This window comes from Tetrao urogallus, assembly GCF_951394365.1.
Source record: "Tetrao urogallus genome assembly, chromosome: 26".
NCBI lineage: Eukaryota > Metazoa > Chordata > Aves > Galliformes > Phasianidae > Tetrao > Tetrao urogallus.
Window position 1 is genome coordinate 187,354 of NC_136839.1, and position 135,899 is coordinate 323,252.

The window sequence follows — 135,899 nt, forward strand, 5'->3', positions numbered from 1 at the left end:
CGGTGTTTTCAGCTGCTCGGTTCCACTCAGGCTTCCTTCATGAGAGCTGAAGCATCCCTCGGGCTCACAGGGCCATGCCCGGTGCCAGAAGACCCAGCTCTGGCTTCTCCATCAGGTAGCATTGTGTGTTCCCAGCCAAGAGCTGTGCTGTTCTGGCAGCCTGCACAACAAGTGGTGTCCTTCCTAGCCTCCTGGCAATGAGGTGTTCTGAGCTGGACATAACACCGCTCCTGATGTTATCGTGTGGTCCTATGCGAACAGGATGTGGAACGCTGGAAACAAACTGGCCATACAGTGTTGAAAGATTATAAGCAGGAGGGAGAGCAACGTTTTGCATGATCTGACAGTGAAAAGACAAAGGGGGGTGTCTGTAAACTATACAGGGGAGATTTAAGTCAGATGTGAGAAGTTGTTTACTCAGAGGCAGTGAGATCCTGGCACAGCTGCCCAGAAAGCTGTGGGTGCCCCATCCTTGGAGGTGCCCAAGGCCAGGCTGAATGGGGCCATGGGTAGCCTAAGCTGGTGGGGGCACTCAGCTCATGGCAGGGGTGAGGATGGAGGGGCTGTGAGGTCCTTTCTGACTCATCATTCTGTGAGTCTGTGTTTCGCAGCGGTTCAGACTGTACAGAAGCAAGTGAATCCCTGAAAGCGTACAAAGTGCCATGATGCTGCTTGCATCCAAACGCTCCCCATGCTTTTTAGTGCAATTTGTGCTATAATTATTGCAAAAGTAGGATTAGTGCAGATTTAGGTGATTATTTTTTCCTAAATAAAGTCTGTGATGCATTTAAAATCCACAGGGTTGGGTTTGTGGTTTTTGTGGTTTCTTTTAGCACTTGTCTATAACTTTATACTTTCAGTTATTTGATATTTATTCTTACTGTATTTTTGTAGAAAAATGGAAATTGCCACTCCTCCAACATCGAAGTGTATTATATACTGGAAAAGAAAAGTCAAGTCTGAATATATGCGTCTTCGGCAGCTCAAGAGATTTCAGGCAAACATGGGAGCAAAGGTAAAGACGTAGTGGCTCTGGTTGGAATGATTTCTGCTATAGCCTTCAGTTTGCGGTATGGGAGCTTTTGTCAGATGAGTGATTCTTGATGAGAACTGTGAAGTTCTACTTCAGATGCAGCCACGGTGTGTTTGAAGAGGTATTGCCTCTTTGTGCTCTCTGTAAAGCAAAGCAGCGTTGTTGGCTCTGCTGGTGTGGGTTGAGCAGTTCCCTGTCTAGATGCTTGCATAAGGTGCCAGGGAGGGCTCTTGTCTGCTGTTTTGTAAAGTATCTTCTGCAGTGCAAAGGGACTGCATTTCAAGTGACTTGCTCTTCTGCTTTCCTCGTTGGCAGGTAGGAGTTTAGAGCAGGTTGGCTCTGATAGGGAATTATTTAAAGTTGCTAACTTGGGTAAATTTTCAGCACGGTTTTGTTATCAATACTGAGTTGAATTAGAATTCCTTCTAATTAGTATAATCGATTTGAAATGCTCTGCCTTGTCTGCATTTTGATATGTGAAACAAGATCTTGGGAGAGATGTTAATGTTCCAAACCTTCAATTTATTTTAAAATGTTGAGTGCTTCTTTTTCTCATTTCAGGCTCTGTTTGTGGCCAACTTTGCAAAGGTTCATGAAAAGACTCAAATTCTTAATGAAGACTGGAAGAAACTTCGAGTTCAACCAGTGCAGTTGATGAAGCCGGTCAGCGGGCACCCCTTCCTAAAACAGGTAGGGAGAGCTGTGTTAGTATCAGTCTGTGCTTAGCACTCTTTCACGGTGCAAAAATGAAGTAAAAAAGGCTTTTACTGTCAAACACCATGCGTGAACACGGTGTTTTGCTGTATTTGTCCTGAAGTGCCATTTCTTTCTGTGATGGTGGCAATCTCCCAGGGGCTGTTTTTTCTCACCACCCTTCTCTTCACTTCTATCCTAGTGTACAGTTGAGAGCATTTTTCCAGGATTTCCAAGCCAGACACTGTACATGAGGACACTGAACACAGTGGCTCTGGTGCCTATCATGTACTCCTGGTCCCCTCTTCAGCAGAACTTCATGGTAGGTAGGAATGCAAGATCTTTGTGAGGTTATTGTGTAATCGTTATGTGGTTCTGGAGTGGTTAAAACAACTTGTTCCAAGCAATGGCTGCTCAGGAAGACATGGTAGAAATTTGTGTTGCCTGCTTTCCATCCAAGCTGTCTTACTCAGCCATTAGTTCTTTTTCACCCAACTTCTTGATCGGGCAACCATTATAAAAACACAGGATTCTAATAGTAAGTGGTTTTTTTTTTCTGACTGGGGGATTGATGTCCTTTCCTTTGTGATTGGATAACCCTGCTGATCTGTTTGTAGGGATGCTACTGAGGGTTAGTTCCTCTATCACAGTAGTTAGGAGAATGATGTAAGTGCAGGTTTTGCTGTGGCTTAGTTTAGAGTATTTGCTAGTCTGCCCCTTTGCCCAGTATGGGAGTGAATGTATTCCTGCAGCCTGTCCAAGCTTTCTAAAGCCAGATGCAGCAAACTGGTGGAGCAGTAAGGCATTAGCAATTGTAATGCAAAAAGAGTCCCCTGGTGGTGCCACTGCAATGAAATTCAAATGTCCTTGCTCCCTGCAGTCAATGCTAGAACACTCCTCAGCTTCAGCTGTATTCCTCCTGGAATGAATTGCCTTTTTGCCTCCTTCACTGTTCCAGTTCTACTCCCTTAATCACCACAACTTTGACATTTTTGGCTCTTCGTTTTTCCTGGCAATGTGTGTGTTTCTGTAACCTTTGGATACAGTTCTCTTCTTTTTAAAATCAAGTACATTTTTTGAGGTTAGAGTTATTCTGATAGCATAGGATAACTGAAATGTCAGTGATGAGATGTATGAAATTTGAGCTGGGGAGGCTGAACCTTTGCTTCATGCAGTGTTTTCTGCATGCAGTGGACAGGGGCACGTCACAGAGACACAGCTTGGCTGGGAATTAGGAAGTGCTGTTTTACTGAATTGTATCTCACTGCTTTTCAGGTGGAAGATGAAACCGTTCTGTGCAACATCCCTTACATGGGAGATGAGGTGAAGGAAGAGGACGAAACCTTCATTGAAGAGCTTATTAATAACTATGATGGGAAAGTTCATGGAGAGGAAGGTAATTTGGGAGTGTGAACGCTTAGCAGCATTTATTCAGCTTCTTGTAAGTAAGATATCAAAGTAGTTAAGAAATCAAAAGGTGGTAGCAGTACCCACCTATTATCTGAGAGCGTTTAGAGCAGAAACGCGTGCCTGCAGATATGGTTTGTAAGGATGTAAGGATCCCCCACTCTGTTCTAGGCTCAGGATTAGGAGGAGTTGAGTGCTGTCATTTCACTTGTGACCCTAGCCATGACTTGAAGGTTTTTGTAGGCAAAAAGCTTGTATGCTTTCCTAGCTCATTATAAAACTGCGTAGAGGGCGGAATGCAGCAGAAAATTCTGTTGTATGGGCTGCCCTCAGATCACCAGAAGTGTTACAGCACTCTTAGGACTCTAAAGTATTAAAACTCCACCTGGCCCTCCAAAATCGCCAGGACAGTTCTCGTTGATAAGTGCTTTGTGTGGCTGAGGAACATCCATGGCCCTCCCACAAAGTGGCTGACATCACTGTGTTTCAGAAATGATTTCAGGGTCAGTCCTCATCAGTGATGCTGTCTTCCTGGAGCTAGTGAATGCCCTGAACCAGTACTCAGATGAGGAAGAGGAAGGACACAATGATTCTGAAGTCAAACAGGAGGATGGAAAAGAGGACCTGCCAGTCACAAGGAAAAGAAAACGAATTGCAGTGGAAGGTGGGTTTGGCGGCAGAAATTGGTTGTGTGTTGGTCGTGTTTCCATCCTGCCTTGCCTGAGGAGCCAGTGCTCTCCTGCTCTCACTCTTTTGTTTGTTGTGTCACTAAGAGTAGTCACCTGCTTGGCAAGTCCTGACGGAGCAGTTGAAAGAAGGGAAATCAGTTGTTCTCGCTGTCCCCTGTGGACAGGATAAGCAGTCATCAGATTAAAGTGTGGCGAGGAATTTAGAGAAGTGATCTGGAAAACCACGTAATGTAAGATTGGCAAAGCAGTCAGGGATATTGCCTTAGGAAGTTGTGAAGTCTGGTTACCAGTCAGGCAAGCATCCGTCAGTAAGTTTGTCCGTAGATCTGTTTTGCCGTAGGACAGGGAGCTGGACCTTTCCAAGTCCCTTCCAGCCTCGTCCTCCATGTGTTACTGTTCCTCTTCCCTCTCCTTTGCCACCTGAAATTCTTGTTTAATAGAGGAATCTCTGTTCTGTGGGATTTTTGCGTGTCCTGCACGATCTTAGGAATGCTGACTGGTAGTTTTATCTTTGGTTTATAGTGATAGGAGTAGAACAAATACCATGACTTTTTGCATGTGTAGAAAAGTAATGTATGTAAATCCTGTCCAGGTAAAAATAAATGGTGATACTCCTTAAGAAATCAATACATTATGCTGCTTTGAAAGCAGTGGAGTACCATCTGGAAGTGCTTTAGCCTAGCTGCAAGACAAATTTTGTTGTGTGTGTGATCACATTTCTGTCTCTTAAAATGCAATCCAGAGCACCTGGAATCAGTCTTTCTGGAAAAAGGAAAGTTACGTTCATGTCCAGCTTAACTGAGGAGTTGTCTCTTTTTTTCCTTAGGTAACAAGAAGTGTTCCAAGAAACGGTTTCCAAATGACATGATATTCACTGCCATTTCTTCTATGTTTCCTGAATATGGCTTCCCAGATGACATGAAAGAGAGGTAGAAGATCTCTCCTTAAGTTGCTTGTTGCTTTTGATAGGGGGCAGTTAAAATTTGTGTTTCAAAAAACAGCACTATGCTCTGGCTGGGAAGTAGAGCCCACTTGGCTTTAGGACTGTGAGAAGGACGACTTTTGGGTATTACAGCTTAAAGATCCCTGGACCGGAGTCATGAGATCTGTAGTGAAGGCCTGTTCAACGTCCCGAATCAGGTGAGCATGCTCATCAGTGGATGTGTTTGTTGAGCAGGTACCGAGAGCTCACGGAGGTGTCGGATCCGAACGCGCTGCCCCCGCAGTGCACTCCCAACATCGACGGGCCGTGCGCGAAGTCGGTGCAGCGGGAGCAGTCCCTGCACTCCTTCCACACGCTCTTCTGCCGGCGCTGCTTCAAATATGACTGCTTTCTGCATCGTAAGTGCGGGCTTGCCGGGCGCATCCCTTTTCTCTGCATTATCGTCTGTACTCTGTGCTCCTGTAGGCCTTGCTCTGGCATCTGTGCTGCTGCTGTGAGAGGCTGGTGGCTTCGTGGAGTTTGCAGTGGAGCCTTTACGAGCTGAGAGATGCCCAGAAGCCTTTTGTAAAGATAGCTCTGCTAAATTCCTCAAATGGATGGCAAAGCAACCTGTGTCATAGTCCCCTCTTTCTCACCGTTGTGCAATTTGTGCCAGAAACACTGCTGTGATTAGACTTCACTCTCAGTTTGCAGGAGCTCGTCAGGGAAAGGCACGATTGTTACACTTCTGAAGTTGGGACGTGCCGTGTGCTATGTTGCTTCAGTGGAGCTTACAGCGTCATCTTAGTTATGTTCCTGCTGTTTGTTCTGCCAAAGTCCTTTGGATGCTGTTGATCTGTTGGATCTGCTGTGTCTGAGGGCTCTCTTGGAAAGTCACAGGACACTCTCCACTATTTATTAAAAGATCTGTTATTAAGATCATGCGGTCTTTTTGTTTCAGTCTGAAAGCAGATTTTTTTTTTTTTTTTTTTTTGTGGCATTTTACTTCCCAAGTATTCCCTCTTTGCTGCTAAGTTCCCATTACTGGTTGAAGCTTGGCCAACATGTCCTCCACCTTGTTCTCTGTTTCTGAGATCTCCTCCTGTACTCTTGGTGGCTGCATCCTGCTCCCACTTGCTTTCATTCTTGAGCTGTCCCTGTCCTTTGTTTTTGTGGTGGAAGATTTTTGTTAGAAGACTCCTGTTGCTAATAGTAAAAATAACTTATTTTTTCAGCTTTTCATGCTACTCCTAATGTGTACAAACGAAAGAACAGAGAGACCAAGATTGAGCCAGATCCGTGTGGAGCAGACTGTTTCCTCTGGCTGGTATGTTTCTGCACTGTGACTTCTGCAACCACCCCAAGAAGTGGGCCTGGCCAGCTGTGCTCCGTAGAATGGCTGAGGGTCTTCTTCACTCTTGTGGAGATTTCTCAGAATCAGTTGTAACTGTCACTGAATCTGGAGAAGCATGAATCCAGATATGAACCTTACTGGAGGCGTATTCATATAATGTTCAGATCAGCTAGCTGAGGTGTCATTGTCCAAAAGGAGCTGCAGGGTGAGGCAGAGCAGGCCAGGAGGATGTCATTGCCAGGGCACGAGGCAGCAAAGCAGGCTGGAGGGACAGGGTGAGGGAGCCCACTCATGCGGGCAGCGATGCTGAAGGAAATGAAGCGGAAATCTGCTGTGCGGCTGGCTATGAGAGCCTTGAAGGCCACAAAGGTAGCCACAGATGACAAATCTGCCTTCTCATGGTGGCAGCAGGACAGGGCTCCTCCCAAGGCCTTTCTGTGTGTCCTGACTGCATGCCACCTATCTGTGTTCTGCTCTGCTTGCAGGAAGGAGCGAAGGAGTTTGCTGTGCTGCACAATCCCAGGTCCAAGTGCTCAGGCAGGCGCCGCCGGAGGCACCATGTGGTCAGTGCCTCCTGTTCAAATGCCCCAGCTTCTACGGTTGCTGAGACAAGGGAGGGAGACAGCGACAGAGACACAGGCAATGAGTGGGCTTCTAGTTCCTCGGGTATGGCATCATCCTTAGAGACACGCTTCTCCCACCTAGGGCTCTGACCGGTGACCATAAGCAGGCACTGCTGCACATGGGGCTCTCTGTCCATGCTCAGTGGCTGTGGAGTTATGAGTTAGTGACAGAATGTATTCAGCTGGCCTTAAACAAATGCAAGGGAAATACAGTACCTCCCTGCACTGTGTTTGGGTTATTATCTTTGTTGTCAGGCATAGCCAATTCTTTGCTGGGGCCTTGTTGACCCAGAGCACCTTGCTTGGCTTTCCACGAGCAGAGTGCGGGCAGCAGGCGCACTGCTGGATGGTGCCTCTTCATGCACTTGGCCATACTGTGGTGCTGAGAACCCACCTGTGAGTTATTGAGGCCAAGGGCTTGTGTGCACTCTTGCAAGGTGGTGGCTGTTTCCCCAGTGCTGGGACAGGCGCTGGGCTTCTCGTGCCTCATGGGGCAGGGCAGGCTCAGACCCCTCAGAGCACCGCTGCCCTCAGAAGCATGGATGGCAGAGTTGCATTCTTGCTCATCCTCGGTCCCTAACATCAGCCTTTCTCTCCAGAGGCAAACTCCCGCTGTCAGACCCCTACCAAGCAGAAGCTGAGCCCGACCTCATCCCAGCTCTTTGCAGTAGAGGCACAGCAGGAGCCAGTCGAGTGGACAGGAGCTGAGGAGTCCCTGTTCCGTGTCTTCCATGGGACCTACTTCAACAACTTCTGCTCCATCGCCAGACTGCTGGGAACAAAGACATGCAAACAGGTAGGGCCTGACATTCTAGTCTGGGCTATGCACCCAGGGGAAGTCGTCATGGCAACACCTAACTCAGGGGAAGGAAGGAAGCCTTTGCTGCTGCTCACTTGATTCTTTTTTCTTCTCGGCCTCAAACTGTTTGGGGGAATGTGTTGCATTGACACTTTGGAAGTTCACTGTTGTTATTTTACAGTACTGCTGCTGTCCAATGCTGCTAGGTTTCTTCAGACTGTTTTATCCTGGGCCTGGGTAATACTGGCAAGTGGATGATCTTGTTTCCCAGTCGAGAAAAGCAAAGATATCCATGACTTAATGAAACTGGGGGCAGAGCTTCACTTATGCTTAAGTAAAGGCAGCTTGAGTGCACTGAACTTTATGCTTTTACTTCTGTTCTTTTTCTTGGTTGTTTTTTGTTTTTTGTTTTTTGGTAGGTCTTTCAGTTTGCAGTGAAAGAGTCACTTATAACAAAACTGCCAACGAATGAATTGATGAATCCATCCCAGAAGAAAAAAAGGAAGCACAGGCGAGTGTTGGACAGCCTTGTTTTGTTCTTAAAACGCAACCAGATCCACTGCTTTTTGTGCCAAAGCATTCCTGGTAATCCGCATCTGGCTCCCATCTGCACGCACTTCTCTCCGTCACACAGGGCTGATTGTGCTGCTGGCTGAGAGCTGGCCCCTGCCCTGTCGCTGCTGTTGCTGTCCTGGTTGGGCAGCTGTGTGGTTCTATAGTCACAGGCTCAGCCCCGGAGCAGAGAGCAGAACAGCGGCTGTCTTGCAGCAAGTGCTGCACTGCTGTAAGAGGTCTAAAGCACTGTCCTAACAGCAGCCTCTGCCTGAGCTCCCTCCCTGGCTTATAACCTACATTCTGGGTGCTGATCCAGCATGTACAGTATTATTCTGGCTCTCACGTTTGCCTTAAATAACTTCAGCTGTAGCTGAGTCGTTCTCATCTTTCACCTCTTTGTGTCTGGCTGATGGTTATTAATGCATGAAGCTGCCAGACAGCCTTGCTGGACTTGCTCGTCCCCTGCTGCTGTGCTAGCTGGCAGTGCTGAGCACAGTGCTGGCCAGTTGCTCCTGGCGGAGGTTTGTGACTCCCCCACCCCTGACATCTCTGCTTCTCTTCTAGGCTGTGGGCTGCCCACTGCAGGAAGATTCAGCTGAAGAAAGGTAGTGTTTGCTGTGGCTATGCTTAGACATTTTTTGTGTGATGGGGGATGGTTCTCCAGCCCTGGCTTGCACAGCAGGATGCTGTGTTGTGCTCTCCATCCCAGCAGTTGCAGTGATGTGGGGGTGAGCTGCCTCCTCTGCAGAGCTTCTTAGGCGCTGCCATGGCTCTGCCGCATGCACTGCTGCCTTGCAGGCATTCTCTGCCAGGCTGTGCGTGCAGTGCAGTCCTTCTCTAGTCAGGAGGGATGAAGTTTGGCATGCAGTCTGTGTGAAGTGGACTGTGCAGGGGTGGATGTGTGTCATACGTTTGTAATTAGAGCTGTGTGTGGATGGATTTGGCTGAGCTGAGTACTGCTGCGCTCCCTGCCCTCTGCAGGCAAATCGGGAACCTGCATGTGCTCTGCTCCAGAGCCCTGGGAATGCTTTCTCTCAAGTGTTTCTGCAAAGTACAGCTTCTAATCCTGGCATTTCTCCTATTGTTCTAGATAATTCACCTACCCAGGTGTACAACTACCAGCCCTGTGACCATCCTGAACATCCCTGTGACAGCTCCTGCCCTTGCATTATGACCCAAAATTTCTGTGAGAAGTTCTGCCAGTGCAACCCTGACTGTAAGGAAAACCCTAGGACTGTCACATATGAAAGCAGCTGCTCTCCTGACACAGACCAGAGGAAGGGTGCAGATCTGGGGCTGAATGAAGGCCTGTTTTATTTCTGCCTTCACTTTGTGATCCATCTGCAGCAGCTCAATTACCAATCTGATAAAGTCCAAGGGGAAACTATGGTCCATGGTGCCCTGTAACTCCCAGCAGCTGGTGATAAGTGCCTTGCCTGCATGTCTGTGTCCAGCATCAGTAAGCCCTGGGTGATGCTGCTGATGTCACGAAAGAAGGATGTATGGTCAGCTGAGTCACTGCTCTGCCACATTTGTTTTTCCCCCTCTGTGCTTTCATTCTCCGCTCTGTGATGGAGATAACGGCACTTGCCTACATAACTGGACCTTCTGAAGGTGAATTTGTTTAGGGTTACAGCTTGGGGCTGAAAGGGTTAGAGGGCAATGGGGAGACAACTCAGACTCCAGGCTTCTCTGTACAGCCCTGTTCGTGTTATTAGAGCCGTTTGTTTCCAAACTGCATGTAATTAGTCCTAAGATGCAGATCAGCACCTCTTGCTATGAAGCTGGGAAGGACTTTGTGCACAGGTTTGTGCTCTGCTAGGTGTGAATAGCAGAGCATATTCTGTGAAAAGTCTTGTCAGGCAAAAATACGGGTTGTGTTTCTACAGGTCAGAATCGCTTCCCAGGCTGCCGCTGTAAGACCCAGTGCAACACCAAGCAGTGCCCGTGCTACTTGGCCGTGCGGGAGTGCGATCCAGACCTCTGTCTGACCTGCGGGGCGTCGGAGCACTGGGACTGCAAGGTTGTGTCCTGCAAGAACTGCAGCATCCAGCGCGGTCTCAAAAAGGTATTGATAGAAGCATGGCTCCGGCAAAGGGCTGCCCGAGGGTAGAGCTGGTTAACAGATCTCCTACTACATAGGAGGGGCTGTGAGCCACTCAGAGCTGTCTGAGTGAGAAAAATCAAAGAGAGAAGCAGCTGTGCCCCGGGCTTTCATAGCATTTAGAACATGGATTACTGATGTGAAAATCAGGAGTTGGGAGATGAATGAGAATACATGAAAATGAGGGAGTATAAAAAGTAACTCCATAGAAAAGTTGAATTTTGCTGGTCAGAACAAGAGACTGAAAATAAGAGAGGCAGAAATTCAGTGAGTGTTAAGTACTGTGCAGCTGCAGCTTATTGGTGCTGTGACATGTAACTGAAGGGAGCTGTGTCACATTACACTGGGGCAGTGGACAGATACTGGTTTCTCGTTTGCTTCTCTGCATTATTTGCCCCTGTGGTATTGGAACCTTGAGGACTGCAGCCTGCACAGCATGGCTGCTCCTGGGCACTGCCCTAAACCATACACGTACACCTGGGGTGTGATATCTGCACTGCTTGCATGCTGAGAGTTAGTGGGTCTGCCATCTGAAACTGTTTTCTTTTTACCTTGGCTCAAGCATTTGTTGCTGGCACCGTCAGATGTTGCTGGCTGGGGGACTTTCATCAAAGAATCTGTGCAGAAGAATGAGTTCATCTCTGAATACTGTGGTGAGGTCAGTGTTTGTGCCCTTTCTGGGACTGCTGTGCTGTGTGCTCGGGAGGACGCGCTCTGTGGAAGTGCTCCGTTCACCAGCGGATCCAGCAGGGACTTGTCTGCCTTCCCCAGTTCAGTCATGGCCATGGGCTCACTCTGACCCAGTTGAATCTTGTACCATTTTGGGACCCATCTTAGTATCTCTAGGCTCTCCACAAGGTGGGGTGTGCTGGTCCCTTAAAGTCCAGCTATTGCTTCTGCTTCTCCTGAGCCCTGTTGAGCTCCACCCCTTGGTGGAGGGGCAGGAGGCGTTTTCAGTCCTTTCTGTGCCTGCAGGCATTGAGGCTCTCTCAAGGCATTCTCTTTCTCCAGCTTATTTCACAGGATGAGGCTGACCGGCGAGGAAAGGTCTATGACAAGTACATGTCAAGTTTCCTCTTCAACCTCAACAATGGTAACTTGTGGGGGGCTTCATGGGGTGGTAAAAGCTTGGGCTTCCTGGCAGGGGCTGTTGGGGGTTGGTCTGAGTTCCTGTGTCACGTGAGCAGCAATCTCGTGTTTACAGGACACTGCAGAGTTTTCTTCTTTCTTGTTTCAATAGATTTTGTTGTTGATGCCACTCGCAAAGGAAATAAAATCCGCTTTGCCAACCACTCCGTGAACCCCAATTGCTATGCCAAAGGTGAGCTATCCTCACACGGGCCATTCAAGGTGGAGGAAAAATCTCTGATCCTACTCAGCTCTGGGAACACAGGAAGTTCACTGGGTCCCAAGTGAGTCCATCGCAGCTGCAGAACATCAAGGACACAGGCAAACTCTCCTCGTGGCTGCAAATCACATTCCTACAGCTGGGGGCTCTGCTCAGCTCTGCTGCAGCTCTGACCTTGCAGGGAGATCGCTGCTAGAGAGCAGGCTAGGATGTTGTCTGTCCTGCTGAGCAGCAGTTCTGGAGCCTTGGCTCTGCAGCTGGCCACGGTCGGACTGGGCTGGAGGTGCTCTGTGACCTTTGGACCTGGGCTACAGTTGCACATCTCTGGTTCTGTCTCTCTTGTTGCAGTTGTGATGGTGAATGGAGACCACCGGATAGGAATCTTTGCCAAGAGGGCCATCCAGGCGGGAGAGGAGCTCTTCTTCGATTACCGGTAACACAGGGAGCTGCTGTCTGGGGGCTGTGGGGCAGGGCTGACCTCACTTTTTGTGTGCACATTTGCAAGGAACACAGAGGTTGTTCCAGCAGCTGTGGCTTTCCTGTTTTATAGGTACAGCCAGGCAGATGCCCTGAAGTATGTTGGCATAGAGAGGGAGACCGATATCATCTGAGCTGTGTGCCAGGCGGTCCCCACACATTTTGCTGCTGCACCTTGTAAGCAATGCCATGTTTGCTTCACGCTGACATGACTGCTGCCCGTGCTCCCCTTGTTGTGTGTGTCACAAGTGCTACTTTCCACCCAAACACCTGGAGAGAGACTCAGGGCAGGAGCATGAGTGGCTGCCACCAGGACAGCAGCTCTGCCCAGCCCTGGGATGGGGCAGGTTCCAGCACCTTGCGCTGCTGGTAATCTCCCGGGCTGGAGGGACCAAGCAGCTGGGACAGTTGCCAATTCTCAGTCTCTTTCCATTTTCTGTCAACTGTTAGAAGAACAAGAGTGAGTGAAGTACACTTGAGACCTGGAGGGTATGGCTGAAGGGTGACAGGACTGGCATTCTCCTCCAGCCTCTGTCCCACAACCTCTGGTCTCTGGTGCTACCTTTTGCTGCCTGTTCTAGCATTGGCTAGGACAGTGACAGTGTTGGAAGCCATAGAGATGTGTCCACACTCCTGCACGTCCCTGGGTTCCTCAGCTACTGTCACTGGGGTTCTGTTTTCCCTCTGCCTCAGCAGGCTGGAGGGCAGAGACCACCAGCATGTGGCTCCTTGGGACAGGAAGAGCAGCACTATGCAAAAGTCTCCTTGGGCAGGGAAGCCACTGAGCTGGTTAGAGATGATGTTACAGGAGTGCTGCTGCAAGCACAAGAGGAGCCAAGAGGAAGCACGCACCCAGGAGCGTGAGGAAGCCCTGCTCTCGTGGCAGGCTGTGGATTGGCTGTGTGGTTCTTGCCTATCTGCAACTGCTCTGCTGCCTGGGTCTTCTGGGGCTGGGGCAGTTCTGAGGCTGTGTGGGGAACCCCCTCTTGCTTGGCTGTGGCTGCATCCAGCTTGGGAGCCAAGCTTTTGCTTGGAACGTCAGTGCTCCAGGCAGGTGCATCCTGGCCACACAGTATGAAAGCTGGTTGTTTCTCAAGCCTCTGTGGGAATGGTCCCTATCAGAGAGACGTGGGCTCTTTGAGACATTGCAGACCCTTCAGGAGCCAGCAGAGTGGGTCCTCTCAAGTTGAGAACCTTTCTTATTGCACAGAATTGCTTGAATGTTGCAGTGGTGAGGTTTGAGCAGAGCACAGCACTCATACCTGCTGTGTGTGTTGACAAAGGGGAAGCTCTGTGGATGCTTCTGGCATTCTGGTGCTGGCCGTGGCTTTGGGGATAAAGGGGGAAATGTTCTTTGGCAAAGAGAGGTTTGGCATTAGCACCCCATGCAAGAGGAGAAAGAAAAAAGCACTTTAAATTAAGCCTTCTCAGCCAGGCAGCTGGGCCCCGTGCGCCGCCCAGGGTGCTCTCAGGCTGAGGGACCACAGACCTCCCGCACCACTGCTGCCCTTCAGGGCAGGGACGTCTCTTCAGGCCTGGGGCTGGGCAGCTTGGAAGAACGGAGGGCTGCGTGGCTGGAGGGGTGGCTGGCTGGCTCTTCCCTGGACGGGGGCTGGGCCTGAAGGATGGGGCTGTCCTGTAGGAGCCACGTGCCACCAGCTGGCCTGGTGCCAGGTGCTGGGCACTGCTGGACTCCTGTGCCAGCCTGGAGCAGTGCTGCAGGACGGTGTTTGCCCAGGACGGGGCCTGTTGCCCTGCTGCTCTGGGAAGTGTGAGGCTCCCACGCAGGGCATGGCCCCATCCCCGTAGCACGTCTCCCAGTGCAGAGCGCCCTGGGTCTGTGCCAGGAGCTGAGCCCTCCCCAGCACAGGCGTGGTCCTGCCCTGCCTGCTCTCAGTCCCGTCTTGAGGGTTTGGGTCTGTGTGGAGCAGCACTTGTACCCCAGTCCCACTCCTTTGCCCTCTGCCCCTCTCCTGCCTCCGTCCCACAGCTCGTCCCAGCCCCACTGTCCGCTCAGTGTCCTCTGCCACCTTGGCCGTATCTGCACTATGCCAGGCTTGTGTCTGTGGTTTGTTGACGGTGAATTATAATGCACTTTAAAACTTAACGTGGCTTCTAGCCTTTGTCATAATAAAGCGATAACCAACATCCCCCTGGGGCTCGCTGCTCTCTGTTACCCAAGGCACACCTTGCCCATTGACCTCTTCTGGGGCAGCAGGAACCCTCCCCTCAGGCATGGACAGGTTTATTAGGGCTCCCAGTGCTGGGCTGGGGAGGAGGAGCGCGGCGTGATGGAGCCTGAGGCACTGAGCAGGGCAGGGGCAGTGGGGCAGCTGTGCCCCTGTGCCCAGGCTGCAAAAGAAGGCTGCAAAGTGGCAAACGCCGTCATTCTGCCTTTATTGGAGTATCTTCACATCTCATTCAACAAAACAGGTTTTTAAAAAATAAGGTGCCCAGTGGAGCTAGGCCTTTGGGTAGATAAAAGCATTTCTATAACATTGTCTGACCACAGTACAGCGCGTGAACAGAGTTCCCTGGGCTGGCGGTAATGCAGGACGAGCACTTCTTACAGAGAAGTAGCAAACTACAGACCACTGACCACGACACTTGGAATATAACGCCTGACGTGAAGTTCCGTTTTGTTTTTTATACAAACTGATAGAATAAAAAAATCAGTGTAGTAGAATATTCAGCAACAAAAATGGTAGAAAGGATCCGTACCTGATTGTATGAAAGCAGCATTTCAGCAGAGTGCAGTGGCGTCATGCACGGCACGGGCAGGTATTGCTGGGCACCCCGGCTGCGCCGCGGCGATATTGCGTGGTTCCTTCGTGGCTCTTGCTAAGCGAGTAAAGCAGCAGGGAATTCAGCACGAGGGGGCTGGGGGCAGCTGGGCGCTCCCCCTGCGGGCGTGGGACTGCCAGGCACAGGGTCCCCGGGAAGGGCAGCGGGGGGCAGCTGCCTGCCTGTGGCAGAGGGGCCACAGTGGGGCTGAGGATGCCGGCGGCCACGCTCCAGGCACAGGTGGGAGCGGGCGGCTCGCCGGTGCTGGCAGTTCAGGTGTGCTCGGCCCTTTGGTCCCACGATGCTTGCTCATCTCCAGGCAGCCCCAGTGGCCGCGGGGCGCTGTGAGCCCGTTCCGCCCCCCGGTCTCCCACTAGTCCCCTTTTGGCTCCTCCAGGATCTGGGGCAGGTTCTGATCTTTGCGCACTGACAGTGGTTTGACGGCGCTGCTGTAGTCCTGGATGGCCTTGGGCTCATTGGTGTGGTAGGAGCCCTTGTAGCGGTGGTAGTAGAAATAGAGCAGCACCAGCAAGCCCCCGAGCAGCAGGAGCAGGAATGTCACGACTGCGGGGAAGAGAACGGTGAGGGATTTGGGAAGAGGATGGGGGACAATGCATGGCACAGCTCGGGGGGCCAGCTGGGCATCTCACTTACATCCGATGATGATCCCAACCCAGCCATCATCATGCACATGGGGGAACTCTGCAGGGATAAAGTGGGACTTGCGATGAGGCTGTGGGGTTTGTGCTGGAGCATCACTTCTGCCTCAGTGAGCAGCATCCCATGCTTTAGGGGGACCCTACCTGTGCCCATGTACCATGGGTCCATCTCGGGCGGGATGAGGATGGTGGTGAGGGGCAGCATGGAGGCACAGCTGGACTCCACCACCTCCCCCTGCACACTGTAGGGCCGCACAATGCTGGTGGGGCGGAAGATGGCTTTGAGGGGGACAATGCTGTTAAACTTCACCCCTGAGAGGCAGCCTGAGAATCCGGGTGTGTTGTAGCGCTGGATTTCGGGGTCAATCACACCGGTCTCTGTGGGGGCACAGAAGGAAATAGCTTATCCCTACTGAAGGCCGTGCTGGGCAGAGGGGTGCTGGTGGCGGGACCCAGCTCACCCATCACACGCCCCAGGTACAGGTTCTTAGGTGAGTCCAACTTGCTATCCACAAACAGGGAGAACTGCTGCTCCATGACAGGCAGATAATCCACCTAAGGGGCAAACACTCAGCATCAGCCCCCTATCCTTCTGCACCTCCCACCGCCTTGAGTTGCCCCAATCCCATACCTGCGTGTACAGCGTGCGGTGCCAGCGGGTGATGTTGACATGGTGAGGTCTCCCATCTGTCACTGGCTTGGTGGTGAGGGCAAAGATGTAGGGGCTGGTGCCCAGCTGGTAGCGCAGCTGCAGGCTCCCTGCAAAGAGAGCGAGTGAAGGCTGTAGGGCTGGTCCTCAGCACAGGGGTGGAGGAGCCCCCTGTGCCCTCACCATCATCCTTGATGAGAACGGCCATGTAGTCCTTCACAAAGGAGCTGACGTAGAGCAGCACAGCAGGTGCCGAGGTGGTGCTGAAGCTGAAGCTGACCTCCTCATTAGTGAGATTGTAGCCAGGCAGGGGCTGCCAGGGGCTGCTGACTATGCTGGCAAACTCGCGGGCAGCATACAGCGACATGGGCAGGATGTTGTACCGCACCCAGGCACCCTCCTCGAAGTACCCACCGATGTCTGCAGGGCACCCACAGGGTGATGGGAGCTCCTCTCCCGTGGAGGCTTCCCCCTGCTGTGCCCACAGCACCAAACTGCTCACCATAGTTGCAGAAGGGCCCATCAAAGGCAGAGATGCTGCAGTTGCAGCTGTAGTGGCTGTAGCGCTCGACGCAGAGCCCGCTGTTCTGGCAGGGCACCGGTGGGTCCTGGCAGTGGCCGGTGCAGTTCACCTGCACACCCTCTGTCTCGTTGGCCTTGCCCTCCAGGTTGAGCGTCACGCCGTTCATCCGCAGCGCCCGCAGGCACCCCAGGAATGGACGCATCTTGTGCTCCGCTGAGCCTGTGGTGGGACCAGGACTGAGCAGCTGCGTGCTGCGGGGACACGGGGTCACAGGGCACAGCAGGGCTCTCACCGACATAGAGGGGTCTGTCGAACTCCAGGTGGACGAAGCTCTGTGGTGGGGCCGGCCGCACCACCCAGGGCAGTCTGTCCACCCGCAGCCGGGCCAGCTTCACGTTGAGCTCTGCCTTCACCTGGTGCCACTCGTCGTCATTCCAGGGCACCGCTGAGCGAACCGTCAGGTTCTCGTGCCCGTTTCCAATGTCGTAGGCAAACACCACATCCCTGGTGGCTGCGGGGACGCAGTGTCAGCAGCGTTGCACCCTGCTGCCCTCCGCGCCCCACACCCCACCCGTACTGTTAAGCTCCACACGGATGTAGTTTTGTGTGCCGGGGTTTTCCAGGAAGACGCCGGATGGGGCGGTGGTCTTGAAATAGAAGGAGATGTCAAGGCTGTGGTTGGCGCGGAAGGTGGGGAAGAGCAGGGCTGCACCTTTGTTGAAGGAGACGGTGTTCCAGGTGTTTCCTGCGAGGAGCAGGACAGGGTGAGCGGTGGGTGCGAACCCAAAGCGGGCTCGGACCCTAACACAGCTCTGGTCACTCACGGTCTCCGTAGCACCGCAGGGGGCCCAGCAGGAACTGTGCTTCGGATCCGGAGCGGTTGGTGTCTCCCACCACCACCTGTGTGACAGGCAGGTGGTCCACGAAGGTCAGCAGACCTTTGTCTGTCCTCCTGCAAATGGATCATGCATCAGAGGTGCCATGCAGGGGTCCTGTTTCTGCCTGGTCCCCCGACCCATGCCCTCCCTGTGCCCACAGCCTCTGCCTGGCACTCACCACAGTGCGTGGTTGGCATCACAGTTGCAGAAGTACTCGGGATCAGCACAGTTCTTGTCCAGCCCGCAGGCGCAGCGCTGGATGCCCGGCCGCGAGCCGCCCCAGTAGTAGTGCCGCTCATTGTTTCGGCCCATCCAGAAGCTGTAGGGCAGCCCGGCTGGAGGTACAGGGGTGGGTTGAGGACACGGCCCTGTGGCGCAGCCCCACAGCACGGCCCCGTTCCCTCCTGGTGCTTACAGGGGGTGTTGAGCAGGCGAGAGCTGTAGCAGTGGAACTCAATCCGCTGTTCGCAGTACTCAGAGGCATTGGCCAGTGCTGAGACCTCAGCCCAGGAGGCATTCCAGTACTCCACTTCGCCCAGGTAGGGCTGGTCCACACTGGAGCCCGTCACTCGCGTGGCATAGTGCCGATTGTGCCGGATGATGGTCCATGCTCGGTCCTCTGCAGAGTGGAGCTGTTAGGAGGTTCCCCCGTTCCCTCCATCGTGCTCCAGATCCAGGCACGTGGAGGGGTCTGGTCCCTGAAGGCAGCCCCACGCCTCCCCCCGCCCCACTGCGCCCACCTCGGATGTCACAGTACACTGTGAAGGGCTTCAGTGGTCCGCTGCCATCTGGGTCAATAGTGTAGTTCCCCGAGGTCTTCCCGCTGACCCGGTATGCATCACAGGATTCTTTGTAAAGGGCTGGGAGAGGGGAATGAAGGGGATGACGATGGCACCGTGGTAGTGGGGAGAGCCACAATGCCACCCTGCCCCACGCTCACATTTGTGGCAGGTCTCTCCCTTGTAGCCCGTCAGGTCACAGATGCACATGAAGTCATCCCAGGACTGCACGCAGCGGCTGTCATGCTCACACAGGTTGGGGGTGCACCTGGGGGCAGAGGGGTGAGTCCCGGCCCTGCCTGCACCTCCCCCCTGCTGCCCGAGCCATACCTGTCCGTTATGCCACAGACATTAAAGAAGACGTCGGCATACTTCCCCAGGCGGTGCTGCACCAGCATCTCCAGGTCCACAGGCTGCATGTCCACACTCAGCATCTGCAGGCAGCCGTGGAACGCCGTCTGGTTGGAGCGGCAGCCAGTGAGTGACGCGGGCTTGGGGCAGCCTGCAGGGTGCAGGGTGTTAGCATGGCCTGGCACTGTATGTCCCCACGGTGCGCCCACCCCACACCCACCTCCAAAGAAGTACTGGCTGCCGGTGCGGAGCTGGAAGGGATGAGCCACACGAAACTCAGCGCCATCGTCATCATCAATGGTCACCACGGCTGAGCCCTCCCGTGCCACCAGCTGCACCGAGTGCCAGAAGCCATCGTTCAGGCGATGTCCTGTGTGGAGAGAGCTGAGCGCTCGGGGGCACGGGCATTGAACTGGCCCCCAGCCCCTAGGCAGCTCCCAGCCCACCTGCAGCAAATTCAAGCTTCTTCTTGCCGGGCTGGGCAATGGAGACATTGACCTGGCCCTCACTCAGCACCATCTCCAGTGAGCCCAGGCGGTCAGCAAAGCTAGTGTAGAGCAGCAGCCCTGCTGTATCCCAGGAGCGGAAGCGAAAGCTGACAGCCAGACGGTTCCTGCGGGGGATGCCTGGCACCTGCACGTAGTTGTTGATGCCGGCAAAGGTGATGGGGGTGTTCACCTGGTCCTGGCAGTAGTGGCCCACGCTGCCCTGGGGGTGACCATAGGAGGCGGTGAGGTGTGAGATGCTCCCACAGCAGCGAGACTCCCCCCTCCTCCTCCCCCCACGGCCCCAATGGCCACCGCTCGATTTTGTTGCCTGGTGCTGCTGAATGGATGCCCCAGGCCAGAGGTGACCTCGTGCAGTCGACGCGGGACCGCTTGGCTGAGTGCAGCAGCCGCCAGCATCACATCACCCCAGTGCAAGGGAAATACAGCCCTGGGAAAGGGGTCACCCACAGCAGGGATGAGGCTCTAGGGATGGGGTCACTCTGTGACAGCGATCCCCAGGGAAGGACCCCTGCCCCTGGTGGGGGCTGTGGAGTCAGACCTCAAAGCGGATGTTGGATCTCCGGTGCCGGGCCAGGTCAGCGATGTTGACCCCATTGAAGATTATGTTCTCCACACAGCCACGGAAGTTTTGCCGGTAGGTGAGGTGCTGCTTGTCCTGGTCGATCACCCCTCCGAAGAAGATCTGGGAGGTAGAGAGGGGGGCTCAGACTCACACTGACACAGCACAGAGCCGGCAGCCCGGCAATCCCTGCTTGCACACCCACCTCAGTTTCAAGGTCGAGGTGGTCGAAGGTGCCGTGGCAGCGGAAGCGCTTCACTTCTCCGTCCAGCGTCAGGTTGACGTGGTGGCCGTAGCGCTCGATGTGCAGCGAGTGCCAGTGCTGGTCATCCAGGAGGCTGCCCACCGCCACCGTCGTGTGGCCCTCGGTGGCGTGCAGTGGACTGCTGCCTGGGGAGGGCGCACAGTCACTCTGTATTCATGCCTCAGCCCCACCTCAGTTCTTCCCGCCGGCCCCGGCTCACCTAAGCTGATGTGCAGGAGGAGCTGGGCTTGTTTGAGCTCCACTGTGATGTAGTCACCCTGCGAGCCCTCCCCATGCATCAGCACACCGTCCTGTTCCACTGTCTTGAAGTTGAAGGAGATATCATCTTCCATGGTGCTGATCTTCTTGGCCCGGAAGCGGTAGGAGATTGCATCATCCCCATCAAAGTAGAGCACATGGGATCCTGAGAGTGAGGCAGAGCCGTGTCATTGCCCTGCAGCAGTGGGCACCCCGACGCTGGGGAGCACATAGGTCTGACAGTCCTGACCATCGAGGCAGGTTTGTATAATCTCTAATGAAAGCTGGAAAAGGGTTCTGGCATGTGCCAGAGCCAGACTGCGGCTCTGGCATTTGCACAAAAGCTGGCCCAGTGCCACGCAGCTATGGGGCTGAGCCCCTCCCCACACGGGAACCCCTGGGTCGGTACTCACGGTAGGGGCAGCCATAGAGGCCCAGGCGCAGCCCGATCTTCCCTCGTGGGTTCCAGGCCACTGGGATGATGCGGACGTAGCGGGCGAGGATGGGGTAGTGCAGGTCATGCCTCACCACACCACTCTCATTCACATTCCCAAAGAAAGTCTGGTGGTAAAGGCACAGCTCAGCCTGGAGCAACAACTACCTGCACCCCCCAGACTCCCACCCCCCAGGGAGATGGGCAGTGCTTACCCAGTTGCTGCCCTGCTGGAAGAAGGGTTTCCAGCTGGTGGGGTGGTCCCCATAGAGCACGATGTAGCGTGTCAGCCAGTCATATGTGTTGAAGGTCCCCTGCGTGGCCACTGCGTTGATCCTGTGCTTCTGCATCAGGTCGATTTGCAGCCAGGGCTGCTTGTCACGGGGGTCGGGGGACCACCCGCTAGTGCCTATGGGAGCGGGAGGGGGGGAGGGGTCTCAGCAGGAACCCGCAGCCCCAACACTCCCAGCCCAGTACCCACAGGGGAAGCTCCCTGCACATCAGGGGGATGCTGAGGGGGAAACGTTGCGGGGGGACGTCCCCACGGCCCCTACACCCCGTGAATTTTGTCCCCACATGCTGTTCCCGTCCCCGTGGTGGGAGCGCTCACTGTGCAGCCGGGCGAAGCTTGCCGAGTAGAAGATGTTGTATCGGGAAGAGGCGCCGATGGACGAGGAGTAGAGGGATCCAACCAACTCATCGTAACACGGCCCTGCGGGGAACGGGGCGCTGGGTGCGGCGTCCCAATCCCCGCAGCACCGCACACAGACAGCCGCATGGGAGATGGAGGCGTGGGGGGGCAGTTCCCCACGCTGCGTGATGGGAGGCGGGGGGTGACGGAGGAGCGGTGACAGAAGGTGGCGGATCCGCGGGCGACGGACGCAGACCCGCGCTGCCCGCAGCCGACGAGCCCCGCACCGTGACCCAGCGCTTCTGCGTTGCCGAGCCGCGCTGAGAACCGGGGGCGGCGCTGCCGTCGGCCCCTCCCGCTGTCCCCGCTTTTGGGGACGGGTCTGCAGGCACCGCTCAGCGCCCCCGGCCGAGGGTCCGCGCCTTCCTCCGCGCTCCCACTGCGGCGAGAGCTGACGCACCGCAGCGTCCGCAGTGCTGTAGGAGCGGAGGAACCGCCGCCCGCCCCGCCTCGACCCCTCGGCCCGAGGTGGCTGCCGGGCCCGGAGCCCCCGGGTGGGGCCAGGTCAGAAAGCCGCAGATCTTCAGAGAAGGCGACGTCCGCAGAGGAGGATGTGGTGGGGTCGGGGTCCCCGAGCCCACCGCACAGCTGTGCCGGGCCAGGCCGACCCCGGGGCGCCGTCCCGAAGGAGCGTCTGCTGCAGCCTCTGTTCCGCGTGGGTTCAACGGCAGCCGCTCCGAGCCCACCGCCCGCACAGCTCCACCCTCAGCCGTCACCCCCGCGCCTTCCTCTGCGCCTCCATCGCCCCGCGCCTCCCGCACCGCTCCCCCCGGCCCCGCCGAGCTGCAGGCGTTGGGCCTCGCCCCCCCCCGCCCTCCCTGCCGCAGCCGCGCGGCGCTGCCCGTGGTCCTGGCGGAGGCGCACGGAGCTGCGTCCTCCCGGCCCGGGACGCTCGGGATGCGGGGCGCTCGGAGGACGGGATGTGAAGCGCGGGGCGCGATGCCCGGCGCGTCCCAGTGCTCCCGGTGCGGGGTCACGGAAGACTGCAGGCAGGGCCCTGCACGGGCGCGGGGGCTGCGGCTGGGCGGCCCCGGGCGTGGCGCTGGGGGGGGGGGGACGCCGGAACGCCCGTAGCCGGGGGTGACCTTGGGAAAAGCGCGGAGCGGGGCGCCAGGGGATGCCCGTGAGAACTGGGGAACGGGGCTGGAGGGGGAGGCTCGAGGGGAGGGGGAGGTCGGGGGGTGCCGGGCAACGCGGCTCCGTCCCGCAGTGCGGAGCGGCGGCTCCCGGGACCGCGGCCCCACTTACGTGCGAGGCAGCCGGGGCCGGGCCCGAGGAGAGCGGCGCAAGCGGCGAGCAGGAACCCGAAGAGGCGGCGAACGCCCATCGCTGGAGCGCCCCGAGCGCCCTCGGCGCCGCCGCTCCCGGTGCTGCAGCCGCGCGGCGAAGCGGGAACGGCGGCTCCGCCCACGGGGCGGTGGCGGTGGGGCGGCCCCGGGTCGGGCGGCGCTGGGGCAAAGCGTAGAGCCCCCCAGCACCCCGCCTGCCGCCCCACAGCCCTCGAGCGGCCTCGGGGTGCCCGTCCAGATCACCGCCGGCACCCACGGGGCAGCCCCGGCCCCGCATGGCACCCAAAGCGCGCGGCCTGCAGGAGTGGAGCGGGGGCGCGTGGGGAGAGAGCCGTACGGGGAGAGCGCTGCGCGGGGAGCGCACTGCACAGGGGGTGCACGGGGAGTGACGCACGGGGTGGGTGCCGTGTGGGGCATCGCGCACGGTGAGCAGCGCCGGTGGCTCGTGGAGCAGGCCCCCCCAGACATGACCCAGCACCCGGTGCCCACAGCTGCAGCAGGGAAGGATTTAAGTGGTGTCTGCCAGCCCTCTTGCAGCAGATGTGGTGATGGTTTGTAATCAAGCAGCAGATTAAGGCCTGCGGGTTGAGGGGTCGCCTGTCTTTCCCAGTGGCGCAGAAGAGCTGGATTTAGCCCGCGACTGTTCCCAAACATCCCCAGACGCCCACGGTGGGGACGGGGGAGGGGGCTGGCAGCTGTGTGCCCTACATATGCCACCTGCCCCACAGACCATGTGGTGCACTATGGGGATCCAGCCCTGAGGGATGGGGATGCTCTGGGGGCTGCTGGTCCTGGTACTCAGCAAGAGCCCAGCACTCCACTGGGCAATGCTGCCGTCACCTGCAGTGGTGCTGGGGCTGCTTCCTGTGCAGGAGCTGAGCTGAGGCCGGAGCAGGTGGTGAAAGAGGGAACAGAAAGACCCAGGTGCAGAGGGGCTGTGAGGAGAGCTGGTGGCATGTGCTGCTGCTAAGAGCTGGAGCCACGTCCCTGGGGATGTGGATGCAGTTGAGGGCCCTCCCGGCTCCGAGATGCTTGCAGTGCTGGTGGGTCCAACCAGGCTGTATCCTGACATTTGTCCCAGGGCTGTGTCCCTTCCTTTCCCCCAGCAGAATGGCACCCCCAGAGCAGGCACAGAGCAAAGGTCCAGAGCATGTATGTGCCTCGGTAAGGGCAGGGAGGGGAGAACCCTGCGGATGCCCAGCCTGCAGCAGCTCCATGGCCCCAGGGCACCAGCAGAAAGCTCCTGGGGCCAGTAGGGACTCTGCACAGAGCTGAGATAAGCCATGGAAAGATGACTGTTGCTGGGAGAAAGGGGGATTGAGGGATTATTGCTACAAGAGGCAAAAAGCCTGCTAGAGCCTGAAATCAATTTGCTCCCTGCTGGGGAGAGCAAAATGGGTCCTCTTTCCTGCAGATCCTAATCTGGCCCATAAGGAGGGGCTGGGAATGGTGTTGTCAACAACCAGCAAACCGCCTGCCCAGCACTGATGGAGCACAGGGGCACAGCAGCAGAGCAGAGTGTGGGACCCTGTGGGCAAGGGGGATAGCATGCATCAGCAGTTCCTGCAACTGCCATCTCCCATCAGGGCAAGCAGTGCCCAAGCTGAACATGTCTCTGCTTGCTGCTCTGGGACAGTGCCAGCCCGCAGTAGTCCTGCACTCTCTTTGGCACTGCTTCCCTCTGGCTCTCGCACAGCCTTCTGCTTGCAGCCCGTGCTGCAGTGGGAGACGCCAACAGCAGCCCTGTTGGGCTGGGAACTCCTGTGAGTGCTGGGTGTCCTCAGCCTGTCTCTCCTCCCCGTGCCTGGGTGTCATCCCCGAGCCCTGCAGCACCAGAGCTAAGCAGAGCACAGTTATTTCTGTACCTCAGCATGCAGACAATTGCCACAAACTAAAGATGCAGGATGCAGCTCCAGAGCAGGGTCATGGCTGCTTCTCCTTCCCCCTTGGGGCTGGGCTTGTACTCTCAGCACATCTCTCGGTATCGGGTGCGGCACGCGGTCAAACCACAGGTTGCAGAGCTCAAAGACACTGACGGCTCTGGAGCCTCTGAGTGAGGAGGGGAGAGGTCCTGCTGTGCAATGGAGGAGGTGAGGGGCTGCGGAGAGAGGATTTCACAGGGTCTGGTGGGCACATCGCTCTCTGGCTCTTGCTTTTACTTTTAAACTTTCTCTTGTGCTCCTTGTGGGCTGAGGGGGCTGTAAGGGACAAGCAGGGCAGCACTCGGTGCTCCAAGTCCCCAGGCCTGGAGCAGGGAAGGAGCTGGGGAGCTGCTGGGGACGGATTCTGCCTAGAATCAGTGTCAAACCCAGAGTGCACGAGTGGGCATTTGAATGCATTGGAAAGGTCCCTTTGCACCCACAGCACCTGGGGCCACTGGCACCGAGGCTGGGGATGGTTGCATGGGGTCACCTGCAAGGGGACATTGTGGACTGTGAGTCAAGTGTGAGCTCCTGGGGATCACTCGGAGCAGCCCCATGGGGTCAGAGCTGGTTCGTGGACGTGGGATCAGATCAGAGACATTGGGGCTGGGGTGGCATTGCTCCACTAGCACTGTGCTGCAGCAGGGAGTGCGGGAAGGTCCCGGTTGCTCTCGCAATGACTGAGCGAGGTGAATCTGCCACTGCTCCAAGTGGGCGTGAGACGGAAACTGAGCCACCCTCAGGGCTCCCCACAGCGGGGCTGCTTGGTGGGGCTGGGTGGGGGCTGCGCATTGCAGTGGGGCAGAGGGCAGCGGGCATCCCTGGTTAGAGCATCTCTCCCATTGAGACAAACGGAGAGAGTGGGGAGTGCTCAGCCTGGAGAGAGTAACCTAGGGAGAGACCACGGAGCAGCCCTGCAGGGGGCTCACTAGAAAGGAGAGCGACTTTTTGCACGATCTGACAGTAACAGTACAAGAGAGAATGGTTTTAAACTAGAGTGAGGGCAGTGGGGCTCAGGGGGCTGTAAGGTCTCTTCTGAAGCAGTTTGGCTGTGATTCCATGATCTCTCGATACAAATCCCTCTTTGCAGGCAAACCCCACCCCCATGGTGATAACGGCCACCACCGACTTCTACACCTGGGAGTACAGCGTCTCGTGGGATGACGGCACGCTGCCTGAGCTGTGTGAGAAGCAGGCAGTGCAGGGCTTCGCCCGCACCTACCAGCCGGCCATCTACCTGCTGCTCTCTCTGCTGGGCACGGTGGGCAACGGGCTGGTGCTGCTCACACACACCCGCTACCGCCGGGCACGCAGCATCACCGACGTCTGCCTGCTGCACCTGGCCCTATCAGACCTCCTGCTGCTGCTGACGCTGCCCTTTGCCGTCACTGTGATGCTGCAGGGCTGGTCCCCAGACACAGCTGCCTGCAAGGTGCTGCAGGGCGTTTATGCCCTCAACTTCTACAGCGGCTTCCTCTTCCTCACCTGCATCAGCATGGACCGCTACGTGGCCATTGTGCGGGTGCCAGCCGCGTGCCGCCTGCGCCCACGGGCTCGTCGCCACGGCTGGCTGACGGTGGGCCTGGCCTGGCTGCTGGCCGCGCTGCTGGCACTGCCGCAGTTCGTCTACGGCAAAGCAGAACAGCACCAGGACCTCCACATTTGCCGTGTTGTTTTCCCCCCGGCAGTGTCACGGGCAGCACGGGGAGCCACCAACCTCACGCAGGTCGTGCTGGGCTTTGCCGTGCCCTTTGCGGTGATGGCAAGCTGCTACACAGCTGTGGCTCGGACGCTGCTGGCGGCTCGTGGCGCTCAGCCCCACCGGGCGCTGAGGGTGCTGCTGGCCCTTGTGCTGGTGTTTGTGGCCCTGCAGCTGCCCTACAGCTTGATGGTGCTGCTGGACACAGCCGAGCTGCTGGCCAGCTGGGAGCTGAGCTGTGCACAGAGCCGCCGCAAGGACCTGGCGCTGCTGGTCACCAGTGGGCTGGCATCCCTGCGCTGCTGCCTCAACCCACTGCTCTATGCCTTCCTGGGCCAGCGCTTCCGCCGTGAGCTGTGGCTGCTGGCCAGCGATGCCGGCTGTGTGGGGAACATCGACCCACGCTGCCCCGGCTGCCCCAGTCCTCGCCAGCGCTCATCACTCTCCACCTGCCAAGATGTGGCATAGGAATGTAGTGCCGTGCCCAGGGCAGGCGGCAGCATCCGTGGGACTCGAAACCCCCCAGGGAAAGCCTGAATGGCCCCAGGAGTCCCTGGAGCTACTGATAGGGGCAGGACAGACAGACTGTGTCCTGGGCAGATGGAGACAATGCCTTGCGTGCAGAGCCCAGTGCCAGCATTGGGGAAACGTCCCCAGCTGCAGGGAGACCATGCAATGTCACAAGTGGTTGGGGGTGCACGCCACAAGGGCACCATGCAGTGCCATGCATGCCCCAGTAGGACCATGCATTACTGTGTGAGTGGGACTGCAATGCCACAGGGCAGCGCCTTCCACCTTCGTTTCCACCCTTGCAATAAACCCTGCTCGAACTACGCTGTGTCAGGCCACATCTCTGCGCGGCCGGGGACTCTCCGGGGTGGAGGAGCAGAAGCTGCCGTAGGTACCGAGGCCGATATCGGGCAGGCGGCAGGAAGCCGGGGAAGCGCCGCGGCAGTGGTCGGTGGATGCCTGCAGGAGGCAGCAGAACCCAGCGTTTCCTGTCCTGCCAGTTGCCCGACGCTGCGGGGCCTGACCGCGTCTGCCCGAGCCAGGGGCACCCACGGGGTTGGGACCCTCAGTCACGGGATGGGAACGGCCTAGCCGCACTCCAGCAGGGTTTGTCACAGCCTCCACATCGCCAGCAGGGCAGAGGCAGCGATGGAGCCCACAGACCCACACTGGGGCTGTAGGGGTCGGAAAACCCCCCGGGGCCAGCAGTGTGATCCTCGGGAAAATCCTGCTCCGGCTCAGGCTGGAAACTCCCCCCAGGGCGATGGGCGAGAGGGGTTTTCCTCTCCCTTCCTCTCCTCTCATTTCCCCACGAGATTTGGCCCCAGCAGGTCCATCCCCAGTGGCTCCAAGCATTCCACACAGGGCGGTTGCTCCTGTTGTGCTCGGCCTCCCGGCAGGGCTGAGCAATGCCAGCACAGAGCGCCCAGAGCAGCAGATCCAGGGTCTGCAGGGGCAGTTCAAGCTTCCCTGCGAGGGGGTGGTTCTGAGCCCTGGGTCGGTTCCCCCTGGCTCTGACACCGAGGGTTTCTGTGTGGGGGGCGATGCCTCCCCATCTCTGGGTTTGGAGACCTCTTCCCGCTCACCCACATGCTCTGTAATCAGCCCAGCTCATACTGGGAAGCTCGGACCCTTCGCCTACTTCTGGGCAGAAACGCAATTACCACTGACTCAGCACCGCAGGGCCCCCATCCCCTCGCAGCCCCCATTCTGCTGCACCGACCACCCGTGTCCCGCGGACTCCCAGCTCCCTGCCCAGCTTCGGGCTGCCCCACGGCCGCGCCGTACCTCCCCGCACCGCGGGCACCTCGCCGGTCCCGCAGCTGCTGCTCTGCCCCGCAGCAGTGGCCCCGCTCCCTCCCCGCGGCCCCTCGGGGCTGGCGGTGCGTGGGAGGCGAGCTGGCGGCTCCTGCCTGCACGGCCCGGTCCCAGCGGCTCCCGGAGAGCCGGGCGGATGCTTTAACCCTTCCGGTGCTGCAGCAGCCGAGGTGACGGCGCTGGCAGGACGGGCCGTGACCCCGCGCCCGCATCGTGCGCACGGTGCAACCGCGGCTGTGAGAGCACCAAACGTGCCCTTGGCACCGAGGGGTGAAAGGGCCGCGCCGGTGGAAGTGGGGTGGCGTCATTCCGTGCAACGTGGGAGCTGCGCCCCGCACGCGGCACCGGCATTCCGGGCCCTCCTGGGCCGGGGCTGCGGCGCGTTGACGGGACGGGACGCTGCCAGCTGCGCTGTGTGACACCACGCGCCCGCGGCTCCCCGCCCGGCGCAAAGCGCTGCTTCGCCAAGGCCGGACCGCGCCGCAGCCCCGGCGCAAAGCGACGCCCGCGGCCGCTCTCGCCCACCGCGCGGCCCCGGCGCCGACCGCCGCCCCGTTCGGCCGCGCGCCCCCGTCCGGCGGATGACGCAAACGGCGGCCCGTTGTACCGGGAGCCTCGCTCCGCCCCGGGCCGCGCGCGGCGATTGGCGGACGTCGGTGACGCGGCGGGACCGGCCCGCCCGGGGCGGCGGCGGCGGCCGGAGCGCGACGCGGGAAGGGAGCCGGGCCCGGCGGGGCGATGCCGTTCCCCGGCGGGCTCTGGTGGCTGCTGTGCTGCCGGCAGGGCTTCACGCTGCTGCGGCGGGACTACGGCGAGGCGGAGCGGGAGGCGGACGGCGAGGCCGAGGAGGAGGCGTCCTTCGAGCTCCGCGCCCAGGGAGACCGGGTGGGTCCGAGCGGCACCGGACGCCAGCGGTCGCGGTGCGCGGTTCGGTTCGGACCGGCCCGAGGCCGCCCCGCGCCGCGCCTCTTCGTGCTGCACCGCCCCGCTCCCGGTGCGCGGCCCCGGCCCGCGGTTCAGCGGGGCCCGGAGCCCGACCCGCCGCGCGGGCCACCCGTGCAGAGGGGGTTCGGAGCCGGGCCCCGTGGCGGGGACGCCGCGAGCGCATCCGGCGGTTCCCGGCAGCGGCCGCCCGGCCCCGCTCCTTGCCGCCGCTTGCCCGGGCACGTCCTCCCCTCGCTCGGGGTGCGCCGGGGCCCGCGGGCCGGGCTGCCCTTGGCGCGTCCCCTCTGCGGGGCGCTGAGATCGGAGCCGCCGGGGCTGGCGGGCGAGCTCTGGCCGCCGGGGGCTGCGCGGTGGCCGGGCTGGTGCTGAACTCGGTGCGCCTCCAGCGACTGAGCCGCGGTGCCGGGGCCGGCGGGGACGTGACCCGGCCCGAGTGAAGAGGTCGGGGCCCGGGTCTGCCCGGTGTTCGGGGTCCGCGTCTGCGGGGGCCGGAGGCGGTCGGGGTGCCGGGGGGCAGAGTCTCTCCCGCCCTCCCTGGGGGAGGCAGCCTGGCTGCTTTTCTCACAGTTCGCGGGGCCTGGCGCCACGTTCCCATTAGTTCGGGCTGCGGGTGCTCCCAGAGCCCGAGCTGCCTCCGGCCATGCGGCCGAGCAGGGCTGGCACCGCGGCTCCCGTCTGTTGGACCGTACCCGCCGTCCTTTGCTCGGTGCCGCGTGCGCCGTGGCGTTGGCTGCTGCCCCCTGGGCTGTTCCCGGTGCCCTGGCAGCGCGGGGGGAACCGGAGCGCCTATGGAGTGATAGAGCGCAGCCAAATCCGGAGCGTCTGCGTGGAGAGCGGAGCTTCCCATGCCTGCTTCTCGGGGCAGAGCTGTGGAGCCAGAGCCTGGCGCGGGATCCCGCTCTGTGCTGCGGTCGAGGGTGAGGTTGGTGCGGGGGTCCCCGTCGACTCTGCGCAGCCCTGGGTCCAGGCAGCGCTGCAGGGCTGCTCTCAGCACATCTCTCCTTCCAGATCTCCCCGCTCTGGCTGCTTCCTCTGCTCAGGGAAGCGGAGCGGCGCGGCGGAAGCCAATGCTTCCCTCCCGCCAGGCTGCACGAGGGATAGTGGGGGGAGGCTGGGAGCTGCAGGGCTGAATCGCTGCCGAGAGGGGCTGTGGGGCAGAGTGCAGCCGAGCTCACTGCAGCCCCTCTCTGCCCTGCATTGGGGTTTGCAGTGTGGTCTTATTGCTGCTGGGGTGCTCTGACCGTGAAGGGCTGCGGGCAGCCCAGGTGCCCCCACTGCAGCAGATCCTGGCTCTCAAGGGATACCTTCAGCAGCACCTCCAGGGCAGGGGTAGGGAGGCAGGGCTGGAGATAGACCTGCTGGGCACTAGAGCTGGTGCCAAGGGCACAGCAGCAGCAGAAGCCTTCTGGGACTTCCTGCGTCCCACGGGCTGCGCTGGCTCCAGAGGTTGAGTCTGGCATGTGTGGCTGTGACGCCAGGTCCCTGGGGAGCCCTTTGCCCGCCCTGTGGCTGTGGGGTCCCCGTCAGCCTGTGGTGTGGCTGCCTCTTCCTGGGAGCGTGGGAGCAGCTGGCCTGGCCGTGGCGGCTCCTCTCTGGTTATTTATAGCCCTGAGAAGGAGCCGTCCTGTGGGTCGTGAGAGGTGCTGGGCACCATCCCCGCGGCCCAGCCATGCAGGAGCTCACAGAGCCCTCCTTGCCCAAGGGGTGGCACAGCTCTGGGGGACACCATCCCCATGCACAGAGTGCTTCTGCTCATGGCAGATGCCCTTAATGCCACAGATCAGCGGTGCCCGATCCTGCCCTGGCGCAGCAATACCTGGGGCAGCTCCTGCTCCCCATCCCCACTGCTAATTTTAGCAGCTGCCTCTTTTTCTTGGCATTCTGCAGTGTGTTCTGACTTGGTTGTGTCTTCCCCCATCAGGCTGCAGCTGGCAGTAGTGCCTGTGCACCTCCTGGGGCCATCCTGCCCGTGCCACCGCATCCCTGCACCCTGCCCGGCGTGGTGCCGGCTGGTACCGGGGCAGTGCCTCATGTCCCAGCATGTGCGTGGGGCAGTCACGTGTGTGGCTCCATCAACATGGAGTCGTGTCACACAAGGAGGAACCATCCCCATCCCGCTGCAGGGCCAGGGACTTCCCTGCTCAGCGTCCCACTGCCGCGGGCAGGAAGTCAGCGGCCCCATTACAATGGGACTTTGTGCCGTAAGCGTATTACTCAGCACTGACCTTGTGCAATTCTGCACGGTATTCAGCCTGCTGGGGTGAGCTGAGGATACGCGGCCAGCGCACCCGTGGCTGCCCTGAGGGGTGCCCTAGCTGCAGCCATGCGTGCTCCCGGGATGTGAGCCCTTCCCTTTGGATCCAGAGACATGCAGTCATTGTGGGGAGATGGGTTGGGGGTGCTGGACAGTGAGCGGGGAGTGAGACATCTCTCCTTCCTCTGCAGGCATCCCTGGAGGTGAGCCTGAGTCAGCCCACCCGCATCAGCAGTGGCTCGGAGCGGTGAGTGACCCCCTGCCACATCGCATCGCAGCCCTCACACCGTGCTGCGGGGGCTGGTACCCAGCAGGCACCAGTGTGCACCGTCCTGTCCTGCTCACGGAGCTGGGCACGGTGTGGAGGAATGGCAGAATCAGGACTGCCCGTCTGCATCCTCGTCTGCTACACCTCGAGCACATCTCCATCCCTGTGCCGAACAGCTAAGTTGTAGCAGATTACCCAATGGGACCCAATTGTGGGGCTCTGCAAGGCTGCGTCTGCCCATGGGGCCGTGTCCTGGGCTGCTGTGTGCCCAGGGAAGCGGGGTGCTGAGGCCCAGCAGCCTGCCTGCTCCCTGTCCTCGCAGCGCTGACATCGCTGCCAGCATTCCTTCCTGGTTGTTCATTTTCCGAATTCCTTGGCAGGGCCACAACTGCAGACAGCTTATTTTTAGCCAGGGTCATCTGCACCCGATGGCTCTGCCGCGTTCCCACTGTGGAGTTGCGGGGTGACCAAAGCCCCTGGGGACGCAGGTCCCTGCTGCCAGGGCGCTGCTGTTCCCCCCGTCTGGGATGCTCTCATAGGCACCAGGCTGAGTCCTGCCTCGTTCCCAGGTCCCTGCTGGTGTCAGAGGAGATGCGCAGTCTCATCGTGGAGAAGGGGCCGGGACCAGTGGAGGAGGACCCCGATGCTCTTGTGAAAGGTAGGTGCAGTGTCATGCAGGCTTCTCTAACTTGGATGCTTCTGGCCTGGGTTCCCAGCTGGGGTTGGCAGGACCGTGCCCCGACGGGCCGGATGCTGCCCTGGGATGGTACAGGGCAGAGCACTTGGGCAGGTGCCGCAGGAGCTGAGGCTTCCCCTCCCCAGGCTGGCTGCAACGGGAGGTGCGGGGTGGTGTGAAGACCCCCTGGCTCCGGCCTCGCAAGTACTGGTTCGTGCTGACGCCCGACTCCCTGGACTACTACAGCAGCAATGAAAGGGGGGCCAAGCGTCTGGGCTCCCTGGTGCTCACCAGCCTCTGCTCCGTGCTGTGGCCAGACAAGCAGACCTACAAGGAGACGGGTAGGGAGCCCCTTAGCTGGGCCGTGCCCTCGCGCCCTGCGTTGTCACCCAGAGGGGCGGCCGGTGAGCTGTGCGTCCCCTCGCAGGGTTCTGGAGCATGACAGTGTTTGGCAGGAAGCACTGCTATCGCCTGTACACCGAGCACTTGCACGAGGCCGTGCGCTGGGTGTGCGCTGTGCAGAAGGTGATCGACAGCAAAGCGCCCGTGCAGACGCCCACACAGCTGCTCATGCGCGATGTGGAGGTGAGCGCAGGGCTGCGGGCGCTGCACCCAGCAGGCCGTCCTGTGGCAGCTGCTGTTATCGCCTCACCCTTGCAGGAGCACTGTGGCAACCCCGAGGTGCTGGAGCAAATCTACCGCTGCAACCCCATTCTGCGCTACACCAGTAGCCCCCTCTACGCACCCCTGCTGCCTTTCCCCTACGGCAGCCTGGACCAAAGCGGTGAGCATTGCGTGCAGCACTGCAGCAGTTCCACGCTGCCAGGCCGGGTCTGAACTCCCACATCACGTCTGTGGTGGTGGGGAGGCGCTTTGGAAAACCCGCGCAGCTGTTCAATCCCCATTCCTGTCCTGCAGCTCCTGGTCCTCACAGCTACACCACGCTGCGTGACGAGGCCGTGAAGCTGTTTAACTCTCTGCAGCAGCTGGAGTCGCAGCAGGACCCAGTGCCACTGATCCAGGGCATCCTACAGACCTGTCTGGACCTGCCGCCGCTGGTGGATGAGATTTACTGCCAGCTGGTGAAGCAGACCACGGAGCCACCGGCGCCGGGCGGGCCGGGCGACTTGCACTACTGGCAGCTGCTCACCTGCATGAGCTGCACGTTCCTGCCCTCCCCGCCCGTCCTGCGCTTCCTGCGCTTCCACTTGGTCAGGCGAGTGCCGCTGAGCCGTGGGGCACAGAGCTGGGATGGCACGGAGTCCCCGGGGCAGCGTTGACCCTGCCGGTGTTCCTCACAGGACCGAGAGCCGCTTCCCCGCCTCGGAGATGGCCGAGTATGCCCGCTTCATCCAGGAGGCGCTGGGAAAGACGCGGGGCCGGGAGTGCGTGCCGTCCCTGGAAGAGATCCTGGTGCTGATGCGGCGACAGGAGATGGTGTGCACCGTGCACTGCCCGGGGGTGGCCGCCTGCAGCGTGACCATCAGCTCCCACACCACGGCGGAGGAGGTGGGCGCCGCGGCGGCGCCGCGCGGGGCTGGGGGCGGCTGAAGGAGACGGGGCCGGGGAGGGGGCTGGCGCGGGGCCGGCCGTGACCTGTCTGTGTCCCTTTGCAGTCCTGAGCACCGCGGCCAGGGACGCGCAGTCACCGTTGGTTGCCTTTGTCTCGCCCCAGGTGGCCCAGGAGCTCGTGTCGCGCCTGGGGCTGTCGCAGAGCCCCAACCTCTTTGCGCTCTATGAGCAGTCCCGGCTCCGCGAGCAGCCCGTGGGCAGCTCCACGCTGCTGGCAGACGTCCTCACCAGGTTTGAAAAGTAAATGTCCCGCCGTGCTGCCCGGGGGCCGGGGGCTCCGCGAGGAGGGGGCGCCGCTGACGGCTCCGTGCTTCCCCCGCAGCCTGGCCGGGGAGCAGCGGGGGCAGGACGTGCCGCGCCGGCTCCGCTTCAAGCACTACGGCTTTCTGGACACGGAGAACGTCCCGCGGGACAGCCTGGAGTTCGCGCTCCTCTTCGAGCAGGTGGGAGCGGGGCCGCGCCGCGGGCGTCCGCGCTGCGCGACGGCCGGCCCGGCCCCGCTCACCCCGGCGTCCCGCAGGCTCACGAGATGGTGCTGCGGGGTTACGTGCCCACGTCGGAGGAGACGCTGCAGACGCTGGCGGCGCTGCGCCTGCAGAGCCTCAACAGCGACTTCTCCGCCCGCGCGCCGTTCCCGCGCCTGGAGGAGCTCTTCCCGCCTCGCGTGCTGCGCGCCCGCCTGGCGCCCCCCCGCCCCGACCCCCCCCCCAAGTGCCGCGGGGCGCGGCTGCGCGCGGGGCTGCTGGCCGGGGGGCTCTGGGGGCGCGCGCCGGCCAAGCGGCGCGCCGAGCGGGACCTGCGGCTGCGGGGCCGCCTGCGGGAGGAGGGGGCCGGCACCGTGGCCGCCATCGTGGAGAAGTGGAAGCTGCTGCAGGGCATGGGCCGGCCCGAAGCCATGGCCGCCTACGTGGCGCTGGTGCGGGAATGGCCCGGCTTCGGCTCCACGCTCTTCGACGTGGATCTGCGTGCGGTGAGGCCCCGGCGCGGCGGTGGGGAGGGGTGTGTGTGTGTGTGTGTGTGTGGAGGGGGGGGGGGCGGCCCTGACGGCCCTCCGTCCCCCTGCAGAACCCCGTGGGCGCCGGACCCCAGCGGCTGTGGCTGAGCGTCGGGGCCAAGGCCGTCTCGCTCTATAAGCCGGGGGAACGGGAGCCCCTGGACAGCTTCTGCTACAGCCGTATCTCCTCCTTCGGGGCCTCCGATAGCAGCACCTTCCGCCTCTCCGTGGAGGACCGGGACCTGCTCTTCGAGACCTCCCAGGTAAGGGGTGTCTGTCCCTCCGTCTGTCTGTCATCCTATTTGGGGGCTGCAGACACTTCAGGCTGACCCAGCTGCGTCCCTCTGCTCTGCAGGTGGATGAGATTGCCCAGCTTCTCAACACTTACCTTGTCTCGATGGGTGCCCGCCAGCCCCAGGAGCTGCCTGCCAGCCCCCTCGGCTCTGATGCTGCAGTGCGACCCCGGGGGCTGTGCCCTGCAGCTGGGTCCTGGCAGCACCTGCTGCCTGCTGGCTCCTTCAGCAGCTAGCCTGGCAGCCAGAGGATGCTCCGTGGATGGCACAAGGAGAGCAAGCAGTGGGTCAGCATGGGCCCAGGTGCCATGCGCTCCCTGATCCACCGTTGCCTTTCTGGTTGTTTCCTTAATTTATTTCGAGACGCCTGCTTGCCCACGTCTCTGAGCACTTTCCCTGGAGGAGCGGTGGGGCTGCTGTGCTGTGGGTACCTGCTGTGGCTATGCCCTGGTTCCCCCGGCTGGTGCCCCGCACTGCCCCCCAGGCCTGTCCCCATCCCTTGTCCCTGGTGCCTTTGCCTCCAACAGTTGTGCTGTCCTGGTGGTTCTGCCCATGCCCCAGTCCTCATCCTGGTGGCTTTGCCTGGGCAGAGGGTGCTGGGCAGCTGCACTGCCATTGTCTGTCTGTCCGTCCACTGAGTCCACCTTTCCTGGAAAGCTGCGGGTGGCTTTTGGCTGAGCTGCCCTTAGGGACCCACGTGGTGCCCTGTAGCAGGGCTGGTAGTGCAGGGGTACCCCAGGGGCTGCAGGGTGGGTGGTACGGCTGGGGCTTAGGCCCACAACGTTGCCTCTGTAAAGTCGGTCAGTTGTCTTTGGGGCTTTTGTTTGTTTTGTTGTTGTTTTTTGTTTTTCTTGTTTTGTTTTTTTAATAAATGCACAAAAGGAAGGTTGAGCCCCCTGTCATCCTCGGGATGTGCAGCAGGGCTTCAGCTTGGGTGCCCCTGTCCACAGCGGAACAGCACAGTGTGTCCTTGGGGGCAGGGAGCTGCTGGCTCTGTGGCTCCTCGTGCTGCCCTTTGGCATTTCATCAACAGCGCCGCAGCTCTGCGTCCAGCTCCCCCGGCACCCGCTGGCACTGCCACCCCAGCTGGGGGGGAACTGTCCCCGCTGCGGGCGCCTCTGTGGGGCCCATGCCAAGAGGGCGTGGGAGCCCAGCGCTGCAATGGCTGTGAGTATTTTTAGCCTGCTGCTCCGTGCCACAGGGTCAGAGGAAAAGGCTAATTCTCACCTTGGGCTGCCTGTGCATGGGCTGCTGCCAGCAATGCCCCGCACCCTGTGCTGTCGTGGGTTGTATGATTGCTCGTGTGGAACAGCACTAGAGATGGGTGTGCGTGGGCTGGCAGTGCTGACAGCCTCTTGCCCTCCCTGCCATTGCCATCCCTTTGCTTTGGGCTGCAGCGGTGGGGATGGCACCCCAACAGGGTCCTCCTGCCTGTGGCCTCGCCCCTGTGAAACATTAACACTGTCACCATGTGCGCAGTGCAGGCCGGGTGGGGAGGTGTCCTGGTCAGCTGCACCACAGGTCCTGCCTGTATTTCTGGCTCTGCTGTAGCACCTGCCCAGCAGCATGCTGCCTGCCGCAGGGGCTCCTGCTTGGTGCTGCTGTGCAGTGGGGATGCGCTGCAGGCAGAGTCAGTGCAGGAACAGCCTTTATTAAAGCAAAATAACCTACAAAAATATAGAAGCAGCCTGTGGCCCAGGCCTGATCTGGCAAAGGAGAAAGAAGGACTCTGCCCAAGGCAAGGACTGGCTCAGCCACACACAGCCCAACCTTCGGGCCAGGCCCGCTCCAGGCCCCTGGTTCTCCCTCAGCACAGTCAGCGGCTGCCCCAGTCCCATCCTGGGCCAGGGCACGAGGTGTGGTGGAGGCTGTCCTCTATCCAGGGCCTGCAGGGGCAGTGCTGCTCACTGCTGAGGAGCACGTGTGTGTGTGCGCGCACATCCACCAGCAGCTCTATGGGGGAGGCCTGAGTGGTGCTCGATGTGGGTGCAGCAGAGCCGTGCCCTGCAGCACGTGGCAGTGGCCATGAGACCTCCTGTCCCCAGGTCACTGCTCCTGCGTGCCCCAGGAGATGTAGTCGGGGCGCGTGGCCGCGTGGTACTCATCGATCAGCTGCTGCACAATCTCCCGTGAGTTGTCCAGCTCATCGAAGTTGTCCTTGAAGATGTCCTCCTTGCGGAACTGCTCCAGGAAAGCCTCTCGCTTGCGCAGCTTGTCGTACTGCCGGCACGTCCGCTCAAACAGCTGGGGGGCAGCACAGCAGTCAGGTAGGACAGGACTCCTGAGAGTGCCTCCACAGCCCAGGGGAGGGGGGTCCTTGCCTCGTCAGGCTTCAAGCAGCACCAGGCCTGCAGGCAGGAGCTGCCACCTGCACCCCACCAATGCTTGGGATCAGCTCGTGCTCCCCCGGCTGCTTTTGGCCATGCAGGGGGAGTCTTGCCCCCTAGGCGCCAGGGGATGTGGATGTGCCCAGAGCGTGCAGAATGGATGGACGTGACCCCAGTCCAGAAAACCTAAATCCTGATGTGCTGCAAACTGGGACTGCCTACCCACCCCTCATCCGTAGGCCACTGTGGCTTTGTGAAAGCCTCAAGAGAAGACATGTCTGTAAAATAATGGTCAAAACCACAGCTTCAGGGGCCTAGCATACTGCCTGTGGTGCAGAGGGAAGGCACTCACCGAGGAGATGTTGGTGTGATTTGCCATCATGAGGCCGCTGACACGATGTGCCGAGGGCAGGTAGGGGGACTTCCGTGACAAAGCCACCTGGATGCTGGCAGGACCCCAGGGAATGAAGTTAGCCAGCTTCCTCTCCCGGATCCGCTGCAGACTCTTGTGAACCTGGTGGGGTGAGAGCAACAAAGGATAGCAGGGTGCTGGGCAAAGCCCAGCTGCAGCACTCCCAGGAGCTGCTCCTTGCAGGGCATACAGCCTCTGAAAGATGGACTTCACCAAATGGCATACAGCCTCATTCAGGAGCAACCTGGGGCCAGTTCTCAGGCACCCCTCAGACTCGCTCTGGGATTTCCAAGCAGGAACATGGTGACTGTGCCGTTCTTACACCACTTCCATCAGCATCTGAAATGGCATCATGCAGGAGCTCACCTGTGTGGGATCTACCTCCCCCTGGATGATGTTCAGGATGGCAATGTAGCAGTGGTTGGTCTGCCTGTCTCGACCTGTGGATACCATCACATTTTTAGGCTGCAGCAATCTTCTCATCACATCCAGGACTGTGGTTTTCCTCACGCTGGCCACCTGTGAACATCAGCTGGGGTCAGAGGCAGTGGGTGTGCTGCTTCCTTGCCCTCCTGCTGCCCTGCACATGCACACAGGAACAGAGGGCAGCTGGAAGGAGAAGCCCTTGCCCTTGGGACGGAGCCACGTGCAAAGCTGCATGCAGGATGGGGAAATCCCAAAGTCACACCACAAGCACAGCCAGGCTGAGAGCTGGAGCATTGGTGTAGGCTCCCACGAGGGAGTTGAGCTGCCCATCCAGCAATGCAGCCGGGGCTGGGGGTGAAGCTCAGCTGAGCTCAGAGTGAAGGGAAACATTGAATGTTGCCATCGCACATCTGTCCTGCTCCACTTCTGAGAAGAGGAGCAAGGCTGGAAGACCAGAGAGGGACCACCCTGCGCTGAGCCAATGGGCAGCCACAGCAGTCTCCAAGTGCTGTCACAGACTTCACACAACTTCAGTCTGCTCAGTGGGTGCCAGGGCCAGCCGCCCAAAGGAGCGTGCCTAAGGCAAGGACAGCTTGGTGGCGTGGCAGCCCAGCTCTGCGCTGCTGGATGACCCCCCCTCGCACTCCTCTGGGAGGACAGAACACACACTCGATACCCTTTTCAGAGCCAGCAGTTTTTCAGATTTGCTTCTCTGAGTAACATCCTGAGGAAATGCATACAAGAGGAGATTAGCAGCTGTTAGCCCCTAGCAGAACTGAGACACGGCCAGTGCAGGTGAGTGTCTCAAAACAGAACAGCCTCATTCTCCCCTGTGGCTGGGGGGGCACTGGCTGGGAACAAGCAGAACACTACTGGCAATGTTTGATGTGGGTGAAGGGTAATCAGACCCCTTGGGTGCACCCTGGTGAAGAAGCTGACACCTGGAAACCACATTCAGCCGTGGCATGGCAACGACCAGCAGCTTTCTGACCTAAATGGTGTGAGTTTGTGACCCACTGCAATGACAGGACTGGCGGGGATGCTTTGCTGGGCTTGTTCTGATCATTTTTAAGGATGACTTTTACCAAATCATTGGCCCTCCCATAGCTGCCACAACCATTCCAAGGATGTCTGGAGTTAAGGATTTAGCCCAGCACGAGCACAACTGTCTGCCCGTGGCTGATTCACATTGTGCTTGAGCTGACACATGAGGTGGCTGCACATGGATCTGGGATTAGGAACATGCAATTACAGCTCATGCCAAGACTATGGATTGATGGGATGTTACACGGTGCCCTCAGGGAAAAGGAGGAGTCCCCAGAAGGCTGCCTTACCGACTGGTCTGTGGTGAGCGGTGTGTACCCCGTCATGAGGAAGTGCAGTCGTGGGGTGGGAATCAGCGAGGCAATCAGACCGATGAGGTCGTTGTTCATGTACCCAGGATACCTGAGCGTGGTGGTGCTGGCAGACATGATGGTGGAGACCTGGGAGGAAAAGCGCTGGGTCACCAAGTGGTCACAGAGCACATTCAAAGCCTGCTTTAAAACTAGGTCAAGGGAAGCTGTGTGCCCACGGAATACACCCTAAAGAAGGACAGAGGAACCACGTTCACAGTTCCAGGCTGTCCAGCATCGTGCCAAGCTTATGGAGCAGGCTCAAACCAAATCCAAGCCACCAGGGAAGCCCTGTGCCAGCTTCTCCAGAGGGAAGAGCCCTTCTCACCAGCTGGTTGATCTGAGAGAATGATGGGTTTTGAATGTGCAGCCGATCTGTCGCAATACGATTCAAGGCTGTGTTATCTAGCACCACCTGCAAGAGGAAAACAGCTCTGTGAAGGCTCTCAGAGGCAGCCAGAGAAGAACCAGCCCTGACCACATGTCTGAGGGCACTGGATTGCACAGCCTGGCCCAGCACAGGTCCCAGGCGCAGCAACCCAGCAGACTGCTCTGTGGCAGGTGGCAGACACTCGAAACCACAAGCTGACTCATTCGTGGAGAGTAACAGACACTGTCAATGGGAGCTCTTGCCTTCAACTTGGCTGTGCTCCCCTGTGCCCTCCCAGAGAGCACAGCCTCTGGGCCAGCACCTCGCAGTAACCTTCAGCAGCACTGGCACAGCTGTTATTGCCCTGCCATGTGCAGAGTTAAGGTGGTAGGGATGAGCAGGAGTCTTGGTTAGGACCTGCCTAGGACCTGTGGATGCTGGAATTGAGTTGAAGTCTGTGGGGCAGCGCTGCAGAGCAAGCACAGCTAGCCCACTGCTGCCATGGGAAGAATTCGCCAGATTCAAGGGGCAAAACTATCAAGCAGGACAGCTTGGGACAAGGGCTCTGCACTAACCTCTCCCTAGAACCACCATATCTGCCCAGGCCTTCTGGACAGAGGTGTACTCACTGCTATGTATGGGGCTTCAGAGGCTGCAGCACCTGCCCCAACAAAGGCTGCACTTCAGGACTGCTACACAGGAGCTGGCTCTGTGCTACTGGGCTGACATGCAGTGGAGCTCTTACCACACAGTCAGCATTCTGAGTCAGCCTCTTCAGCGTCAGTAGAGAGTTGTACGGTTGGACCACAACGTCACTCATCTCATCCTGGTTTGGGAAAACCGAGTAGGTCTCCACCAGCTTCTTGGGATACCTAGTGAGAAAGCCCAGCCATCTCAAGGGTTAACATTGCCAAGGCAGCGCTGTCTCCTCCCACAAGCTCTCTTTGCAGTCTCCAGGCTCAGGGCAGTAGTGAGTCACCGGCACTGCATGCCAGATTCAGCTCCCAGGGAGGGAGAGAATTTGTCCCAGCAGTGCCTACTCTAGCAGCGCAGGAACAGGCTGCCAGACAGAGCTACAGGCAAAGCTGAGCCATCCACAGGCTGATTAAACAGCTGCCTACAAGCCTTTTCAAGAGGCTGCAAGCTGAAACAGGCAGGGATGGCAGCTCAGAACTACAACCAGAGCCTCCCATCCTCCACGGTACAGTCGAGGTGTCAGAAGGCAGCTGCCTGATAAGAAAGGCTGAAGGATAGCACGGCTTGGACAGTGCAAGTCCAGCCCCAGAGCCCCTGCAGTCCACAGGCATATCAGGAGCCATCCCTTCCCTGGGCAGTTTGCCAGGGATTGCACAAGGCAGTATTTGGGTGGGGGTGGCAGCCTGGGCTCTGAGTCAGCTCTCTGCTCTGGCAGGGTGCCCAGCCTGGGCCAGACTCTGCGGTGCAGAAAGGGGATAAGGCTGAACACTCACCTGTCATTCAGTCTCTCGAGGAGGTAAGAGCCCAGCCCAGAGCCTGTTCCACCAGCAATAGAGTGGCAGAGCACGAATCCCTGGAAGGAAGCAGAATGCAGAAAGCTCAAGGTCCAGTTCAGCCTCAAGACAAGATAGAGGCCTGCCAGGGAAGGTGAGAACCTCCCCGTGGCAATACTGCTGCAAGCAGGAAGCTGAAAGCACGTGGAGGTTAGCCCTGGCTCCTCCAGACTGCAATGACAGCCACATGCTCATCACACCACTTCTCCAGCATGGGAGGATTCTACTTCTCTGCACACGCTACAAAGAACAACCACTGCTCAGGAGCCTCCTGGAGTCCTCCCACCCTAAAACGCGGAGTTCAGAATAGCTCAGATGTCGCTCTCAGCACCAAGCTGGTCACGTTAAATGGAGGCAGATCTTCTCAGCCCCTTCCCTGTGCCCTCTTCTCAGAGGCCAAACTCCCTCTACCTGACTTGAGGACAGTCCCCGCTTTCTGCAGATCCCATGGTCTGCTCTTAGATTTTCTGCCAACTTATTTTATGACAGTATTTTCCCTTTCCCTGTTGCCATGTGACAGCCTGACACAGGCACCAAGGAGCCTTGTCTGTCTCCATACAGGAAATGGTTTTATCTGGATGGTAGTCAAGGTCCTGCCAAAGGCACAAGGCAAAGAAACCCCAAAGCTTTCTCCAGGCTTTTGGTATTTCCAATGCCTCTTTAATCCAGCTAGAGAGAACATGAAGCCGCGGCTGCCCACATTTATTCTGTGGATTTCGGAGCACTGGGCAACTCTGACTCTGAGCATTTTTCTACAGGCACCCTGTGGCACTCTCTGCTGCTGCAGGCACCAGAGAGCAGCAAGTGCCTCATTTCCATGCAGTTCCTTTTTACTCAGATAGACCTTCATTGGAGAACAATCCAAAAGGGCAGTGCATTGCACTTCTGCAGTTGATGAAAGGGAGAACCATAGGAGGGAGGTGGAAGAGAGAAAGAAAAAAGCACAATAATGACTGAAACTCCTCCTGCAGACTGTATTCTGTTGGACGTGCCCAATGCTATCAGTGTTTTGGGCAGAAAAATGCCCCACTGAGCATACTGAGATGACCTCTGGGGAAGCCTGGCAAATGTAGTAGTGACAGAAAAGATCTCCCTTTCCCAGCTCCCCTCTGTACTCACTGCCTGTGTCAGCGCCCAGAAGCAAGCTGAGCCATTCTGTATGCACTGGAGGACTGAGCTCAACCTGACAGAACAGCAGTCCAGCTCTGAAATGCCAGGTAGGACAACAGCATCCAAAGCTCCCAGTGTACTTACTTCCAAACTGTCACTCCCATCAGCCTCTCTGTCTATTATGTCGAATATATCTTCATGGATTTTTTCTCCCTGCAACAGAGACCGTAACAGGATTTGTTCATCTCCCACAGAAAACAGTGCAGAGCTTATCAAGCTGGGCATGAAGCCAAGCTGGCTGGGCACTGGGATCCTGTACCCAGGGTGCCATGGTCAGTCCTATGTCTCTGCTGAATGACGCAGAATTCTGCAGAAAGTGCGTGCTGAGCCTGACACCAGAAAGGCCACAATAAACCCTCAATAACTGCTCTGTGTTCATACACCGGAGCACCAGGGCCTGTTACCTGGGAGAAGCCACTGGCCCAGTTATTCCCGGCTCCACCTCCATGCTCAGACAGATAGATGTTTTCTGGATTGTAGAGGTTAGCATAAGGGGAGTTCAGGATGGAGTGGATGACTCGGGGCTCCAGGTCCAGCAGCACAGCTCGTGGGATGTAGTGCTCGTCGTCTGCCTTTAACGAGGAGCAGAAAGGTCAGCATGCAGTATAGCTCCTCACCACAAGAGAAACTGTGACGGAGCGTGCCCCCTCCTGGCCACAAGCAAGCGCGATGCAGAGCGCAGGAGGCGCAGCCTGCTATGCGCTGTCGGCCCATCACTTCCTGGCGTGCCCCAGAGCACCGAGTGCCGGGTGCGGGGCAGCCCTGTGGCTGTTGGGTGATGCGCTGCCTGCAGCACTCTGAGCCTGATGCTTCCACCTCCGCCAGCCCCCGTGACACATCCAGAACACGCAACCAGCGTGTGGATACAGCCCCGGCAGCAGCACGGGGCTCCATCTGCCACTCGAGCAACAGCCCGAGGTGCCACCCACCCATTCCCAAACGGGGCTGCAGCAGTGCGGCTGCCTCCACTACGCGGCGAAGCAGCCCTGGGGAGCCGTGGGTACCTGGTAGAAGAAGACGTCCTTGCGGTCGGTACCCTCGGTGGCAAACTCCTCCACGATGCCCTCGGGGCTGATGCCGTGCTCGGCGCAGAGCTGCTTCCAGAACTCGAACCCAACTGCGGGGACGGCGGTCAGCGACCCCCGCCTTCGGGCCCCGCCCCCTCTCTCGGCAGGCCCCGCCCACGTCCCCCATAGCATCCCGGCCCCTCCCGAGCCGCGCTGTCCTGGCCGCGCCGCCGCTCTGGGGCGCCCACTCACTCTGGTTGCCGCACTGGCCCAGCTGTAAGGTAATGATCTCCCGCGGCATGCCGCCCGCCGTTCCGTTCAGCTCCGCTCCCGCTGCTCAGTCGCCGTCTCCCGCTCGGCGCCAACGGCACTGCGCGTGAGCGCGGCGCACTTCCGCTCCCGCCTCCTCCGTCCCCTCGCGGCGCCCTGGAAACGCGCGTGCGCACTCGCAGACGGCGGTGACGGCGCCTCTGCCAAGATGGCGGCGCCCGGAGCCGCCCCGTTTCCGGCGGTGGGGGCGGCCATGTCGGCGGCGGCCGGATGTTGATGCCGGGAAGGAGCCATGGCGGCGGCGCGGCCCGGCGAGCGGCAGCGGCGAGTACAGGAGTTGAGCGCGGCGTTGCGGGGCCGCCTGGGGCCTTACGAGCGGCTGCTGAGCGCCGCGCAGGCCGCGCTGGTGTGGGAGCGGCCGGGCCGCAGCGCGCTGTGCTGGGCGGCGGCGCACGGCCTGTTCTGGTGAGCGGTGGCGGGCGGCGCGGGGCCGGCGGTGGGACTGCGGGGGTCGCGCTGGGCCGCCCGGTGCTCCGCCTGGGGCTCCTCCGTGTCTGGCGGCGCCCGCCAGGGGAGGTTCCTGGCGGGGAGTCGCTGCGGTGAAGCGGCGCGGGGCTCAGAACGCCTCTCGGGTTTGGGGGATGCGGGCTCCCGGAAGGACGGATCGGTTCGCACCGCCCGCAGCTGGGGCGCTTCGTGGTTGGGGTGGGGGCTGACCTGCGGGCCGGCGAGTTCGGGTTGGTTTGTCAGCACGCAGGAGGGCGCCTGGAAGCGCTGCTGCCTGCTGGAGCTTTATCCCTCTTGGCGCATTTCCCTCCTAATCCTAAAGCGTAAAACCGCTCGGCAGAAACAGAACTGTTGCGTGAACGGTGGGATGGGGCGGCAGGGGACGTGCAGGCTGCGAGTTCCAGCTGCTGAGCGAGCACAGCTCCGTGCGGCAGTCCGCAGTGCTGTGAGATAAGCTGCTCGCCGAGGGCAGGCTGGCTGCTGGCTGATAAGCAGCTGCTTGCTTTTCTCTGTCTGTAGCCATCAGCAAGTTCTGCAGTAGGTTTGTGGAACCCTTTTCACTTATGTCACAGATCTTGCTGGTCACTTATTTGCTTATTTCTTCACCGTAGGTTCTTTGCCCTGACTTCTCTTCGGTTGGTGTTCCTGGTTGCGTTTACTCTTATAGTAGTAGTGTGTCTAGATCAGTGGAAGAACAAAATCTGGCCTGAAGTTGGAGGTAAGTTGCAACATTTAAGTTACTATCTGAAAATTAAGCACTATTTTCAGATCTAGAGTTACAGAGTATGCAGCATTTGGAGTTCAGCAGGCAGAACCCAGGACTTTTCTTGTTATTTGTGAGTCTAGAAGCATGCACAGGAGTATAGAGGGCATGTTCTTCCTGGAGTCACTCTGGAAAATCCTGACCCATACAAATAGTAGCACTTTCTCATATCTGCGATGCTAGCGTTTGCCTCGTAATCTTCTGAGGTCTCCCTTGTGTTTTACTTGGTAGAAACTTGTGATCTCTCAATGCATAACGAAAAAGTCTCCTTGGCTATAGCATTTGTTTGTAGGATGTTGTAGGAGGCTCAAGGAGGCAACAAGGAAGCTCTCTTGCAGTCTTGTACTGTAACACGTATATGTTTAAAATGTGTTATAGAGCGATTCATCTCTTTCGTAACAGATAATGTCTTCTTTCAGATGTCTCCCAGCTCATTAAAGCTTTACTTAAATCCCCAAAGCCAAGCATTCTTATGGCAAATGCCTTGCAACTAACATAGTGTCTGTTCTTAATATTTTAGTGACAAGACCTGACGAATTAGACAATGAGAGGTAGGAAGCTAATTGAATTCTCTGCTATTTGGTGCTTTGCTGTGATACTGTGTGATAATTAGCTGCATGTGCTTGTAATGTTGGCTTCTTTAAGGGGGGCATAAAGGAGAGAAGGCAACTGCTTAGTGGAGGGAGAGTGGAGCCCTGGACTCTGTCATTCTGCTGTGACAGGTTTTTGAGTTGCCCAAACCATTAATCTTTGCCTTTACACTGGCATACAACAATGCTTGCTTGAGCACTGTAAAACCTCTGCTCTCTATCCCCTTCCACCCCTAAGAGAGAGGTGCTGTCTTAAAAACAGTTCCTTTTGTATGGGTCTCCAGTAGCAGGAAAACAACTTGCTGTTTTACTGTTTTTTATAAATTAATGTGTCTTCTGAGCCTGGGTACGGAATGTTTAAGAGGCAAGCCCCAGGCATCGTTAGTGCATAGTTATGATCTGACTGCAGTATGAACAGTGGGTTGTGGAACACCGGGGCGTTCTCTTCCTAATAACACCCTCCTGTCTCTGGGCTCGCCTTTCTGCCTGCTTGTGCTGCTGAGCCACACTGGGTGCTCAACGCCTGTTTAAATCGCTCCAGCTGCTGCCACGTGACTTCCTTGTTGGGTTGTTTGTCTGTTTGTTTTGGCTTGTTTGTTTTTTATATTTGCAAGAGGCCCAAATACAAAAGGAATTGCTGTTCTTAAGTTTCAAGTGCTTGTGTCTAGCAGTTAAGAAACACCAGTAGAACTTAGCAAACATACGAGGCTGCTTGGAAACCTCATGTTGAATTCTTGGGAGTTGCATTTGACCAAATAGATGTAGAAGAAGTAAAAGGGTTAACTTGGTTTGCTTCTGTGCTGCCCTTTCCCTCCAATAGCATGAAAACTCCAGTCTGAGACAGTAGACTGAATGATTCAAATTGCTGTTCCTTAGCTGCTACGGGGGAATTGAGATGCCTGCAGAAATGGGGTGTAGAAATGCTGCTTTTGGCAAGGTGGTGTTTTGAAAGGCAGACTGACCTGCATCTCTAGAGCTGGGCAGCTAGGGGGAGAAGAGAAGGAAGTGCTGAGACAAGTTCACAGCAAGCGACTTCTACGCTGAAGTCAGTGCAGTAATATTTGTTTCTGAATGTTTACCTTTCCTGCAGCTGGGGATACGTCCACCCTCGGCTGCTTGGAGTGCCAGAACTGTGTCACCATTTGGCTGAAGGATGGGTGTCTTGGACCAACTTCTTAAGTAATCTCTTTGTTTTCAAGAGGCAAAGCCCTGGCAAGGTGAGATTTATAGACTTTAGTAAATTAGATAGTTGGTGTCCAATCTGCTGACTGCTGGCATCCCTTTGTGATGGTATTCAGCACTGACTGAGTGTGTTCCAAGCATGGGAGATTACTACAGAAAGTTTCCCAGAAAGACATGACTATTAAGTGTTGGAGAGAGATAGAAAGCACAAGCAGAATAATCAGATTATGGAGGAAGGAGGAGAAAACAAGTACTAACAAATACTGGCATGTTGATTGTAGTAGTGAAGTGGAAGCGTAGTCCCACCTTCTGTAGGTTTCTAGCTTTTCAAGTGTCTGTCAGATGTATCTCCCTCACTGGATTTTGACAGTTTGAGACAGGTGTGTCCAGATTTGTTTGTTTTGAGACTTATGCACAAAGGAACCTGCAGCTGTGCTTGTATTCTTCACCTTGAAAGACTTCTGTCTTCTTCAGCCTCTTCTTTGCTTTTAGCATATCTGCTTTGGAGGCTCCTTATGTTCTGAAGCAAGAGGCTTTTGTATGCTGCCTATTGCTCTGAAACAGATGCTTCCTGTATCTGGTCTAATCCTAGAATGGGGTGGCTGAATGCTAGGAAGGCTTTGCTGTTGTTAAGAGTTAGAACTTTACATAGAATTCTGCGGAGAGCAAGATGGTCAAGAAGTGAGTAATTCCATTGCTTAACCTTGGAAACTCACCGTCTCCCATGTCTTCAGTTTTGCCTTCTAGTATGTGGAGTCTTTACTTTCCTGGCTGTTCTGGGCCGGTATATCCCTGGACTCCTGCTCTCATACTTGCTGTGTAAGTAGAAGAACCCTGTGCCAAATGCAGACCTTAAAATGAAAAGGGGTAGAGATATACAGGACCTGAATGTCTGAGGGATAGTGCTTTCTGCTCCTGAGGAAAACCTGTGTAAGTGGCTTTGAATTTAAAATAATACATTCTGCCTAGAATATGTTGATTCTTGACCAGGACTCTAAGGTCTCTGGTTCAGACAGAACATGTTTGAGTGCTTGTTAGCTACAAATCTGAGCACTGAAGAGTTGGTCTCTCTGTTTTCTTGAACTGGCAGAGGTGATTGCACCCATCCTAACCGCCTTCTGCAGCGTTACCTTCAGCGCTCAGATCTTGTATTCTGTACACATGTGACACTGACTCACAAATTGGGTAAGATATTTGCCAAGTAACGTGTGCAGTTTCTAATCAACGTTCCCTCTTCTCTCAGTGCTCTTCGTCCTGCTGTGGCCTCTTGCTGTGTACCACAGGCTGGGGCACCGCATGTACGTGAAGCTGGAGCCAGCTCTGCAGAGGCTGGATTTCAGTGTTCGAGGCTACATGATATCAAAGCAGCGGGAAAAGCAACGTAAGTTACCATAGTGTGTTTCTAACCCGTCAGGTGCTGGTGTTTGATACCTGGAACAACGTGCAACTAAAGCCCCTCCTCTCGGAGTGAGGGCGTAGTGCTGCACGGCTCGAAAGGCAGCCATTCCAGCGCCTTCGGCAAATACTTGCAGCGGCTTTGGCAGGGAAGCAAGGCAGCCCTGCCTGCACAGGAATCTGCCAGGTAGCGAGCGCTGGGTGTAAGCTGTTCACAGTGCTGGACTGTGCCTTTTCTCAGCTGCCAGAACTGTTTGTCCTGCACTAATGAGTCCTTCCTCCTTTTTCAATGTAAGGTTGCTGCAAAACATTTTGGCAAAATAACTGCAGCAGCCCAAGTCAGAAACGATCATATTGCTGTGTTGATAAACAGAGCATGCTGTGTTACATCCCAGTCTGCCAATTCTGTGTTTTCTGCACAAACGGACCTCTGTCCAAACAGCAGTAATAAGCTTTGCCTCTGTTTCTGGCAGTACGTCGCCGATCCATTAATCAGGAGGGTACGGATGATGGGAGTGACAGTGAAGAGGAGCTTGCTGCTTTCTGTCCCAAGGTAATGAAGTGACTGTGAAACAGAAAAGCTCAGCTAACAAGAACAAACTGCACTGTGTAGTCGTGCAGTGCTCAGCGCTGTATCCAGTATGTTGCAGCTGCCTTGGGATGGAAAATTAGATGAAGATATTCTTTTTTTAGTGAAGTCTTTATGATTCTGTCTTGTTCAAGTATGTTACAGTTTGTACTGGTGAAGTCTGAAATGTCTTCCCCTCCAAACCTCTACCTCCAATCCTGCTCCTCTAGACATGGAGGGATCAGGTAGAACTTCCAGGTGCTCAGCTGCAAGCTTCAGCTTATTGTTACTTCCAAGCTGGCTGTTGAGGATAATGGGCATGGAGATGAGCAGTTCTGTTTGTACCAACTACAGCCTCTTAGGTTAGACAGTGAAGCGTTAATGAGCTGCAGATACCAGTGTCCCTTGAGGACTGGGCTTACCTGGGAGCCAGTGGATTGCGTGTTTTATCTTGAGGCATAGGAGTGAGATTTCCAGTATTTGACGTTTTCTATTGTATCTTCTGTTTCAAAGCTGGATGACTCTGTGGTTGCCAAGGAACTAACCATCTCTGACTCAGAACATTCAGATGCTGAGGTATCATACACTGAAAATGGGATGTTTAACCTTTCAAGGGGTCAGACTCCCCTGACGGAGGGATCAGAAGGTGAGTGAAAATGGTCAGCTTCTCAAAGATATGAAATACTGAGCAGGTATCAGTGTGATGGATTGCAGGGAAATGCGTGTTCCCTTCTATCCTTGAGATCTGGCTGATTAATCTCTGTCTTGCTGGCCAGGATGAGATGAAACTACCTGTTGTTTTTTTTCAGTACAGCTTCCTTTGTAATTTGTGTGGTATTTTAGTAGAGGAATGATGGTTGTTCTTCAAAGGCAGGTCCAGCTCTGCCAGTCTGCAGAGATCTGTTGCAGCATAGGCTTTGTCACTATGACCACTCTGTCCCTCTGGTCATGGCATTATACTATAGATGTAGCCAGCTCTTCCATTCTAAGACCTTTCTGCACCCTCTGCTTATCTGTTGAATGAGCGAGAGGATGTTTTCCCCTGACCAGTGTCTTGTTCAGCATCTGCATTCCTTGTGAGAGAGAGTGAGCTGGGAGGTAAGCAAGCATCCAGAATCACTATGTGAGGGAAGGATCAAGGCAAGTTTGATCTTCTGTGAAATGAAAGGAGGCAGACAGGCTGTCTTGGTGAGGTAGTGGCCCAGCTTTTGCATGCTGTGCTGCCCTTGCCTGCAGGGTGTTTGGTGTGTGCTGTGTGTTTAACGTGTTCCTTCTTCTCTTCTAGACCTGGATGGTCACAGTGACCCAGAAGAATCTTTTGCTAGGGATCTCCCTGACTTCCCTTCCATAAACCCAGAAGCAACTGGCCTAGACGATGAAGATGACACCAGCATTGGAATCCCAAGTCTGGCTTACCACCCACAACCAACAGAAGATGTACATCTCCCTTATTACCAGGAAGAAGCTGGTGTACTGCCATCTGTACAGAATCTTACCAACAACATAGCTGGGTTTGTCACCAGAGGGATGATACAACTTGCACTGTCGGGAGCCACTCAGCCGGGCTCCTCGCGCAGTGACAATCCCCACAGAGATGCAAAGACTTACCTTAGGACGGCCAGCTTGGACTTGGACACAGATGCAGAAGGGGATGACTTTGAACTTCTGGATCAGTCTGAGCTGAACCAGCTGGATCCTGCTGGCTCACGGGGCCAATAAGCAATCACACCATTTCCCTTCTGGTTTTCTGTTGTGCATAATGGAGGGGAATCCTGGAAGGAAGAAGCATTGCACATTTACCTAGATTGTCTCTTGTGTGAGTATGAGTGATAACACTACCAGTCCTGCCTGAGATGTCAACTGACCTGTGACTCTGTAGCTTCGCTTGGATTTTTAAAATGAACTATGTTGGTAATTCAGAGGGAAAAGGCACTGATGTGATTGATCCACAATCACTCATGCGTTGCCCTGCCAGGATGCTGCTTGCTCCAAACTTCCTCACCTATGGCAATTAGTCTGGTGTCTGCAGCTCTAAAGACCACTAATCAGACTGACTTAGCATCACTGAGAACAATCTTGAAGCCAATCTTCTTGGGGCTGTTACGTGATAAGGTGAATGGGATTGGTTTCCCCTCAGACTTAATGTCTAGGACTTAATGCTGTTCTGTCTTTAAGACAATCATTCCCTCTTCCTAAAACATACACAGAAACCCAATTCTTCTCTCCCAGCAATATTCAGCTGTGGGTAGAAATGAACACCTCTCCTGTTGTGAATGTGATGGTATACAGCCACAAATGTTTGTGACTTATTGGCCACTCATCTCCAGTTCAAACTTTCTAGTGATGCTATTTTGTAAGAAACTTAATGGCAATAAGACATCTACTGTGAAGACTAGAATCCTGCAAAGAACATCTACACGTGGCAGCTGTACTTGTGTTGCTTTCTGAAAATAATGGACTAACAATTTACTAAAAACTTCCTGTGTTATTCCAGAACACGTTCAGCATGGACAGTAGCAATACGTTTCCCTTGACACTGCCTCCGAGAGAACTACTAGGGAGAGATTTTCTGGAGGATGGAAGGAGCAGACTTGGCCTGCCTGGCCAGTTTTGTTCTGGGCTTCCAGGACATCCTGCTGTTTCACAGCTTTGTATAGTTGAGAGCCTACCAGCAGGAGTTGAATGGAGGACAGCAGCTCAAGTCACAAGTGACTGAAGAACTACTTGTGGTCACTTAAACCAGCAACCCATAGGGGAGAGACATTCTTGAAGCTGGAGTGTCCAAGCCTTCCAGCCCTTTCTGAGTCATTGAGCTTTCCCATTGCTTTTTCTAAGCCATAGAAACGGATACAGATCACTTACCTCTTCAGGGAAACTCCCATCTATGTGCTTTTTTTTTTTTTTTTTTTTTTTTTTTGTCTGAATCTGCTTAGCTGAAGGTGTTGGCCATACAGTGTGCGGACTGTCTTGAGGTAAGGAAGCAGGTGATTTTTTCAGCTATGACTGAGGTGGAGGCTTTATTTTATACAAGCATAAATCTGCATTTGGGCTTTGCAAGACCAAGCTGTCGTCTGATAAAATGTCAGCCTACTTTGCAGTGTGAAGTAAAAAGCCTGTCACAACCCCCTAGCAGAGCTGAGTGAGACAGAAGATGTGCTCAGCGCTCACTTGTGGAATTAAAGTTTCTTGTTTCGTTTTCGGATTCTTCTTTCATTTTGTGGTAATTGAGTTCTGCGGGACGGCCTCTCACTCCCTCTGTCCCTCTCGTGTCTCCCCGGCTTCCGGGGGAGGGTTGCCCCATCTCAATCTCCTCTGCTTCTTTTTCTTTGCCCCAGAGGCTCTTACGGGAACCGAGCTGGGATGCGGGGAGGTGCCGCTGTGCAAAAATGGCGGCGTTGGGGAAATGTTCTGGGAGCAGCGGATGGGCCCCCGGCAGAGCGCAGGCGCGGAGCTCTCGGTTCGAGTTCAGAGGCCCGCACAACACACATGGTTGTCTTCGCCGGTTTACTTAATTCCCAACTCCGCCTTTTAAAGCTGTCCCGTATCGTGCGAGTTAACGTTAAAGCGTCTGCCGAGGAGCGGCCTTCCATCAGTCTCCACAGCGCCGAACGACACTGGAACTGCAGGAGCGCTGCCGCCGGAAGCGGCGCGAAACGGGACCACTGCGGGCGGGTCGGGACAGGAAGCCCCGCTCTTTCGCCGTGCGTCGCGCCGGAAGTGCGTCACACCGCCTGAGCGTGGCGCGGGAAGAAGATGAGCAAAGGGCGCGAAGGCCCCGCGGCGGGCAGCGGTGAGGGGCGGGGCGGGACGGGACCGGACCGGACCTGAGCGGGCACGGTGACAGCGGCCGTGTCGCGCAGGGGCCACCGCTGTCCTGCTGCGCTACCTGCGGGAGCAGAACCGGCCGTACAGCGCTCAGGACGTCTTCGGGAACCTGCAGCGGGAGCACGGGCTGGGCAAAGCGGTGAGCGGGCCGGGCGAGGCGCGGCGGAGCCGGGGAGAGCGGGGCTGGCGGCGCGGGGCTGACGGCGCGCTCGCTCAGGCCGTGGTGAAGGCGCTGGAGCAGCTGGCGCAGCAGGGCCGCGTCCGTGAGAAGGCCTACGGCAAGCAGAAGGTGTACTTCGCCGACCAGGTGAGCCCCGGGCCCGGCCGAGCCCCGCTTCCCTTGGCTCCGCTGAGCGCCCGCCCTCCCGCCTCCAGGAGCAGCTCCCGGCCGCCGGCGATGCGGAGCTCCGCGTGCTGGACGCGGAGATCGCCGCGAGGTCCACCGAGGTGCAGGCGCTGCTGCAGGGCTGCCGGCAGCTAGAGGCAGGTGAGCGCGGCCCCTGCCCTGCCGCACCGGCACCGCCCGCGGCGGCTGCGCCGTGGTTGCCGGCCGTCCCGGTGATCGCCGCTGCCCTCCAGAGTTGAAGGACCTGAGCGGCGCTATGACCACCGCGGACATGGCCCGTGAAGTTGAGGAGCTGAGGAAGGACTGCGCCAGTTACACAGAGAGACTGGAGAGGATCAAGTCTGCTACCAACCGAGTAACGCCAGAAGAAAAAGAGAAGGTAAAGAGCTGGGGGGGTTGGGAGGAATGTACAGCGCAGTCCACATTGAGGCTGCTCATAGCAAATGCTTGGCTGCTTTACCTGGCCTGGCTGACCCCAGGATGGAAGCAGACTGCTTTAGTCCTGGGCTGTTCCCACGTGGGTCCTGCAGAGCCCATGTCTGAATTGTGGTGGGGAGCACACTCTACGGCAGCTTCAATAGCCTCAGCTGTCCTTTCCTTGCAAATCTCTGGCCAGTTGTTAGGCACTATCAACTCAATTTCTTCCTGTTTCTGGTGGGCCATTTCAGAAAGCAGTTTATGTTCCTGCCAAGGAATCAGTTCTGCTGCCTGAAAACACTCTGGCTGTAGCTGGGGTGTGTGATGTCCTTGAATTCAGATGTTTCCTGGCTTTGAGCTTACAGAGGCTCAATGTATGGCTGCTGAGTTGTTCTCACTTTGCCTTGCCTTTGGCAGGTCTGCAGCGAGCAGAAACTGTACTGCAAGGAGTGGCGGAGGAGGAAGCGGATGGTAATGGTTTCCCCATTGAACGTGGGGTGGGCAGAAGTGTCAGTGGCCACGGTGATGGTGGAGCAGGCACAATCTGCAGATTATCTTGGGGAGCTTTATCCAGGCTATGGGACAGCATTTTCTTGAAGTTTCCACAATCAGTAACTTTTAAGTGGAGCTCTGTGCTGCATGCCACCACAAGAACCGCTGGGGCTAGATGCACTGAGATCCTCTGTTAAAGGCCACGTTGCTGTAATGTGTAAATATGAGATGCTCTTGATTATTTTATTTGTTCTTGAGGAAGCAAAACAAGTTCTTGCATCCCTGTGCAGGGGATAAGGTGGGAACAGTTGTGTTGGCTCCCCGTATGGGAGGCAGCATCCCACAGCTGTGGCGGAAAGCTCAGCATCACTCCTGCAAATCTCATCTAACTTCCCTGCCAGGCAACCGAGCTGCTCGACGCCATCCTGGAGGGATACCCCAAGAGCAAGAAGCAGTTCTTTGTAAGCCCCACCCCTCTGTCTGCGTCCCAGCGCAGCTGAGCCTGCTGTGCCAGAGGGCAGCTGTCTGCTACAGGAGCACTTTGTCCTTGCACAGGAGGAGGTCGGAATAGAAACCGACGAGGACCACAACGTCACACTCCCAGCAGCTGTGTGAGGTGCAGATGGCTGGCCTTCCTTTACAGAGAGCACGCTGCAGTGGAACTGATGATTAAGCTGTTGTTGGGTTTTAGATTTGTTTTCTTCTGTAATTTTTTTCAGGGCTTGCGCTTGTCCTGTATCCTTGATACAGTTCTGTTTAAAAATGCTTTGCCCTTGGAAGGGTAGTTAGAGCAACTGACTCAGCAGTGGACCCTCTCCCTTTCTCATGTACCGAGGGAACGTTGTTTTCTTACCTTTCAGTGCTATAGGCTGTTTTGGGTGGGTGTTTTCACCAGGCAGTGGCTGGGAGGGTTTAAGAGCACTGGGTTAGAGATGTGGTGTTCTGGTAAGAGCAGGAAGCAGGTGCCTCAGAGAGGTGAAGGAAGTAGTTAGCAGTATGGCCACTATTTCTGCAATTCACACGTGGAGGGGACTGCTGCCCACGGCCTGCACCGAGTCGTACGCAGGACCGATTCATTGAACACCCTGCTTCTGTTTCAGATGTGCTCTGCTGTGGCATCTTCTGTGTTGAGAAGGCAGCAGGGCTGGCCTTGGATGTGGTTCAGGCACAGCAGCCCTGGCTGGTGGGGAAGGCGAGAGCCAGGAGGATGTGCTGTGCTGTGCTGGTAACGTGAGCCGCAGCTGCAGCGGTGGCTGGGCTGCTGTGCACTGCAAGTCCATCTCCTGCCTGATCCCATTAAAGTCTCCACGTACACAGCAATGGAAATAAAAGCAGAAAAGCCCTTAAAACGTTCAGCAAAAATTATTTATTTTTCACAATAGAAAAATATGTCACTTTCACACATGAGGTCTGTAAAAATCCACATCTTCCTCACAAGGCAAGAGGATGCATCTAAGGGAAATTAAGCCATGCCACGTGGCTGTTGACTTGTCTGTCCCTCCACAACAGAGTCATTTCCATCACAGGGCAACACCTACCAGCAACATGTCTGCCCCTGTATGCGCCATCACTTCTGTGCAACACCACAGGGTTTGACTCCTCTTGGGCTTCTATTGCATTATACTGAAAAGGTCACAAGGCTTGAAAAATAATTTTGTATGGAAAAAAAAAAAAAAAAAAGAAAATCAACCCCACCAAAATGCTTTTCTTCATTTAATAGCTTAAACAATCTCAAGCTGCAGCATCCAAATCAAGCAACCTGGAGCTGAGAAATTTAGCATTACCTCATCTACAGTGGAAAAACTGGAAAATAAATAGTTGCTACTGGTGGAGTGGTAGCAAGAACATGATTAGAGAACAAACCCTGCTGTGTGTATCAGTGCCACGGAGGATGATGCTGTCCAATGCACTCATTGTGCTTGTTTAGTTGAGTCACGCTGACAGCAGCGTGTGGCAAGTCAGACACTGCAGAACTGGCACTGATAATACTTTACAATGATTTCAGTGATTATAAAATAAAATCAAAGCTGGTTACATGTCTATAAATATATACACTCACGTAAAATTATGGTGCTAAGGAACAGCAGTGAGAACTCAGTAGTGCTGTGCTGCAGCTACTAAACTACTTTTCTGTTCAGTGTGGCCACAAAACAACCCGGAAAAAGACGAGGCCAGGGCAACTCAGCACTCAGCAGCACAAGCAGGAAAAGACTGCAAAAAAAGCTCACTCCCTTTCCCGTTCAGGGGTGTTAAAGTTACAACTGAAGAGGTCAGGACAGCACAGCCCCACTGCACTCCTTCCAGCATGAGAACTCGCTGCTGCCCCACATCTCCCTGGCAGTGACATGCTCACCCTTCCCTCAGTTCTCCTGGGCTTTCTCCAAACCATCTAGAAGTTAAAAGCAGCCTCTTGCTTTTCCAAGAACTGTTTCAGAGGGAGGTACTGGAAGCCTGCAGTTGCAGGAGAACCCTATTCCTAATCTGCATTAGCAGAGACCAACAGCTTTTGGTCTCTCTTATTTCTCCCTGCTCCCAGGGTCAAAAGGGTTTGTATCAGGTCTGAGGTTACAGACCAGATCCGTTTCACCACCTGAGCTGCAGCACTGGAGTCAGTGGCACAGGCAAACCCAACTGCAACACACCTGCCTGAACTAAAGACTCTGGCAAGTTTAAAGACCTGTATTCAGTACACACTTTTTTCTTTCCCTTTGCTAAATCCTTAGCAGTATTTGGTGATGTTGACTGTGACAGTACCCGTGAAGCAGAGATGCTTGCACAGCCTTGTTTTGGTTTTGTAGTGACAATAAATAATCGGAGAAGCTTTGAGGACAACCACAAGGGAGATGGCCCAGCCTCTCCTGGAACCTGCCACCCAGTCCAAGGTGCTCCAGTGAGGGAACGCTCAGTACAGCTGACTCTTCACCTGGTGCAGGACCCCGATGACGATGTCCCGTAGAGTCTGGGGCAGAGAGGAGACAGTCAGTCGTCCAGGGGAGGAAAAGTCCTTCCCAGGCTCAATGCTACGGCTAGCTACACCTAGTGCTACCAGGCTACACCTGGTGCCAATGCCCACAGAACGCGTATGGGAAATGATCACCTGTCTATGTTGTCAGGCTGCAGGGCTCCATGCAGTCACAGCACAACAAGGACCTGGCCTTGCCCATACAACTCCCTTCTAACAAAGCCTTCTTAATTCCCTCCAAACTTCTAGGTGTCTTGGGGAACAAGGACCGTCTTTCTAAGCTCTGTTTTTCACTGTCTGGCTTTCACTACCAAACCAGTTCAGCAAGCAGCTGGGGATGAGAGGGACCCAAGCTCCCATGCCCCAGTCCAGTGTCAGCCACACAGGAGAAAGGAAAGTTGCCCCAGGAGAAAGGAAAATTGCTCATGGGCCTGCACTCCAGCTGGGCGCAGCTGTGCACAACACCCTTTACCCTTGCTTCAACCCACCCGTGTTTGCTGTACTCACGTGGGGCTTACAGTGCTCCTCAATCCAGCTGAAGACACATGCTGAGAGCTCCTGAAAACTCGTGACTGAGATGGAGGCATTAAAGGACTCAAAGAGGGAATCCATAATGCCTTGGAAAACATTGAATTTCACCTGGTCAGAGACCTGGTCCTTCCCCTCACTTGGGTTGTCCTGGTGAGCTTTCACAATCTGCTCATAGTTCCTGAAACAAAACAAGAGCTGGGTTCAGTGCTGCCGTGAAGCCTCGTACTCCCCAGCGCCTGAGCAACAACTGGACGCTGAAAACAGCTTCAGAAATGGAGGGGAGAACGAGTCTGCAGAAGATCCTGCAAGTAAAATAAATGCTGGGAAGCCGCAGCCTCTCCTGACACTGAAAGCAGATTCATTTTCAAACCTGAAACCATCTCCATACTTAACTCTACCAACTGATCTGAGTCAGACCTCCTAACAAACAGAGAAGAAACGACAACAGCAGAGTGGTACAGCTTTGGTACGACCCCAGGAGCCAGACTGCCTGCAAAGCACTGAGCCCAGACCATGGGGAAAAACAGCAGGAAGAAGAGGGCAGCAACCAAATAGCTTCTTGCTTACACTTTCATTATCTTCAAGGCCATCACATCTTTCCTGAGAGTAGAAACTTCCTCTTCTTGCTTCTTCTTTTCCTTGTGCAGGAACTGAATATAATCAATGGCTGAACACAAAAATACAGAGTAAGAAGCTGCGAGCACACGGAAGCCCCTCTGATCTCCTCAAGGAGGGCTCCCTGAGGCAGTCACATAGAATCCCTGTGTTGAGGTGTTTGGGGGCTTGAGAGAAAGCCCTCCCACCTCCCCACACTCAGACTCACTTTTCTGGAGAATGATGGCCTTGCTCAGCTTCTGGGAGCCGATGGAGAAGTCCTGCTGCTGGCAGGTGGGCACGATGGCCTGCAGGTCGTCATAGCCTTTCTACAGGGGGCAGAGCCACGGCTCAGGGACACGGGGCACCACACGGGGCAGCGGTTCCACGGAAGTTTGCGGTACGGACCCACATCCCAGCTCCCACCACAGCCAAAAGCGGCTCCCGGCTCACATGCGGCTGAGGGGAGCGGATCCGGCACGAAACAAAAGGGAAAAGGCGTAAAAGGAGCAGCGCGGTGCCTCTGAAGTACCTTGATGGCATCGCGCCTCTTCTGCTCCGCCTGCGTGTGCGCCCGGCGGCGCTGGTCCTTGTAGGACTCCTTGTAGTGCTCCTGGGTGTAATCGCTGTCCTCGTCGTCTGCGGAGAGAACCGCGAGTGAGCGCCGGGCCGGGCCCGCCCCGAGGGCCCCGCGTGTCTTTGCGGGAGCCCCGCAGCCGCCCCGCTCGCAGTTCGGAGCGCCGCCGCCCCGGCCCCGTACCGGTGTTGGGCACGGAGGAGGCGCTGGTGGAACCGATGCTGTTGGCGCGGGACACGACGCTGCCCTTCCGCGCGCTGTCCATGAAAAGCGCTGCGGGGAGAGAGAGCTCAGAGGAGCGGCTCAGAGGAGCGGCTCAGAGGAGCGGCCCCGGGATCCGCCCCGCCGCGCCCCGCGGCACCTACCCGGCTCCGGGCCATTGTCTCCGTACGCAGCGTCCACCTGCGGGCGGAGGGCGGCGGTCAGCGGACGGAGCGGCGCTCCGGGCCTCCGCCCCCCGCAGGCCGCCCGCCGCCCCCGCCTACAACCCCTCGCCCTCGGCCCGCCGCTGCCCGCCCCGCCTTCACCTTCCCCCACGCTTCCTCCGCCGCGGCGCCGGGCGGCTCCGCCATCTTCCCCCCGCCCCGGTCACGTGAGCACCGCGGGGGCCGCCGGGAAGCGCAGTCCTCCCGACCGCCAGGAGGCGCCCCGCACGCCTGCGGGCAGCGCTGCGGCGAGACGGGACACAAAGAGCCACGGACACCGAGAGAGAGGAAGCGCGCTTTAACCGCCTCTCGGCCGTGGGCTCACGGTGCACGGAACCGTGCGCGCCGCTCGGCGGGTCGGGCTCAGCTCTCGGAGCCGCGGCGTTTCCGGTCCGTTCCGGCGCAGCGGGCAGCGCTCCCAGCCCCGTGGGGTCCGGCCGCTCCGTGCCGACTCACGCCCGGTGCCGGGACGCGGCCGCCGCTCTTCCCCCGTCCCGGCGGCGCTCAGTTCGCGGGCGGCCCCGCGGGCGCGCGGCTCAGGCGCTGCTGCAGGAGCTCCCACGCCTTCTCCACCTGCCGACGAAACGCCATCAGCAGCGCCGCACGCGGAGCTCGGCGCCGTCCGTCCCTCCCTGCTGCGTTTCCGACCGGCAGCAGCCCCGCCGCCGAGCTCCCGTTTCTCCTCTCCGCTCCCCGTGCCGTCGGAAGCGGCCCGCGGCTCACCTGCCTGCGGGTGACCTCCGGCTCCCAGAGCGTGCACAGCACCACCTGCGCCTGCTGCACCCTCTGGCTGTCGCTCATCTGACTCCGCAGCCGGCTGCGGGCAGCCTCCTCGCTCAGCCCGTCCCTCCTAACGATGCGCTTCACGGCCTGCGGGGACCACGAGGGGACACACGGGGCTCACGGGGACGGCCGTGCGGCCAGAGGCAGCCAGCGGGCCTCACTCACCTCCTCCTCAGGGATGATGGCCACCCACACCTCGTGCACCATCTCCTGCCAGTCGGCCTCCAGCAGCACGGCGGCATCCAGCACGACCACAGCCTTTCCTACGGAACGAAGCCGTTCCTCGTCACCTGGCAACTCCAGGGCAGCACGGGCGCTCCTGGGGGCCAGTGCGGCCACTCGCGGTCATGCCGTCCTGCACGCCGGCAGCGAACAGACCCCATAGAACCTCACATGGGAGGGGCAGTGCTGCCCGATGCGGGATTCCCATTGAGCTCCCAGCAAAGAAAATGATTCTGCACACACCATGCTCGCTAAGGGGCATTGAACCAAAAAAGAGAAAGAAGGCAATGCCCGCTCCAGTTCAGAACAGGAAGTCTGAGTTACAAATGCACTCAGGGGAGTGAAAATCTCCAGTAAAGAGCAGCTGTGAGCTGGAAGATACTCCATGTGCTACCCAAAGCAGCAGCTGCCCCAGCATAGCACCGTGCACCCAGCACCCACTGTGCTCCTCACAGCCACCCCTTACCTTGAGCTCTCGCCTCTCCGATCCGCTCCCTGACCATCCGCGCGATCTCCGGCCACACGATGCCTGTGAGGCTCTTCAGCCGCTCCTGCAAAGGAACCACAGTGGTGTCAGGGGTCCTCCCAGAGGTCCTGGGGGTCCACAAGGGACAAGCTTGGATGGACGGAGGGGGCTACAGCTAGGGAAGCAACAGGAGCTGCTGCCTGGACTGTGCATTCTGCATGGCTGCTGATTTGCTGTATGCCACTGCAGCAGGAATGTGGCACCAGCTCAAAGGGCTGAAAATCAAAGCCCCAGCACAGAGTTCCCTGCTCAGGAGGTTAAATATTGACATTCCCTCTGCTGCTCATACCTGGTTTCCAAATACTTTTGCCCCGAGGACCTTCCTGTTAATTGTTCCATCTTTGTTCAAGATCTCTGTAAGACAGAGGGAGATGGTTCGGGAGCAGAAACAAATCCAACTCACACCTCCACAGCACCTCCCGGCTCACCCGGCCCTACCTGCCCCAAATGCAGCCACCACGTGCCCGTGGGCCTGGCTGCCAGGCAGGTATGCGGCGTGGCCCAGCGCATCGGCATCGATGAGGAATGCTCCCATCTGCCCCAGGCGTTGGGCGATGGAGGTCTTTCCGCTCCCGCTGCCCCCGGTCAGACCGATGATGTAGGGGCGGGGGGGGAGCGTGGGGCTGTCCTGGGGAAGGAAGGGTCAGACGGGTGCTGGTCCTGCAGCTCCCAGCCCCCAGCAGCTCCCCCTACCCGTGGGGGCCGAAGCAACGTGCCAAGCAGCCGCTGTCGCAGGCTGGAAGAGCTGATCTTCTCCTCCTCATTGTGGCCGTGGTAAGGGTCCTCCATCAGCTCGATCTCGAAGAGTTCCAACGCAGCGAGGCCCTGCCGGGAGGGGACACCGCTGAGCCCCCCAAACGAAACTTTGGAGCCCAGAGATCTCAGCCCCTCCAGTTACATTCTCGATCCTCTTCTTGTTCACAGCCTCCCCGCCCCTGCGCGTCTCCTCGCTGACAACGATGCAGCGCAGCTCCGGGTCCGTGACTGCAGGGCCGTAGGGGTCGCCCAGAGGCACAATGTCATACAGCACTGAGGGCTTCACATCTGCCAGGAACTCACGCAGTTTGGCCGCCCGCAGTTCGTAGGGCTCGATCAGCTCCCGCAGGACCTTGTCTGCAACAGCGTGCAGTGATGAACAGTGAGAGCGGCAGAGCAAATGGTTCTACGGTAGGAACCCTCCAGTGGTGCCCCACCACCACCACCATCCTGCCCACAGGGCCTCACAGGTCTGCAGGGAAGGACAGCAGCTGTGGGGTCTGGGCTGTCCCCATAATCAGTGCCCGCCGCCGACGCTGACCCACATCCCCTCCCACCGGCAGTGCCCGAGCACTATGAGCCACCCCATCCCAGACCCCAGCCCGGGGGAGGCCCTCAGCCCCGCGCGTCTCATCCCATTTCCGGCGAGCACAGCGCTGTGCCCGTTTACACCACCATCACCGCAGGCATTGCCCGCTCCCCACCGCGCCTGCCCCGGCCCCCCTTCTCCCGGCACTCACGGCGCAGCAGTTCCCCGTCGGCCACCCCGACCAGCAGCCGCCGCCGTGCCAGCAGGCAGCAGGCGCTGAGCAGCAGCCGGTGGGCGCCGTGCAGCCGATCGAAGGTGCCGCCGACCGCCACGTCGGGATACGCGGGCAGCTCCGCGCCGGAGCCGTTGGGCAGCGCCTCGGGGCCGTCGGAGCCGCTCAGCAGCAGCGCGGGCAGCCCGGGCGGGCAGCCGTAGGCGGCGGCGGCCAACTCCCGCAGCGCCACCCGCACCGGCTCCGCGTCGCCCGCTCCACCGTCGGCCAGCAGCACGCGGGGCGGCCGCGCTAGGCGGTGTCCGTGCCCCAGCAAAACCCGCACGTCCAACCCCCGGTGCGCCGCCGCCGCCGCGTAGAGCGCGGCCAAAGCGCGGAGCAGAGCGGCGGCGGGCGGGGGAGCGGCGGGGCGCGGCGCGGGGCCGTCCAGGCGCAGCCCCGGCTGCAGGTGCACGTAGAGCGGCCCCGTCACCACCCCCGCCGCCTCCGCCAGCGCCGCCGCCGCCCGCCGCGGTAACGCGCCCAGCGGGGCCGTTAGCACCAACAGCCCCGACGGGAACGGCGCCATGGCCCCACCGGAAGATCGCACCGACCCCGAACGCGTCACGGCCCCTCCCACCGCCCCGCCCCCGTCGCGCTGCGCCGGGCTTTGTAGTCGGGAGCGACGCGGCCGCCGCGGAGGCGGGCCGGGATTGTGGGGCCCCGGGTCCGGGAGCGCTCATTCGACAGCTCCGATGCCACCCCCCCCGGTCCCGGTGCCGTCCCCCCGTGCCCGATCCCCGCCCCTCAGCAAGAGGCCGGACCGCAGCCGCAGGCACGAGGCTTTATTGCCGGGGCCATCCCGGGGCCGCGTTCACGGTTGCTCCTCGGCGGCTTCACCGGGGCCGAAGACGAAGTCGTGCATGGCCCGCACATAGTCAGCGCCGTCGGGGCCGCCTGGCCTCAGCCGCGCCAGCGGGGCCGGGAGCCGCGCGGTGATGCAGCGCAGCGGCGGTCGCGGGGCGGCGATGGCATCCAGGAACACCTGCACCGCGGCGCCGCTCAGCTCAGCGCCCGCTGTGCGCCCCACAGCCCCACCCGGCGCCCACCCCGCGGACCTGCAGGACCTCGTCCACCTCCTGGGCGGCGTCGAGGAACAGCTGCGCGCAGTGCTGCAGGTAGCGGCGGTACAGCTGCTGCGTCTCAGCGTCCAGCGCCCGCAGCTCGTGGCCCTCGGGGTCGGCGCGCCGCGCGTTGTCCATGAAGGCGGTGTGCACCGGGCCGCACTCCACCAGCGTCATGCTACGGAAAAGCAGCGCCCCTGAACTCACAGCCCATCACGGGTCCCACACCGCACCCCACGGCGCTCACTGGATGTTGAAGGGCCGCAGAACGATGGCCAGGCTCTCGCACAGCCCCTCCAGCGCGAACTTGCTGGCGCAGTACACGGCATTGAAGGGCACCCCTGGGGCGGAGCGGCAGCTGAGAGCTGCGTCTCTCCCCCTGCAGCCCCGCAGGCGGCCTCATGCCCACCTTGCAGCCCCCCGACACTGCTGGACACGAGGATGCGCCCGCTGCGGCGGCGCTTCATGGCGGGCAGGAAGGCCTGAATGGTGCGTGCGGTGCCAAAGACGTTCACCTCGAACACTGCTCTCATGGCCTGCTCCGAGCACATCTCCAGGGGGGCCATCAAACCCACCCCTGCGTTGCACACTGTGGGGTACGGTGCTGGTGAGCAGGTGTCACATTACCCCAGCACTGTTTGCATACAGGGACGTGGGAACCCAGCCCCAGTCCTCTCCGTGCCCCAGCACACCCATCCCCAGGGCTGCAGTGCCATCCAGGCCCATCCCCATATTGGCTTCCCCACTCCCGGCTGTGCCCTGGGGAAGGTGCCGTACCCAACACGTCCGGGTGCTGCCCCTGCATGCAGCGCACAGCCGCAGCCAGCGAGTGCGGGTCGGTGACGTCCAGCTGCAGCAGCTCCAGCGTGTCGGGGCAGCGGCCCCCCAGACGCTCCAGCAGCTGCTCACCCTTGGCCAGGTCACGCATAGTGGCAAACACTGTGGAGAGAGCGCAGCCGTGCTGTGCCACGCAGTACTGGGGCCCACACCCACGGCATCATCCCTTTACCTTTGAACCTGCGGGAATCGTCGGCCGCCAAGCGCACTGCCAGCCCCAGCCCGATGCCCGAGGAGCAGCCGGTGATCAGCACTGTGCTCTTCTCCATGGGCACCGCGGTTCTCTCCACAGCTGACAGTGCTGGACGCGGGGCCGCGTGGCTTTTAAAGGCTGGGCTCCCTCCCACCCACCCGCCGTGTTGTGTCTGCCCGCTTATCTCAAGGCCCTCCACCTGCAGCTGAGGCGATAAGGACCCCGCGCTGCTGCCACAATCCCCCCAGCCCTGCACCAGCCTGGGACGGCCCTGAGCTGCCCCACATCCTGTGGTACTTTTTCCCTGCACACCACCCACATTCCCTCTGTGTGGGTCATGAGCTGCTTCCTTCAGCTCATTAGAAACAAACTGTGTACTGGAGGGCAGCAGAGAGACACAGGAGCCCAACAGTACCAAGCACCCAGGGCTTTAATAGCCCCTCGTGCTGACCGCCAGTACTGGGAAGAAAAGGCAGAGAAAAGCCCGCCATGGGGAGCCTGGCAGAATCTCTTTCAATACAAAGGCACTGTGTGTAACTGGGGCTGCCCTTGGAGCACCACAGTCCTCCCAAGGCTGCCCCAGGGACCCATATTTTGCTGCTCCACCCTCACCAGCTCCTGCCTGGGCACCACCCAGCTTCCAGTGGGACAGCAGAGCCCCACTCCTGCGCCTCCATGCTCTGTGGGCAGCCCAGCACGGGGCAGGCTGGGTGCTGGCAGGATCAAGCAGGTCTCTGGGCTGCAGCAGCCCCTGGGGCAATTCCCATCCTCTGGGATGCAGGCCGCTCCCGCTGGTGCTCAGCTCCTTCATTCTGGCGCTGGTCACAGGGGTGCAGCACTCAGGTGTGGGGGCTCTGCCCTCCTCCTGGGGGGCTTTGAGTGGCACAACCCCACATCAGGGGGGCCCGTCCCAGCCATGCTGTGTGGCACTGGGATAGTACTTGAGGAAGATCTTCCTGGCAATCTCCAGTGTGTCACCGACAGGCATCGCAGGGTAGCGCTTCTCATTGTAGACGAAGCCCCTCTCCACTTGGAAGACAGCCTGGTTGAACTGCTCCTGGTGGAAGGGGCTGCCCGTGTTCAGGCTCTCTACCAGCAGAGAGACAAAGAGGGTCCAGCGCACCCCATAATAATCCAGCACCAGCCCCGCCAGCTGCTTGTTGGCGTAGTCCAGGATGTTCCCGCTGGGCCCCCACAGCGTCACCTGGTTGCGGGCGTTGTGCTCGTACTGCTCAGCCTCACGCTCGCTGGTGGCGACGGCGCGGGCGGATTGCAGCATTCGGCCCAGCAGGAAGAGGCGCTGGGAGCCCAGCAGTGCGTCCAGCTCAGGCAGCAGATCGTACAGCAGAACCCCGCCGGCCGCCAGCAGCTCGGGCAGCGCGCGGCGCTGGAAGGAGTCTCGGATGCGCTGGTAGTAATCGCCCACCAGCTGCTGCACCGCCTGCCGCGTCACGTCAGCCAGGTCGTAGCGGAAGGCCGGGCTGGAGCCCAGCGCGGTGCCGGCGCTCAGCAGCAGCCTCCACGCCTCAAAGACGTCGCTGGCGTTGTACCAGAGCTGCGTGTCCATGTGCAGGGACGGGCGGCGCACCAGCGGGCTGCGGTTGTGGTTGATGCAGGCGCTGGTGCAGTTGTAGACGCTGCGCAGCAGCAGCTGCCATGCGGCACTGGCGGCGGCATTGGGGGCCCCGTAGCGGCGCTGGGCGTAGCGGGACACCCACACAGGGAGGTTAAGGGGCTCGTGGCGCCAGCCCAGCTCATTCATCAGCTCGTACACCATGTCGTTCTGCTCGATGCCCTCGGGCACCAGCCCTGTGCCCACCATGGTGGAGTTGGGGAAGCGCCGTGCCACAAAAGGGCCGCGATTGATGGCATCCACGGCACCGAAGAGGCCGTGGTTGCCGCCAAAGTTGTGCAGCATGCACCAGATGAAGGGCTGCCCATAGAAGGACTCGGTCCACTCGTAGACGGGTTTGGACTCAGCGAAGAGGTCGAGGACGATCATGCGGCCCAGGGGCACAGCACGCAGCACCGCCTGCACCTGCGGCGGCTGCCAGAAGGCCGGCTGGTGCTGGAAGAGCCACCCCTGCATCAGCCACTGCGCCTCGGGATCCGCTGCGGGCAGAGAGCAAAGTGAGCACGGCAGCCACAGTCCCAATGGCAGCTGTGGTGGGGCCTCAAGCGTGCACAGCACGGCCTCGCAGCGACCCACCTCCCGTCATGGCCCTGAAGACGGCGTTGGTGATGCCCGCCAGGTATGCGGGGTCAGAGGACAGCGGGCTCATCTCGTTGAAGGTGTCTGCGCTGTACATGTGATCAGTGCCAAATTCCTTGATGAGCTCCTTCAGGAAGAGTGTCCCAATCACCTGGAACATGGGCTCCTCAGGGGACAGCAGGTAGGCACAGGACAGCGTGCAGTCAAAGTGGCTCCAGTTCCCGAGGCGCGTGGCGTTGATGCGCGGGAAGACCCTGAGTGGGGATGGGATGGGGGTTGGCAGCAGGATGAGGCCTGGGGGCCTCATGGATGGACGCAGGCAGGGTCCTGCAGGGTGCAGGGCTGCGACTCAGAGCAGCCACCCTCAGTCCCACTTACCGCAGAACCCCCGGCGGCACGTGGCCCGCGAAGGCCGGCAGCACCGTGGTCATCCCCAGCGAACGCATCCGCTCCACGATCCTGTACTGAGGGGGAGAGAGCAGGGAGAGGAGCCCCGTGCCCCGAACGGGGCCGGAAAACGCCAGGGCGGGGCGTCCCGTCCCCCCATACCTGCAGGTACAGCTGCTGGAGGTGCCACGCACGCGGCAGCGGCCCGGCCCAGCCGTGCAGGTTCCCCATACGGTTCCACGCCAGGAACGCCGGCCCCGTGAAGTGGGCGTCGATCTCACTCTGGTTCAGCCCCAGCGTGCGGTAAACCTGCACGGCCTCGGGTCAGCCCCGCGCCGCCCGCCGCGCCCCGCCCGCCCCGCGCGGCACCCACCCGCTGCCACAGCGCCTCCTGCCCGGCGAAGGCGGGCGCCGCGTTGATGCCGCTCAGCGCCATCCAGTCGATCTCGCGCTCCCAGCGCTCCCAGTCCCACCAGGCGTACGAGTAGCTCTGGGCGCAGACGTTCTGGTAGTAGCGGTACCTGAGGGCGGCGGGACGCTGAGGGCTGGGAGCGCTTCGTGCCGCGCTGACGGGGGGCGCGAGATGCCCGCACCGGGACACGGACGGGCGGGAGGGAGGAAGCCCGGAGCCCAGAACCGGGGGGGCCGGGGCGTCGGAGTGCCGGTGGAGCGGCCCCGGCCCCCGCGGTTCATCGCAGCTTCGGGGTGCCCCGCCGGTACCTGTTGGGGGTGGCGACGCGGATCTCAGTCTGCAACCGCGGCAGAGGGTCGGGCAGGCGGAGCTGAGCCGCGGACCACGAGAGATGGCAGCCGCAGAAGTCCCGCAGGTACCGGTAGAGGCCGGCGGCGGCCGCCACGCCGCTGGAGCCCGTCACGGCCACGGCCACGGCGCCGCCGGGCGGGGAGCGCAGCCGGTACGCGTCAGGCCCGCCCGCCGCCAACGCCGAGTCCACCGACAGCGCCACGGCGGCGGCCCTGGAGCCCAGCAGGCGCCGCGCCAGCGCCCGCACCGCCGCCTCCTGCCGCGCGTCCCCCACCGGTCCCCGCAGCTCGGGGGGCAACGGAGCCCGCGCCGCCGCCAGCACCGCCGCCATCGCCGCCACCCGCAGTGGTACCGCCATGGCCGCGCCGCTCGCTTCGGGCCGTGCCGAGCTCCGCCAATCCGCGCCGCCGGCGAAAGGGGGCGGGACCACTGAGAGCCAATCAGCGACGGGAGGCGGGAGGGAGACCGGGGTGGGGCAGAGCGGAGGCGGGGCCGTGGATGTGGGCGGGGCCATGGATGTGGGCGGGGCGTGGTGACCCCCTCCCTCCCAGCCGGAAGGGGGCGCTGTCAGTCCGCGCCCCGCGGCGCTGCAGGAAACGGGGAGGAAAAAGCAGCGCCTGGGAGCGGGAGGGACGCCGCACCGCCCGCAACCCCGCACCTCCGGTAACAGGCTGGAGGAACGGTCGCAGGACCCCCAGCTCCTGTCCGATCCCTGGGAGCAAAAAGAGACCGCAGCCTGCAGTGCAGCGCCTTTAATGCACGGCGACTTACATTAACGCATACAGCGATCCCCAGTCACGCGGCGGGTCTCGTTCTGCAGCCCGCACCGCCCCGCGCCCCGTCCCTGCTCCCGCACATGGCGGCGGCGCTCCGTACGCACACGGCAGCGCTGCAGGAGATGCGCGCAGCTCTTCCACGGCTTCCGGCTCAACTCCAGGCTGGGGGGATTTGTGTTACTGTTCTACTCTGTTCACACACAATACAGCAACAACTAAAACTGACAGAGTTACACACAGCACAGCACAATACAACACAGCACTGCACCTCATCGGGCTGAGAAGGGCGGGGGCTGACCCACAATTTGCACAGGAGAAAAAGCGGCGTCGGCAGGGGACGGAGCGGAGCTGCTTTGCCACGCACATCTTCAGCGCCCCGCAGGGCCGCCCGGCACGGAGCTCGGGCAGCACGGGGCGCCGCAAGCAACGCAGGCATGGAAGCACCCCGTGCAGCTCCGTGTCCGCGCCAAGGAACCACACACAGAACTTCCTCCGAAATCTCTTTTCCTGAGCAGGAGGCTTTATGCAGGATGGAGGTACTGCGCCCTCCTGTCCCTGTGCTCCTCAGCCCACGTTATTCTCACAGTACCCTGACAGACCCGGCAGGAAATTCACAGCACAGCAGCACAGTTACACCACAGCGACACGCCGTGCCGCGGCAGCGGTAACTTAAGGGAGAAGTTTCTTGATCAGGATCACTCATTAACCCAGGAACGTTGAAGCTCGCGGCTTCCCAGCTTCCCGGTCACACTCAGACTGCTGCAATAAGTTACATTCGCTATGGGGACACAGACGGGACACGAAGCTTGGGGTGCAGCCCAGGGGATGCTAATCGTCAAACTTCCCCTCGCGGATGGTGTCAAAGGAGAACGGCAGGAACTTGAAGCCCGTGCCAGTGTAGAACTTGTTCTGGAACTCGATCCTGCAAGAGAAGGAAGGAAATTGCTCGTTAGGAAGGCGGGCCTCTCCTAGGAGTTAGAGATTAGCAAGTAGTTGCTTATTGACTATAAAAAGTAAAGCTTTAAAGATTATAGAGGTATATCTACAATATATTTACAATATTGTATTATAGAATTATACATATAGCATATATAATCTGACCTTTATAACAGATATAATGGAAGATGCTATAATGCAGCACTCCCACTGGCACAAAAACCATTCTGGTGTTTCTGGAGCACAGCCGCACTGCAGCAGCACTCCAATTCCACCCACAGGCAACACGAAGAGCAACAAAAACAGGAAGAAGCCCCTGACCATGCTTGCTGAACAGCACACACGGTCACGTTACCAAAAGGCTGTTTCAGCTGCAGCAACACCCAGCCTCGTGATGCTGCTGACTTCCACCACCAGCGACTGCTGCTTGGTTACTGAGGTGCATTTGGTTTAAGCCCACACAACTCCTGAGCTCAGGGCGTGCGCTCTGACAGGGCACGCAGCTCAGCCTGGTGTGCCCAATAACTCGGCTTAAAAAAAGAATTGTTCTGAAGATCTGAGCAATGGGAACAGCCAAATAGGGGGAGAAAAAAGAATCCCGTGGGTCACGCTAAAAACAGGCACGGTGTTTCATGAGCCTCATGAGAAAAACTTTCCATTGCGTGGTCCACCAGAACACCAGGCCTGTAGGAATCAGGGGACAGCAAATGGCACAGCAGTTCAAAACAATTCAGAATAAGTAGAAAAAGACTCAGTTATTTTTTTTCCCCAAATTGAAATCAAGGCAAAATCCAAAGTCGCTGGTATTTCAGGGCAAAAAGGGGTTTCTTGGCAGAGCTCAGGACTGAAACCTTCAAAACGTTTTCCCCAATAGGTTCTGCTGCCTGTTGGTGTAGATGAGATCACAGCGGCCTGCAGAGGAATCCCTGGGATGAGCAGGATTTTCCACGTGGGAGGAAGGGCTCTTCGCCAACAGGCGCCAGCTTTCAGGAACCTCAATCACCTCCATAAGTGACTCAGGAACGACTCCGTAAGCAAGGGGAAAACAAGAGGCAGCTGGTTGGGTGTCTGACTCACACAGAACCCATTGTAAATGCAATTTTAACCCCAATGATGAGCTGTTCCAGCTGACCCTGACATCTGAAAGTGCCTTTTGGACAGACTGAGTTACAACCAGCCTCGGCTGAGTGCCTGAAACTCAAGGAGCGGCTGTTGGGAGCCTGGAGAACTACTGAAGTGGTTCAACTAAATGCCACAGCTTAAACGTCTGAGTGTTTCCTGAACTGTGCAGAGGAACACCCAGACCCCAAGGTCCCTTTTGGAATCAGAAAATGTTGTCCCCAGCAACGCTCCCTGTCTGTGTGCTACTTCTGCTGCTGAGCTGCATCTCAACATCGACCAAGTTCTGCAAGAGTGTTTACTGGACAGCACTGCACTGTCGATAAACAGACAATGCTGTCTGGCAACTTGCATTAATGAAACAAACACCTTGCTTCAGATTTTTCTGTAGTGACAGCTGAGCGCTTGTCAGGCTGCAATTGCATGGATTTTCCAACAGGCAGTCACAGAATTTCCAAATGTCTGGAAAACCGGGCAGCTCACAGCCCCAACAGAAAGCAACTGGAGGGAGAGAGCAGGAAACCCAACTTTCGTTTGGTATGAAGGTAAATTCCTACGTGGTAGTTTTGGATTCTCAGCAGTGATGAGGCGTGAGGCCAGCGTGAGGCCTTTCAATGCATGAATTAGCAGCAAACAGCCCAGGCAGCACATGGTAAAGAAAAAACACACTTATGTTTCTCTCAAGTCCACAAGAAGCATGAGCGCCTCCCAGGGATGTCCAAGTCAGGCCTAAAACAGAGCCTAAAATGCTGCTTTAGGCTGCAGGTGGCTACACTGAAACTATTTCTGCATCAACCCATGATGCTGGGAACCTGCTTTGCTTCCAGTTACCATCTTCTCCTTTTGGACAAAGTGTGTTTGCTCAATTGGAATATCTGACTAGATTTAAAGAAAAGATACATTAACATCAATGTCAAACTAGATAGCAAAAAAAAAAAAAAAAAGCAAACACAGCATTATATTTCAGTACAGTGATGTTGCAATGAAAGGAATAGTTAAGGCAGCTACCGAGCTCCAGCAGAACTGATATGGAATCGCAATCTTGGCAGCACTTTGAGTGCTTTCTCCACCCCAAAACGCCCCGGAAGAACCCAGCCTGCAGAAGGAATGCATGCTTTCTGCAAAAGCACACAGCAAGTCCTCCTCAACTGGCACTGGTAGGTAGAACTCTCGGAAGAACCCATTCTTCTCACTAACGAGATGTGTGCTAAATGATTCCCTTTCCAGGAAGGCTGAACCACCCACACCTTCAGAATTCCAGGTAGGTGACTCTCCTCCCAGAGTAACAAAATCCGATCTGCTCCTCCCAGCACAGACATTTTGTCCCCCTCCCCCATACACACACCATTGGAAGTTTACCAATTTCAGGTTTGGAAACAAAAAGGGATGTTAACAGCACGTTGTTTTGAACATCTGCAGGTGCACTTTTCACTCCACTGATAATGGAAATCCAAACAAAAGCAAAACAATCCCAGCACATCACATTCAGTCTGAAGTAGTGCCTTCAGATTGCTTTTCAGAGACTAAACTTGAGCAGGTTCTATCTTGGAGAATGTAATTTAAGGTTTTACAAGTTTGAAACACGTTCAGGGGAAATATGACTGAAGAGCTTCAGTTCTGCAGCTCCCAACAAGGCCCTGCTACGCTGTGCATAGCACCTGTGACTTGCGTGCTTACTGCTGTTGCTTAGCTGTTTTTTTTCCTCTTTGCTTGCCATTCATGCATCTATCTTCCCTTTACACATTTCCAGATCATTTTAATCACATTTTACAATGTGAAAAACTCTCTTTGCTGAGCTGTATCCTCTCACTCACACTTGATTCAGATGCTTTGTGAGCAGTATCCTTAAATGCAGTCTGATTATTAACACAAAATTGGTATCTACAGAAAAAAAAACCAAATAAACGAACAAAAACAAGAACACACTTTCCTAACTGAGGCCATTCCTTTGAGTAAAAAGGGTTACATCTGCCAAAGAAGAGCACTCAGAAACGTGCACCTACTGTTATGCAGCAATGTGCCACCAAGCACCACTCTCCAGACAAACAAGATTTTAAAAATCTTGTAGTTTGCACACACTGAAGACCAGGGACAGCACACAGTCAGTTCTGCTCGCTCTGCTCTTGGACTGTTAGCAGCAGAACTGGGCAGGGTGTGCAGGACTCCCTTCACACTGACGCAACATGCAGTACAGTGACAGCAGTACGAGGATGAGGAAACGCCAGCCAGCAAGAAGGCCTCCAGTGCCTGGTATGAAGATTCCTAGGCCAGAAGCCAGGAAAACAAACAGAAGCACCACCCAGCAGCCATTTCCAGCAGCAGCCCCCACATGGGCTCCCTCAGCACAAGATGGCTACAGCCAGCCCTACATTTCCTGGTCCATCTCCACTCACTTTGCTACAGGGACGGCCGGAACATCTCAGTGCTCACCCCAGTAGGCTGTCAGCACAGAGAGCAAAGGGACGCAGTTACCACTCCTAAGAAACTGGAGGAAAGTGCAAAAAAGGGCGTTTCTGCTCACTTATGAAAGGCACAGACTTCCCACTTGGGAGACTGCTTTTAAAAAGTGTTCAGAACAGTTTTTCTTCCATTTAAGCAAAACAGAAAGCTCCTTCTGAACTTCACTTTGCTCTCTGTGCTTACAGGACCAGGCAGAAGACCAAAGGACAGAACAAAAAGCGATCCTACTGAAAGCCAGAAGCACATTCACTCACCTCGCACAGCATTCCCATCCTACTGTTCACAAAGCTCTGGTCTAATTCATTTTTAATTACAGTTCAGCTACTCTCCACAATTTCTAAGCAAGTTTATATCTATGATAAGGAGAGAGGAGAGCATTAACAGAATGAAGAGTGAAATCTCTGACCATATTTAAGACTTTCTGCTGTCAGAGCACATCTTCTGTAGGATGTTTAGGGAAGAGTTATGGTCCTCCAGCACTTCTGAACATGACCAGCTCACCACAGCATTATCCACCACCGCAGTGTTACAGCCTCACTCACTGCGTAACAACCAGCACGATCTTCTGGAAGATGTGCATTTCTCCACATGACATCAATCTCCTTTCCATGCTGAGCTCATGATTTCTGAGCATTGCTGTAACTCACCAGTGCAAGCGAAGAGCATGGAGGAAAGCAGACAGGCCCTCCATGACCAGGAGAATTGCTACCGTCAGGGTAGCAAAAGCAGCAAAAATGAAGAAAAGGCCAAAGCCTCCAGCCAGACTCCTCACGCTGAGCCCAGTGTGGATCACCATGGTCCACAGCACCTCCGAGAGCTCTGCCAGGAGAAGAGAGGAGAGGACTCATTTCAGAGCATCCAACCATGAGAGAGCTGCAGTTTTCTTACAGAGCAGAAACCGAGATCGAGAAAAAAAAATCTTCCACCGTAATGAAGTGGGAAACACAGGAGAGACAAGAGTTTTTGCAGGCAAGTATGTCAGGACATCGCTGCCCACTGCCGCACGCAGTGCAGGCCCACTGCTCAGCAGCCCTTTGCTTCATTCCGCTCTTCCAATCCCACCCATCCTTCCAGATCCAGGCGGCTGTCAGCAGGGTGCTGTGCACGTAGACAGTGGTGTTCACACACAGCTCTGCCCTCCTCCAGCAGCGCCCGAACTGCAGAGCCGAGCTCTGGGGAAGCCGCCGGCGCTGCTGCCCTTTGCCCAGGCCATCGGTGACACTGAGCTGCATTCCCAGCCCAGCAGTACTCACGTGCGTGGGCTAAGCTGAGAGCCCAGAGCCTCAGGTAGGACGCAGTGTTGGAGATGCAGCCCAGGCAGTACTCAATGGTGTGGATGGCCTGGTACACCACAGTGTCAGCAAAGTCAAACTGCAAAGCGAACACAGAAGATGAAGAGAGCTGCGAGATGTGCAGGCAGGAAGGGCTGGGAGAACGAGCAACTACCTGGTGCTACCACCGAGGACATCGTGTTTGAACTCAGACACTGGTACTGTCTTCTCCTGGGTTAGCAAGTCAGTTTTATGAATTAAAACCAAATTCTCCTGTCTGACTGGGTTTTGTAGAATCACAGTTCACTGCTGTAGTTTAATGATTGTTTTCATGCCCTATTGTACAAAATCAAGATATCTTGAATTCTGCCATTGACTTTGCCAGGAAAAGACTGTACAGCAACAAGACGGTGTTCGTATGAATTCACTGGTAAGCTGCATGTGCTTCTACAAGAACAGAGACGGTATGCCAAGTCAATACTGCGCACCGTTGTGAAAAGACCGCTTTGCAAAACATGACTTATCCTCTTTGAAAGCAAAAACAATGCACAAAGCAGTTTTGAGAAAGCCCTACCTGTACAATTCATGAATCTCTGAAATAATAATTAAGAAATCATAAGGAAGTCTGCCATGAAGGACAGTTTCTTATTGTTCACCTTGTGAAAGCATTCCGTACATTTTGGATTTAATCTGTGCTTCAGAAACTGCTCATATTTAAGTCAAGTCAAAGTGGTATTTTAAAGACACGGAGCAACCTGCACTGCAGGCATGCACAGCAGGCTGCGTGTGTGCTGACTGTGCTCTCAGCATACACAGGGCAGTAAATATTGTAAGCAGCAAAGTTAAGCCAAGTGTCAGAAGTGCAATTCTTCCTCCACAGAGTGGGAGCTGTGACGTTCTTCAGCAAAAACTGTCCCAGCAAACAGTGCTACCTCCCAGCACACACTGCACACCAGCGTGCAACTGATGGAACGCAATGAGTATTTCAGCAATGACAATTCAGCCTCATGCAGCTGCTGAGAGAATCCATCACTGTGCTGAAGGCTCAGCAGGATCCCCGCGTTGGGGTGGTTTTACACATTTTTCAGAGGATTACAGAATTAACACCAGTTCCACATGGAACTGTACACCACAGGTCCACCTTCCGCACAACAGAGCCACCTTCAGCATCATTTAAGACAACATCATTCTTGCAAAACTACTCTACTTTCACGTCCTTTACATTTTCGTAACAAATTTGGTTACTGATCTCCTGACACCTGCAATGAATCCTGCACAGGAGTTCCTAAAACCCACTCAATACTCGTAATTCTTACAACTGTTTATGAATGAGCAGTTTCTCAGAACAGAGCCTCTCTTCTTACAGAAAAATGCAGGTTAATTAAGCTGCTGAACTATATGCAAACTGGGCCGGATTTGCTGTATTTTCTCATTGGCAACAACCAGTACTGTCCTTAATATGGAAGTCAGTTAGGGGTGGGGGGGGGGGCATATCAGCTTTACGTGTTTTATTGCAATGCAGAATTACCAAAGACACAACATAAGGCAAATGAGACTTCTTTAGGAGCTTAAAGCATAAACTTCTCAGTTTCAGACTTCTGGCTTAACAGCTTTCTGGGTGAACTAAGAGATCTGCAGACAGGGGATAAGACAGACAAGCTAAATAAATGAAGTAATCAGAGGTCTGTTAGTGGGTGCGACACTGTATGAAGGATTAAAGATGGCCTGCAGCGTGGCAACGGCTGGATCTTTTGGAAAAGATGCCATGACATAACGCTAAATTCAGTGTGTGGTTTACACCAATGGGAAATGTTCCAGATACACATGAGTGCAGCAAAGCTGGCTGTAGTCTTACCACCTCATCCTCTGTAGGCTTGAAAACATAAGTTCACGTTTAGTGTGGTGTCTCAATCAACATTAATCATGAACACATTCAATCATCCCCTCCTAAACACGACACAGTGAAGCAGTAACAAATCGCATGCACTACGTGGAGCAACAAACTCCCAAAGTAAAAGAGATCGTCTCCTTTTTCTTCTCTACCAGCAGTAAGGCAAAGCAGGCAGTGCGACCCCAGCAGTCAGCACAAATACAGGTAGGAACTCATTACTATAGAAAAATGGCTTTGGGTTGTGGCTAACAGTAGAGAAGCAAACAGCAAAAGCACTCTGCAACCCTCACTGCACAGCCTGTGAGATGGTGGTTCCTCCTAATGAAGACAAACAGAACTAAATTTCCCTTTGCCTGCAAATTATACTTTTTCCCCGCCTTGAAGTCCTGGGAATGACCAGAAGACTGCAGTACTTTACTGCTATGAAAACACTTCACTGAGAACGCTGCTATCTAAACAACCGGAAAATACAGCCAAACCAGCACGTTCTGTTCCCACGTGCACTGAGAGAGGACGCTCAGGTACTTACCTCCTCCCCCTCCTCAGAATGGGTCGACAACTGATCATGTTGGATGATCTCAGCATCCTCCTCTGTCGGTCCATTGCCCACCCGGATCCCACCAAAGTTGTGTGTTCCCTAATACACGCAGAAAAAGAAAGAATAAAAAGTGTTGTTTGTGGCTTACTGTGACAGCAGCAGCTTCTTTTGACTCCGTGCACAGCAGCAGTTGCTCACAGAAGACGACAAAATATTAAAGCCCAGGTTTAATCAGCTGTACAATTCCTTCTCTCAGTTTGGATAGAAAAGATGCTGAATCCTGTAAGGCTGGGAAAAAAGGTCTGAATGAATACTTGATACGTTCTATAAAGTAACTGCAAACCTAAGTAAAACAAATGCCCAATCTCTCATGAGGACGTTTGCTGTAACTGATGTGAACAGACCAACGTTTTGCACAACAGCAGCTGTGAAGCAAGCACGTAGAACCCGAGTGAAACACCACTGTTGTTGTAGTGAGACAAGTCACACCGTGGCTCAGAAATGCACACACACCATGTCAGGCACAGCAACACACGTGGGAAATCAGACTTTCCCTCACATGGAAATTCTGCGTTGTGCAAGCAGTTCCTTTTATAGAGAATTGTTTTGACATTCAGCGTCTGGCAGCCATAAACCCACCGCACTCCAAGCAGAGAAGAATAAGCCACAAACCAATCTGACACCCTCCGAGAGTCACCCAGTGACTGCAGTCACTGCACGGTTAACGTGAGGCTCATGGCAGGCACCTACAGCCTCACAGCCGAGAATGGACGCAGAGAGCTGCTCACCATGACTGCACTCTCAAGCTGAGCTTTTCTGCGCTGTAAATGTGCGCCACACTACGGAGGCCTGACTGGCACATCACTATTTCTCAGCAAGTGGCACTGCACTGCAGGATTCCTCCTTCCTGCCACGTGTTCCAAAGACACAGAATGCTTGTGACTGATCTGACGTGAACACCTCCGACTCTGACCTACCTACAGAAGCAAACTAAAGTGCCACAAATGGGAACAAAATCCCCGTGTTCAGCCTCAGGACTGTACTGGGGTCATCTGTGACATGGAATGCAAACAAACTACGTAGCAACATTAATTCTTGATAAGTTTACGGTTGGCAAAATGAAGCACTGAGATTCTGAGAGCCGACTGCTCTCACACTGCACAGCTCTGGCGTCCAGCAGCATTGCTGCTCAGCACGCTGTTCTTTAGCTCATCTGCTCTTAAAGGCCAGCTTCTGCTTAACGCTGAACGTTTGCCCAAAATATCAGACATGAATTTAAGATTTGGCTGGGGTGTTTCTAAAAAAAATAAATTAGGCATTCATGCTCTGAAAACAGAAATAAGATGAAAACAGCCAGACTACATTTCTAGCTAAGACAGCACTTCTACTATGATTTTTATCACAGTAAAAAATATATCAGTAGTTACTGATAAACAGTATCAGTATTCCACTTCTAGGTTCCTGGCTGCATGAATCTGTACCTTGAAGCTCTTCCCTCACACTCAACTTGTGTCTGTTCTCTGCAGCCAAACTTCACACAGCTCCAAAAGCTCCAACCAACTTCACAGTTCTAACCACACTTCAAGCAAACATCTTCACTCACAGCTTCTCTTACTGGATGCACTTAATATGTTGGATGAATTATGCACAAGAGATGCAGTCTTTTCTGACCTGTGTAGCTACTTAAGATTTCATAACAGAAACAGGAGCCAACAGCTAAGAAGTTGTCCCCAAATCACCTCTGACACAAAGTACAATGTGTTTCATAGCTTGAAAGACTTCAGCTTGTTAGAGAGGTGGCATTCAGAACTAAAACCCATCTAAAATACGATGTACAGGGGAAGGGATGAAGTTCTGGAGCTGCTGCAATCCTTGCTCTCCCAGAAAGCTTTCACACTGAAGGGCTGCCTGTAGCTTATTTGTGCACCACCTCATTACAGCAGCTTGAAGTCAAAGTGCCACACAGGCACAGATGCCCCAAACCAGTAATTATTGCTGTGATGTTGGGAGGCCATCACTAAAATGCTTGGGAACACAATGTAAACAAAAATGCTTCAATGAAAGAAATCCTACTCTCGCTTAAACAAATATGCAAGAAAAGGAAAAAGGGGAACTTAACTTGGGGGGATGTGGCAGCAAGGTACTCTTGTGCCGCTCTGCAGGTTGTGATTTCAGCAACACTCCTGCAAAGAGGTGCCTGCATTCTGTGCGTATGTAACTATTATCCAGCAGCCTGGCAGCTCTTCCAGAATGCATCAGCTTTGCTGAACTTTGCTCTTTCCAAGAGAAAGTCTCTTTCACCCTAAAGGTGCAGTAGTCATTCACTTATGGAATTCAGGAACATTTCGTGCTCTCGTTAATTCGATACAAATCCATCAGGTGATTTTTAATTCCACTCACTGTTGCAGCCGCTGCTGCCTCTAGTGCCTGCGCGTTCGGGACTGTGCTGACCTGGGCCTCCACGGGCTGCCCTTCCTGATAGCGAATGGAAGAAAAGAAGGGAGGAGGAGGAAGACAAAAAGAGAAAGGGAGACGAATGGAGGGGACATGGGAGGATGAAAGATGGTCAGAGAAGGGAGAGGGAGTGTCTTTAACTGAACTGATCTTTGACTCGCTTAACATCCTAAAAGCTATCTGCCATACATGCAGGGAGAGTTTTCAAGTATCCCCAGTGCACACGTGCCAAGTTCCTGCATTTTCTAGGAAGGATTCTTTACAATACACTTGGAAACCTAGAGATTACCCCAGGAGATAATCTCTCACATAAAAAAAGAAATAGACTTGTGCTATCTTCTTTTTTATAACATCTGAACTGCTTTACCAAAGATGGCTATTAAGTCTGCAGGCCAATGAAGCTAACTCCACTGCTTTTACATCATCACCCTAGCAAAGGCCCAGAAGTGCATCCAGCAACAAGTAAGACTGGGTTCCTGAACCAGCTGACAATGCTCAAGGCGTTTTTAGTGTTTTTATCAATACCAACAGGCAGGGTTTTTAAAGCTGGTTTGACGCTGGATCCAGTTTGAGGAGCAGGCAGGCAATGCTTCGCCTCCAGTAACAGCCACCTGCCTCAATGGCCAGGAACACGCAGAGAGCCTTTACAGGTCTGTAACACTGTGTGAACCCACATACCAAGGACAAGGTGGAAAACAGCTTTTCAATTATAATTTGTTCTCATACTGAAAACATACAAAGTCGTCACCCACCAAGTGCTTTCTCCTTAAATACTGGTGGCGAAGGACCAGAGGTTTAGCTACCAGCATCCACGGCACACACAGTAATGCCACCACCACGAGGAAACACTGGAGTCCTTTCTGTAAAAGAAAGAAGCCTCAGGTGATTTAGTGATAGTCCATGTTCACACAAACGCTTTCAGGCAGTCTTAAGCAACACTGAATGACTGAATTCCCAGAGTACGTGGATGCGTCACACGCTCTCTCTTCCAAGATGTGCTGTACTTGATACCTGACTGCAGCTGCCCAGCTGCCTGCACACAAGGTGACACTGACACCAGTCAGATGAGGGGAAAGCCAAAAGATCCTGCAAGCAGCATTCGCACGTGCTGCTGGGCGCAGAGGCACTGCACTGTAGGTGCAGGGCAACATTCCTACTGACTTCCTGCTGCTGATTTGGATCCACGTATTCTGGAGCCACAGCTGATGTGCTCAGACTGATATAAACTCTCCGCACAGAAAATCTGTCTTTCTTCCACACTGCACAGCATCAGGCTTCAGAAACAATGCCACATTTCTTCTCTCACAAAGTGCTTAATTTTACAATGATTATAAGGTTGATCAAAGACGAATATTGCAAAGCACCTCTGACCTTACAATTCAAAAAGCAGTACACACCTGCCCTTTATAAAGCATCTTGTTACTGGTATCACCATAGGAAAACAAGAACATGTTGATAAAATGTATTAGAAGGCTTGGGGCTTCCTTTGATGTGTGAGCATCATAGGCTGTCCATTTATAGAAAATGAGAATAACGAGGTATCCAAACAGCGAGGACATGAAAATCATCTCTGGAATAAATCCAAGGTATATGTTCAGTGGCTTCTTAAAATATCTACAGGAAAATAAAAAGAGGAAAGTTTAAAATTACATTTAGTTTGCATTAGTCTGATGTAGGGCAAAAACTTTACATGAGAAGGAAAAAGCAGTTTGGTGACAAAACTGCAGAAGCTGTGCATTTCTGTAAGAGCTAGGGCTTAAACACAGTTAATTACTTGACTCGTGTAGTTACATGCACACACAGAAATAACTACCATGCCCTTCAATCAGAAGGTTAAAGTCTGAGGTTTCTGCATCTTAAACTGATACACAAACTAGACCCAGAGAAATTCCCCCTCCTCTCCCATCAGAAAAACAGGAATCAAGCTCTTACATGTGGTTGAGAAGACTCAACATGACACCAAAGAGCATGTGGATAATGCCAAGAATCACAGACATTTTCATCTTAAATGAGTTGAGGAAGGCCAGTTTATTGTTGGCAATATTCCAGATCTGTGAAAAACAGCAACAGTGAGTCAGCCCAACACGGAGTGAAAGGAAAACACAAAAGAATGAAAACGTTCCGCTTCAGCTAACCCGTGTTTGTCATACAGAGATCTGCTCAGGAAAGCTCAGCAGACAACCTTTCTGATAAGAACCCTCACTGATCCCACCATCAGAGCAGGAATCAAACCTTGCTTATTTTCATTTTGCCAAAAGTAGCAGGAAAGGAGTGCAGAGGGCTGTTATCTCGACAGAAAACCTGTTCATACATTTCAACGAGAAATTACACGTAACTTCTGACTTTCTGCCACCTCATCTTTCATGTGGAACACGTGCAAATTTTTCTATCAAATCCTAAAAGCATAGGAGTAGCGTTATTGAAATAGGCAGCTACAAACTGACTGTTACTCAGAAATTACATTTCCAAGACTGACTGGAAAGAGAACTGGCTTTCTCCAAAGTAGGAAAAAAAGTAACTTCACAAAGCGATTTCTAAGTCTCATCCCAGATATGACTAAAATGCAGGTTGGAAAGGGTGAGGAAGAAATCTGCCATTGTCCCAAGAATAAATCTTTCCATCCTGCACCTGCCTCTTTGGAACTAGATTCATTTTCATCATTCACGACTATTTCAAACACCTTTTGCTGGGATGTGGAAAACTTTCACAGTGATTCCAACAGACACTTTTGTGTTTACACACAGGATGTTCTTGAAGGACAGCAGAGGAAGGAAGAGCTCTTACCGGGTCGATGCCGAAGGGGTAGGGGCCACCAAACACTCCTGCTTCAGCAGGGTCCAGTTGAAGCAAAGGAGTAGTCTTAAGCAGTTCATCTCTGTTTGGGTGTAAGCAGATTATATAACATGTCAGCACAAGCAACGCTGACCTCCTTTTAAAACTAACAGCATTCTTCCTTGTGAGTGCAAGGGATATCTCAAAATGAGAGAACTGTAAGGTTCCCATGCAGCCCTGAAGATTTTCCAGGAACAGACCTGACTCTTGACCTGTTATGCTGCGTCACAAGGAAAAGACAGAGGGACAGGAATGGCGCTACGTCAATAAGAAAGGTGATAAAGTGCATCTTCGTGAGTTTCCTGAAAACAAGCAGGTTCGAAACTCAAGAGGTATCACATTTGCACCCCTCTTCCTATTCCACCTGAAACTGAGTCCAGAAGTTTTTGTCTTCCAGAACTGGTAAGACAACGGTGAAAGATAAATCACCTACTTGCCACTGTCACACTTCATTCAATTAAGAACTATTTACTCACGACCAATTGGCTTTGGAGAACATCGGCCGGACGCTCCATGACGAGCCAAACATATTGAGAGACTTGGAGAAGCAGTCGTTATAGATAAGGCCTGTGTAAGTGGAGAACAGCCCCATCAGCAGGATGATGTATCGACCACTAAAAACAGTGTTGAACATCTAATATGAAAAGAGGAGAGGAGAAAGTCTGTGAGAACAAGGGACATCTCTCATACAAACAAAACAGCAAAAGCAGGCAGCAGAACAAGCAATGCTGGCCCGTGGACTGACAGCACAGCATCCGTTTTGAGGGAGATCAAGGATGCAAGAGGTAACTGTGCAAGAACAGAACCCGGATGTGGAGGATAAGCAGGCTGATTAGCTGAGGGGGATAAATTGCACTCCATGAGTGATGCAAACCCCAGCTGGCAGCACCACTTTGGAACTCAGCAGTGCTGACCCTGTTCCAGCTTTCTCCACACTCTGTCCATGGACATTAACTGATTCATCTCCTATCAGTCTAAGCCCTGAGCAAAGCAGACTTGTCCAGAACAGCAGAAAAAATAAAATCATGGAGATGCACACATTTGTGTGCACAAACACTAGGAGTTGTGCAATGATTGCAAGCCTTTATGATCCGATCTGGTTTTGGTTGATTCATTTACAGCAGCTTAGCTGTCCAAGTGCACTCAGTAAACGATTTCCTTCAAATGTCTAAAAGAAATAATTTCCTACAAAATTCTGAAAGCAAAAACAAAGAAACTGACTGTTACTATGAAGTGATGCAGCTCAGTCTATGCTGTACAGACTGGCATTCTGCTTGCGTGCTTCCTGTTTCAAGGAATAACAAAGGGGGAGATACAAGTAAATCCAGTCACAGCTCTGTACTGCACACAAAGCTGAGCACACCGCCTCTCCTTACCTCATTGTCACTTTTCTGTGACAGAATACGACTCTCCCTAAGCACCATCCAGATAGCAATCAGAGTCATCAGGATTCCGTGGCCAAAATCTCCAAACATCACAGCAAACAGAAACGGGAAGGTGATGATGGTATATGGGGCTGTAAGAGAAAGGCACTCCTGATGCACTGTATTTGACCAGGCCCAGATTTACTACAGTGCAGATTCCAAAGTTTGTTCCCCGCTGCCAAAGGCTGCAAAGTCCCATATTAGACATTTTCACACAGGACAGGCAATGGAGGAACACCATGACTAGAAATTACTTCATTACTTCTTGAAGTATGGATCTACCTGGATTTATTTCCCGATAGGTTCCAATGCCATAAGCATCAACAATGTTCTGAAAGCCACAGGTGAACTTGTTGGTTTTGTTGTATGTTGGTGGGGTCTGATTGGTTTGCATCCGATTTAAAATAGATGGGACAGTGGAACCACTGTGCTCCTGTTGTGGAAGTAAAAGAAAAAGAACAGATCAGGATTAGAAAATTCCTTGGGCCAATGGAAGACAGAGTAAAACATTTATTTCCTGCCGGCATTTGGAGAAGTACAGGCTTTCATTTTTGTAGACTGCTTCCCTGATGGAAGATACTTCAGCCGTTGAAGAAGGCTGCCAAATTTCCTCTGCTCTCCTGTCACGTAACAGCAGAAATAAAATTTTCAAGGCGCCCAACTCTTCATTTTTATCTGAGCAGAGGGAGTGAGCTTGCTAAAGCTCTGGATCGTTCCTTTAAGTTCCACTGCATGTAAAAACAGCAGGACTGCAAAGCACAGCCAGGCTGACCAAATGACTCCAACACAGGAAAATGTTTTATCACGGCACTTTCCTCAACTTGAAGGCTTACACAACATTTTTGTAACTAAATGAGGTGCACAGCAGAATACCTATCAGCCACGACTCCTGCACGTTAGATAGACTCTCCTCTGTGAGGGCTGATTGGAGCAGTCTAAAGAAGCGGTTTCCAGAAAAATCAATTAATTCCTGTTGCATTTGCTGAGATCTGCTTGAACAGCAGACAGGAGCCGTGCAGCAGCTACTCACAGTGCCTCTCCGGAGGGCAAACTGGATAGAATCGAGGTCAGCAACAGGACACCAGACTTCAGCAATCAAGCACTTCTGTGTCACATCAATGTTGCACAGATTCAGGGTATGGTAGATGGCCTTCATCTTGCGGACTTTGATGAACCAGACCCGAATATTTTTAGCAGCTGCCTGCAGAACTCTCTGGCGGTGATCCTCTGTTTGGTTCAGCACCTTTCGTGGAAAGTGAGACAAAGATGAGGCAAAATCAGCAGCCAAAACTCACAGCATACAAAGAGCACAGCAGGGCTGACCAACAAGACAAGCCTTATTCAACAGACAATGGATGAATAAGCCCTGGCCCCATCCATGCACAGCACTTCCACACGCTGTGACGCTTTAGTTCCCATACTCATTACTCCCTTCTGCTAAAAGGGTTAGGGCTTCTTTCCAGGTATAGTCTGACTACTTTCCGCCTCCAACCCCAAGGTCAGTCGGAATTTCAAAACAATGAGCTAAGCTGTTCAGAGACAACAGAGAACATTCTTTCCTCCACCCAGGTTAAAAGAGCAGAGAAGAGTTCTGCAGACGATCCACAGCACCTGAAAACCCCCTAGAAACCCCTAATAACATCACAACACTTTTTTTTTTCCCTGAAAAGGATAAAGTGTGTTTTACTGAGTGTTTTCCAACTGGAACGTGTCTAACTCAGGCAAAGTCAGATTCCCAGCCTGGAAAGTCTGAGACTCAAGGGAAAGTGAGGACAGAGGGCACAGCTATCACATGCAGCTCTGAATGTTAACAGTCAAATTGCTTCTGCATTCTTATCTACTTTACCAAACAGCTGCACCACAAATCTCCCAGCCCGATACGGGTTCTGTATCAAATAAGCCATTCAAATGCAACCATTTTTCCTTCTAGTTCCTGAACTTTCTCCTGATTTTCTCTTAGATCCCTCTGGTTTTTCTGCATTATGACATACTGCCTTTTCTCCTTGAAGCAAATGTCAAATTTTTCAGAGCTGGCACTTCATAATTTTGTGTGCTGACTGCTTTTAAACAAGCATTTAGGCTGCTGCACAACAGTTTAATCATAATGCAGAAACTCTTTAGGAAAGCAGAAGGTGAAAACGTGAAGACAGGCAGAAAAACTCGATAGGTTAAAATTAGCATCGTTATCTCAACATGCAGACAAGTTTAAAAATGTTTTCTAAGCTCTTGAAGATGAAACAGGCAATTATACAAGCATGCTTTCAGAGTTGGAAGCACAGTATCTTCTTACTCGTGCACATTCCTCTCTGCTCCCTGGTATTCAGGTCTATATTGACACCATTTACATGTGTATAATTAACTGCTCAGACACAGCAAAGACCAAACCACCACTCTCAAGTCTGAAAAAGAAAACAAGCAGAAAGCCTCCAGCAGCTTTCCTGCAGTGCTCAGCGCTGGTCTCAAGCTACCCTCAGCTGAAAATATGGTCACCTAACAAGGCCAAAACGATTCTCTTTAATAGGACCCAAAGATGAATTTAACTATTAATTAAACAAACAAGTATTGACTGCATTTATTTTACCATCTGGAGATCATCAATTCTGGTGTTGACACCAGAAGCCATTTCCTTCCGCTCTTGTGGTGTTTCTGGGCATGGGTAGAGGGAGGCACGGAATCTGAAAGACACACAGGCAGCCTTAGTAACAAAGATGGGAGAAACATTAACCCACAGGGAAACAGATGGCTGAGACTAAACACAGAAATAAACCAAGGAGCATCTTAATGTCAGCAAAGCCAGCCAAGCACTGCTTCAGCCTTCAAATCAGACGGGTATAGAAGTTTGCTTAAGGCCAAAACAAAGTTGAATACTGAAGAAACAAAAAGCAAACCCAACACCACCTCTGCTTCCTGCACCGACAGTCTAAAAGCACCGTTGTGAAGTCGATTGGCCACCCAGTTCAGGGTGCTCCTATCATGCCAACGCAGCTGCTGCTAGAAGCAGTCACTGCTGGTCTCCTGTGACAGTGCTGCCTGCTGGCAGCCTGACAGATCTGCGTGAGAGTTCAGCACAAAGCCCACTGCTTTTAGGCATTCTCTCACACAAAGCAGTTGTCTGCTTTGAGCGCTACAGGCTTAGGGAGCAGCCAGTGTGACTGCAAACGATACAGCTATATCTGGTACATTTTATTTGCTGTCAAAGTATGTACTTCCACAGTCATCGCAGAGCAAGGAGCTGAAAACTGTGGATATGAAGCCATTTCAATGTGTTTCAAATATTTGAGAGCGTTCTTCTGAGTGTTACATGCGCTAAGACTTCCAAGTAACTTGCGTACCCTTCACATATCTTCTTGACTCTGTTCTTCAACTGGTCACCTTGGAAAAAGATGATAAATACAGACTTGTGCACATAGTCCCCCTAGAACAGAAGAAAGGGTGTGTTGTAACAGCTCAGCCAGCTCCAAATATCAGCATTACAGCGAGTTACAACAGTGTCCTACTTTCCCCTCATTGGAATCTGTACACATAGAGACCATAACTGCACAGCGAGTCAAGAATGCACCTTAACACAGAAAGTCACAAGGATCAGAGTCAGGGTTTCTTGGCCTCAATACTACTTCTGTATTTCTGTTTACTGAAGCAAAATGTTCTAGATTATCTATCCTATCTCACAGAATAAACATGAAAATCTGGGAAAAACGGCCAGAAGAAAAGGGATGCAATGAATAGATGTATCATCACTTACTGTGGGCAGCTGACGACAGAATCAAGCAAAAAGAGTGAACTAAAAAAAGATGGAGTTCAGCGGCCTTTTTTCTCCAGGGAGGCCAAGAGCACATTCTTTGCACAGCTGTTTTCATGTTGGTAGCCAGTTCCCCTTTCCTGCATTTGTTGACAAGTTATTGTTCTACTTCACTTAGGAAATATTTCCATAATGTCTAGAAATTAATTACATTAGGTGTAACCTCAATTTAAGGAAGTGCTGCGCATTAAAAACAAAGCCTCTCCTTGCTGACAGATAACTGAACAGGTCAGCCACCAGAAGTTAGGACAGGAGAACAAGGGAGCCTTGCATGAGAAACAGAGGCAATTAGTGAGTTTAATACGCCATCTTCATTCCAGTGCAGCCTTCATGCAGCCTTTTTTTTTTTTTTCCCCACTTTAAGATCCAAAAATTTGCATACTGTCCACATATTTGAGCAGAGAGGACACTACATAAAACCAGCCCCAATTACAAGATTTACTAATTGTACTTGCAAAAAAGCCAACCATTCTCAGGTGCGCACTTAAATTTCTGGTTAAGATATTATGAAAAGCACCAAGTTCAGAATGAATGAGCCACGGCTGCCACGCGCTGCTGCTATCTGAAAGAGCCTCTCTTCCACAGAAGTCTAGTCCACACACCAGCTGCACTTGCGTGCTTGTGGCAGACAGGTGACTGTGCTCGTCCTCCTGCAGCAGGGCTTATCGCCCACCTCTCCTTTTGTCACTGAAGCCTAAAATGCTGTAAGGAGGCACTGTGAAGAGCTGCAACACAAAAGCTTGCCTTGGTGGAGCTCAGGAGGGCAAGAGGCATAAAACTGTGAGTGGATCCTTCTACACATCTGAGCCTTTAGCCACCGTAAAGGACGGGTAACTTTACCGTGACCGGGTCCTCCAGCGGGTTCTCAATTTCGGCCTGCCGCAGGAAGACGTTCCCTCGGCACACGCGCCACAGCATGCGCTCAAACGTGGGGAGCCGCTCGCGGTTGATCACCCCGGCCACAAACCTGGAGAGGCACAGCGTGAGCCCTGCGCCCACAGCACCGACACCAGCTGCAGCTCGGCAGCGTGGGGAAAGCTACAAAATCTCGTCTCGAAAGTCGTTCTTCATGCATCGTGGGAAGTCCTCTGCATACGCAGAGATGGAACAAAAACAGCAGCACGACACCAAGCTCTGAGACTTAACAGAATTGTCTATTAAAAAAATTACTGACTAGAAGAGGACACAAATGCGTTTAGGCATACAGTTTCTAAGCCCACTGCTGCTCATTTCATCAGGCTCCTGGCACATCACATGTGAAGGATTAGAGAGGTCAGCGTTACCACTGACTGTGTTCTAGGCATGAGCTTCAGAAGACCCCACTGACTCAAATCCCTGTGCCCACACAGAGTCACACAGGTCTGGAAACAGCCCGGAAGCAGCTTCTTCCCAGGGCATGGATCCGTGGGTCCCTTCACCCCCTTGTCATGGAAACTAGGCCTAACTGTGACAAAGATACAGAACCACCGTTTTTTTATGGCAGTACATGCTCACAGTTACTGGTTTCAACAAAGCTGTGAGAGCTCAATGTCTGAAAAAGCAAACAGAACAGTTTACAAGGAATAGACTAGTACAGTTCCTCATGTAGAAGTTCACGTATGCAGGACAAGAGCACAGACCGGCAGTCAGCTTTAGGTCAGCCTCCATCTGCTTCAAGCACAGTCTAAATCCTGCAACAACAGTGCTCAAATCACTGCAGACTCTGCAGGATGACCGAAAGGCAGCTGCGTTAACACAAGACAGAAGACAGCACAAATTGCCATTACCCAAGCCGCAGGGGGGCACCTCTTCCCATCTCACTTGGCTCCAGGAGTGACGAGGATTCCTCCAACAGGTCTGGATCCGCCATCTGCTGATGATGCAATTCAGCCTGAATTCACAAATCAATTAACATCTAATGAAACTAGTTAGTGGCATGCAGGGAACGAGGAACCAGGAGATAGTTTGGGGAGACAAAAGTCAGAACAAAACGGCAGAAGGAGGAGACAGGTGACAGACAAGACAGCAAGAATCACACAAGGAGGAAAACAACAAGAGGAAAAGATGGAATGGCAAAGCAAAGCTCCTGAACAAGAAAGGTCTGAAGGCTGCTGCAACAGAACAAACAGGCTGTGGGATATATAAGTCTGAAGAAAGGTAGAATACCAAGAAACCTTTGCTTTAAATACAAGTTATGTTCCCAAGAACCTTTTTTTTTTTTTTTTTTTACTCATCTTTTCTGACATCTCAAAATGGAGAGAAAAAAAAAGTAGATGCTGATTCACTCTTGCCCTGTTTGAGCATTTTCTGCATATTAATAAAGATGCTGAAGGCACTCAGAGTGCCTGTGCAACTGCACACACAACACTGGCACAGACGGAAGGTCGTGGTTCATCCGAGTCTGGCAGTTCATCTAAGCTTAGGGCAGCTTTCCACTCTGCAGTGCAGTCCTACAACCACGGTGCATGATGCACGTGCCCTGCCCATGTCTGCCTTCTGCCACGTCTCACACACAAGCCAATTCCCTTTCATCTTGGAACCAGGCGACAACCTGTCAGTGGATTCCATGTTTCTCGTCACATTGCCGTGATGCAGATCTTGTTGGTGATTCTGACTGCAAGTGCCAGGTAACAATTGTTCCTTACTGGCTGTAAAAAATCCTCCCTCCAGGAAAAACACAGTTCTTGCACCTTAAAAGCATGCTTAGTGCTTAAATCCATTTATTCTTCAAGATATTTACCCCATTCACTGCATTTATTATCCCTGACAAGTGAGATGTATTGCTTAAGGCAGTCTGAGGACGCTTTCAATTCCTGACCAGTGGGCATTAAAACAGGAAGCAGTTCACACAGTCCCTCACTGCAGGAAATTTGCAGAGTAGAATTCCTGGGAATGCAGCTTGTAAGAATCAGCAGTTTGAGTCAGGAAGGATGCTCAGACCACATCCTCCTGTGCACCACCTTCGTGTTTCATCCAGAGCCCCACAACACAGTGATTTCTACCTCTGCAGCTTATATAGAGAAATGGAGAAACGCACAGAGAGCCAAATTCTACCTTCTGTGAACAGCTCTTCCCCACCGCAGCGCAGGGGAGACTGCTACAAAACACCTGAAGGTAGAGTTTGAGAGCAGAACATGCAACACAGCCTTGCAAAAGCACACAGACAGTTTGTGAACACAGCACGCTGCCTTCATCTGTGCAACAGCCGCACGATGGTTTTAGCGGAAAACTCAGCAACGTTCTACTTGCCTCCCAAATGGAAGCACTATGGGCAAGGAAAGCTTTTGTAAGGCTGACAAAATGCAGCTCAATGGCTTGTCCACGCATTTGCTTTAGCTTACAGACATTACAAAAGTAGGGGAGCCCCTAATTTACTTTGGAAAGGTAAAACGAAGCTCTGGTTCATTCATCTTTAACTCAACTTGTTGCAGCATCAAACAAACTCCATGAATATATTCACATTGTTTCCATAGAGGACACAACAAAAGTTTGGCACCCCAAAAGAAAACGTACACACTGAACATACCAGCAATCATTTGACATTAAGATCTCAGAACGTTGAAGAACAATGAGACAAAGTTAGGATTTCAAGAGGCTTGCATTGCATTTATCAGCCAGCAAGATGCTCTGATGATGCAGGGGAGGCAGTGCCAGACCAGCTGAAGCACAGCTGCTGATCACCACATTTCAGCACACAGAACAAAAAATATCAGCACGTGTGAAAACTGTGGATCCTCCTCATTTGGGAGAGAGTTTGCATACATGTTCATCGCCACCTCTGACCCTCTTGGGGCTGCGCCCTCCCCGTGGGACAGCTCACAAAACAAAGAGGAGCCCTGCTCAGCAAAACTACCAAACAGCTTGTGGGAAAAAAAGATGGCTAGACTGGCTTCACTAAACAAGAATTTACATACAGAAGAATTTACTTGTATAAAAAAGAAAAAAACCAAATGTGTCACTTAAGTTTTTCTCCCAAGTGCTTTAATTTGATGATCATGCTCTTTCTACAAAGAAACTGGTGCGGTAAGACCCGCTCTGTTCTGGAAGTAAAGGTGTGTCAGTGTTAAAAGAGCTAACAAACAGAAAGTGGAGAGACCATAAGGAAATCAAAGGGCCATCAGCAATGATGCAGAAAGATGAAACTCCAGGAAATGTCCTTTGAGCAAGAGCTGCCTCCAGCAGTGAGCAAAACATCCAAGTCACTGTGAAGTTGTATTTATGTGTTTTTGTTGTTGCTGTGACATCAGGTCACACTCAGTTTTAAGTGTTCACCCTCATCAGCACCTTCACTCTCAAGGTATGAGGAAAGTTTAGTTTTCCACGCTCTCGATTCAGGTTCTGCTCTGTGCTGGCTCTGGATTGCTGCCCACAACACCATGCAATTCAAGCCCCTTCCAGGTCACGATCCAAACAAAAATCAATTTTCACAAGGACACTACAAGGGATTCATTTCACCACCTCGCTTATTAACCCAGAGCCCAGGCAGAAATGACAGATGTGAAACAAACAGAAGAGAAGCAGATGATGAGAGAGTTAGAGGGAAGAGAGACGGGGACTGCATGCCATTAACCATTACTTTTCCAGTCTTCTTTTACGCTCACACTTTAGGATGCTTATGGCAAAACTTTCAGAGAAATCTCTCCAGCCCATACTGTTCTTTATAAGCAAAAACAAGAAGACTAAGAAAAGGAGCATAATCATCAACACAGCGTTGAAACAAGAAATGGCTCTGCTAACAAGAATGGTCATAGCAAGAACTGAAAGAGCTTCACAACCTCCCACCCCCACTGCAGAAACTCCAGACAGCAAATGCCAAATACAAAAGACTAAGTAGCACGCCATTTCTTGTGCAACTTATTACTATGAATAGCACAATCTTGATTACAACTCATTAAAGTCTTCCAGTGTTGAAGGTACCGTACAAATGACAGCATGACAAAGTAAAGCATCAGTGTTTGAGGACACCTAGGACTGCACAATGCCCAGAAGGCCTGGGCTAGCCAGGACCTCATGCACAGCTTTCTGATCACAGTGTGAAGAGAAACAGTCAAAGTTTTGACAACTTCAGTGGATTTCACACATGGACTGCTCAGTTTGCTTCTATCTGCAGCAGTACGTGACGTTTTATTATTACAGAATACAGTCACCAAGCAGGAGGATAAACATCTAAACCTTCACTGCCCAGTTCACAGAGGTCTGACAGATTTTTAAGTAGGAAATTAATTTTAGTATGTTCACACTGTCCTTGAAGAAAGGCAGTAGGCAGCTCTCGCTAGATGAGTGCAATTAATGCAAGTGCAAGAGGCTTTACTCAATATTCAGTTAGAACAGGAGAGCCAATCAGCATCTGAATGCAGCTATGTAACAGATTATCAAGTTCATGCTGGTCATCCACAGAGACTCTCAGCAACTTCCAGGTGGGCTTTCAACACTCGAAGACGAGTCTTTAAGCTCTGAACAAACCCCACGAGCAACCAACAGATCACACGGGCAGTATCTACACCAGCAGCAAGGAAGGCCTGCTTTGGCACAGGAATAATCTTACTGCCTGAACAGGCACCATCCTGAGCCAAGAAAAAACCGTCAGGTAAACGGCCTGAAGTTTGCAGGGGCCCAGCTCCTCTTGATCACAGCCTTTGTGAACACCAGGAGCCACATCCAATAAGCACTCTTTGATCAAATCGTTGATCAGAGGAGACTGGAGACATTCTCAGCAAAAACCATGTCTTTACTACTCAACAGCCACACAGGAGCTCTCTGAGAAAACTCCCTGAGTTTTGAGATACTGATGCTTTAAGATGAAGGACAGGTTTTCTGTTATTCAGGCTTTAGGCCAATACACACAAGTGACACCAGAGATGTACGTCCCTCTCTGACCTGGCTCTCATTTGACAAAACCTTACTGATTTTAAGTGCTGTTTTCCTCCAGAACTCACCTCTAAAAGTTTTGGGGGCTTGATCAAAGGCTCAACACGTTAAAAATAAATCCATTAACTTCAGTGAACTTTGTCTTACGACTTAATGAACAATCTGCATACAACATTTCAAACACTGAAGTTTGATTTTAATACCTCTGTGTAACTGAGGCATGACTGCTTATCTGTACACATCACGAAGAAACTCCTGCTCACTGTACCTGCAAATTTCCGTCCTGTCAACATGCTTTCAGAACTACTGGTATTTATTTTGCATATTTTTAGTGAAACCATTGTTTGTTTAAGTTAAAAAAAATTAAAGAGGTAAATCATGGGTGGCTATGCATAGTGCATGAGAAATGGAAAATAACTGAGAAGCTTTCTTAGATAAAGCAGGAAGATGAATCTGCTGCCCAAAACAACTGAAAATATTTCAGAATACAAATGGCAGTTTGGGGGAGAAGAACCTGCTGCCCGAGTGCTGACCCACCCCGGTGTTCTGACCTCATCAAAAAACTGCTGAGTTTTACGCAGTATAAATTTTAACTCTGTCAGCTCCAAGAAGTTTCTTTTCAGAGCTTCTTGATTTGTGTTGATCTCTTTAAGCTCATTTTCAATTTTCTCAAAGTTTGCCTGCAAGAAAGAAGAGGGAAAAAAAAAAAGTGCCTTAAAGCAATTGAATAAATAAGTGCTATTAAATCTATTAAAACAACACAGGCTGCTTTATGCTCCCGTGAGATTCACATACAATGATGGAGGCTGCACACAAACTATTTGTGACATTTTCTTCGGGCTGCTTGAAACACTCCAGACTCAGGCAGCCTCCACTACACGTAGGACTCGCAGCATTCTTCACATCACCACAAGCCCTTAAAACCTCAGCTCTGACCCAGTCACTATAAATCGTGCTGCCAAACAGTTTTTCAGGAATTTCACTTCTTAAAGTGAGTCAAAGCACTGCCTTTCACTTTTAGCCATATCTGCATAAATGTGAAAGCAAAACAGTGTTGGTGAATTAAAATCAAACTGATGATGAGGACGCGTTTCAAGTGAGTGGGGCCTATGGCTAATGAATCTCTACCACTAAATACAACAGATGTCTGCCCATGGAGCTGATGCCACATGTTTTCACTGAGGTCAAACACTACTTAAGTCTTAAGACACATTATTACCTCCAAATCAATCATGTCACGTGGAAATGGCACCTCTGGATTCTCACCCGTGTCCATGATAGGAATATTTGCTTTTTTGATCTCCTTTTCAACAAATCCTGAAAAGACAGTACCATCAACATTAGCTGAAAAGACACCTTAATGTCAAGTTATCACTCCTTTAACCCACACCCATCAGCTGATCTGTGAGTCCTTTCACCTACAAGATGGTGCAATCGGATTATTTTTCAACCAGGAAATGAATCCTTGGATGCAGCCTGACTGGCTGACATACAGAAGAAAGGCAGCTTTCAGTTCTCCAAACTGCACTTTGCCTTTTAATGCTGTTCTAGGCTTACACTACGTTACTTGTTTCCCCATAAATGCTGCAGCACCGGGACGCAGCGAGGGACGTACGGAGCTTTCGGTCCATTTCTTCACACCTCCTGACTTCATTAACAAATTTCCGCTGGAACACATTCACGTCCGGGTTCAGCTGCCGAGAGAAAAACGTTTCCTCGACGCCACCCTTACGTCAGGGACCCCCAGAGATGGGAGCGGGGGGGCAACGAGGGGGCAGGCGGGGAGCAGCGGGCCGCTCCCGTGGCCCGGCCGGTTCTCCTGCCTCCGCCGTTACTCACATCGCGGAACTGCACCTTCCCCAGCTCGCCCAGCTCGCTGACACAGCAATACGCGGCCTCGGACTGCAGGAAAAGCTGGGCCAAGGTCATCTCCTCGCTGCGGAACAGCTCCCCCATGGCGGCGCCCACCGCGGCCTCTGACGAAGAAGAGGCGATAAAAGCACGGGAGGGGCCGGCCAGCCGGGCGGGCCTCCCCGCCGCCCCCTCACGGCGCCCTTCGAGCTCGCACGGGGGTGGAAGCGAAGCCTCAGCCCCGTCGGACAGAGGCCCCGCTGGGCCGCACGGGCCCGGTTCCACCCGGCATCGCCACCTTACCTGCCGGCACCACCCGCACCGCCTCGGCCACCGGCTGACCGGCAGCGACGCCCGGCTCTGACGTCACTACGCACGTCTCCTAGAGACGGCGCGACTCGCCGGGCCGCATCGGAAGTGACAACGCGGGAGGACCGGAAGCCGCGCGTTCTGCCGCACTGCGGCCCTTCTGACGTCACTGTGCGCCGTGCGACGGGCGATGACGTCACTTCCGGCGTGGCCGAGGTGTGAAGGCGCGGCCCGGCTCTGGCGCGCGGGAAGCGGCCGCGCGGAGCAGCTGGGGCCGCGGGCGCTGCAGCCACGGCCTGATGGCAGCCGCTGCGGGGCGGCACCCGGCTGAGGGCGGGGTTCCCTGCGGGGCTGGGCCGCTCCCTGCCGCAGCCCCGCCTGCCGCTCCACGCCCTGCCGGCCCGTGCCCGGCTCATTGCCCGCAGCGCCGCCGTCTTACTGCAGAGCTGCGCTGCCGAACGTGCTGCCCGCAGAACTGAGCCCGTGCTGTGCTTCAGCTTCTTGTTCAACTCCACACTTCTGACTGTTTGCTTTGAAGCTGAACGATGCTTCTGTTCGCACTGTCCCTGCCTACAGGGAGATCCAAAGGTCAAACTCGATCTACCGCTCAATAACAGCACCGAGAAGCTGTTCGTGCTGCAAGAGATAGAGACGAATCCACTGCCCTTAGGTGTCCAAATCAGAGGGAAGGTTGCAGTTTGCCACCTATTGGCTTTCCCTGGTATGCCTCTGCTGCGGAAAATGGCTGTAAGGAAGCGAGTCTTAACATAGAATCTTACTCACTGCATTTCAGCTTGGGGTGTGACTGCTGTGTGTGCAGCAAGCCCAGAATGTGACACTAAATGTGCTCTGCTGGGTATCGAGACTGAAACCAAGTTCCTGTTTTGTTAGTTTATGTTGCTCTATCTCGATTTATGTAATCAGTTTGGTGTTGTTGCTTTTGTTCCCAAATGGGGAACCTAAGGCTCAGGGATTGCAATAAAGTCACAGAAGGAACTATAAAGAGAGCGCTGGTCCGCATCCTGCTCTGAACATAAAATTTCACAGAAAATTGTTGTGGGAATCCACTCTGAGGAGATCTCCCCAGTGACAAACAACTGCAGAGCTTTGTTTCTGCCTGGCAGGAGGGAGGGATTTTTACATGGAACTGACTCATCAGCACCAAACACTGGAAATAAATGCTCAGGAAAAAGGTCCCTCCAGGAAAAAAACAGGGTGTAGAAAAGCAAGCTATTTTTAATACATGACATAATACCTATAGTGGAAGCTGCACAACACAACTTTCTGAAACCAAATCCAGATCAATGGTGTGCTGTGGGTAAACAGCATTGAAAAGCAAGCTGTCACATGGCAGAGAACACAGGGGCACAGAAAGTGCTAACTGCAGCAAGTAGTCCTCATTAAACAATGATCCTATACATCTGTTGTGTGTAGTGGATTTCCCAGCTTGTATGCTAGGAATTAAGGATTTCTTCCAGTACTGGCTTGAGGTATGAACCTGGATAAACCAAACTTTGTAGGGCCTTTATTTTATTTGCCTGCCAGGGGCAAATGTCAAGAGTGGGCTTGACCCCAACCCGAGGCAGGATGTGCTGAGCATGGGTTGCTGTCATCGAGGTACAGGGCAAGAGGGAACCTGCAGCCTTCCCAGTCTGCTCACAGCCCTCCAGCTGAACCTGGAAGGGTTTCAGCTGCCCACACCAGCAGAGGCTTCACAGCAGTGATTTCCTCTGGCTGAGCCACCAACAGTACAAGCAGGGAGATCCCATCCAGAGACGCTTCCAGGATAGAAATTTTCCTTCATCGCGTTCCTCTCCTTGGTCGTACCAGGTTGTTGCAGACACTTTGGGAGCACGTCACGAGTGTCTTTTAAGGCAATAAGCTGATGGTGGTATCACAAGCCATAAACTTCTGCCAACACTGTAAGACTCTATGGCTTGCCTTGTGCCAAAATCAAGGTTAAAGTTAGCAAAATAGGATGATTTTCTCCCCTCATTTTCAAAAGCTTTATGTGCTGTATTAATTTCTGAACTGATCAGGTGATTGGTTTATTTGCTTGTTTTATCAGTGATGCCCAATGTAGCAGAGTATTTGAGTATTCCTTAGAAGTACATTTCTGCATGGCGTATGTGGAAGCATGTCCTGCATTGAAGCCTGGTGGTGGGATTTGTTGGTGAGCAGAGGATTGCAGAGCAGAGACAGCTGCTTTTAGGTAGGAGTGGCCGTCGGCTTCACTTCAGGGATGAATTATACTTATTTCTTTTATGTAAAATCCCGCATAGCATTGTGGCACTCACTGTACACATCGTGCACATTCCTGCTGTGCGTATTCAGACACATGGAAGCATGTGATTTTGTGATCCAGAGTTTATTTTTTGTAACTACTCTGAATTTCAGCTGCTTTTTAAAAGTACTGAAAACCAAGCTCTCAAAGTACTGGAAAAAAATGCCAACAGTTGGCAAAAGATCTGAATTTTCCAGCTGAACTTGAACGTGTGCAATTGTTTAAGCTCTAATGTACACAGCTGCAATGTTTCTTTCCAGCCGCTTCCTGCGCTGATGTTTTTGTTTTTTCCTCTCATCGCACATAATGCCTTTAGACTTATGGTAAAGGAGAGGCTGCCGGAGTTTCAGAGCTTTGCATTCCCTGCTGAGCTGTGCCTGTGTTTGCATGCGAAGCCATCGCCAGCCCTCCAACTATTTTAATCATTTCAAAGAGGGTGGGCCATCAGGCATTTGGCAGCGGGCTCCTTTTATATAGCTGAGGTGGAGTCAGCCAATGACCTGCAAGCCTGGAAAATTTCGCAGGGCAGTTTCACCGGACAGCTTTGCAGAGCTGTGCCATTTGAATTTCAGCACAGACATCCACGCACTGCACTCTCCATTTCTGGCGTGTCTCCCAGCGCAGGGTTCAGCTTTCCCTGCTCTCCCTGCAGCGGCAGTTTCTCTGGGCTCTCCTAGCCAGGACTCCCCAGCCATCATGGAGGATACTACTTTGCAAATTATCGAACCACCAACTGCTTCTGAGGCCTCCGAGGAGCAAATGCCCGAAGAGCCCATCAAGTCAGACCAGATCAACGGCGTGATGGTGCTGACCCTTCTGGACAAGATCATCGGAGCAGTAGATCAGATTCAGCTGACCCAAACACAGCTGGAGGAAAGACAGCAAGAGATGGATAGTGCAGTGGTCAGCATCCAGGGAGAGTTAACCAAGCTGACCAAAGCTCACACCACCACCAGTAACACCGTGAACAAAATGCTGGAAAAAGTGCGCAAGGTGAGCGTCAACGTGAAGAGCGTCCGGCAGAACCTGGAGAAGCAGGCTGGGCAGATCAAGAAGCTGGAGGCCAACGAAGCGGAGCTCCTGAAGCGCAGGAATTTCAAAGTCATGATCTACCAGGTAAGGAGCAGAATTCCACCCTTGCTGGTGGCTGTTCTCATTCCCGCTGGCTCTGACTCGCTGCACGGTCCGTTCCTCACCCAAGCTCCCCTGCCTGGCCGGTGTTCCACGTGAACGTGGGTCTGGAGTTGCTCTCATTCATGTTTTAATGTCTCTAATTTTTAATTACATGTTTTTTATTTTTAATTACATGTTTTAATGTGCTCTAAGGTAGAGTTGCTACTTTTTTAACAGGAGCTTTAATGAAGATAGTGCGAATGCCCCAAAGTGATTATTGTGGAGGACCGAAGTGTTACAATAACCCGATGTACTGTGAACTGAAAAAGGGGCAGGAATGCTCGGTGTTATGGGGGATGGAGGGGGGGGGGGTAAATCCACCTGCTGACTTCTTTTGTAGTCGGAGAGCAATAATGTTTCCTCTGTGACACGCATCTTACGGCCGGGCGCAGTGAGCATCGGGGCTGATCTCACTGGTGGGACGGACACACAGTGGGGGAAACAGGAAACAGGTCTTTGAGGTCAAAAATCCTTTGCCTTCGTGCCTGCATGTATTTCCACATTCTTTTTATGTGAGCTGCACATCCTGAGTCTCCTAGTTGTCTGATTACAGTAACAGCTTTGGTTTGCTTGGTGTTCATAGCTTGTGTCGAGGGGTGGATTTTTCCTTTAATCTTAAGGAAGAGAAGAAAAAGGAACATATTTATCTCTCTTTTCCTGTCTGGAGTCACTCCTCTTTATCAGAGCAAACTCTTGTGTTGGGCCATGGAAAAAAAGTGAGTGAAATAGTTAATGATTCCGTTAGGAGCCTCAGGGCTGATAACAGTGTCAGGGACAAATAGAGAAATGTCCACTGCTGACCACAGAGAGAAGAAAACCAGAACAAAATGGGAAACAATTCTTACTACAGTGTCTGAAGGGAGAGCTGATGATAATGAGCTCAGGAATCTGGCAAGTGCTGGGGCCTCTGCAACTCTGATTCACAGCATAAGCATCTGTACTTTTATTGTGCATGAAGGACTGAAATACGTGAGCATACTCAGACCCCACAGGCAATCTGACCAGTTTTGTGTCTCTATTTATCGCACGCTCTTTATGTAAGGCTTTTGGAGGACAGACCTACCCATGGAAAGGGAGAATGGAACCTGGAGGTACAGCAGAGGCAACAAACGGTGCAAAATGAGAAGAGCAAAGGAAATTGTTTTACAAAGCATTCTGTGTGGGTTATGGAAATAGGTAGGAAGTTGGCAAACCTCTGAGTCCAGGGGAAGCATCCAAAATATTTGCAGCTTGTCATTTTCTGGGCTGCTCCTTTCTGTTCATTGCTGCTCATGAGTATGGAGTAAAATTTTTCTTTGAATTTAAAAAAAACAATTTTGCTTCTGAATGGCATCAGGGCAAAAGTAACAGTGACGCGATGAGGCTGGGACAACTGCACCCGAAAACAAACTCCATTATGGGTTTGTGATGTGTGAATACCAGGAAGAAATGATTGTGTTAAGGTTAATGTGGTAATAACAGCTGTCGCACTGCTGTGCTGCGTAGCTGCGCAAAGATGGATCCATGCAGTGGGGATGGTGCTGGCAAGCCTTGGAGCACAAGGAATGCGCTCAGAGCAGCAGTGTAACCAGTCCTCCCTGCATGCAATGATGGAAACAGTTTTGTTCAGCAGAAAACATTTCTAAACGTTATCAGTCTGCAGTCTGTCGGAGCTACAGGAGTTAATATTTCTCCTTTGAAAATGGGTGGTTGTTCAATGGATGCATTCATCTGTAGATTGAACTCCATGAGAAGTTCATCATGTCATTTTAACCATACAGAAACCTGGCAGGAGGGGTTGGTGTAAGAAAAAAATCGCTGTGTGTCAGAATCTCCTTTTCTGGTGGAAATGTTCTCTGGAAGTCAAACATCTGGGAGGATTTGGGGAGTTCTGCTTCTGGCTTGGGAGATTTTGTTTTGCCTTGTTTTTCTGAGAGGAAAAGAATCGAGTTTGCGTTTTGCTGTGATGGGAAGATGGTGCTCCTCAGAAAGTTGTCAGTCAGACTCTGGGAACTGCACAGCAGACACTGAGCATCAGGGCGCAATTTTTTGTCTCAACGAATTCGCTGCTGTGTTTTATCACGGCCGGTAATAATGGGCTCATCAACGACGAGGGTCTGCTGCTAGGGTTATGCAAAACAGATGATGCCAATGCACTGATGTGATTTGACTCCATACAGACAGGAGCGATGCTCGCTGTGTGCGCTCAGCAGAGGTGTTCACCTGGTGGGGACGCCGTCCTGCTGCTTTACCTCCATCAAACTCTGCTTGTTGGCTGCACCCCGCTGATTCTCCCTGCTTTTACTAATATCCTCCGGTGTCTCAGTCTTAATCATCAACGCAGTTTTGCAATATACAGCCCATAAAGCCAAAACTCAGGGATGGCCCACACTGTGTGAGTTGACATGTGGAAATTGCGCTGTTTTTCCGAGCTGTGTCTTACTGTAGAAACAAACAGCCGCGTTACAAAGCAACTCCCATCTAATTCGGTGTTTCGGTTCTTCAGGCCCAGCACCCATCAGGGTCTAAGCGAGGTTCTCTCATAATTAATATCTTAATTACTTCTCTCACGGTGGATGAGATTATGACTGCTCAGGGAAAGCTGCCTTTGGAAAGCTGTGATTAACTTTCCTGCATAACTGCATTTCCAGTTGTGGATAAAAAGGCAAAGATTTACCAGTGTTTTCTTTTGGGTAACGAGAGAGAAACTCATCTTAAGCGACACAGAATGTTACATGAAAAACCGTTTTGCACAGATTTAATTTTGCATGATTCGGCGTTATGAGAGTTAAAAGATGTTGAGGACAAATCAGCATTTACAGATTGCAGATCCTGTTATTCTCTCAGCAATCAATGCTGCATCTCCGGCAGTTGTTCCAGGAGTGCAAATGGGCACCTTGAGAGAAGAGGTCGAACTGCACACGAGTGTTATACTGTGCTAGAGGAGAGGTTAGGAGGAAGAGAAAATGAAATGCTATTCGGCTTGAGCTGCTGGATGAGCCTGAAGCACTTCTGTCTGCTTGCTTTCAGAGTGAGTGGGGACGGCAGTCAGACGTTCTTTTGAACTCAGTGTTGCTTTGTAAACAGGACTTTCCTTCCTGAAAGGCTGGATGTCAGATGGCTGCGTGTGCCCACAGGAAGCGCATACAGAGCTGCCAGTGCTGCCTCTCTGCCTTCTGCCCTGGGCTCCCGCCTTGCTGAGAAATCAGCACAGCACATCAAACTGAGTTGGAGTGGCTGCTAATACAGCAAAATGGGGTGATTCATCCCAGAGCTCCTGTTTACAGATAGAAATGGGGTGGTTACTGCAGTTCATGTTAGGTAACGGCAGCTCTCGAAGCACACCCTGCACCCCGTTCATCTGACGAGCAGCACGTGTCAGCGTTACGTAAGCATGTGATATTTCCTCCAAACTCTTTTTTGACATCTAAATGTATTCCTTCAAATACCAATGGCCTGTTTTTGCGACAGCCAGATGCCACAAGGCTCGCAGCGCTCAGCAGACATATCGAGTGTTTCTAAAACGTGCTGGTCCCTTACTTGGAGACTTACGTGAGAGCCAAACTTTAGAGGCAGTCTGCCTCCTAATGGGCAGCTTCATCATCAGAGAAGGATGTTTGTGATGGTTTGCGGGGCCAGAAGCTCCTGCAGGGCTTCACTGCGCTCTGGTGAACTCTGCAGCTGCCCAGAGCCCCGCGTGAAATGGAGCTGCTCTGGGGAAGGGCCGGGCAGAAAATGCACACGGTCTGTACAATGGCAGGGCTGCTAGCAGCGGTATAAATAGCACAGTTTGGCTTTTGTGCCTCCAGTAGGCCTTATACGGATGGGAGCAGCAAGATCCTGGGGAGGAGGGACGCATTGCAAACCCACGCACTGCGGTGGCGGAGTCGGAAGCCAGAATGAAAGGCTCTGAGCATCCCTGTGCCCTCCGGCAGCTCCGTGTGGACAGTGCTGCAGGTGGAGAGAAAAAGCACTGTGGCATCTTCGCTTCTGTTCTGGTGCTCGTGGAGCGGTGGGAAAGTGCCATCCTATGGGAAGGAGGGAAACATGGTTTGAGTCGTTTCCTTTGGGCTGCAGCCCTGAGTTCAGACCGCCATCTCCCTCCAGTGTGAGGGGCACCATATGACATCTCGACGTGCAAAGCTTCCTTTGTATTTCCTGCGTATCGCTGAATTATATGAATCTCAAAATCATGATTCGTGGGAGGCTGTGCCTCTACTGTGCATCTAAAGAGTTCCTGAATGTTAACAGCTCATTTCCAGGATTTTGCTTAGTGCAGATTATGACTCTTTCTACCAAAAGGCAGTTCTGGAGCATGGCTTTCTCTGTTGCAGCTCGGAATCAACTGCTTTAATATTTCATTGCTCAGATATTATTTATAAGCAGCCAGTGTTTGCTGAAATCCTCTCAGTGCTGCAGTTCCGTACTGAGCTGTGCAGCAATAAATTCTCTTAGAGCAAAGGGCCAATTTCCACTCTGCTGCACTGGGCTGTGCCTGTGCGCAACGTAAAGCACAGTGCTGATAGGCAGCAGGCTTCGCCCTCGTTGGCCCTGTTTGGGAAAGTGTGGCTCTGCAAGATCTTATCCAGCGCTGTCCAGGTGCAGGATAAGACAGGGACCAGAGACAGAGATGCTCAGTGTCAGTGAGGGAAAATGAAATATTTAGAATAAAAAGTCGCAGGATGTTTAGTCAGTGCCTTCTACTCGAGGATGCAAATGTCAGTATCAGCACTGATGTGTCTGCGTGTCAAACTCCACCTCTATTGGTTTGCCTTCAGAAACAGCTGTGGAGTTGTTCATCAGCTGGGCCAGGTTTATCCAGGAGGAGCACCTGTGCGAACAGGCGGACAGTGGGATCAAACCCCTTTCCTTCTGTCAGCGGGAAAAAAAAGGAAGAAAAAAAGACTTCTATTTCTTTGGCTGTCTCCTGCAGCCCTGCCTTTCGTCTGACTCACTGTTAGGCAAAAGCATTTTTCCAAACAGCCTCCTTCTCAGCTAGGACGTCCTGCACCGTTCTTCCCTGTCTCTTCACCGCCAGGTTTGAGGTAACTCCAGTGCCTGCACCAAGCTGCTCGTTCTCAGCGGCTAATGGAGAATATTTGGCCTTCTAAGAGAGTTTCCAGGAGATAACGTAACTGGAGTGCTTGTAGAAAATGATGCCAAAAAGACTGTACAGGACACAGGATTTCGGAGGATAAAATGACTCCTGCTAGTCAGGGAGGAACTGCTTGAGAATGAACCAGTTCATCCCTTCAGCACTTGGCTTTTTCCCTTCATATTTTAGATCTTTTCCTTTGTTTCTGCAGCAGCTTTCTGGTGACTTCTGACTGTGCCAAGGAGTCAGAGCTTCTCTTTCTGCACCTTTCCTGACCCTGCTGGAAAAAAGATCTGTCCAACCTTTAGAAAAGGAGAGTCAAACCCGAGGCTGTGAATGAGAAAGGGTAAATTCTGTGTGTCAGCCGCTCCTCGGGCTTCCCAGTAACCACCCAGTGTCCTGGGGATACATTCAGCAGAAGAAAGAAGCTTTGATGTTGGGGTGAGGTATTTGCTAGGGTGCTGCTGTGGGCATCTGAGCTGCTGGTGTTGTAGGGGTGGTTCAGGGTGTTGTTGGTGCTTTGACAGAGCCGAATGGATGCAGGTCTGGAACCATACCCAGCTTTTTCCATCTTTGCAGCTCGTGCTAGCAAACATAGACTTAGAATCTTTCTCTTTTCATGCTATTACACGTAGAAGAAAATTCTGCTTTCATCTTTGTGAGAATAAAACAGAGATCCATCATAACTGATGTCAAATCACTCTGTGAACTGCGGTGTGCAGAGTCTGCAGCATTCAGCAGGAGTGTGTCTGAAATCACAGCAGGGGTTGTGCACCTCCCAGGGTGTGCAGCGAATAGGAAGATACTCTTCCTTCCAAAAATCTTTGCAGATTGCCTTTGCTGTCACAATTTGCTACCTAGCTTCTCCCTTTACTAAATCACACCACCGTGCCTCTTCTTTCTGCTTGTTCTTCTACTAATCCGGATGATGTTTGTCGTCATTCCTGATCAGATTGGCCAGTGGGGAATAGGTAAGCTTTTTCATGACGCCTCATTCTGCCGGCCATTGAAATGCCATTTTCCTCACCTTAGCCTGAGAAGAAGCAGAGAATGCCCTTTGAGTCCTCGGCAGAGCTCTGAGCCGTCGCCAGCAGCAGTTCCCAGCGCTGCCCAAAGTGCCGTGGCCCAAATCAGCAGAAGACATGAGAGGAGGCAGCAGCCGTAGGGCCCCAGGAGGGGCATCCGCGAAGACTTTTTGAACCTCTTCCGAAGCTCTGAGAGCCGCTGATTGTTGTGCCTTTGTGTTCTCGCCTGTTTGCGGCTGCTATGAGCATTTAGCCCCGCGGGGCTGATGCTTCCAGCTGGCAGAAGTGCCTCTGCTTGTTGACTAACTGCTTGCTGCTTGCTGCCAGGGTTGTAACGGATGGTGAGGAGCTGTAATTCTCTTGCAGGCGTTACAGGGCTTGTCTTATGCTGCCTCTGTGAGCAGGGAGGGAGGCGCTGCCCTTCGCTTTGCACGAAGGGCTGCAAGCAGTGCAGGTGGCTCAGCGAGAGTCACACTGTGACTGGGCAAGCCCTGCAGTATTCTGAGCCTCAGTTTCTCCCTCTGAAACACAGACCTTATAGCACCTACCTCCTCAGACTTGCTGTAAAGTTGAGTTTATAGGTGTATGTGAAATGATTTGGAGTTACTGTTTTAAATAGCACAAGCTGCATGATATGAAACTAAACCTGCCTCGTGAGGACATAGCAGCACCTGTCTGTTCAGTGCTGGGCTCTGCTCTCTGGGAGCTGTGCTTCTGCAGACTTCAGACAGCAGTGACTTTCCTGGCTTTGTCTGCCCCTTTCCTCAAGCCATAAAGGCTGTGGGTCACAGCGCTGTGGGGCTGCAGGAGATGTCTGAGGCTCCAGGTGCCCACAGATGGACTCGCACTGTGTGTGCAGAGCTGCTCTGTTGGAAACCCTGTGCTTCATGGCTTTTTTTTCCAGTGGAAGGGCCCAGGAGCCAGGCAAAGGTGAACTCAGCCTGGGCATGTGGGGATCAGGGGAAGCTGACAGTGAAAAATTTTCATTTTCAAGGACGGTGAAAAGATATAAATTTTTTTAAGCAATTACCATTTGTTGTACAGCCATACAGGAATTATAATCTCCAAAGGCAAAGACGCTGAAACAAAGCACAGCTTTTCTCTTTGGAGGCATCCGAACCTCCCTGGACTCTCTCGGGCTGCGGGTGCTTATCGGGAGTGTTGCAGCTGCACAGGAATAGCTGAATCCTCCTTCCGAGGACACGGACTCAGGGTCAGCACCGCACAGCATCCCTGAAGACCAGCAGCCGAGATGCTGCCGTGGCTGCGGGAGCACAGAACTGCTCTGCTCCAGGGCTTTGCTCTGCCCTGGCAAGCTGCCTGCTCCCAGGGTGCTCGGCATTCCTGCCCCAATTCCTCGGCTGTAGAGAGCCCTGGGCAGGCAGAGGGGGTGGCAGGGCAGACACACACTGAGCTTGGGCCTGGCCAGCATTGGCCCTTTGTGGTCAGAGGAGAAGCTGGGGATGTGAGCGCTCGTGTTGTGCATGGTATGGCTGCATGTCAACGGAACTCAACTGTTTGTGCCGTTACAATTGTGTAAAAATAACAGAACAGAATGAATTGCAGGTGTGAGTTGCATGCACGTGTGAAGAAAGCTCCATTAAACCTTCAAAATGGAGATCAGAGTTGTGAGAGTCCCGGGACTCGTTTTATGTCCCGATAATGAGATCCTCTGTTCAACAGCAGCCTAGGAGCCCCTCTCCAGTTTTGGGAGTGTTCCTCTTATCTGCTGGTGATTCTGCAATCCCTGCAGAGCTGTGCTGGGCTGGGAACGCAGCTTGGCTCCGTGCCTCCTTGGCCCTGTCTGTGACAAGGGAAGTATTTACTCGTGTTGTAGCAACGGGCAATGCGTGTATGGCCATAAAGGGGCTGACGGGGTGACTCACTGCAAGGGAACTCAGCTTGGAAACACAGATAAAAGCCCCCTTAGTGCAGCAAAGCAGGCACTGCTCTGCCCAGATGGAGCTTGGTGTTGCTGCAGCAGGAGCATAGGGCAGTTCAGCCCCTGGGTACCTCTGCGGGCTCCTGTCAGCTCTGAGCAGGGAATGTCCCCAAGCGCTGCTCCCCAGCCCCACATAGCTGACACCGTGCCACAGAGACAGCACAGCTCCTCTTGAGGCCGGGGGGTGGGAGGGGGTGGCACAATGTGTGGGGTGAGAGAAGCACAGGACCAGCAGGGGCTGGAGCTGAACCTTTCTGTGCACTCAGCTTGGAAGAGGCTGATGGCCTGGCTCAGCACACGGCCACCACTTGCCCCACACTTGAGCACAAAGCAAGGAGGATTTTTCTTCGCTGAGATAAAAATCTGAGAAATCTTGTCTTTGTGCCAGCTGGATTCAGGCACAGGGAACAGAGCTGGTTTGCATCTGCTGATGGGAGGGAGTGTTTGAACGCCCCAATGTGGGGGATGCCAAGAGCGTGGATTTCGGACTCTCCCACTCTAAGGGTCAGTGTTTTCCCAGTAAAAATAGCATGTTTAGAATGCCTGCTGTTAAAAATGTGCCTCATCTGGGTAAGCCACGAGTGGAGCAAAGTGTACGCAGCACAGAGCTGTGCCCTCAGCAGGGATTTGCACAGCAGCCACCTGCAAAGCCGGGGCAGTTCGGGATCGTTCTGGTGGGGCCCCTCTGTCCTTGTCTGCAGCAGGCGTGCAGGGAGCGCTGATTGCTGGAGACCTGCGCCGCTCTGCCTGCATGTGCTGTCGCAGCCCCTGGGCAGTGCCTGGGATGCTCAGAGCCCTTCGTTCATCTCAGGGCTGTCGTGCACTCAGCTGGAGCCCGCTGTGCCAGCAGGAGTGCTGCCTGGTGCAGATGGGCCTTAAGTCAGGAAAGTGACCCAAATCAAACACTGCTGTTCTCCAGATGGTTATCTGCAGATCTACAGACGGAGGAAGAGTCGGGGCTGGGGGTGAGGGCTGGCAGCCTGAGAACAAGGGTGGTTTGGGGGAATTTGGGTGCTACAGCAAGGCAAGTGCTGCTCCCGGGCCCTGGTGGGGTGGATGCCTTCATGCAGTGAGGGCATTACAGATGGTGACACGGGGGAGTGCTGCTGGTGCAGCCCAGCCCGCTGTGTTGGAAAGCGCAGTTATAACAAGAGGGAAGGCAGTTACCTCTGGGCACATAGGGAGTTTTTGTGCTGGCTTTTCTTTCTGTGCACATACGCCTGGGAGTTCACCAGGATTAGGATCTGGGTTTGCAGGATGTGGTCATTTCCAGCACTGGTGCCAGGGGAGCGGGGATGCCTTTGTTCTGTCTCATTGTGTTGAGGTGGGGGAAGGAAGTGCTGCAGTTCCCGATGTTCTTGGCAGGGCAGGTCTCCATGGGTCTGGGGGATTACTCCTGCAGGTGTTGTGCAGAATGTGGTCCTGCTGTCCTCATGGGGAACATTGGCTCTGGGCTTTCCCAGCCCCCCTGAGAGCTGAACATTGTTCCCTCCTGAAGGGGATATCGAATGGAGGAAACATGCGTGGGCTGCCTCACCTTCCAGAATTTATCCTGAGTGGCGATTTGGAGGAGGCAGAGCCTTGGCCCTTGTAGCTTTGACAAAACCCAGGAATGGGACCCTTGGTGATTTTCCACTGTTTACACCATTTTCTTCAAATTCCCTCTCAGTTCCGGAAATTCTGCTTGTTCAAGGAGCAGTGCTGTCCTGTGCTCGGGGGGGAATGAGAAAACCACCAAGCTATTTCACATCGTGTCACAGCAGCAGTGGTGCACAGGTGGGCAAACATGCACTCCTTCCCTGCATCACAGGAGACATCAGAAGGTCCCCAGCCTCCCAGGAAAACTTGCACAGAAACATACATGGGGCCAGCGTGCCTCTTCAGGCCCTGTCCCCAGCAGCTGTGCGACGCTGGGATGTCCTGGCTCTTGACATCTGTGCTGCTCATTAGCCAGCAGGCAGTTTGATGCAGCAGCTACAGCCAGCGTTGTATTTGGACCCCAGCCCTTTTCTTCTGAAGCTGCTGCCCCCAGGGCTGGCCGTAGCACCTGCGGGTCCTTCTTTCCCATGGCCTTCTCCAAGCCCCAGCCCAGTGCACTGTGCTCTGTGTGTGTTCCCAGTGCAGGGCTGTGCCTTGCTCCTGCTAGTTCTCTGGCTGTGCTCACTGCAGCACTCCCTGCCTCTCCCTCCTAGCTCCATTGGTTAAAACGACTTGGGCGTAAATTTCGGGGCTGTGTGCTGCAGCTTTGTACAGCGGTGGGCTATTTCCAGCCCGTCCTGGGAACGCAGTGGTGATTCATTGCAGTAGGGACGCACACTATGTGCTGCTCAGATGAAAACCAATCCCACCCCGGACCTGTGCCCCTCTCTTGGCTCCAGTGCCCCTCCTGTGCACATGCCTGTCCTCTGCCACAGAGATCACAGATTTGGCTGACCCAGGGCAGTGGAGAAGCTGAATGAATTTGCCTTTAGTCCTGAGGAAAGGCAGTATAGCTGCGCTGTGTGCATCAGGATCTGTCTCAGCCTCCTTCAGATACAGCCTCAGAAAAGCATGGCGGTGAAATGGCAAAACCGCCCACATGCTGCGCCCCAGGAGGCGTCCCAGCCCCACATCATCTCCTTGCAGGACCTGGGAAAGCCTGGTCCCCAGCCAGGCTGCCACTTGCAGCCCAGTGCTGGGTGGGCATTGGGAGGCGGGAGGGAGGTGGGGGGAAACCCCTGAGGAAGTCAGGGAGGGCTCTAAGCAAGGCACAGAGGGACGAGGAGCCTGGCACCGGGGAGCAAACCACTGCTGCCTGGCAGGGAGCTCCAGCAGCGAGCAGGATCGGATGCACCGCGCCTGCTGAGGCAGCCGAGGCAGCAGCAGGTCAGTTCACAGCTCACAGCTCGCAGCTGGGCCCAGCTGAGCGCCTGCACAGCACCGTGAAAACACTCGGGAAACCGAGCGCTGCTGGTGCAGCTGTCAGCACTGGGTGCCCACAGCAGACACAGCTCCTGTCCTCTCCCAGCTGCTCCACAGGGTCCCAGCCGTGCAACCAGGGCTCTGCAACAGGCATAAGTACACGAGTGAGTTGCGTGGCAGGAGCCCGAAGTTTGGGTTCCTGCAGCACGACTGCAGCCTCCTCCAGCTGACACAAGCAGCCGTGAAGCACCAGAGCCATAGCTGTAGGAGTGTAGCTGTGGCATCACCTCCAGTCCATGCTGTGTCCCATAGCGTGGGATGTGGGCCGAGCACCTCACATGGAGGGGAGTCTCCACTGCAGGCCCCAGGAAAGTTGAGGACAGAACTGGGGGGGATGGGGCTGTGAGAGGGCCAGGAGATGAAGGGAAAAGTCTCTGGGACCAGCCCAGAGAGTGCAGAGCTCATAAATGTGAGCTGAAATACAGCAGAGCTGTGAGATCCAGTGGGAGAAAGCAGTGTAATTTATTAGCAGCTCTGACTGGGAGGACAAACCTAGGCCTGAGGCTTCCAGGTCTGTGTCACCATGAGTCATCGCTGTGCTTCTGCTCAGTGCTGAGCAGGGCTGCTGAGGTGGGTGTTGTGTCTCACTGGCTCCGCTCTGTGTCTTGCAGGATGAAGTGAAGCTCCCATCCAAACTGAGCATCAGCAAGTCTCTGAAGGAGGGCGAAAAGCAGGAGAAGGAAGGTGAAGGCGAGGAGGTGCCCGCAGGTGAGGACCATGCAGAGGAGGATCACATCCAGCTCTCCTCTGATGAAGAGGTGGAGATTGAAGAGATTATTGAGGAGTCACGGGCAGAGCGCATCAAAAGGAGCGGCATGAAGAGAGTGGATGACTTTAAGAAGGCATTCTCGAAGGAAAAAATGGAGAAGACAAAGCTGAAGACCAAGGAAAACCTGGAGAAGACCCGCCACAACCTGGAGAAGACCCGCCACAACCTGGAGAAGAGGATGAATAAGCTGGGCACCAAGATTGTGACTAATGAAAGGAGAGAGAAGATGAAGACTTCTCGAGACAAGCTGAGGAAGTCTTTCACACCTGACCATACTATCTATGCCAGGTCCAAGACAGCCGTCTACAAAGTGCCACCCTTCACTTTCCATGTCAAGAAAATTAGAGAGGGAGAGGTGGAAGTAAAAGCCACAGAGATGGTGGAGGTGGGTGGAGAGGAGGGAGAAAACTCGGATCTGATGCGTGGGGAGAGCCCTGAGATGCACACACTGCTGGAGATCACAGAGGAGTCTGACGCGGTACTGGTGGACAAGAGCGACAGTGAGTAGGGCAGGCAGCAGCACGGAAGGGTTGCGGATGGAGGCCGAACACGTAATCATTCACATGTTGAGATCTCTCTTTGCCCCGGTGCCCGGGGGGAAGCGTACACAGCATCTTTACTACCCTGCAGAGCCAATGCCAATCCCCTGCCTGCTAGGACAAGGTGTATTTTATATTTTAGTTTTAGCACACATAAATGTTAGGAACACAGGACTGTTTTTCTTACACTGTCAAACCACCCTTGGAGACCATTCCTGCCGCAGCTGCGCGAGAGCCTTCCAGAACCCAGACCTGGAGAAGGGCTCCGAGCAATGGGGACCCAACCCAGCTGGAGAGTGCTAAAACCAAGATGACAGCCGTACACCTGAAACGCTCAAGCGTCCTCTGTGAGCACAGACCTGGTGTCAAGAATGCCCGCCCAGCCTGCAAGGCCCCAATTCCCTGTGCCAGGCTGAGTGGCTGTCCCCGCAGACAGCAGATGCATGGGATCCGAGCTGCCACCCAAGGAGCAGAGGGTCTGCAATGCACCCAGCGTGCGGGAGGGAAGAATGGAGCAATCCTGTCAATGGGCAGAATAATGGTGAAGCTGAGCAGCCCGGCGGCACGCAGGCGGTCTGCTCCATCCTTTCCTCCCAAGGACCAGATCACTGCGGCGGAGCCAGGACAGCTTTGCCATAAAACCAACCTGCTGCTGGGACTGCAGAGCCCTCACAGCCTGCGCCTGCTGCCTCACCCCAGCACTGCCATCGCCGGAACAGTGTGGGCGCACGCTCCCCAGCTCGAGTTAAATCCCAGCTGCCTGAATTCTGGCAGGGCAGGGAATGCAAAGAGCTGGACGCTGCTCCCACCTTCGGTGCGTGCCACCATCGGTGGGCAGTGAATGCACCCCAGCCAGGCAGAGGGTGGCTGTGGGTGTTTGTGCCAGAGGAGCCCACACCAGCTGTGTTGCGTTGCCAGAGGAAATTGGGATGCGCTGATGCTGTGGGAGGCACCCGGCCGTCAGCGAGCAGTCTTGACACCGGTCCAGCAACACATCTTGAGCATTTCTGAGCATCTCCTTCCTTCAGGGGTTCTGGCGCGGCTCAGGCTCGTGCCCACGTCCTGCACTTCCCTCCCCATTTCCCACTTTCCGCGGCTTTGCTCTGTCCCTATAGGATCACACGCAGCCCCGCGGCACTGCCCGGCTCAGCCCGCACAGCTCTCACGCGCAGCCACCGCACGGCAGCAGAGCAGGAGCAGGGGGGAGGCTGCGGCCCCACAGCTTCTCCTGGGAGCCGTGGGTGCCCCGGGGCGGGTGGACGTGGGGGGTGGGATGCGCCCATCCCTCCTGCTCAGCACCGTCCTACGTGCCGCTTTCCTTCTGGCCCTGCTCCTCACCGCGCAGCCGGGACCGCTGCTGACATAACCACGTATATAAATTTGCTTTTCCTCTCAGATCGTTCTCCCTCTCGTTGTCTAACGCACCCTGCCCTCCCCACCCCGCGGCCCTGCCCTGTGCCCGTGGCTGCGCTGTGCTGCGTGCCCCGGCCCCGCGGGCTCCTCGCGGCGCTGCAGCCTCGCACAGCGCAGCAGAGCCGCCGGGCATCGGTCCCACCGCGGTGCCCACCGCGGGCGCGTTGGACAAAGCTCTGATTGTTTTCTATGACTGCATCCTGGTGAGCAGCACAACTAATAAAGGCTCTTTTGTAAAGGAGCAGCATGACGCCTGCTGAGCGCCGGGCCGGGGGTGGCAGGGTGGGGAAATGGCCTTAAACCAACACGGGGTGCGTTTGGGTCAGATGTACGGAAGGAAACCTCCGCTCGGAGGGCGGCCGTGCCCACACACAGGGCAGCTGCGGGCGCCCGCCCCTGGGGGCGCTAAGGGCCGAGCTGGGCGGGGTCCCGGGCAGCGGATCTACGGAAGCTGATCTACGGGCCGATCCTCGCCGCTCCGTGCGGTGTCGCTGCTGCGCTCCGACAGCAACGGGCGGGGGTACGGCCCCTTTAAGAGGCGGCGGCGGCGGGCCGCGCGCTGACGTCACAGCGCTGCCCGGAACTCAGCGGGTTTCCCGCACGGCCGTTCCCGGCAGTCGCCGCCTCCCCCCGCACCGCCCCCTGCCCAGCGCCGCCCTGCGGCGGGGAGGCGGCGCCATCCGGGAACAGCCGGCGCGGGGCAGCGCCCCCCCGCGGCGCCGTCGCGAGCCGTGACGCAGCCTCGGGTCGGCCGCGCCGATTGGCGCTCAGGGCCCGTCCCTCTCGAGGCGGACGGAAACCCGCGCCGCCATTGGCTGCGCCCCGCGTGACGCGCGAGGGAGCGGGGCCGGGGCTGCGGGCGCCGCAGTCGGGCAGCGACCGGAGCGCGTTCGTCAGCGGCACCGGGAGCCGCCGCCCCGCCCCCCCCGCCCCGCCCGGGACCGCCGGTGAGCGCACCTCGGGGGAAGCGGGGGGACCGAGGGGCACGGAGAGCGAGGGGCCGGGAGCGGGAGCGGGAGCGGGAGCGGGAGGAACGGGGGCAGCGGGGCCGGGCCGGGCCTCGCCTCGGGGCGCGCTGGGCCTCACTCCGGGGCACTCCGCGGAGCTGCGCGCGGATGCCAGGTGCTCCGTGCTGCCCTGCTGCCGGCGGTGCCCTGGGGGTCCTCGCGGAGCTCTGGCCCGTGGCCCCCCGCGCTGCCACGGTGTGGGCGCAGCTGCGGGCCGGGTGAGCTGTCGCTGGAGGTAATTCGGGTAACGCTCCTCTCCCACAGCTGCAGGCGGAGTTGTGTCCTTCCCTCGGTACGGGGAACTCTGAGCGGATTCCTCTCGAACCTCCCGCCCTGTCCCGAGCGGAGGGCAGCTCTGTGCTGGTGCTGCTGGGAAGCCCAGCAGAGCCGTGCGCCACGGGGCCGAGCTGTGATGAGGGCTTCCCGGAGAGGTTCGCGGAGCTGGGGAGCCCCAGCACTGATCTGGGCTGGGCGATGCGCGGCCGCACGCTGCTGCAGTGACCGACCCTGGCGGGGTGCCCCAGACCCGGGCTGCGGGCCGAAGCTGAAGGAGCTGAGAGCGCAGCGCTGCGGCTTTGCCCCTCTGTGTCTGTCGCTGCACAGCGCTGCCCTGCCGGGACCTTTTCCTGGGACACGGCTTAGGTTTGGTGCTTGACCCCGAGGCTGTGGGGCAGAGCCCTGTGCTCCTGATGTGGAGGAGTGCAGCGCAGCACTGCCACACGCTGCCTGCCAGAGGGCACACGGAGGCCCTGGCTGTGTGACAAGGGCTCAGGCGCTGGAAGAGCCCTTCTACGTCCACAGGCCATGGCTGCTGCTCGGGGTTGCACATCGGAGCAGCTGGCTGAGAGCTTTCGATGCCTGGTCACTGTTGCAGACAGTCTCTACAGGTGGCTGTTCTGCTTCCCAGCAATATGCTGGAGCTGCTGGTGCCGTGCTGGCAGAGGGCTGCTGTTTGCACCGGGCACTGCCTGCCTCAGCCATGGCTGTGAGTGTGCAGTGGGTGCTGTGTGTTGGGTGGAGCCACAAGGTCCCAAGCTGCCCTGGGAGCTGCTGGCTGCAATGTGATTTGCCTGGAGAGATCTGTGCTGTGAGGCTGCCCAGAGCCTCCCTGCCTGACACGATCACCTTTCTTTCCTTCCTCACATCTCTCCGTTACCTCTTCATTTTTCTATTTCCAGAGCTGTCTTCGAATGCACTCCAGAGGAGCAGAGCCAAGTTCTCTAAATAGCCGCCTCACAATTCTTGTGTCTGTCCAGCACAATTAACAGCTTTCTGGTAGAACAGCTTTTTAATCAGCCTGCTGCTGGCTGTGTGGGCCTGGGGGGGCGCTGGGCAGTGCCTCTGCCCTGGGTATTGGAGCAGCTGCTTTGTTCCTTTGAGAGCTGGAGCACAGGTGGGCAGATCAGTGCCAGGGGCCGGAATGTGCTGGGGATTGCTGTTATCGCAGCAGTGCTGCACTGTGGGCACTGAGCCCCGTCCAGGGGGGGACATGGTGTTCTCAGGGGTCTCTACAGTGTTTCCCCTCTGCTCACCCTTCCTTGGAAAATCGCTGCTGTTGGTGAAACCCCTTGAAGTTGTGGCATGGGGAGATGCACTCAGGTACAACCCAGACACGAAGGCCATCGTGGGGCTGTTTCCCATCGACAGCAGCGCTGCTCAGCGCAGCTGTTGGAGTGCGTGGAGCTGCGGTGACGCTGCCCAGCTCAGGCTCTCGTGCTCTGTCCTTGCAGGGAAGCTAAAGAAAGATGAACTTTAATTCCAGGGCTACTTTTAGCTGCTCTTCTCTGAGCTCTGTACAGCTTGTTTACCTCAGCGCTTGCGTCATGCTGTGCTCAGCCCTGGTCACGTCAGTTGCTCTTTGGCTCTGCTTCAGCAGTGAGAAGAGGCAAACCACAGAGGCAGCAAACCCGTCAGAATTGGAAGGGTTCAGCCCTCAGGCTTTTTAAACTTGCTCCAGGGAGCTTCCCCACAGCAGGATGGGCTGCGGAGGGATCCGTGTGGGATTTTGGGCTGACAGTGTGGAAGCTTTCATAATGCAGGTGACTGGTGGTCAGGGGGGTCACAGGGCCCCTTTTCCTCACAAACAGAGCACTGGGAGGGCCGGGCTCTAATGCTGCACTGAAGGAGGAAAATCCTCTTCTACTTCTGGCTGCTTCCCGACTCCTTGCTGCTCCCAGACGTTCCCTGCCTTTCCACATCCTCCTGTGGTGCTGGTGGGTTGGCAGCCTCGTCAGCTGTTGCAGCAGAGCTGTCCTGCTTGGTGAGAGCCCACGTCGCAGCAGATTGTCTGGATGCTGTTCACAGCCCTCTTCCTATGGTGGCGTGGGGGGAGTTTGTCAGGTCAGGTACCTGTTGAGCCGAGGGCTGTAAAAACCCGATGTGATGCTCCTCATCTGTGCTGGCATCCCAGAAGAAAAGGGCTGGAAGGGACCTGATGGACTGGCAAGCAGTGAGCACAGCTCACAGCAGTGACCGTTCCCACAGCTGCTGCTTCGCTCCCACACAGGATTCAGTCCTCTGTGGTGCCTCTTATTGTACTCATGCCTGTGTTCTGCAGCCACTCCTTCACTCCTTTGTGTGCCTGAGCTGTGAGGAGTTGCCTGCAGTGGGATGAGGCTGAGCAGCTCATGTTTCGCTTTGTGCAAGTTCTGTTTTTCAGGGATGAGTGTGGCTGAACACTGCAGGACAGCTGGGCTGCGCACAGGAAGGTGTGTCTGCCTCCTGTCCCACGCTGCAGCCGGTGGGAGCTCAGGTTTTACCTCTGGTGCTGTGCAGGTTTGCGTTCAAACACAGCCCAGCAAGACCCAGAGCAGAGCTTCGTTCATGGAAGGTCTGCTTGGATCGGGGAAGTGCAGGGCAGGAGCTCCGGATGTCGGTGGTTTGTGGATTCTCAGCTCTTGGCTGTGCATTTGTTGCTTCATTTCCCCCTCGCCCTCAGAGGCAGCACCTCATAGTTCACGCTGTGCTGGCAGCCTCTATAGCACCCAGCTAAAAGCAGTGCGAGTGCCTGTGAGTGCTGCTGCAGCTGGACAGGCAGCCAGTGAGGAGCTGAGCCCACTGCAGAGCAGAGACCTTCGTGCTGTGCCTGGTGAGCAGCAAAGGGCCCAGGCTGTCGGGGGGCAGAGGTGCAAAAAGGAGAAGTCCTGGGGTCACGCAGGTGGCAAATGGAGTCTGGTCTTCCCTTGAGTCTGACGGAGTGTCTGCTCCTTCACAGGCTCCTGTTTCTCTCCTCCCTTTCACCTATTGCTCTGTTAACGCCAGGCTTTGTTCACGTGGTGTTCTCTAGAGATTGCACCAGAGGCTGTGGTTCAAGGTTAATGTCCTGTGGATGCTGCTGCTGTCATCTGGGCTGCGCGATGCCGTGAGGCTCTAAAAAGCAGCTTAACTCCTTGTCAGGTGCCGACGTCTGTCGTCTCTGCACATCTCGTGGCAGGGGCAATTCCCCTTTTTCTCCCCTAAGAAAAACTATCCACAAAAATAGAGGAAGGGTCCCATACAACAAGCACCAGAAAAGCACAGTGTTCACTCATGCTGGAAATGTCAGGTGGCAGAAATCAGGGAGAGCTGCTGGCTGAGCCTGGCTGTTGGTGCTGAGCAGCCGCTCTGGGGGCACCTGGGCTCTCAGGGCTGTGGCTGGGCAGCAGCAGTCGTGGCTCTGGTGTCCCTTGCTCTGTGTTGTGCTTCCCTGTTCCCAACCCATCCTGGAGCCCGTGGGCTCTGCTGTACAGAAGGGGGCCAAATGGAGCAGCCTCAAGGAGCGGCGCCGGCTCCCTCCCACACCCACCGACCCCCGGCAGCTCAGGGGTGGGCGCTGCTCCCAGCCCCACTGCCCCCATCTCGGCTGGCGCCCACCAGGGCTGCCTGTGGGACGGCTCTGCTGTCAGCCATGTGCCAGCCCTGCGCGGCCCTGCTGACGTGTCGCTTGGGGCTGTCTGCAAAAATCAAACCGCTTTCTGGGGGAAGTGAGCCCGTGCTGAGGCTCAGTGGTTCTCTGTGCCTGTGCTTCCTGCACAGCTTGCTGTCCCCTCGTTAGGCTGAGTTTGATTTCTATTGATGCCGCTCACTTGCAAATTGCTCCTTCCTCGTTTCTGTTGCTTCCTGGCAGTCTCCGCCTTCCGCACTTACTGTAAGCTCTGCAGCTCCTTCCCTGCCCTCGGGAGCAGGCGCAGGGCTGACTGCAGGGCGTGCAGAAGGGACTGGCAGCAGATCAAAGCCCCGGCCTTGTTGCTGCGACCTGCGTGCCCAAGCCTCTTCCTCTTCCCCCTGGCACAAAGGTAGGAAGGCTTTGGGAAATGGTGCCTCTCTAGGAGAAAGTTTAGCCAAAGCCGGGTGCTTGGGAAATGTTTTTTTCCCAAGGAAAGCGAGGCTTTGTGCCTGTGTCTAACAGTTCTGTGGGTCTGTACGGCCCTGAGATCCTGCACAGGAATGGGAGAGGCCGGAGCTCAGCAGCCAGGCTCTCTGCTCTGCTCTCAGATGTTTTGGATTAACTCCGAAAGGAGGATGACTCAGGATGCAGGCGTTCTCAGCTCCCAGCTGGGGCAGTGCAGTGGAACTTGCCCTGCTCTTGCGTGCGGGTAGATTTCCAGCCTGGAGCCCTGATGGATGCTTGCTGGCCAGTCTGCTGCCCGCCATGTTTGCTGTAGGGCCCCTGAGGAGAGGGCAGGCTCCTGTGCAAACGCTGTGGTGTGAGCACTGCTTTTCCCTCCTGCCCTGCAAGCTGCACCAACTCGTGCCCTTTAGTCCCTCAGTGGCAGTGTGCTTTGGGTTTATGGTTCCACCTCCTCTCAGCACAGGTCCCAGTGCTGAGCTGGGAGCTGGCAGCCACTTTTTGCAGGAGGCTTTCCTCGCTGCAGCTTGGCTGGGAGCTGGAGATCAGCATCGTCCCAGGGCTCATGGCAGACTGGGGGCTTCAGGGAGGCTGGTCGTGTCACAGCGAGAGCTGTGCTGCTGGTGACCTGTTTGTCACAGCAGGCAGTGGTGGCTGTGAGCAGAGCCTGAGCCCTACCAGTGTCAGACCTCATCTGGTGGGGTAAGCAGAAAACCTTTCAGGTGCTCAAAATGGAGGGGAGTGCATCTCCCATAGCAAGTGGCTGCGTTGCACTGTGTTCCTCGCTGAGACAGATGCACGTCATCTTGCCTCTGGATCGTCAGCGCAGGAGAATTGGAGTTGGCTGTTGGAGCCGTGCTGCATGCTGGGCATCAGGTGGTGAGGGCAGGCAGGCACAGCCCTCGTGCCGGTTCAGTGCAGAGCTCAGCCCTGTGGGCACAGCTCAGCACGCTGCTGCCTTGTAGACCTGCCCCGTTCCCCTTCCTGGGGTCAGCCTGAGCCAAGCCGTGGTTGTGCAGGAGGGTCCAGGGGCACCGTGCTGACCTGCCTGTCCCCACAGGGTTCCGGAGCCGGCCAGGATGGCGCAGTGGAACCAGCTGCAGCAGCTCGACACGCGGTACCTGGAGCAGCTCCACCAGCTTTACAGCGACAGCTTCCCCATGGAGCTGCGGCAGTTCCTGGCCCCGTGGATTGAGAGCCAGGACTGGTAAGGCGCTGCCAAGCTCTGGCAAATGGACTGTGCTTTGGACCCCCAGCTGGGGGTAATGCCAGGCAGCTCTGGAGGGACTGTGCCAGCTTCTCTGAGTGCCGGGGCCTCTCTTCCTCCTCGAAATGCATGCAGTGTGAGATGGAGTGGGAGTCTGTGTGTTTGGTGTCAGACCTCAGACTAGGAGAGAGGGGGAAATACACAGCAGAGGTCGTCAGGGTTTACATCGACCTCTGTTCTAAGCAAGGTTGAAATTGAGGTGCTCCTGTGTGCTGTCTTCCAGTGTCTGAGACACCTCTGTCTCCCTGCCCTTGCGGGAGCAGGGCCTGCTGTGGCTGCATCCCGGTGTAGCTTAGGGGTCGGTGGGATGCTGGACTGCGTGTGGGGCAGTGGGTGATGCGCGGAGCCGCCCTCCCCGCAGCGCCGTGCCTCCCCTGGGCTGGGCCTAAGGACTCTGCCCTCCTGGTGCAGGGCGTACGCTGCTAACAAGGAGTCGCACGCCACGCTGGTGTTCCACAACCTGCTGGGGGAGATCGACCAGCAGTACAGCCGCTTCCTGCAGGAGTCCAACGTCCTGTACCAGCACAACCTGCGGCGCATCAAGCAGTTCCTGCAGGTGAGGCGGGAGGCGACCGTTGTGTTTCCAAAGCGCAGTGGCCTCCTTGTCACGGCTCACAGACCACAGCCCTAAAGCATGCAGAGATCCCAGCAGTTACGGTTTGAAGGCTAACTCTGAGGCCCTCGCTGTTTTACAGAGCAGATACTTGGAGAAGCCGATGGAAATAGCCCGCATCGTGGCTCGCTGCCTGTGGGAAGAGTCACGGCTCCTCCAGACCGCTGCCACCGCAGCCCAGGTAGGTGATCCAGGCGTCTCTCTGCCCACCCAGCAGCTCTGCGCAGTAATTGGTGCTGGCAGGAAGCTCTGGTCTCAAGCTTCCTGCATGTCTCTTTCAGGGGTGGTCAAACCGCAGTGAAGGGCAGCTGACCCTCAGCTCTCTAGGGTGTATCAGTGCTCTGTGCTGAGGTTTTCTGTTGTTGCTTAGTAAAGGGTTTAAGACTCCTTATGCAGAACTTTCTGAGGCTGGGAAGGGACTGTCCCAGAGTTGCAGCCCTGTTCTAATGCTGCTCTTGTCCCTTCTACAGCAAGGGGGACAGGCGACGCATCCAACAGCAGCTGTAGTGACAGAAAAGCAGCAGATGCTGGAGCAGCATCTGCAGGATGTAAGGAAGAGAGTGCAGGTAAGTGTGCTGCCCGGGCACCTTCTTCCCCTGGTACTTCTAGGAGCACTGTGGTGATGTTGTACTTTGAACAAATTCCATCTCTTGCCTTGCAGGATCTGGAGCAGAAGATGAAAGTGGTGGAAAATCTCCAGGATGACTTTGATTTTAACTACAAGACTTTGAAAAGCCAGGGAGGTAATGAAGTTCATTAACATCTGGCAAGCCAAAGTGCGTTCCTGCAAGGAAGCATGCTGGAGGGCGTTTTTCAGCCCTCTCAGTCCTCCTCTTCAAGCCTGAAGGGTGGGTTAGTCTTAGGGCATTTGCATGGCAATTGTAGAAAGTGACAAACAAAAAACAGGCTGACAGGGCCTGCAGGGAGCTGAACCAGAGCTTTGCCTGTGAAAGGAGAATGGCACGCGAAGGTGATAGTGCTGCTGTGTATGCAGCAATGCCAGAAAGGTGCTTGGAGGCAGTGCTGGCAGAGGCTGTGTGAAATCACTGCTTAACTGTTGATGGCTTTCTAGAATTTCTTGCTCCTTTCTAGTCAGCTGTGCGGTCTCCAGTGTGATGTTTGGGAGGGTAGGAGGTACATTTGTTTGGCTGAAGCCTTCTGTCCTCCGCACAGACATGCAGGACCTGAATGGAAACAATCAGTCGGTGACGCGTCAGAAGATGCAGCAGCTGGAGCAGATGCTCACAGCGCTGGACCAGATGCGAAGGGTACGTGGTGCTGCTGGCCTCCCAGGTCCCTCCGGGGTGTCGGTGTGCTCTTATTCTGGGATATGGGTTTGAGTCTCGTGTGGGTAGAATTACGAGAGTAGCGCTGGCAGTACAGCAGTGGGCAGCTCCATTTCTTGTGAACGTAGGACTTCGGGTCTTGGAGGGTGTCAGAGTGCTGAAGGCCCTGCTTTCTGGTTTGGCAGGGTATTGTGAGCGAGCTGGCAGGACTGCTGTCAGCCATGGAGTATGTGCAGAAGATGCTGGCAGATGAGGAGCTGGCAGACTGGAAGAGACGGCAACAAATTGCCTGCATTGGTGGCCCACCAAATATCTGCTTAGACCGGCTCGAGAACTGGTAAGACTCATCGGTCCCTGGAGAGGCAGCAGTCAAACACCTGCAGCAGAAAGGAGTTCTCTGCCTTTGGTCACATCCTTGCAAAATGGCCACTGATGCCTGCAGTTGTAAATATAATCTGGTAGCCACACTTATGCTTGGTAGTGGACAATAATGCTGGATTCATCACCTCGAGGTTTGTGAGATTGTAAGGTTGATGGCTTGCGTGGCTGTTCCTGAGCTCTTGGTTGGTACGGCTGCAGAACTTTGGTTCACACAGGTTTCTTTCATAGTGTGTGGCCTAGAAAAATGTGCTGAGCTGTGGGCATATTCTGTTCTCTGCTGGTTTGGTACAGCGATTGTCCTCTCTTGCAGAAGTGAGGGGAGGAGGAGGGCTCTGTGGGCTGGGACCGTGCAGGACTTGGCAGCCAGAGCTAATGCTGGTTCTTCCTACTCCCTAGGATAACCTCTCTTGCTGAATCACAGCTCCAGACCCGGCAGCAGATCAAGAAACTGGAAGAGCTGCAGCAGAAGGTGTCCTACAAGGGCGACCCAATTGTCCAACACCGGCCAATGCTGGAGGAGCGGATCGTGGAGCTGTTCAGGAACCTGATGAAAAGGTGCCGAGGGAGCTATGGGCTGTTCCTTGGTTACAGGCAGTGAAGGGGTGAGCGCTGTGTGCTGGGATGGGGCTGAGGTTTGACTGCATTTCTTTTATCTTCTCCTACAGTGCTTTTGTGGTGGAGAGGCAGCCCTGCATGCCCATGCATCCTGACCGGCCTCTGGTCATCAAAACCGGTGTGCAGTTCACCACCAAAGTCAGGTGGGTCGCTGGCCCCTGCGATTCCTGTGTGAAGGGAGGGAGCCGTGCAGGGTGAATGCAGCATCCGTCTCCCAGGAGGTGCTGGTTCAGATGCAGCCTTCAGTTTGCCCGGGGAGTGCTGCTGCTGGGAAGGAATGGCTCCCTGCTGGAGTGTAGCCTGGGTGACTCAGTGTGGGGATGGTGATTGTTGGCTGGGGCTCTATTGTATTCCTGGAGACAGCTGGGGTTCTGGTAAATCCCACTGTGGGGGCAGACGACAGGAAGTGTCAGTGTGTCCCTGCCAGAAGCCTGTCTTCTGGCCTGTGTTCTTCACCAGCTTCTGCAGAAATTGCTGCTCTGACACAAGGCTCTGCCTACAGCTTCATTACCATCTCACAGCTGTGCCCCAGTTGCTTCCTTGGCAGAAGAAACGCAGGTGGTTTAGAGCAGTCTGCCTGGAGTGGGCAGTCAGTGGCCAAAACAAACTCCTTATGGGGCTTGGGAGAACCGTAGGTTCATGGCAGCGTGCTGTGTGCCAAAGGAGTTGGGTTGTGCTGTGTCCTGGTGGGCTTGTTGGGGTGAATGATGCTGCCTGCTGTGGGATGCGTGCAGCACTGCTGTGCATCCAGCTCTTCTGTGCTGTGTTTATCTCAAGTTGTTCACGTGTTGTGATGCTGGTGCTGACAGTCTGTCTGCTGACTCTTTCCAGATTGTTGGTGAAGTTTCCGGAGCTAAACTATCAGCTGAAAATCAAAGTCTGCATTGACAAGTGAGTCCTGTGCTCTGATCCTGGAGGTGCTGGGTGTGGTTACTGCAGTCAGACTTGCTCCTGCTGCCCCTGAGTGGGGCTGCATCCGTGCACTGGGGGCCAGTGTGACCTTAAAGGAGAGAGTATAGGGTGGTGGTGGGCCCCCAGGATTCATTCATAGGCTGGAGGGCCTCGTGGGACTTGATGCAAACTCCACTCACGCAGCCATGGCTGTGACTGTTTTTTCTCTTTCCTTTCTCAGGGACTCTGGTGATGTTGCAGCACTTCGGGGGTAAGTGCAATGGTTTCTTTTTTTCTTTCCTTTTTTTTTCTTTCACTTCTGCTTTTAATGTTGGCAAATGTTCTACTACGCATTTGCTTCGAGAGGCCATCCACCGTGCTGTATCTTTTCTCTTCTTAGGTCCCGGAAGTTTAACATCCTGGGGACAAACACCAAGGTCATGAACATGGAGGAGTCAAATAACGGCAGCCTCTCAGCAGAGTTCAAGCACCTGGTAGGTGCCACGGGGCCTCAGGCTGCTCCTGTGGCGGTGTGACGTGGTGCTGTTGCTGTAGCCTGTTCCTTCCCTTTGCAGACCCTGCGGGAGCAGCGGTGCGGTAATGGAGGCAGAGCCAACTGCGATGTGAGTGGGGAGGGGACCCTGGCTGGGAGAGCCCCTTACTGGCAGCTGTGCTCAGGGCAGCCGTAGCAGTCCGTGTCCCCGCCAGGCAGCTGAGCCACAGGGGAAGCAGGAATTGCTCTCACAGGGCTGGCCGTGACACCTCTGACACGTGGCAGCTGCCAGCTCAGCTCTCCCTGCCCAGGTCTGAGAGTGCTGTGTCAGGCTGAAGGCAGATGTCTGCTGTGGGCTCACTGTGTTCTGTTCCACCCCCAGGCCTCACTGATTGTGACTGAGGAGCTGCATCTCATCACCTTTGAGACTGAGGTGTACCACCAGGGGCTGAAGATCGATCTGGAGGTGAGCAGGGGTGCTGCTGTGGGCTGTGCCTTGCTGCAGAGGAGCAGCTCTGGGAGGCAGATCTGCTGTGCGTCGCCCTGCCTGAGTTGCATCCTGCTCTGTGCTGGTTGTGTCTGCCTTTCTGTGCTGGGGAGCTCACTGGGAGGGAGCACGAAGCTCAGGTTGTGGGTTGCAGTGGAGTGTGCTGTAGGGTGGGGGAGGCTTTGGCTAGATGTGGTATCAGCCATTGCTGTGTGGCTGCACCCTTCCTAGGGCCTTCATGACGCAGAGAATGGAGGGGGAGACCTTCCTGACAGCTGGGGGCTGCTGTCCTGTGGGGCAGTGCAGGATTTGGTGACGAGTCTCAGACTTCAGTCGTGTCCTATCTTTGCAGACCCACTCGCTGCCTGTGGTTGTCATCTCAAACATCTGCCAGATGCCTAATGCCTGGGCATCCATCCTGTGGTACAACATGCTGACCAACAACCCCAAGGTAGGAGCTGGATCCAGGGGGTGGCTGGTGAAAGAGTGATGCTTTTCTTGGGTCAGGTATCCTGGCAGCGAGGCAGAGGCTCGCTCAGGCCCATCAGCAGGGCTGGAACAGGACCTGGCCTTGCTTCTGTCCCTTTTTCTGCTCAGGGCTGTGTTCTCTCTTGTACAGAACGTGAACTTCTTCACCAAGCCACCCATTGGGACGTGGGACCAGGTGGCAGAGGTGCTGAGCTGGCAGTTCTCCTCCACCACAAAGCGTGGTCTCAGCATCGAGCAGCTGACAACCCTGGCAGAAAAACTTCTAGGTAACTCAGCATCGGTGTCCTGTCTATCCCTGCCACTCGTGGCAGCTCCCCACGAGCAGTTAGATTTGGGAAGGAAGCTGTCCTTTTTGGTGTTGCTCCCTGAAAACTCTTTGGAGGAGCAGCCATAGGCACATGTTGACAGTCCTGTTCTCCGTCAGGGCCAGGTGTGAACTACTCTGGCTGTCAGATCACCTGGGCCAAGTTCTGCAAGGTATAATTCCTTCTCTTCACCCGAGTGCCTCCCCTTGGCTGTTCTCCACTCTAGTCATATTCACAGCCCCTCTGCTCTCTTCCTCAGGAGAACATGGCTGGCAAAGGCTTCTCCTTCTGGGTCTGGCTGGACAACATAATTGACTTGGTGAAGAAATATATCCTGGCGCTGTGGAATGAAGGGTGAGTCTCAGCTATTGTCAGCTTTGGTTGGGGACCCACAAGTCCTGTCCTGATGGAGGCAGTACCTTGTCCCTGCTCTCCTGGAATGCTTTTCTGTCCAGGCCCTGTTGGTTCAGACTGGAAACATTTGAGGCTCCCCAGACAATCCCCAAAACATTGGTGGCTTTGCGGCGGCCAGCCCAGGTCCTGCTGCTGCCTGTCAGCGTACAGAGAAGTGGCAGGATTCCTGCTCTGGAGTACCTGCCCCCATGTCTTGACCCAGCCTTGCTCCCTGCACCCAGGTACATCATGGGGTTCATCAGCAAGGAGCGGGAGCGAGCCATCCTGAGCACCAAGCCTCCAGGAACCTTCCTGCTGCGCTTCAGCGAGAGCAGCAAGGAGGGTGGCATCACCTTCACGTGGGTGGAGAAGGACATCAGCGGTACGTTGCTCTCCACCACTGCCCTGGGTGTGCTGTCTTGTTCAGCCAGCCTTTCTGGCTTCAAGGTGGGATTTGGACCACGGCTTCATTCCCCTGATGAGACATTTGTGCTCGTCACGATGGCCCCTGTCCCTGGTTAAATCTTTGAGCCCAGGCACCTTCTGCTGGTCCCTGCGTCCTGAGTGCCCCCATCCGTGTGCACTGAAGCAGGTCTGTCCTGCCACGTGCTCTGCTGGGCGCCTCGTGAGGTTGAGCACAGCTCTAGGCGACTCTGTCCCATCTGTGCCGCCCCTGGGGAGCTGGAGAAAAGTCCATGCCTTTGCCCTAGGGCTGCAGGTGTCTTGCCCTGTGTCTAAAACAGTCTCATACAGGAAAGACTCAGATCCAGTCTGTGGAACCTTACACCAAACAGCAGCTGAACAGCATGTCATTTGCGGAAATCATCATGGGCTACAAAATCATGGATGCCACCAACATTCTGGTGTCTCCCCTGGTGTATCTGTACCCGGACATCCCAAAAGAGGAGGCATTTGGGAAGTACTGCCGCTCTGAGAGCCAGGAACACTCAGAAGCTACTGACTCAGGTAGTCGTTGATTTTCTGCGTCCCAGCGCAGCTCCTGCCTGTGGAGCAGCTGCAGGAACAGCAGCCTGGTGGAAAACTGCATCCATCAGGGGATCCCGTGTTGGTCGTAGGATGGCCTGGGGACCCTGTGGGTGCGAGCAGGGCACGAGGGCTGTCTGCAGGGCTGTGAGGAAGGGAGCGGGGCTCCTCCTCCTGCAGCTGGTGACCAGGCTGCTCTCTCATTCAGGTGCTGCTCCATATCTGAAGACAAAGTTCATCTGTGTCACCCCGTAAGTGTTCCTGGAGGTATCTGTGAGCTCAGGGGAACGTTCACGTGCTCAGCCTTACCACCACTGCTTTGGGTGCCATGAGGCTCCTCGTCTGCACAGGGGGGCACTGCAGTGGAGCTGAGCCAGGTGGCAGTGTGCTGCCCGTGCCGCAGGGCTGCTCTCCCCTCCAGGGCCCCTCTGCCTTCCAGAGAGCTCCCAGCTGGCTGCACTGTGCCCTGGGGCCCGCTGGAGGGGCAGGAGGTGTCTGCTCTGTCCAGGCCCTGATGCTTTTCCCTCCTGACAGCACCTCCTTCAGCAATACCATTGACCTGCCCATGTCCCCACGCACTCTGGACTCACTGATGCAGTTTGGCAACAGTAGCGAGGGAGCAGAGGCCAACGCAGGAGGGCAGTTTGGTGAGTGGTGGCACCCAGTGCCTGAGGGTGTCCTGGTGACAGCAGGAGCTCAGGGGTCAGGGTGCAGCCCCGTAATTCCTGCCTGGTTTCGCGCAGAGTCGCTGACCTTCGACATGGAGCTGACCCAGGAGTGCGCTGCTTCGCCCATGTGACGCGCTGTGCTGGCGCCTGCAGGACCTGCGTGGCTCCGAATCGTTCTCAGTCTGTCACATTTGCTCGGGGCCTTTTCTCGGGAGGAGCTGGGGGCTGTGATCCTTGCCACTGATTCCTTGTTTTACCCAAACAAACAGACGCCTCGCTGCAGCGGTCCTGTTTGCCCCTTTGGGAGAAAGGGGTTGAACCTTCTTCTATTTCCTTCCATAACGGTTTTTTATTATTGTTTTGCTCATTCAAGTGCCTATTAGCCTCCAATTGCAGCCTCACTTTTTACAAATGCTTCTGCAGCCCCTACCGTGCTGCCTGCTGTTGAAAGCTGCTTTCTTGACTGCCAGTGTCTGGAAGCCCACAGTCCCATGAGTCTGGATCTGAGAGGGCATCAGCCAGACCCAGTCTCCTTCGGGTGACCTGCTGTGCTGTGCAGCAGCTGCCCAGCAGCTCTCAGAACCTGCAGAGGGATCTCATCTCTGTTCTCCCTTCGCCCCACTTGTGGCCCAGAGGGGCAGCGAGTGGCTCTGTGCTGCAGGGTGGAGGAGCCCAAGGCTGATGTGGAGGGCTTTGCTGTGTTCTGCCAGGAGCAGGGAGTTTCAGTGCTTACTGCTGCCTTCCTGCTGTGGGCAGAGGCAGGGCCAGATCCAGCAGCCCTGGGCAGCGCTGCTTTCCCTGTGCTGCAGGGCCCTGGGGCAGGGCAGGGAGGCATCTTAGCAGCACTATGTGCTTGTGAACACACAGCATCTGCATTTTTGGTCCTTCTTAGGACCAGGAGGCTGCTCTTACCCCTGGCTGGCCCCTTGGCCAGATTCATGACAGGAGCACAACTGCTTTCCCTGTGCAGAGTGAGACCTTTCAGAGAGGGGGGCAGGGGCTGCTGCTGTGCAATATGCCCTGCAGTGGGTGACCGGGCTCTCTGGCACAGCATATGATGTCCCAGGCAGTGGGTTTGCAGCTTCTCAGGGGCTTTGTGTGGCACTTTGGAGGTTGGCTGTCACTGTTAAGTTAGGAGGTGGCAAGGGTTGAAGAAAGGATGGGCAAAGGAGAGGAATCTGCTGGGGGCAGCAGCCATGGGTGTTGGTGTAGCAGGCAGTAAGGCTCTTTGCGCTGGAGGTCAGGGGAAGTTGGGAGCTGTGCTGGCTGATGGTGGTTCTGTATTTACTGAAGTGTAGGGAGCCCTCCTGTCCTTCCCAGGCGTGGGCTTTGGTTCTGTCCCTGAGCAAAGATGGGAGGGAGTGGCAGTGTGAGGGTCGTGTGCTTCCCCAGAGCAGCAGGATGCCCCGTGCAGGAAGGGGGGACGTGGAGCAGCACAGCAGGGCTGTGGGACACGGCAGCGGTGGGTAACAGCCGAGGAACTTGTGGGCAGCAGCACAGGGCTGTGATGGTGTTGGCGCTCTGGCTGCAGATGCTCTGTTTGTTCCCGTGGCAATGCCGCGGTGCAGGAGGGACCCTGTCCAGCATCTTCAGTGCGTGGCTCCAGATTTTCTACCCAGAAATGACGCTGGGATGCACAGACGGCCCTCCTGCGCCTGTGCACAGCGTTGCTCCGAGTCCATCAGCTGTGCAGGAAGCTGCGGCAGGGCCAAGAACAGCATCCACCTGTGCCCCCTCACTGTGGGGAGGCGGCTGCGGCCCCTGGGCAGCGCCGGGCACGGTGTGAGGGCAGGGGGGGCCGCGGGGCTGCCCGTGGGCACGGGACGCAGAGGCCCTTTGCAGTCAGTCAGTGCTCAGAGGAAATAAGGCCTGTTGCTTGTCCCTGTGCTGGCGTGTCGCTGCCGTCAATGGAGCCCCTGGGCCACATTCAATACTGTAAAGATTTTTAATTTTTTGTATATTTTATTGCTGTATCTACAGGCTTTGACTTTCTCCAAAATAAAGGCTCTGAAGCAGCCCTGTCTGCCATGCCTCTCCCTCAGCTCTGGGCCCCGACCCCTCTGTGGGCGCCGCGCTTTGCGGTTCGCGTGGGCAGCTGTGAGCGCGGGGCAAAAGCAGCGCCTGGCTCCGCTCTGCTTGCGTCAAGGAAACCTCGGGTGCCAGCGTGGGAGGCAGCGATGGGGACCCTCGGGGCTGCGTGCTGCGGTGAGGTGACAGCCACCAGCCTGCGCTCCGGCAGGGCGCTTGGGCGGCATCCCAGGATGGCTGCTGCTCTCCGAAGGGGGGGAGCTCGGGGCAGAGGGGGCGTCCCCCACTGCGCCTCTGTGCCCGCAGGGGTGGCTGCCGTGGGGCTGTGCGGGGCTGCGGCACGGCCCTGCCCTGCCCTCTCGTGGGGATGTGTTGGAGCCGGCAGCGAGTGCTGCTGCACTGAATGCGGCGCGGGCTGCAGCCCCAGCATGGTGTCGTTGCGGCTCCTCGGGCTTTGCGGGACTGGGGCAGAGCACTGCGGGAGCAGGATGGGGAGACACCCACCGCAGTTGGAGCCCGCCGTGCCTCCAGGGCCCTGAGCCTACTTGCAGCCCCCTGCTCTCCCTTCTGAGACCTGCTTGGGGTTTTGCTTGGACCTTTATGACCCGGTGCGGGGGAGCAGCTGCCCTGCCCCATCGGCCCGGTCTCTAATCCAGTATGGGGTCCAGGCTGTGGGACCAGGGCTGAGGACCTGGAGATGGTGGTGCCTCCAGGTGCCTGGAGCAGACAGACAATGACAGATGTGCCAGCACTTGTATTCCCACCACCTGTGGCCCTTGGTGAAGCAGAGCTGGATGCAGCAGCAGAATGAATGTGGAGTTTGGTCTCAGGCGAGGCCCAGAGGGAGAGATTATTGCTCCGTGAGGATTAGCAGGGGATTTTTCATGCAGGCCGTGCTCAGTAAATCCCCCAATCCCCTCTGGGCTCCTTCGAGACGCTGGAGCTGCCCTTATTGCCTGTGTGCTCCCTGCTCTGCTCTCAGCTCGTTGCTGAGGTGGGCACTGTTCCCTGAGAACCCCGACCCGTGCTTCATTGTGCAGCTCTGGGGTTTGGTGGGATGGAGCCCCAGGTTCCACCCCGAAGCTCGTGCAGCCCCCCAGGGCCCAGCCCTGTTCCCTCCCCGATGGTTCTCAGCTGCAGGAGAGGGTGGAAAACCCCAAAAGAAGGATTTTTCTCCCTGATATGCAAACCCTGAGGTTGCCACAACCGTTGGGTGTCAGGAACGGGCCGTCCCTTCCCACACTCCTGCAGATAAGTGGTTTCTTATCTCCGTGTGCCCACATGCCCTGCTGCATCCCTGCCTGAACCTGCTCTGTGCTTGTTTAGCCGGAGGGCCCGGTCCCTTGAGTAACTTGGGTTAATTGGCCGACAATCTGATCTCAATTGTTGCTATTGTGAATGCTCCAGTTGGCAGCTCAGTTGGCTGCTCTGCAGCAGAAGGCATCGGCTGAGGCTGTGTGCTCTGCCTCAGTGGGCAGGCTGTGCATCGTGTGCAATGCTGCTGCATGGGACTGCATCTGAGGAAAGTTGCAGGAAAGGCACTTCTGTCAACACAGAGAAACAACGTGAGGTCTGGCAGGGCTTGTGGCGGCCCAGGGTTCGGATTTGTGGGGCACCCAACACACCCCAGCCTGGAGAGGGCTTTTCTCCCCTTGATCCCCAACACCATCCTGTGATGACCTCCTCATCCTGCTGCCCTATGGAGCCCGGGTTGGGGGGGGATGTGGGGCATGGGGTTGTTTGCAGCTCCGAAAGGAGGTCGCTCCCCTTCAGCCCCTGGCCCCACAGCAGGGAGGGAGCGGGGATGGTGTCTGGGTCAAACATGCGGCCGGATTAGGGGCTTCCAAATGCGGATAAGCTGCTTGGGATGCAGACGCTCGCGTGACAGGGTTGGGGCAGCCCCGAGGGGATGGGTGGCCACCTGCCAGGGCAGCCTGCGTGGGCACAGCTGTGCTCCCTATCAAGCCCCACGTGATTCCCAGTTGGGATTGGGACCGAGGTTTGGGATGCAGATGCTGCCCATAGCCCGTACTCTTCCTCCGCTCCCAGCCCCATTGTGGCCGTCCAGGCTGCAGGCAGCACCACGCAGCGGGTGTGTTGGGTGATAGATGCTGTGGAAGGACAGTGTGTGCCCTCCCTGCGCCCCAGGGCTTTATGTGCCAGGCCAAGCTGTTGGGGAGCGGAGGGGACTGGGGCCCAAGAACTGCAGCACCTCAGCACCACAGCCCCTCCGGGTCTGAACGTTCACAGCACCGGGTGCTGAGCCGTCTGCTGCAGCAGCGCCTGCGAGCACGGAGCGCCCAAAGGGCATCTGCTGGGCAGCTGGGCCGTGCACCTCTGCTCCCTGACTGCTGTTGCAATGACCCCGCCAGCTCCAATGAGGCAGGAAAACCACACGCCGCCCCACGGAGCTCCTGCACCTCTACCAACAGAGCTGCTCCCACGCTGCCCTCCGAGAGCTGCCCCCAGCCTGCTATGTGCGGGGTCACACAGCTGCACGCGGCGGCTATTTGGGTTTCCAAAACACCGCAGTTTCAGGTTGCACAGCCAGAGCAACTCCCCCAGTGCCACGCTCCCACCTGGCACAAAGGCTGCATGCACAGAGCAGGAGCACTGAGCCTGGCTCTGTCCTGGGCTGCAAGGGGTTTGGTGTTCGCCTCAGCCTGGCTCCCCTCATGCTCCTGCACCTTCCTCCCTGCCTGAGCGTTGGGCAGCCCATGCTCACACAGAGCCTGCAGCCCTGCAGAGCGCAGTGAGCTGCTATTTCTGGGTGAACAGAGCGCTCTGTACCTGGTGGTTTGCACAGGGAGAGGGGCTCTGCGTCTCCTCCATCCTTTTTCTGCCAAGCAGTGTGCTACCATGGAGTGAGGCAGGAGCACCAGGACGCTGCTGCAGACATCCATCCGATGTCCATTCTCACCAACAGCTCCAAGCACGAGGGCAGCTTCGTGCAGCCCTAGCTGCCCAAGTTGAGCGCTATCCCTGCTTCCCAAACCTCATAAAACAAAAGGCAAACATTGCATCACACACAAACTTTAATACGCAGCTGAGCAGAGCCAAGCAAGGTCCCGGTGGTGGTTCCTGCTGCCAGGTGTGGCAGAGGTCAGAGCCGGCGGCTCCGGCACCGCTGTCCCCGCACCCCGCTGTGTGCAGCCGTCTCTCAGCACTGCCCTGCTGCCTGCGTGCGGCTCTGAGCTGCGCCCAGTGCTTCACCCACCCGGATCCATGGCAGCCCCAGCTCCTGGAGTGGGAGCCGGCCCCACAGGCTGCGCCCCATCCCTGACCCACCCAGGTGAGGAAGAAGAGCAGCAGGCTTTCCCTCAGCGCTGCCCAGTTCCTTCTCCAGCATCAGCCGTAGCTCTGGGGCTACTCTCACTTTCGGGTTCCCACTTTCGCTGCCTCCCTCGGACCTGGTTCCCATTCCTGCAGCCTTACCCTGCTGCTGGGCCCACGTCTGGCGCTGGTTCCCCCCCAGCAACATGGGGGCTCGCTGCAGGCTGGGGCAGCCATGCTGACCCGTGCTGACCTGCAGCGGCCACGTGTTTATGGCAAGAGCCAGCCTAGTCCGTTTCTGTGGCAACGTGAGGATGTGGGGATGCGCAGCAGCACCAGTGCGGGGTGGGGGCTGGGGGCTCTGACTTCTCTGTAGCTGCTGCTGCCCCCGGTGCCGGGGGGGGGGGGTGAGACCCTTGTGTGCACAGCGTGTGCCAGGCTGGGAGCTGCAGCTCACAGTGCAGCCCCAGCTGGCTGTTATTTCCCCGTGTTTTGCAGTACGCAGAAATGGCTGTTTGTTCCCCTTTGGATGAATGATGCGAGTGAACAAAGAGCTCAGCCTGGGCACCAACACTGCCTGGCTGCTGAGACCCAGCAAATGCTGGGGCTGCTTTCAGCCATATCTAAGCGGATGGAAAAAGAAATATCCTGTGGAAATTCCCCCCTGGACTGAATGCTTTTCCTGTTCTTCCATGACAGCAGCTCCTTGCTTCCCTCTGGCACGAGGGACGGTGCTGCAGCCACAGGTTCCATGCACACCTGGTGCCCTGCATGCCAGCACCGCGATCCCCACCTCACCTCCAGCTCTCCATGAGCAGCTCACTGTCTCCTTCTCCGGCCCCAGCATTCTGCATCCAAACAGCTCTTCCTGCACTTCTCCATGCCCGGTGCTCTGCAGGGAGCAGCTCCTGGGGCGGCTGCAGCAACACTGACCTGTGCAGCCCCAGATCTGACCCTGCTGCGTCACACCCCGCTCCCCTGGGATGGCTGTGCTGGGGCCCCAGCGCTGCACCCAGCAGCCACCCCGGATTTGGCAGCACTGTGTGTATCCCCCTGATCCCCAGAGGACGATTCATGGACCATTTTAGTTAAATGTAAGAGCTGTTTTGCTGCCCAGAACATGCTGTTCTTGGGCACCTTCCTGCAGGGCGGGCAGCAGCATTCCAAGGAGCTGTGCTCGGCGCACTTGGTGCCTTGCCTGCAAGTTGAGTTACCTCCTCTGCGCCCAGCTGATGGCCAGATCCCCCCTGCTCTGCAGCCGGGAAATCGTTACTGAGCTCTGATGTGGGGCAGGTGGGAAGAACCTCACAGCATGACTGAGTCAGCGCTGCAGGAAATGGCCCCTTCCCAACTGCGTGAGAATGAGAAGGACTGAAAAAAAAACAAAGCAACCCAGAGGCTGTGCCTGGTGGCGTTGGGCTCTGGATGGGCTCTGGGCAAACGGGCTGGGCTGCAGGGAGGGGGCTGCTGGCGTCGGGTGGCACCGGGTCCAGCTGTGCCATGTGGAGCTCTGGGAGGCATCGGCTGTGACTCAGGGCTGGGTGATGGGGATGGTGTTGGCAGGAGAACCAAGAGCAGTTCAGTGCTGGGAAATGGCCCGGCATGGGAAACGCCTGAGGGGCACCGGGGGGGGGGGGGGGACTGCCCACGGGTGGGTGCAGCTGGAGCAGCACTGCTCAAAGGGGCAGCACCCAAAGGAGCAGCAGCACCCAAAGAAAGCTGCACCCATGGCAGCAGCAGCCGAGGAGCGTGCCAGCAGCAGTGGGACCTTCAGTGCCCTGCAGCCCTGCTGTAGCTGTGCTCTGAGTGTTTTAAGCTGAGGATGTTGGAGTGGGAAAACATGAGGCTGTGACTAATTTGGAGATTCATCTGTTTTTCATTACAGGGGCTGGATTATCGCTGTGTTCTCTTCTGGCTATAATGTATATCTGTGACCATGTGGGAGCCCAAGAGGAGGCAAGAAGAGGCCAGGGCCCTGGGCGAGCCTCCCATCCTGCTTACAGCCCGTGGGGGCTGCGAGGCCCAAGCTGCAGCCGACCCTCTCCACGGGCTTTGTGCTCTGGAGGAGCCCCATGCTGTGCACAGAGGGCTGCGAAGGGGCCCTGCGTACAAGAAGTGCTGGGAGGGCTTCGAGGGGGGAGGGAAGGGCAGCAGCCAGCACTGCTGGGACCTCTCCAGCAGCTGCCTAAATAAATGCTTCCAGTCCTCAGAAATAATTAAGACCCTCGAGATGCCACTTAGAGAAGGCCACTGTGCTGCTGCTCCTCACGCTCATGCTCCAAACACAGGAGGCAGGAGAGGCAATTTTCTAGGAAATCAATTACGAAGCCCAGTGCTCCCGCTCTCCCCTGAACGCACAGCGTCACACTGCATCCTGTTGAGCTCATCTGAGCTTGGCCACGGCTCAGCCTGGACACCATTTACCTTCCAGATGCTTTTTGAGACTTCCTGAGCCGTGGTGTGAGGGAGGTCCCAAGGAGTGCCAGGGCTGAGCAGTGCAGGGCTTGCTGTGCTGCTGAAGCAGACACGGCCTCCCTGTGCTCTCTGCAGCGCTGTGGCTACCGCTGCGTCCTTGGGATGACCCTCCAAATTTCCCTTTTGTAACATTGTCACCAGAGAGCTCAGGGTTTTTCCTTGGGATTTGTTTGCAGTGAAACTCAGTCTTTGATTTGATTTGATTCTGTTGCCCTTTTGTGTTGGAGGGGCTCTCCACATAATCTCCCATCATTTATTTTTTTTTCCCGTTTCTTCTCCCTCTAAAAAGAGATGGAAGAAACTCAGAGGGAAGGGCAGAGGGAACAGGCGTTGCGCTCATCTCACACCGTTCCCACCCCCAGGCCCTACTCAAGGATGCTGCCCTGCCAGGCTGTGCCAGGGGCTTCCACGACCTCCATGCTCTCAGCAGAGCAGCTGGTGCCTGACCGCTGGCACTGGTTGGTTCTGTGGGCCAGGGATTGTGAAATGTGTGAGACCATGTGATGCAACTCACGGAGTGCAAGATTTCCTAGTAAAGGCAGGGAGGGCAGCGGGTGCAAGCCTTGTGTTGATTTCCCCACTCTTTACTTTTTTCTTAGTGGAAAAAGGCCGTCTGCGGCTCGTGGAGCTCCCAGCTCACCTCCAGCTCCGGCAGCAGCGATGTCAGCCCCGGCGCAGGCGGTGCATCCCCAGCACAGCTCGGGCAGCGCTGCCCCTCGCCCTCCCAGCGGGCGGCGTCGGTGCCGGGCGGCTCCGCAGGGCCTGGCTGGCCGGGGCATCCCGCAGAGCTCCAGCTGCCTCTGCCGCAGGCTCCAAAAGGCGACAGGAAGGCTTTAATACAAAAGCAATAGACAGCAAAAGTGCAGAGGTGAGAACTCGGGGCCACGCTCTTACATGATTGCGGAGTGATTTGCAATTGCCGGCTCATTAACCACGCTGATAAGGATCCTGCCCGAGCGCTCCGCTGCGGCACGCAGAGAACGGAGCCGCTCTCCCGGCCTGGGCGCAGCTCTGGGCACCCCGCTGAGTTTCCCTCCAGAGTTTTTCAGGCCGCAGATTAACTGGTAACGAAAGCGAAAGCCCAGGAGATCCCATGCGGCAGTGAGAGCGCTCGAGCAGAAACGAGCACAGCGAGTATTGCTTCCTGCCCCGCCGCAGCCACCCCGCACCGGGATCCCCATCGCCCCGCAGCCCCATCGCCCTGCAGCCGGCCGTGTCCCGCGGTGCAGCAGCCGTGCCAGCCGTGCTCCCGGTGCCAGGATTCACAGCAGGAGAGAGGGCAGCAGCATCCCAGCGGGATCGACCTCGGTTCATGGTGGGCCTGGTGCAGTCACCCAGCGCTGCAGCAGCAAGGGAGGAGGACACTGGGGTACAAGAAACGGTGGACTGGCATCAGGTGCTTGGCGGGCGTTGCTGAACCCCGGCACCAAAGCCCGGTACCGGGCTGGGTTCCCCGACGCCCACCGCCAGCGCCCACCGCTGGTTCGCGCTCCCCTCTTCAGCCCGAGCAAAGCCTGCATCTGCCCCAGGCCCAGCGCTCCGTGCCGG

General features: G+C 55.5%; 14 protein-coding genes across 28 annotated transcripts; 7 read left to right on the plus strand and 7 right to left on the minus strand.

The window, feature by feature from the left end:
- Positions 1-898: 898 nt before the first annotated feature.
- EZH1 (enhancer of zeste 1 polycomb repressive complex 2 subunit) lies at positions 899-12,138 on the plus strand (the record flags this gene model as incomplete). The annotated part of the gene is made up of 19 exons (XM_079547071.1): positions 899-1,015; positions 1,595-1,723; positions 1,929-2,048; positions 3,002-3,122; positions 3,624-3,797; positions 4,649-4,751; positions 5,000-5,163; positions 5,980-6,071; positions 6,584-6,764; positions 7,321-7,517; positions 7,940-8,031; positions 8,640-8,680; positions 9,166-9,291; positions 9,965-10,143; positions 10,742-10,837; positions 11,191-11,272; positions 11,420-11,500; positions 11,876-11,960; positions 12,078-12,138. 19 exons carry the CDS (start codon positions 899-901, stop codon positions 12,136-12,138), a joined length of 2,241 nt encoding a protein of 746 aa, XP_079403197.1.
- A 3,023-nt stretch (positions 12,139-15,161) lies between these two features.
- CNTNAP1 (contactin associated protein 1) lies at positions 15,162-22,648 on the minus strand (the record flags this gene model as incomplete). Its single annotated transcript, XM_079547168.1, has 24 exons — positions 15,162-15,352; positions 15,443-15,490; positions 15,592-15,825; positions 15,909-16,002; positions 16,079-16,206; positions 16,280-16,516; positions 16,599-16,838; positions 16,912-17,130; positions 17,197-17,364; positions 17,444-17,571; positions 17,676-17,832; positions 17,913-18,116; positions 18,238-18,357; positions 18,438-18,544; positions 18,607-18,778; positions 18,848-18,997; positions 19,074-19,335; positions 19,675-19,818; positions 19,901-20,085; positions 20,160-20,363; positions 20,611-20,758; positions 20,846-21,039; positions 21,241-21,342; positions 22,570-22,648. 24 exons carry the CDS (start codon positions 22,646-22,648, stop codon positions 15,162-15,164), a joined length of 3,915 nt encoding a protein of 1,304 aa, XP_079403294.1.
- Positions 22,649-24,691: 2,043 nt separating this feature from the next.
- On the plus strand, positions 24,692-26,699 carry CCR10 (C-C motif chemokine receptor 10; the record flags this gene model as incomplete). Its single annotated transcript, XM_079547169.1, has 2 exons — positions 24,692-24,700; positions 25,623-26,699. The coding sequence occupies 2 exons, from the start codon at positions 24,692-24,694 to the stop codon at positions 26,697-26,699; spliced, it is 1,086 nt and encodes a 361-aa protein (XP_079403295.1).
- Positions 26,700-28,796: 2,097 nt separating this feature from the next.
- Positions 28,797-35,296, plus strand: PLEKHH3 (pleckstrin homology, MyTH4 and FERM domain containing H3; the record flags this gene model as incomplete). The annotated part of the gene is made up of 13 exons (XM_079547054.1): positions 28,797-28,943; positions 31,449-31,504; positions 32,095-32,183; positions 32,348-32,542; positions 32,629-32,786; positions 32,862-32,985; positions 33,120-33,417; positions 33,503-33,710; positions 33,877-34,013; positions 34,096-34,216; positions 34,294-34,743; positions 34,839-35,030; positions 35,123-35,296. The coding sequence occupies 13 exons, from the start codon at positions 28,797-28,799 to the stop codon at positions 35,294-35,296; spliced, it is 2,349 nt and encodes a 782-aa protein (XP_079403180.1).
- Positions 35,297-37,106: 1,810 nt separating this feature from the next.
- On the minus strand, positions 37,107-43,996 carry TUBG1 (tubulin gamma 1; the record flags this gene model as incomplete). 2 transcript variants are annotated; one of them, XM_079547265.1, is made up of 11 exons in its annotated part: positions 37,107-37,304; positions 37,740-37,901; positions 38,166-38,318; positions 39,560-39,709; positions 39,948-40,034; positions 40,735-40,861; positions 41,459-41,538; positions 42,773-42,841; positions 43,093-43,260; positions 43,693-43,805; positions 43,948-43,996. In XM_079547265.1, the coding sequence occupies 11 exons, from the start codon at positions 43,994-43,996 to the stop codon at positions 37,107-37,109; spliced, it is 1,356 nt and encodes a 451-aa protein (XP_079403391.1). The 2 variants fall into 2 exon arrangements, with proteins under 2 accessions (XP_079403391.1, XP_079403390.1); XM_079547264.1 differs by having other exon boundaries at positions 42,746-42,841.
- A 177-nt stretch (positions 43,997-44,173) lies between these two features.
- RETREG3 (reticulophagy regulator family member 3) lies at positions 44,174-50,689 on the plus strand (the record flags this gene model as incomplete). The annotated part of the gene is given in 11 exon segments (XM_079546977.1): positions 44,174-44,232; positions 44,234-44,244; positions 44,247-44,430; positions 45,084-45,190; positions 45,756-45,786; positions 46,916-47,042; positions 47,742-47,826; positions 48,251-48,388; positions 48,876-48,955; positions 49,484-49,616; positions 50,256-50,689. Coding segments are annotated over 11 exon segments (1,389 nt in total).
- Positions 50,690-52,723: 2,034 nt separating this feature from the next.
- Positions 52,724-54,665, plus strand: PSMC3IP (PSMC3 interacting protein; the record flags this gene model as incomplete). Its single annotated transcript, XM_079547067.1, has 8 exons — positions 52,724-52,760; positions 52,831-52,934; positions 53,013-53,102; positions 53,171-53,282; positions 53,375-53,520; positions 53,976-54,029; positions 54,452-54,511; positions 54,606-54,665. The coding sequence occupies 8 exons, from the start codon at positions 52,724-52,726 to the stop codon at positions 54,663-54,665; spliced, it is 663 nt and encodes a 220-aa protein (XP_079403193.1).
- A 2,287-nt stretch (positions 54,666-56,952) lies between these two features.
- Positions 56,953-59,286, minus strand: MLX (MAX dimerization protein MLX; the record flags this gene model as incomplete). The annotated part of the gene is made up of 8 exons (XM_079546961.1): positions 56,953-57,009; positions 57,520-57,721; positions 58,111-58,210; positions 58,367-58,466; positions 58,670-58,776; positions 58,898-58,987; positions 59,080-59,116; positions 59,242-59,286. 8 exons carry the CDS (start codon positions 59,284-59,286, stop codon positions 56,953-56,955), a joined length of 738 nt encoding a protein of 245 aa, XP_079403087.1.
- Positions 59,287-59,643: 357 nt separating this feature from the next.
- Positions 59,644-62,755, minus strand: COASY (Coenzyme A synthase; the record flags this gene model as incomplete). Its single annotated transcript, XM_079547170.1, has 9 exons — positions 59,644-59,712; positions 59,863-60,009; positions 60,088-60,185; positions 60,611-60,695; positions 60,960-61,024; positions 61,109-61,298; positions 61,364-61,495; positions 61,569-61,783; positions 62,167-62,755. The coding sequence occupies 9 exons, from the start codon at positions 62,753-62,755 to the stop codon at positions 59,644-59,646; spliced, it is 1,590 nt and encodes a 529-aa protein (XP_079403296.1).
- Positions 62,756-63,040: 285 nt separating this feature from the next.
- HSD17B1 (hydroxysteroid 17-beta dehydrogenase 1) lies at positions 63,041-64,402 on the minus strand (the record flags this gene model as incomplete). Its single annotated transcript, XM_079547011.1, has 6 exons — positions 64,300-64,402; positions 64,068-64,229; positions 63,700-63,879; positions 63,538-63,631; positions 63,285-63,468; positions 63,041-63,211 (listed from the first exon to the last, which is right to left on the minus strand). Exons 1-6 carry the CDS (start codon positions 64,394-64,396, stop codon positions 63,041-63,043), a joined length of 888 nt encoding a protein of 295 aa, XP_079403137.1. The 5' UTR covers positions 64,397-64,402.
- An 813-nt stretch (positions 64,403-65,215) lies between these two features.
- On the minus strand, positions 65,216-68,040 carry NAGLU (N-acetyl-alpha-glucosaminidase; the record flags this gene model as incomplete). Its single annotated transcript, XM_079547227.1, has 6 exons — positions 65,216-66,432; positions 66,530-66,786; positions 66,911-66,996; positions 67,082-67,228; positions 67,293-67,440; positions 67,640-68,040. 6 exons carry the CDS (start codon positions 68,038-68,040, stop codon positions 65,216-65,218), a joined length of 2,256 nt encoding a protein of 751 aa, XP_079403353.1.
- Positions 68,041-69,286: 1,246 nt separating this feature from the next.
- ATP6V0A1 (ATPase H+ transporting V0 subunit a1) lies at positions 69,287-94,985 on the minus strand (the record flags this gene model as incomplete). 4 transcript variants are annotated; one of them, XM_079547151.1, is made up of 22 exons in its annotated part: positions 69,287-69,380; positions 73,621-73,792; positions 74,227-74,344; positions 76,100-76,117; positions 76,665-76,772; positions 79,074-79,148; positions 79,880-79,987; positions 80,525-80,741; positions 81,060-81,178; positions 81,912-82,002; positions 82,436-82,593; positions 83,336-83,475; positions 83,666-83,816; positions 84,414-84,626; positions 85,965-86,058; positions 86,716-86,798; positions 88,023-88,149; positions 88,949-89,052; positions 93,581-93,709; positions 94,249-94,346; positions 94,645-94,723; positions 94,869-94,985. In XM_079547151.1, the coding sequence occupies 22 exons, from the start codon at positions 94,983-94,985 to the stop codon at positions 69,287-69,289; spliced, it is 2,613 nt and encodes an 870-aa protein (XP_079403277.1). The 4 variants fall into 4 exon arrangements, with proteins under 4 accessions (XP_079403277.1, XP_079403280.1, XP_079403278.1 ...); XM_079547154.1 differs by lacking the exon at positions 79,074-79,148 and having other exon boundaries at positions 88,949-89,031; XM_079547152.1 differs by lacking the exon at positions 79,074-79,148.
- Positions 94,986-98,169: 3,184 nt separating this feature from the next.
- Positions 98,170-110,925, plus strand: CAVIN1 (caveolae associated protein 1; the record flags this gene model as incomplete). 2 transcript variants are annotated; one of them, XM_079547249.1, is made up of 2 exons in its annotated part: positions 98,170-98,589; positions 110,260-110,925. In XM_079547249.1, the coding sequence occupies 2 exons, from the start codon at positions 98,170-98,172 to the stop codon at positions 110,923-110,925; spliced, it is 1,086 nt and encodes a 361-aa protein (XP_079403375.1). The 2 variants fall into 2 exon arrangements, with proteins under 2 accessions (XP_079403375.1, XP_079403376.1); XM_079547250.1 differs by lacking the exon at positions 110,260-110,925 and adding an exon at positions 104,753-104,800.
- Positions 110,926-118,782: 7,857 nt separating this feature from the next.
- Positions 118,783-126,706, plus strand: STAT3 (signal transducer and activator of transcription 3; the record flags this gene model as incomplete). Of its 10 annotated transcripts, none has more annotated exons than XM_079546983.1 (23): positions 118,783-118,910; positions 119,382-119,526; positions 119,666-119,764; positions 120,054-120,149; positions 120,245-120,326; positions 120,757-120,851; positions 121,055-121,206; positions 121,647-121,805; positions 121,916-122,008; positions 122,697-122,756; positions 122,998-123,027; positions 123,157-123,250; positions 123,332-123,379; positions 123,632-123,715; positions 124,089-124,187; positions 124,356-124,491; positions 124,650-124,702; positions 124,790-124,884; positions 125,166-125,305; positions 125,677-125,892; positions 126,116-126,158; positions 126,442-126,554; positions 126,651-126,706. In XM_079546983.1, 23 exons carry the CDS (start codon positions 118,783-118,785, stop codon positions 126,704-126,706), a joined length of 2,316 nt encoding a protein of 771 aa, XP_079403109.1. The 10 variants fall into 10 exon arrangements, with proteins under 10 accessions (XP_079403109.1, XP_079403111.1, XP_079403113.1 ...); XM_079546985.1 differs by having other exon boundaries at positions 125,677-125,889; XM_079546987.1 differs by having other exon boundaries at positions 125,677-125,889; positions 126,454-126,554.
- Between the last annotated feature and the right edge of the window lie 9,193 nt (positions 126,707-135,899).